Source organism: Eretmochelys imbricata, chromosome 1, assembly GCF_965152235.1.
Source record: "Eretmochelys imbricata isolate rEreImb1 chromosome 1, rEreImb1.hap1, whole genome shotgun sequence".
Taxonomy (NCBI): Eukaryota; Metazoa; Chordata; order Testudines; family Cheloniidae; genus Eretmochelys; species Eretmochelys imbricata.
This window is the reverse complement of record NC_135572.1, coordinates 251656713-251800891: the sequence shown is the minus strand read 5'-3', so window position 1 is coordinate 251800891 and position 144179 is coordinate 251656713. Positions and strand designations below refer to the sequence as shown.

At 41.5% G+C, this 144179-nt stretch overlaps 2 protein-coding genes across 4 annotated transcripts in view; both read left to right on the top strand.

Annotated features, from left to right (window-relative positions):
• The window catches only part of CAPRIN2 (caprin family member 2), a 72422-nt gene extending 11922 nt beyond the window's left edge, over positions 1 to 60500 (top strand). The window contains exons 5-20 of one of the 2 annotated variants that reach the window (XM_077827675.1): positions 9132 to 9214; positions 17146 to 17310; positions 18020 to 18063; positions 19767 to 20786; positions 22131 to 22250; positions 31623 to 31754; positions 31979 to 32066; positions 32976 to 33031; positions 34480 to 34590; positions 37548 to 37661; positions 41256 to 41408; positions 51024 to 51207; positions 54847 to 55026; positions 56102 to 56202; positions 57659 to 57725; positions 59611 to 60500. In XM_077827675.1, coding sequence (XP_077683801.1) covers positions 9132 to 9214; positions 17146 to 17310; positions 18020 to 18063; positions 19767 to 20786; positions 22131 to 22250; positions 31623 to 31754; positions 31979 to 32066; positions 32976 to 33031; positions 34480 to 34590; positions 37548 to 37661; positions 41256 to 41408; positions 51024 to 51207; positions 54847 to 55026; positions 56102 to 56202; positions 57659 to 57725; positions 59611 to 60179 — 3187 coding nt within the window. In that variant the 3' untranslated portion in view covers positions 60180 to 60500. Of the gene's footprint in view, positions 1 to 9131; positions 9215 to 17145; positions 17311 to 18019; positions 18064 to 19766; positions 20787 to 22130; positions 22251 to 31622; positions 31755 to 31978; positions 32067 to 32975; positions 33032 to 34479; positions 34591 to 37547; positions 37662 to 41255; positions 41409 to 51023; positions 51208 to 54843; positions 55027 to 56101; positions 56203 to 57658; positions 57726 to 59610 lie in introns of both variants that reach the window. The other variant, XM_077827668.1, reaches the window with a different exon arrangement.
• Positions 60501 to 71022: 10522 nt separating this feature from the next.
• On the top strand, positions 71023 to 136841 carry IPO8 (importin 8). 2 transcript variants are annotated; one of them, XM_077827645.1, is made up of 25 exons: positions 71023 to 71209; positions 79708 to 79789; positions 82181 to 82337; positions 85701 to 85859; positions 88640 to 88796; positions 96422 to 96511; positions 98961 to 99055; positions 101395 to 101479; positions 103871 to 104005; positions 106192 to 106291; positions 108077 to 108153; positions 110906 to 111022; positions 111678 to 111767; positions 113025 to 113190; positions 113756 to 113916; positions 114774 to 114899; positions 116841 to 116907; positions 117610 to 117735; positions 118227 to 118324; positions 119018 to 119113; positions 120651 to 120871; positions 131017 to 131222; positions 134224 to 134445; positions 135315 to 135431; positions 136220 to 136841. In XM_077827645.1, the coding sequence occupies exons 1-25, from the start codon at positions 71126 to 71128 to the stop codon at positions 136315 to 136317; spliced, it is 3132 nt and encodes a 1043-aa protein (XP_077683771.1). In that variant the 5' UTR covers positions 71023 to 71125; the 3' UTR covers positions 136318 to 136841. The 2 variants fall into 2 exon arrangements, with proteins under 2 accessions (XP_077683771.1, XP_077683779.1); XM_077827653.1 differs by lacking the exon at positions 79708 to 79789 and having other exon boundaries at positions 71096 to 71209.
• Positions 136842 to 144179: the final 7338 nt, after the last annotated feature.

The window sequence follows — 144179 nt, the reverse complement described above, 5'->3', positions numbered from 1 at the left end:
TCCGGGTTTCTTCTGTGTACAGTATTGAGGTATGCCCCATGACTGATTCAGACTGTTTCTTGTTTGAGGCCTGTGCCAATGAGGGACCCGAATAGCTGACTGAAGGGCTTAGGTGAGGCACACCAGACCGTTGCCAGATTTGCAGCCCATAATGGAGGATAGGCTGAAATTCTTCTGATGAAGGCATGGCTCAGGCTACCATCAGAGCTGTCCTAGTTTGACTTTGAGTGCTGCAACTTGAGTGAGCAGCATGCCTCCACCTTCAGCTGAATCTCAGCACTGATCTCCCTTGCCACTACTGAGGAAAAAATAAGACTTACAAAGAAGCCCCAGCCAGGGAAATGTCTTCACCCTCTAAGCCTGCAAAGAGGGATGAGAAGGAGTTGAGTAGAGTGCACCTGAGAAACCTAAGCTGAAATACTCAGCCACCAATTCAGAGAAGTTGGTACAGTTAGCTCCAGTGCTGCAAAGAGCCCTGTCAAGCACCATGACAGGAGTGGCACAGTTTTCAGCATCGTGGGCCACTATCTCGGTGCTGACTACCCCAGGGGCATTTGGGGGCAAAGAATCAGCTCTGCTGGTCAGTACCAGTGTCCATTACCACATCCAGCACTGGCAATTCAAGCTTTGGTGCTGCAGTAGCCTGTTTCCCACATAAGCAGCCCTTCAGTATTGTCCAAGGGGAAACCTGAAATGATAATGATGCTCCTATGATTAGCAGGTTCTCCGCACCAGTCTCTGGCACAAACTGGGTCAGTCCCTCAATACTCAGAGGAAGGGGAGTCTTCCTCATCAGACTCAGAGGTGGGATGGTATGTTTCAAAGCCCAAAGCAGGACCTACTGGTCTCCTCACAATCTTCTCTCCCAGCTTGCCACCACAACCAGTCAATGGGAACTACCATGGGAATGTGGCCAGGCCAATAAGGTCTGGCCACATATCAGTGGCTAGTTTGGAACCTTTGGGGGTTCCCTCAGTGTGTACTCGGTATCTTTGTCTAGACAGGTGGAGTCTCTGCACTGGGCAGCTCAATCGCCAGAGTCATACCAGGCCTGATACTGAGCATCAAGAACAGGTCCTAGAGCCAGAGCAACAGGTGGTAGAAGATTCTATTCGTTCCAGTCATGCTTCCTCTTCATCCTCTCCAGATGAAGCTGTTTCCTTATGGGTAACTTCTCTTCCTCCTCCTGATTATTTTAAAGTTTATCAGGAGTTGCTGAAGAGTGTCTTCAGGCCTGAGTGTGCAGGTCAGGGAGTCCACACATCACCTGGTTGACATTTTATCATTTCAGGGTGGCTCTGCCAATTAATGAGGCAGTACTAGAGCCTATAAAAACTTTATGGCAGACTCCATCCTCATTGCCTTCCACCTCAAAAAGGGCAGAAAGAAAATACTTTGTACCCTCCCAAGGTTTTGAGTACCTCTGTACTCCCCCACCATTGGGCTCATTGGTCATGACAGTTGCTAATGAGAGAGTAACAAGGCACCAGGTTGTCACCTCACAGCAAAAGATGCTAAAAGGCTGGACTTATTTAGCAGAAAGATTTATTCAATGGGGGGTTTTTAAGGTTCTGCTGAGATCATAGTTTTAATTTTTGGGACTCCATAGAGTAGTTGAGAGTTGCTTCTGAGAAATGAGGCAGGAGTTCTATCCTCATTGACCAGAAAGAGACTAGTCACAAGCACATCACTAAGTATGACTGGATACAGCAGATTCCATAGCTAGAACCATGGCTTTTGCAGCTGCTAAGCACAGATCATCTGGTTGCAGTCTTCTGGACTTCATAGGGAAGACCAGAATACTATCCAGGACTTACTGTTTGAGGGTCCTTTCACTAGTTTCAAACCAGATAGACAGCAAGCTCTGTGGGGTTAAGGACTCTAAAGCCACCTTTAAGTCCTTAGGCTTGTGCACACCTGACCCAGTTAACACTATCAGTTCCAGCAGATGCACTGGTATTCTGCTCCATCTCCTTAACAGGACCTGGGCATCATCCTTTTCCCCTCATGCTGCTTTGGCTCCATCTCCAGTCCCTTCAAAACACCTGGGAAGTACAAAGCAGTCATTTTGATGGGCTGGTCTAGGTTGTCATATCAGTCTCCATCTCTCAAGACCCAGACTCCTTCACCTTCTTAAACTGTCCCACTTCCACTATGCTTGGTCCCGAATTATTTGGACCAGTGGGTCTTGGGCACTGAAGAGGTGGTTTATGCTCTCCAGTTTGCTTCTACTCCTTCTCCAGACCTCTCTGGGGTTTACTCTTATGTGGTGCTTCTCATTCAAGAAGTGCAGCATCTCCTTCAGTTGGGAGCGATAGTGGATTCCACATGGTCTCAGAGGGAAGGGGTTTTATTTCCTAATCCCAATGATGAAGTGGGGAAGGGGGTTTTCTGACCTTCGTAAACTCAGAAGGCTCTTGAAAAGATAAGGTTCTGCATGGTCATCCAACTTCTATTATCCTCAACCTGGAGACTGTTTTGCCCTCAACTTAAAATGCATACTTCCATATTGCAGTCAAGCACACAGGGAGTACCTCTAGCTTCTGGTAAATCAAAATCATTCTGGGTTCACTGTATTACCTTTTGGCCTGTCAGCAGCATACAGGGTCTTCCCAAAATTTATGGGAGTAGCAGCTGCATTCCTCTGAAGATCGTGAATTCAGGTTTACTCCTACCTGGATGACTGGCTTGTCAAGAGCTATTCCAAATTGCAGTTAGAGCAGTGTAGCCCTGATCCAGTCAATGTTCAATCCTCTGGGACTACTAATTAATGTAGAAAAGTCTCCTTTCCCTGTTTCAGAGGATTAAGTTTATAGGGACTGTACTGGACTGTTTACAAGCCAGGGTCTCTTTCAGACTTCAGGATCCAGGCAATTCAGTCAATTGTCAGTTTGAAGGCTCACCCAGTCACAGCAGCACAAAACTGTTTGAGGCTTCTGGGATATATAGCCTCTTGCATCTACGTAGTTCAGTACATCAGACTATGCCTCAGAACTTCGCAGGGCTGGTTGGCATCAATCTACTCACCAAGCTGCTATCACATACCCTCTGTAGTAAGGGCACCTTCACGATGTTCTCATTTTCCTGGATTGTCTGGATTTGTCCACAGATGCATGGGCATGCATTTCATTTGCCTGCCTGCAACTGATGTTGATGCTAGTGATAGGCTCTCCCTCCTAGACTAGATGTATCTATCTGATAACGCTATTACTGTGGTCCTCCGAAGATTTAGCTTTACACATCCATGTCAGAATGAAAAGCTGTCAGGCTGGCATGCCACATATTTTGATCACAGATTAGGGGAAGCAGCCTGCTAATCCTTTCAAACACAGCAACAACATTCTACCTCAACAAGCAGAGGGGAGCCTACCCTTCTCCACTCTGTCAGGAGGTGACTACTCTGGGAACTCTGCATTGCTAATTTAGTAGATCTGGAAGTATCTTATCTGCTGGGGGTATAGAATGACCTAGCAGACTGCCTGAGCAGATCATTTGGATCACCACAAGTGGTCACTTTGTCCTGATGTGGCCAGACACAGCTTCCAGTAGTGGGAATTTCCCTAGGTAGACCTGTTTGTGACACTGTCTGAAGTTCTGTTTCCTTCAGAGTCATAGCCTGGGTTCCATAATGGATGTGTTTTTACTGCCATGGTCAGGCAGGCTCCTCCATGCTTTTTCCATCAGTCCCACTCATTCACAAGTATTACTAAAGATAAGACCGTATCAGGCCTGTCAAGGTTCCTTCCCCACTCTGAACTCCACAGTACAGATGTGGGGACCTGCATGAAAGACCCCCTAAGCTTATTCTTACTAGCTTAGATTAAAAGCTGCCACCACCCAAGTGTTACACAAAACAGGGGAAGTGCCCACTTGGAAATGTTTTCTCCTCTCCCCCCACCCCAAAATATCCCCCCAAGCACTACACCCCCTTTCCTGAGGAAGGTTTGATAAAAATCCTCCCCAATTTGCATAGCTGAACACAGACCCAAACTCTTGGATCTTAAGAACAATGAAAAAAGCAATCAGGTTCTTAAAAATTTTAATTGACGAAAAAGTAAAAGAATCACCTCTGTAAAATCAGGATGGTAAATACCTTACATTGTAATCAGATTCAAAACATAGAGAATCCCTTTAGGCAAAACCTTAAGTTACAAAAAGACACAAACAGGAATATACATTCCATTCAGCACAGCTTATTTTATCAGCCATTTAAACAAAACAGAATTTACCTCATATCTAACTAGATTGCTTACTAACTCTTTAAAGGAGTTCTGACCTGCATTCCTGCTCTGGTCCTGGCAAAAAAAAAATCCCACAGAAGACCCTTTGTATTCCTCCCCCCACAGCTTTGAAAGTATCTTGTCTCCTCATTGGTCATTTTGGTCAGGTGCCAGTGAGGTTCTTAGCTTCTTAACCCTTTACAGGTGAAAGGGTTTTTCCTCTGGCCAGGAGGGATTTAAGGGTGTTTACCCTTCCCTTTATATTTATGACCAGGCCAGAGTCAGACTTATAACCCTAGCATGGGACTGTCACACTGGTTCTCTATGCTCTCGGCAGTGTCAGGGAAAGTCATTTTCACTTCCACTAGACTTGGACCTAATCCCCCAAGATCATGGTCCCCTACAGTCCCTTCATTATGCTCCATGACTAGATACTAGAGAGCTGTCTTGTTTGAAAGAGTTCAAGAAGATATGCCAAATAGAATCATAAAACTGTAGAGTGGAAGGGACCTTGATAGGTCATCTGGTCCTGTCCTCTTCACTGAGGCAGGCCTAAGTATTATCTAGATCGGTGTTTCTCAATGGCCAGTCTGTGGACCAGTGCCCCAGTCCTTGAGATCTCCCTGACAGTTTAGGAAGGCAGCAACCTCGTCCATGGTATCAAAAAGGTTGAGAAACACTCATCATCTAGACCATCCTTGACAGGTGTTTGTGGTTTAAGAATAGGTTAGACAATGACAAACTTCACTACCTCCTTTAGGCAATTTGTTCCAGTGCTTAACTACCCTTACAGTTAAGAAGTTTTTCCTGATGTCTAGTCTAAATATCTCTGGATGCAGTTTAAGCTACTTATCCTGTCCTCAGTGGCTAAGGAGAGCAATTTATCACCCTTTATAACTTTTCATGTACTTAAGTCTGTGGTTCCCCCTCCACCCCCCCCAGTATTTTACAAAAACTAAATGGAGTTGGTTTTTCCATCTTCAGTTCAACATATCCTGGACTGCTCATTTTACCTGAAGCATCAAGGTTTAGCAGTTTGATCATAATACATCTATTAGCTATTTCAGCATTCCATCCTAAAGTAAGCAGTTCTATTTTTTTTCCCAGTGACTTGTACATAAGGTTTTTAAAAGGCTTAGTCAAATTATACCCTCTAGGACACAACCCTGTTTCCCCTAGGGGAGCTGAACTTCATTCTGTCAAGTCTTATAGGTTCCCCATTTGAACTGTTAGCTATGAAGATGGCAATTTTGGTGGCCATTACCACAACCAGATGAGTAGCGGTACTGTTCCCCTTAATGTTGGGTCCTCCATATAGAGTCTTATTTTGAAGGACAAGGTTTACCTCCATACTCCAAAGGTGGTGTCACTTTTCCACATCAACTAGCCAGTTTTCCCATATTCTACCAAAAGAAGAGTGTGTGCATACCTTGGACATCAGGAAACATCTAACCTTCTACCTAGAATGAACCAGGCATTTCTGTAAATCCTCACAGCTATTTGTAGCAGTGGCAATCTGTTTCCACCCAGAGAATTTCTTCTTAGATAGCTTCCTGTGCTATGTCACTCCACCTAGCAGTCACAGCTCATTAGGTGAGGTCACAATCTGTCTGTGGCCTTTCTGGTGCTCGTTTCAGTTGCAGACACTTGTAGAGCAGCATCCTGGTCCTTGGTTCCCATGTTTACCTCCCACTGTGCAGTGGCTCCAGACTCCAGAGATGAAGCCAGAATTGGATGGGTTGGTCTCCAGTCTTTATTAAAATAGCCTCCGATTAGACCTGCTGTTCTTATGGCTTGTGTGACTGGGTGCCTGGGATGGGCACACTGAATACCACACTCAGGGCAGACAATCCCCCGAACTGGTGGTTTATTCTATAATTAGATTCATCATTCCAGTAACAAGAGCTTCTGTAATACCACACTGGTTAACAAGAAGCCAAACAGTCCCCTTCAGGCATTCCAGCCCTTGGCTCCCATCCAGATGACCAAGTCTAATATAGTGAGAGGTTACTGAAAACGCTATTCACCATATTTAAAGTTCTACCACTCAAAGGATCATTTACCCTCAGGTCAACATATGTCTCAGATCTAGCCCAAATATCCCACTGTCAGCCAACCCTTAATAAACTAAAGATTTATTAATAAAGTTATTGAATGGTTAAGGAATCATACCTACAAGTGATTCCTCTCCCCCCTAAAGGTCAGAATCCAAAGGCAGCTTAGAGGTAAAATCTGATATCTTTCCATACATTTTCCAGGGTATTCCAGATAACTATTTGCAAGATCAGTCCTTTGGCTCAAACTTCCCCTGGTCAAAGTTCAGTAGACTACTGATGAAAGGGTCAGGCCTGAATCTTCTTTTGTAACTCTCAAGCTGCCTCTCAGAAATTTTCACAGAAGGGATTTCCTCCAAGGAAGAATAGGCAGTGCAGATAGTTTGTGGACCTTTGCTTTGAAGCTAATCTTCTATTTCCTATGCATACACAGGTTAACTGGTTGCACTTATTTACATAAGGCGATTAGCCAGTTCTCCTTATAACAGTTAAGCTGAAGGCAATGTAGGTAGTTTCCTGCAGTGTCTCATCTTTGGTCTTAAGGTTAACTGAACACAGTTGCATACATAATGTTAGGCAATTAAGGTGTTAAAGGGAATTAGTGTCTACAAGCTATTTTGGTTACATTGTTAAACTAACAGGATATAGGTAAACAAATACAGTTAGCCTCTACCCTTGGTTTGTTACCACAAATGAATGGGTTAATGATTGCTGGTCTAGTTCATCTCTTTGAAATTCACTTACAAGTGAATTGTCTTGATTACAGTTGTAATGCCTCTTAAGTTATGGGTCGTACACAGGTTGGCTGGTCTGCCAGTGTCACAGCTTGAGTCACCAGTAGTGTAATGCCCAAGTGCAATCACTGGAACTGTTGCATTGTTGGGTAACAGTTCTTCGAGATGTGATGCACATGTCCCTTACATGATCCACCTGCCTACCTCTCTACATTGGAGTTCCAGTAAAGACCTAAGGAGAAGCTAGGGCCAGCTCTGCCCTTTATACCTTCACTCAGTGATGTATGGGAGTGCAAGCAATACAACAGGTACAGCTGATGGAAAATTTCTGGTGGGTGGGTGTACAGACACCCGGAGTGGAATGGACATGTGTGAGCTACCTTGGAGAACAAGTTACTCCACAGGTTAGTAATTTCCCCCCACAGGGCTCAAAATTTAGGTTGGCAGATTTGCTGAGGAGTGTGCATTCTGATCCCCAGTGGTGCAAGTTGCTTGTAACTGGTACGCAATGCCCTTCAGTCTTTCCAGTTTGACAGTACAATGAAGTGCCAATATTGGGAGTGCTTCCCACTGTAATATACTTTCACCAAGCAGGCCAGGTGGCAGTTCTGAGCGGCACTTCTGCCCTTCCTTTCAGGAAGAAGTGCACCAAGTGTCATAAACATGTGTTCCCTGAGGAAGGGAATGATCCCTTCTGTATACATGAAATGAGGCAGTAGATCTTTGATCCATACCAAAGAGGTATGAAAGCCAATAATTTTGGGCCCCATCTTTGATATCAGCACTGGTTATCAGCTGCAAATGCAAGCAGCAGGCCAAAGAATGTGGTTGCTGCTTTGGCATTAAAATCATTAATCCAGGTACTAAAATGTCAGACCTTGGTGTATTTGAAGGCCACAATGCTATTTCTGGCCTCCTTTATTCACTGTCTAGAACGCTGACCAATATTGACATCATGCCATTTTCATTTCTTCATATGGTCCCTCTACATATTTGGCTGACTGTAGCATGATACTACCTATGCAGTTTTGTAAGGGGCACGGTCCTTATTCTGTACAGCTGGAAGCGATGCTACTCAGCCATTTCACCAAAAATCTTGCTGATCAAAATGTGCAGTCTGTGTTTAGGCTACTGAATTCTTTAAGCATTCCATTATACAGGAGTACTTTTACAATTCATTTTTAAAGTAGGCTTCTTTCAGCAAGGGACTACACCCATTCCCTGGCTTTCCATACTAATTTATTTACTTTAATGGAATGGCAGATATAGATTGACTAGAGTTCTCAAGACCTTTACTGTTAAAACTAATTGTATATTCTATTTCTAAGTGTAATCTGATTCTTGTCTTAGTGTCAGACTAAACCAATCAATTGGTTAAGACCAGCTAGGTTAGTGCTGAATATTGAGAATGTAACGTGAGCCTTTTGAAGGCCTTATTTTATCGAAGTATGGGCTAGAGACCTTGAAGTTACGAAGTAAGGAGAAAACATCTTAATTTTTACACACCTGCCTCAAACGACTCTGGTAATGTAAAACTAAACTTGGCTGACCACTGGTCCATAAGACGTACCTTAGAAGTATAACTTGCAACAATATTTCAGATAAAGCAACTGTTTTATCATAAACACTTCAGTATACATTCCACATCTTGAATTCACAGAACACATACTCATCTGGTCAAACAGCTAAATATTGAATGAAACGATTTTTTGGGCTTGAATCTTGTCAAGTGGATGAGAGACTCTTCAAACTACTGTTGACCAGTAGTGGCAAAATGCTAAACTAAAACAATTTCCAGGGTCCCAAAACCACAAACAGAACTGGTTAGAATTGTGTCCAACTGTGTGTAACACTGGACTAACCGAAGAGAGCTTATTGAAATAAGAAATACTGTTAGTGAGGCTGCTGTTCTAGGTAAACAATGCATAGTACTATTTTTAGTGGCCTTTTAATTTGAAAAGGCAATAATGGTGATTGCATTAAAAGAATGGCCCTGACTTTAATCCTGTTCCTAAAGAAAAGAGACAGAACTGCTGAGGACTACAAATTATCATAAGCAGAAAAATGAATAGCTAAAGAAACATTTCTCTGGTCTGTTAACTTTTTTCCTTTTTGCTTTCAAGTGTTGAAGACCAGATGGAGCAATCATCACTCTACTTCTGGGATCTTCTAGAAGGCAGTGAGAAAGCTGTGGTTGGAACGACGTGTAAGTTTTTGGCTATTTGGGGAGGGGATAAATAACATTAATTTCTACACTTATTCCTGGGTAAACATAATGTAATATACTGAGCATTTTGCAAGTGTAAGATGCTGTACAAATGAATATAGTTGGAGGTCTCATACTGAGTACTGTGCATACTTCCCTGGAATGCTTCATCTTAAAGGACTGAGATGTGTAATGGTCAGTTAATCTGTATATTAAGAGTAGGGCTAGTTAATACAACACAGTGGCATGCTTCCTATTGGAGAATAGGACCATTTTCTCAGTACTGATGGTTTAGAAGCTGTGGGTTGTATGCATGCTGGCTTTATTCTAGAATATTATGCAGTAGTAGCCTTGCATCAATTCGGAACTAACCTTGGAGACCAAACTAAACCCTTCAGTGTGATAACGCTTGCATTTTTATTGCAAAGGAGATTGATCAGTGTGCCAATGAGTTAATTCTGGAACCCTAACTTCAAACTCTTCTGGATTGGGTATAATAAACTTGCACTTTCACTGGCCCCAACAGTCTCGGTGAAGGTCCACTGCTGAGGACTTACAGCATATGGATGTAAGCAGATAAGGAGAAACTTTTAACACTTTATCAAAGTAAACTTTAGTCTTTCCCTTCCGTGTCAGAATACATTAGTAGTACATGCTATCAACATGATATCAACACCTTCAAAAGTGCCATTTCATCTCTGAGGTCTGGAAAGTTCCTCAATCTGTAGATGCATTGAAGGCTGCAAAATCTAATTCTTTGAGTGATTGCATAGTTCGACTGGTGCCAGAGTATTTTCTCTAGCAATGCCCATATGATTGGACATGTATGGCCCGCACTTTTTTCTTCATGCCTGGAGTAGAGTATAAAGGATGAAGCGGCCCTGTTCTCATTCAGTTTCTTCTTACTGTTGGCAGTCGGAGCTTGTATGTAATTAGTATATAACTGTACATAGTGGTACTCATTTTTCATCCAGTTAGATGAAATCCAATATCTTTTAATTCTCAAATCCAGATGGGGTGTCAAGCCCATTCTAGACTAAACAGATGCAGCAAAAAGTTGAAGTTCCATATGGATTTCCTTGTCCGTTATCCTTGCGCTAGATCTGGGAGAATGGAGTGCTGCCCTTAGCTTACAGGATACCTACTTCCATGTGGCAATCTACTGGGGTCACAGAAGGTTTCTAAAGTTCATTGTAGGAGAAGGTCATTACCAGTTCACTATACTCCCCTTCAGGCTATTGTTGGCACTAAGGGTTTTCATGTAGTGCATGGTGTTAGTGGCAGCTTACCTCTGGATTTGGGACATATGATTATATCCATACCTGGATGATTGATTCAAATGGATCACTCCAGTCAGCAAGTGGACAAATCCTCCATCTGTTCAGCTGCTTAGGTCTGATAATCCAGCAGGGAGATATTTCATTGACACATTCCTAGACTCTACTTCAGCCAGGACATACCTGCCCCAAACTCAGTTTTTAACTATCTAGGACCCTTTTGTGGCTGCTTCTTGAAGACTACACACCACAGTACATAACTGCCTCAGGCTCTTGGGGAAAATGGTTGCTTGTATGTATGTGATAAAGATTCCATCCCTGATGTATGCGGATGGGAGTAAAGTGAGTCTGTCACCTGAACACGTTTGTATGCATCCCAGCCAGTGTGGTCCCTGGATTGGTGGATGAATCAGGACAGTGGAGGGTGGGCCTATTCTCACCAACTCTCCCTTCTATGACTTTACTAGCAAATGCTTCTGCTGTGGAGTGGGGAGCATATGTGGCAGAACAGCAACCTTAGGACATGGTCCATTCATGAGGCCAGGTTACACAAATACTCTCTAACTGCATGCAGTATTCCAAATGTCAGCAGTTCCTACCACATTCATGGCAAATGCCATACAGGTGCTCAGACATCGCAGCTGTTTTATGTAAGCAGGTAGGGGGGTACCAGGTCAAAGACTGCCTCTTGACATAGGTTAAACAGTGGAATTTCTGCATAAGGGATTGAATAATTCTCAAGGCTTCACATGTTCCAGGCAATCAATTGCCTGGCAGATCCTCTAGCCAAATTGTTCAGTCTAGATTACGAGTGGTCTCAAGTCAAGAATGTTAGTCTCCTTTGAGCAGAACAGGAAAATGCCTCCATTTCTATTCCAGAACAGATCAGTCAGGCTTCCATCTCAGATGCTTACATGTTTCCATGGAAACATGATCTTCTGTATGCTTACCCACCAATACGAATTTCCAGAGTGGTGGTATTTAAAAAAAAAAAAACTCAAACAAGACTGGGGCAGGGGGGTCCTCAGAGCCCCAGCCTGGGAGGAATAACCTTGGTACTTGGGTTTGTACAGGCAGGCCACCAAAGCTCCCTTACTTCTGCTGCTAGTCAGGAACTTAATATCCCAGAATCATGTTCGTGGGTTCAGGTGCAAAACTTACGTGCTTTGCTTCATGACTTTTTCTTTCTGGCTAATCCCAGAAGAGGCACACTGTTCAGCAGCAGTCTGGAATATTTTGCTTAATAGTAGAAAACCTTCCACAAGAGCTACTTGCTTTAGTAAGTGGAAATGTCTCCATCTGTGCAGCTCACCACAATGTATCCTACAGTTTGCAGTCCAGAAAATATTGGACTACGTGTAGCACAGTGGTTCTCACTTTTGTATTGGTGACCCCTTTCACACAGCCAGCCTGAGTGCAACCCCCTTACCAATTTTTGTTTTAATTTATAAATATTTAACACCATTATAAATGCTGGAGGCAAAGCGGGGTTTGGGTTGAGGTTGACAGCTTGTAACCCCCAAGTAATAACTTTGCAACCCCTTGAGGGTCACAGCCCGCAATTTGAGAACCCCTGATCTAGCAGTCCAGTCAAAATGCATTGGACTTCAATTTTTGCATTTCACCCTTGCACTGCTGGAAGGACTGTCTCCACTCATCCCATGGTAACCAGATTCCTGAGGATTGGCTATCTGGATCCAACTGTCATGTGACATGTTTAGTTTTTAGCTTTTATAGGGCCTCTATTTGAGCCTTTATCCTCTTCTTTGATATTGCATCTTTTGGATAAAGTGGCTGCTTTAGTAGCCATTACATAAATGGGGGAATTGTATGCTACGGTTATTGACCCTCATGCGGTATTCTACAAGGGCAAGGCGCAGCCTAGGTCTCATTCCAAATTCATATCCAAAATATTTTGTCTATTATCTGTCAGTATTGCTTTGGCATTTTATCTGAATAGGAAACAGAGCTGAAAAGGTTTTGTTCTTGGTAGCGAATGAGACATCATCCTGAGTTAGACTTTTTTAAATGGGTTACCAGCCACATTTCCATGTCTTACACTGCCAAAGATCTGACAACTACTGAAATATTTATTGCATTGATCTAGAGCACGTTCAATATTTACTGCATTTGTGGGAAATGTTCCTACTGACACTTAAGGGTAGCAACCCAGGCCTCTGTACGTACTTTTGCAAGACATTTACGTAATTACAACTGCATCAAGGGACAAAGTGAATATAGGGAAAGTAGTCCTACAGTAATTCTTCAGGTGAGACTCGTAGCCCCACCTCCATTGAAAAAACCACTTAGGAGTCACTTACAGTGAATGGACATATATGCAATTACTTAAAGAAAAAGTTACCCTCTAGTAACTGTTCTTTGGGGTGTTACATATGCCCATTCCACAACCCACCCTTAGCTTTTTTGACATGTCCAGAACTGCAAGTCACTTGGTTCCTGCTTTGCCTCAGAGAGCAGTTTGATGCTAAACTGCTTGTGACTGGTTACCTGATGCTCCAGTCCAGGGATCAGCAACCTTTGGCCTGCGGCCCACCAGGGTAAACCCCCAGGTGGGCCAGGCAGGTTTTTTTGACCTGCTGCGTGCACAGGTTCAGCCGATCGCAGCTCCCACTGGCCATGGTTTGCTGTTCTAGGCCAATGGGGGCTGTGGGAAGCGGCATGGGCCGAGGGATGTGCTGGCTGCTGTTTCCTGCAGCCTCCATTGGCCTAGAGTGACAAGCCATGGCCAGTGGGAGCTGTGATCGGCCAAACCGGCACAAGCAGCAGGTAAACAACCGCCTGGCCCACCATGGGGTTTACCCTGGTGGGCTGCATGCCAAAGGTTGCCGATCGCTGCTCCAGTTTCTTAGCCAGCCAGCCAAACAAATTTTTCAGGACTCTGCCAGCCTTTACTTGGTCTTGAAGGTAATACTTGGTGCACTTCATTCCCACCTCTGCTCCCTTGAAGTGTTGTCCTGCAGTATGCAGCCCATCACTGTGCCCACACAAATTTCCAAATCTGCAGTATGCACACCAGCTTGTTAGCTCAGCTGAGGAGTCACACTTTCATATATTTTGCGCTGAGATGAACTTACAATAAAACCAATAAGTTTATTAATAAAGAACAGATTGAAGTGATACCAAGTGAGGATAATAGGAACAAAAAATGGTTACAAATAAAACAAGTATAACATGCTTTCTAGTGACTAAATATAACTAGCTGAAATCTTTATCAGCTTCTTACTGAGCCTCCTCAGCATCACATGTCCTTAGAGCCAGTATTCAGCTATCATAGATACAAAAAGCATTTTGCTTTACACTCCCTCAGTGACAGATCATCACAATGCCTTTTCTCCCTCTTCTTATAGTCCAGGAAACCTTTGAAATGTATCCTTTTGAAGTGTACTACTGGACTAAGTTCCTCTCCCCTGCTGTTTGTTCTTTGGGGTGCAGATGCCATGTCTGCTGCTCTTGTTATCATTCTGTAAACTTGCATTTTCTGTTGACTCGGTATGCAAATATAATTCCCATTGTCTCTGGCTCACCCGGTTTCATTTGCATTCAAGACTTGGAGAGCGAGGCAAGTCAATATTCCTTTGCCTGGGAAACCCTTATTAACCCTGCCTGGCTTACACATCCCATCCATCCATCAATCTTGCAAAGATCATGACCAGCATGATAAAGTTTTTTGATATATTACATGACATTCTTTGTCAAATACCATAACAATGTGTTAAGAGTTGCCATTACATGCTAGCGAACCCTCTGCCAGGGGGCATTGAGGGCTCTAAAGCACTGTAGTCTTATTGTATTAGAGGAGAGATCTTCTGTATGTTACTTAAACCCTAATAACTTTCAACCCATTTTTATTCTTCTCTTCCTGAAGCTGCTCTGTCCATTTAATCATCCAGTCCTAGACCAAGCGCAAGCTGGATTTTACTCTGTCAACAAGCACTTGCATAGTTAACATTGTTGAAGCTGGCAGCTCCTCTTCCTCATTCTTGCCGACACTAGAGCATAGAATCCTCTTGGACTTTCTTTATGTGGGTTTCTCTGGCTCTGTCAGTTTCACTTATTTCATCACTTGTTGTCTGACTGCTGTGCACCAGGGTCCCCTCATGACGTTCAGTTCTTGACACTTGGCTCTTCTGTGTTCTTTGTCACTATCTTGGCTAATAATCTCACCTAATGTATTGTTATATAGATAGATCTAACTGATCCAAGGACCTCTTAACGCTAACTAGCAGAGGGCACAGGTGTACATAGTGGTCCAGAGATCCTCTGGATTGCCCAAAATGGGGTGGTATAAGCTTTCTGCTGAAAGCACATTATGTTGATGGTCATAATTATTGGAAGATGTACAGAAGATAGCTAAAGTTGTGTTTATACTGAAAATTATGTTCTGTAGGACTTCAAGTGACTTGTCTTTAACTACAAGGTAGCATGTATTAGACAAACTTCTCCAGGCAGGAGGTTGGGGGAGACTCATCTTCTTGGTGGGCCATTCTGTATTATGTCTCAAAATAGAAATCTATTAACATATCAAGTCAAATGCTAATGACTTCAGAATAATTACCAGGAAAGGGGGGTGGGGGGACCTATTTTGCAAGTGAAGATCAAAAGATCTGGTATAGTATATTTAGGGTGCAGATTCACCTGCCGGTATCCTTCAGTCTGTGAGGGCAAGCTGCCAGTGCGCTTGATCTCATAAAGGGATCTCAACAAACCTGGCTGAAAATTATGGGAAAAGAACTATATGGGTAAGCTATCCTGTAGGAGATAGGAATGTCTTGTGAGTTAAGGCTCTAGGTAGGTTATGATTTCAATATTGATTGTCATTTGAATCTCTGTTCTTAAACTTATTCTTGTTTTAAATATAAATGTGTGGTATGTTAAGTGGGGGGTAATTCTGAGTTCAAACTATCAGGCTCGTGTGTACTATTTCTTTGGGAGTAATGAATCTGAGAATTCAGTGGCACAGGAGCTGGGCAAAGCAGAGGAATGTCTGGTGTGCCTATTTCTAGCTTGTACACAGAAACTGAGGTCTACTGAGGCCTGGGAAGGTAGTACTTGTGTTGCCAGAGGCTGGTGGAGTCAGATCTGATCCACAGCTGGCATAGACTAGACTTCCTCACACTGAGTAGGGGGCTAGCAAGGTGCCTCACAAGCTTGCATACCCTGTGAAGCATCACACTAATGCCACAGGCTTGACTAAGAAGCTTTCTCAGCTTCATCTAAATGTCTAGGCAGAGAAACATGTGTACTCCTTTGACTACATGATCTCCAGCTCCTCCTTGGAACTCACTTGCCTCCTGTCCATTACTGTTATCGTTGACTGAGCTTTCCTTCTGGCAACCTGCCTCTTCTGAAACCCTTTCTCAGATGTGTCTCCCTCTTGCCTTGAAGTCTCAGCCCTCTCTACTCTAGTTTGTCAAATTGTACTGTCTGCTTTCTTACACACCAAAACTAACACGCTATGCATCTTCATCCCCTGTTGGAGCTTTCCTTCATGATCCTGTTAACATTTGTCTTGACTTCTACAAACTTCAGCCTAATATATCTGCTCTCTTCTCATTGCTATTCTTTTTTCTTGTCCAGTACTACTCCTCGCTTCTCACTCATCTTACCACTACTAGACTTGCAGAGAAGTCTTCACCTGCTACACTCTCTAAAACATCCTAATACCATCTGAAAATATCTTCTCCTTTACCTAGATGTTGTAACTTGTGGCTCAGTAATGTATTACAGTTTTGCATGGTTAGTGATAACTTGTCTAAAATGCTATACAAGAAGTTTTTGCCTTTTGGGGTTGGGCTAGACCAGTGGTCACCAACCAGTAGATCTCAATCGACTGGTCAATCCTGGAGCCTCTGCAAGTCAATTTCAATCTCTGGCTGCTAACAGTCCAGTGACACAGCAGAGGTGGGGGAGGTGGGAGGCGGGAGGCAGTCAGGTCCGCATGCTGCTGCTGCCCCTGTTCTGACTCCGCAGCTATCATTGGCTGTGAACTGCAGTCAATGGGAGCTGCAGTTGGTGCTGTGGGGCGGCAGCAGCAGCTTATGCGGAGTCACCTGCCTCCTGGCCCTCTCCCCTGCGGCCTGCAGAAACATGCCAGCTGCTTCGGGGAGCAGTGTGGGGTCAAGGCAGGTAGGGAGCCTGCCTTATGCCTGCTGCACCGCTGACTGGTAGCCACCTGTGGTAAGCACCTCCCGGCCAGAGCCTGCATCTTGCACCGCCTTTTGTATCCCTGCCCCAGCCTGGAGCCCCAACTTGGACCCAAACTCCCTCCCAGAGCTTGCACCCTGTACCCTGCCCCAGTCTCTCCGCCCGGAGCCCCCAATTCCAAACCCCTCAGCCCCAGCACAGAACCTGCACCCCTGCCCCAGGCTGATGAAAGTGAGTGAGGGTAGGGAGAACGAGCAAGTGAGCAGGGTGGGGCCTCGAGATAGGGGCAGGGTAAATCCTGGGTCTTAAATTCAAAAAGTGATCTTGTGTGTAAAAAGGTTGGAGACCACTGGGTTAGACATTGTAGTTTAAATATAAAGCAGCTTGAAAGGACACATCTTCAGATGGTAAGATGTGAACTTTTTTAACCTGTCTTGCATATCAACATTTTTATATTTATATACATATATAAAATTTTTTACTCTTCAGATAAACATATGAAGGAACTATTATCCAAACTCTTAAACTCCAGATATTTTGAAAATATTCCTGTGCCTCGCAACATGCAAGTAAAAGAGGAATTGGAAGAGGAAGTAATGAGAAAATCTGAGAGACCAAGACAGTTTCCAAAAGGAGAGTCTGTCAAAGAGCCAGGTTGAGTATATTTCCAAGTGTAATTCCTGATCCATGTTAAGATAAGCTTCTCAAAGAGCTGAGTGTTCAGAGATCTTGAATAGCCTAGTTTTTATCAACTTAATCATATTGCAAGTATGCAGAAGCTTAATACAGTGGATTTTTTTGGACTACAGTACAGCTAAATTCAGTTGGCATATCAGTAACTAAAATATACTGTACAAAACTTGCAACAGTATATGTTGGTTTGAACACCACATAACACCAGTAAGGGAATGGTTTCACCGATACTAGTATCTCTTTGGATCAAAAATTCAGTTTAATCTATTTTCTTATCTAACATATGCTGTCTGTGCTTTTGACAACCTCATTGTTGAAGCTGTGGGAAATGCCTGTTGTAGGTAAATGTCACTTTTGAGTGCACTACTACAGTGCTTGGGTTATAGATACTGCAAGGGAATATTTTTCTGAATCTTTCCTTTTTTTAATTTGTACTTTTAAGTTTAAAATTTTTACAAAACCGAAGTTTGGGAAGACCTAAGCTTTGTGTTTAATGCAGAACATAAATTATGAATGTTTTAGAAAATCGTTCAGATCAGCAATTGATGACTTTTAACTAATTGTCAAATCAGTGATTTTTTTTTTTAAATGGACTTTGTTGGGACACTGAAAGGTTTCATGTTTCTCTCTGTAATAATCTGAAGCAAATTAATGTCCTCCCTCTTTCTAGAACCCCTTATGAAGCTTTTGCAGTCTGAGATACAGCCACAAGAGGTAAAATACTGAATTTAACTGTTAGAATACGTTTAATTGTGTTTAAAAGTAGTTACGCCTCTGGGTGGTAACTTAATTCTGATATTAGAGTCTTAATGTATTGTACAAAAGTTGTGAAACACTAGGAAACTGCTGTCCAGCAAAATTTTAGCCAAATCTTAGAACAGAAAACCAAACAATGGTCTAGATATGCTGCTTCCAAAGTAGAAAAATTAAAAACTTAAAGCTCTAACTTTTAGTCTTAATCCAAAGGAACATTAACATTCCAGAAATATATGGGGTAGAATGTAAACCTCCCTGTTAAGGCTTAGCATTGAGCAGGAATGGTTTAATACGTTTGCTGACCCTTTGGAGCATTTTTATAAATTCAGTGGAAAAAAACAAAGCTTCAGATTGTGTAGGTTCAGCTACTTGTGTCTTTATTCCTGTTTCGAGAAGATGGATTCTCTAGTACTGCTGCATCAGACAATACACAATTACAAATACAGGAGTCTTCTAAAATGTTAAGCTCTTAACTTTTATGCTACCTAGATTTAACACTATGGCAGAGTTAAGAATGGTGTTCTGGCTTTGTAAAACCAAAGTAGGGGTCCCTAGATATTGATTTGACTATTAGTAGTTAATTGATACTGTAAAATTGCTACAGAATTTGGCCCAACAGTCTGTAGACCACAAATGTCCTTTAAATCTGCTTCAGAACTACGAGCCTAATCATACATTTCAATAAGCAGCATCATAAAGCAGAAACTTTTTTTTTGATACTTAATCCTGAAAAAGGGACCTTTTTGGCAGTTTGAAATGAAGCAACGTCTTTGTATCCCAACCTTCCAAATATCCCACTAGAGGGAGTATAGCAAATAAAACAGATTTTTTTATAGTATACTAAAACTAAAATTTAGTCTTCTAGAGTTTGCCCAGCCAGTTTAGACTTCCAATTCTGTGCTGTAACTAATTAAGCAGACAGAACACAGCCAGTAAGTAGTAGTCTGTCATGTTCAGATCTTTACTGGCCTGTAGGCCTACAATAGCATAGCTACTAGCCTCTGCAAGCTACTTCCAGTTTATATCTAACTTCCTGGCTCTGAGCAGGAATGCACTGAGACTCGTTCTGGTGATTCAAACGAATTGTCTCTAGGATCTGGTCATTAGCTATGATCTGAACTTCCAGTAAATAGAAGAGCTAGTTTATTATGAGCTTTCAGGGGATCAAATAAGCCAAAAGAGCAAGATCTTGTTCTTTAATGAAAGAAATAGTATTCATACTATTCACACCAAGGTGTTTTAGGTGCTATACAGGATGAGGTCAATGTCCTGCAGAAATTACAACTGAATTTTAAACATGGCATGATTGTGGATAACAAATAGAGAAGCCATGGAATGAGGAAGGACAAGGGTAAGAGCAATAAGATTATATGGCTACTCAATTTGTGCATATTTCTAGATGTTTAAGTGTTCAATTCCGTTTCATTGTGGTGCTTCTCTACAACATGCTGGAAAGAGTAACTATTCAGTGTCTGCAATATTGTAGGATAAAACCAAGTCTCTTTGTACTGAAACAAAGCAATTCTTCAGCTGGCTGCCTGTGTTGTCAGTTTTGGTTAGGTCACTCAACTACAGAAAGTTTTTTTTTTCTCACTAAAAAACTGAGCTAAAACTCTGGTAGCAATGTTTTTCTTGAGCCACTAAATTTCTTTGGTCTGTAGTTTCTCAACAGGCGCTATTTGCCTGAAGCAGAATGCTCTATCAAGAAGCCTAAAGAATGCAAACCGTGGGAAGCAGAGTACACTAGAAAGCAAGAACCTCCAAAATCCTGGGAAATGCTTGTTGATATAGAAGAACAGGAACAAAAGAAGCAGAAGCAGGAATCTCTGAAGCCTTGGGAATCTTGTGGTAGGCATCAGGAACAGAAGAAGCAGGAATCTCCAAAGCTCTGGGAAGCTTGTGTTAGGGAAGAGGAGGGACAGAAGCAGGAGTCTTCAAAGCCCTGGGAAACTAAGGTTAGGGAGGAAGAACAGAAAAAGCAGGAGACTCCAAAGCCTTGGGTAATGCATGTTAGGGAGGAGCAGGATTCCCCAAAACCTTGGATAACAAAAGTTAGGGAAGAGCAGGAACAGAGGAAGCAGGAATCTCCCAGACTTTGGTCCACAAAAGTTCAGGAAGAGCAGGAACAAAGGAAGCAGGAATCTCCAAGACCTTGGGCAACAAACATTCAGGAAGAGCCAGTCCAAAAGCAAGAATCTCAAAGACCGTGGATAACCCAAACTAGGGAGGAACCAGAGCAAAAGAAGCAGGAACCTGTGAAGCCTTGGATAACCCAAACTAGGGAGGAACCAGAGCAAAAGAAGCAGGAACCTGTGAAGCCTTGGATAACCCAAAATAGGGAGGAACCAGAACAAAAGAAGCAGGAACCTGTGAAGCCTTGGGGAGCGCGTGTTAGGGAGGAACCAGAACAAAAGAAGCAGGAACCTGTGAAGTCCTGGGGAGCGCGTGTTAGGGAGGAACCAGATCAAAAGAAGCAGGAACCTGTGAAGTCCTGGGAAACACGTGTTAGGGAGGAACCAGAACAAAAGAAGCAGGAACCTGTGAAGTCCTGGGAAACATCTGACCAGCAGCAGCCAGCATCATCGCAGCAGTTACAGAATACTCCAAAGTCCTGGGGAGCGGCAAATCTTATGCCAAAGGAGCAGATTGGGCCAAAGAAGTGTGATGTGGAACCCAAAGATGTGAGTTGGCATAGGTAGTATTAACTCTCATTAAGCTTATAATGTGAGTATTTCAGACTAAAGCAATACAGTAGTCAGAGGATTTGTAAGACTTGCATTGTGGAGTTCTGTACTCTGATTTCCATGTCACTTCTGAGTGGGTTAAGTCAGATTTTTAACTGATATCCTAAAGCTTGATGCATCTGGAAAGCAAAATGCTCTCCTTGCTTCTTGCATCAACCCCAGTAATACTGCGGTTGGGCCTCAAATGAAAATTACATTTTTGCATAAGGCAGAATAGAATTCATTTAGCTCTTCTGCAGCTGATAGCTCTCTAAATGTCCACTTGCATTAACACTACAAATCAGGTACGACTCAGACAAAGATCAGATACTTAAAGTACTATGTACAAATAGCACTTCAATAAGTTTTTAAGGTTTTTAACTAAAATAGCTTTTAAGGGGTATTTTTACTTGATCTAGAAGTTAATCAACTTAATTGATGCTTAAGTATGCATTTCCAGACGAATCAATATGCTAAACTACTATTCTGGAATGTTTTGGAAACTCTAACACAGTGGTTCAGTTTAGTAACATAGACAATCCAAGGTTTTGCAGGATCCAACAACATTCCAGCTTAATTTTAAATTTCTTCTCCCTCTTCCCCAACTGTGTACACAAGTAGCTTGGAGAAATCGATAGAGTGAACAGATCAGTATCTGGAGAGGCATGCTTCCAAAGTAGAAATTAGGCTTGATCTAAATTTTAGTAAGACCATAGATGGCAAATAGAGAGCCACTGAAGTGGCCTGTACACAGGTATTGTCCAACTCTACTTCTTTTTAAAGCTGTCTTTCTTCAGTAAATGACTAGATTAGATGGACAAGATCAATATAAGATCCACAATATTGAAAAGTGGATATTCTTGTATCTAGAGACGGGATCGCAGACAGAAGCATGAATCTGAAGTGAAACGAGTGGGTAACGTAAAACAGTGGGTGATAAAGAATGTGGGAGTAAGGTTATTTAGCAAATCTTGAACACGTATAGTTAAAATGGTCTTCATGAACACTTTTCACTGTGGTATATTGTAAAGCTGCATGCTTCCACTCTTATTGGTAGTATGGGAGGAGAGAGGCTGATTTTTTTCCAGCTGATAAATCTCTCTAAACGTAATGGCACTAGTGCTCATAGCTATGTGCATAACTTGATACTGTACTAAAAATAGTTCAAAGCAATGTAGCCACTGTAAAGTACTCAAATGTTCTTAGCACTTTAAGATGGATTGGAACTTCTAGTGTTGGTTTAGTTTCTAAAGCTTATGTTTGAGGTGCTTCCTAATGAGATGGGCCTCTTATTTTATATAGGATGGAAAAACAGATGGATTAAGTGGTGGACATGGCTTTGATGCAGTAAGAAAAAAGGAGGTCCTCCAATCCGTCGGAGAGAGTTTTAAACTACCTAGGAGTCTCCAAAGCAATGTACAGGTGTGCTAGTCAGCCATATCAAACTAAAATGAGTCAAATATTTTGAGTATACAAAAACTGGGATATCTTTGTAAAGCAGCTGAATATATTTGATGTACTGCATTAAATGCAGCATACATATGTCTAATTCATCAAAATCTTGACCTGTGGAGGAGGGAGATGTGTTAACTGCCACATCACTTTAGCCTTATGTACTGGAACTTCAACAGACTTGCATTGTGCCTTGCAGCTTACTGTCAAACTGCATTACAAAGGAACAGTGATTTAACAGATAAAATACTGACTATAAGTTGACAGCATTTCACTTGTAAAATTAATAAACACTTAAAACAGTGGTCTCAATTCCATAAAGTAAGGATACGGACATAATTTAATCTGGCATTTATCTGGCTTATAGTGTGAACACTGTATACAGGCTGATCTCTAACCAACACTGAGGATGAATAGGATAAAATAGAAAGGTGTGGCTTGTGTGCCTATGTTTAGAAACTAAGTTTTATTCAAGCTTTTAGAGCATTTGAGAAACTGATCTTTGAGTTGCTAGGGCAAGAATGAAGAAAAATTGCTTATAACTAGGGTCTTCCAGGGAGTTGAGAGAAGCCACTACATAAAATTAGCTTGTACAGGTTTTGTATGCTAGAAAGTAGAAAGAACCTTGTCATTCCCTTGTACACACTGGGAATAAGTTCGCTTTAATTCCCCCACTTTTCTGTTTCAGAATATGGATGCTTTTCCAGTGGAGTAATGTAGGTTCATTGAATATAGTTGTAGGCGCTGAGGACTCTATACTCTCCATTTTATTTATATAGATTTATTTTTAAAATATCCATCTAAAGCCCTTAACCTACCAGGTTGGGACTGTGGAATTTAAGCACTAAGTCTTAGGCCTCGTTAACATAGAGTTGCATAGGTTCAGAGGTATTGGTGTTAAACCAGTTCAGTTATTGATGCAACTTTGTGTGGACACTCCTAACTTGATTTAGGTTTGGTGTGTTGGTTTAACCTACACTTACCCTAAATATAAGCCAGATGACCACCTGTATGTCTACACACTGGCTAAAAGGGTACTTTGCAGTGTGGGTTGGCAGATGTGCTAGCTTTGCTCAGTCTGGCATGCTAAAAATACTAATGTTGCTATAGAAATTTAGACTAGCTGATGCCTGAATGCAATCTCACTGGAACCCCTGGATACATAGTGGGCTGCTAGTTAAGCAGCCACCTGTGCCACGACAGCTGCTGCTATTGCTAGCATGCTGGCCTGTCTACCTATATGGGGAAGCGTTCTCCCAGCTGGTGTGAAGGCGTGCCCTTAGTCTGAATATTCTATAGGCTGAACTGACATACTGAGGATGAATATTAATTGTGTAGGCATGCACTTAATGTTTGCAAAAGCTTTAACTGAAAAATAAGTAATTTAGATATATCAAAGGCTAAACTAGGATTGTGTTCTGGATCCAAGTGCTTAAATTGTAAAATTGGAGGTCTTTAGTAAAAGCACAACTGACTTGAGTAAGCAAAACATTTTTAAAAGGGAAAACAAACTTAAAACCCTTACGTTTTAATTGAAATAGGCTGTCTTAATGTCAAACTCTCCTCTGACTTAAGAACACATGAAATTTCAAGTCAAAAGTTTTTATTCAACATTTGGGAGCAAGTGGTAAAATCAGACTTAGTGGAAATTATTTCAGCTTCAATTAGGCTTTTACTACTGCTTGCTACAGAATCCATAGTAAGTCCACTAGTCTAGTGCTACTCAAAGTGGTGGTCTGCAGACCGGTGCCGGTCCGCGAGCCATTGGCTGCTGGTCTGCGCGCACATTGGGGGAGGAAAAAAATTGCCGGTGCCCCACACAGATCGCTTGAAAAGCACTGCACTAGTCAGTCCCATAATGCCAGATGCAATGTCTAATTCCAAATCAGGAAGTAAACTTAGCTTAGAATCCATCTCAAGCATACACTTTGACCAAGAGCATCACTTGGATATATAAGCATATGTACTTCTGCTGTTGAAGTACTTCATCACCTGTACAAATCTAAAAACATGTTTAGAAAAGGCACCATGCAGCATGAGAGATGCTAAATAGTGTGGTACCTTCAAAATAGCCTAGTCTGTAGATTTTTTTCATCTCCTAGTTTGAAATACTGAGGAATGACAAGCAGTGAACATTATGGGCTCTTTCCCGCTATGTAAATTATCATCCAGTTGGTATGCAGAACTGTGCTGTATGATCATGCATTCAAATATGCTTAAATGTATGTATTATGGGTAATATCAGTATACTATTGCACTGTGAAGGTAGTTTTTATGTCTGTAAGCCAATACTGGATGGTACAGTTCCTTGTGCCTTGAATTATGTATGACCTGGCATAGATTCTCTAAATCGGAAAAATATATTAAACTGACATGGCTTCAGTTGCATGTGTTCTCAAAAGCAGTTAACTTTATACTATGGAGGTGACAATATAATTAGCAGTGCAAACTTCTGGCACACTGGAAACAGTACACCTCAATTACAATTGCCTGATAAGTGAACAGAGACTCCCCTCCATATTCAATTTTTGGCCTTTTCAGGCTTAGTTATAACTATTATAGATGTCTGCCCAGTGGTCTGAACCCACAAATTCATTTAGAGGCAAGCCACTGAATAGTCAGTGGATGATACTTTGTCACCATCAGCCAAGGTTGGATTTAAACAAGTGATTTACAGCTGAAAGAATCAGTAGTCCACTACCAACCACCATGAACATGTTGTGATTGTTCTGTGTATTTGCATTTTAGTAGGACTATCTGGAGTGTGGCAGGGAAGGAACATGCTTTTAACCAATCAGCTGTTGCATCCAATAGTGAATATTGTTTTGCACTATTGTTGCTTTTGCAACTAGTCTGAGTAATAGCCCTCTTGATTGTCAGAGGACCTAAAAGCGATCTGCAGCTTCCTAATCAGATTTCATACTGAAAATTGAGCAGGGTATTGCTTTCAAAATGGGAATTAAATAAGCTTCAATGTAATAAAGACCTGAGTTTTCTTTCATAGTCCACTTGTTAGATTTGGATCTGGTGTGTTTAGTTCAGCTACACAATAACAGGAAAGTTCCCAGTTAGTATTGCAGTCCATTTGTAGAGCAATAGTGAGAGTTAAAGACCCAGGGGAAGCTGTTTTCTCAAACACTGTGGGCTTTTACTATATTACTTTAAAGTGAGGCTAGGCACAAAGAGTAGTCGGTCTTAAAGTCTAAACTGTCAGGTAACTCATGTACCTTTCCCTGAACATACGTGAGGCCTCTTTCCAGGGGTATACAGCAGTACATAGCTAGTTTAAACTCTTGAACATATTGGAGAGTTGGAGTCATATTTGGGCTGCATTATCCAAAGTACTTTTCTCTAGTGCTTGGGAGACTCCGATGCACATGTTATAACCTTGAGACTTTTTTCTACTGAAGTGTTAGTGACTAGTTTGGTAGAAACACACAAGTAAGATATCTGTGAACATTTGTGATCTGGGGAAGTAGCCCCACCTTGTAAGCTAAAGGAGCCTGTGAAAATTGATAGGCACATCCTAACTTAGCTTTCAATAGCAGACTAGACAAATTGCAATCACCGGGGGACCAAATTTCCTTCTGGAGTGAATCAACCCTAGCCACTTCTGTAGTGTTCTTCTGGAGCGCTGCTTATGCTCAGTTTATTACTACAAAAAGTGCTTAATAGGCTGTAGCATCAGAATTGTGAATACACACTTGCCTTCATGAGGTGCAAACCACATGACCATGTAGGATCTTTCAGTGCCTGTCTTGTCACTTGAACTGATACACATTACATAACTTTGCTAACCACAATATCCTTCACACCTAAGACAAGAGCCACCTGGTATATTTTGGTAGAAGTTGTTCCTCAGGCAGACTATATCTGAAAACAGACAACTTTGTCTGTAAAAGGAAGATGCAAGGACTATGACTTTATATATTTTATGATTTAAACTAGATCAACTTCACCTTCTCCATTGGTATTCTGTATCAGAGGAAACCTATTATTGCAGCATAATTTAATAATCAAATATAAGAATATATCCTGACAGGTATAAGCAAGAGTGCTAAAATGGTGGTGGTTGTACATTCCAAGTTACTTCATGGGGTTACTTAAAAGCTAACTATGATAGCCAGAAAGCTTTTTAGGTACCATTTTATAATACTACTTAAATTGAAGTCTTGAAGTAGCTCACAAAGTATTTATAAAAACTTCACAAACAACTTAAATCTCAGGCCATTTCAGTTGGCATGGTAAAACTGCGACAGTCTGTAGTAAAGTTCCAAACTCTTTTTGGGGGGGGAGCAGGGAGAGGGGAAGCTTTTTAGAAAACCTCTTGCAACCTCACTCATAACCTTACAAAACATGGAGACAAACTGGTAGCTTTGTCTTTGAAGTCTCAGCCTCCTAGAATGCTAGTCCTACGACTGGAAGGGACTCAAGAGGTCCCCTGCACTCAAGGCAGGACTAAGTATTATCTAGACCATCCCTGATAGGTGTTTGTCTAACCTGCTCTTAAAAATCTCCAGTGACTGAGACCCCACTACCTCCCAAGGCAATTTATTCCAGTGCTTAACCACCCTGACAGGAAGCTTTTCCTAATGTCCCACCCAAGCTGCCCTTGCTGCAATTTAAGCCCACTGTTTCCTGTCCTAACCTCAGAGGTTAAGGAGAACATTTTTTTCTCCCTCCTCCTTGTAACAACCTTTTATGTACTTGAAAACTTCAGTTTTCTCCAGACTAAACAAACCCAGTTTTTTCAGTCTTCTCTCATAGGTCATGTTTTCTAGACCTTTAATCATTTTTGTTGCTAGTCTCTGGACTTTCTCTAATTTAGCCACATCTTTCCTGAAATGTGGTGCCCAGAATTGGACACGATACTCCAGTTGAGGCCTAACCAGCACAGAGTAGAGCAGAAGAATTACTTCATGTTTTCCTTACAACACTCCTGCTAATGCAGCCCAGAATGACATTTGCTGCTTTTTTTGGTTCGCAACAGTGTTACACTGACTCCTCTTGCTTGTGATCCACTGACACCCCCCCGATCCCTTCCTGAGTACTCCTTCCTAGGCAGTCATTTCCAATTACGTATGTATGCAGCTGATTGTTCCTTCCTAAGTAGAGTACTTTGTGTTTGTCCTTACTGAATTTCATCCTATTTACTTCAAAGCATTTTTCCCATTTGTCCAGATTTTGAATTTTAATCCTATCCTCCAAAGCACTTGTAACCCCTCCAAGCTTGGTATCGTCTGCAAACTTTATAAGAGTCCTCTCTATGCCAGAGGTTCTCAAACTGTGGTCCATGAGCTCTGTTCAGGTGGTCCACAGATAGTTCCCTTTAAGGTGTGCGCCTGGGTGGCTGCACACAACTTTGTCAGTTCCATAATGTGGGGCTGCCACGGCGGGGGAGAGGGCACATCCATCACATGAGAAATGTAAGATATTACTGACATTAAAATGAGTTGCTTTTGTTTGTAGAACAGAAAGAATTAAGGTGTTTTATATAGTGCTTTTTTCCAAAGCGCTTTACAATAGTTAGCTAATGGTACAAACATTTGGAAAGATCATTAAGTGGTCCACCAAGACCCTCAGCGATTTTTCAAGTGGTCCGCAAAAAAAAGTTTTAGAACCATTGCTCTATGCCATTAGGTAAACCATTGATGAAGATATTGAACAGGGATCAGTCCTGGATCTGGTTCTGTAGGACCCCACTTGATAAGCCCTTCCATGTTTGAATGTGAACTACTGATGACTACTCTCTAGGTACAGTTTTCCAACTAGTTATGCACCTACCTTATAGTAGCTCCATCTAGGTTGTATTTCTCTCGTTTGTTTGAGAAGGTCATGCAAGACAGTATCAAAAGCCTTACTGAAGTCTAGAGATACCACATCTACCGCTTCCCTCCTTGTCCACAAGGCTTTTTACCCTATCAAAGAAAGCTGTTGACTTGGTTTGACACAATGTGCTCTAAAGAAATCCATGCTGTTACGTACACCTATGTGTCTGCAAATTAATTGCATAACTTGCTCCATTATTTTTCTAAGTGGTGAAGTTAAGATGACAGGTCTGTAATTTTTCCAGTTGTCCTTATTTCCCTTTTTATAGTTTGGTGGTATCTTTGCCCTTTTCCAGTCCTCTGGAGTAACTCCCGACTTTTTGAAGAAAAGCATTAATGGCTCATATATCTCCTTAGTCAGCTCCTTGAGTATTCTAGGATGTATTTCATCAGGCCCTTGTAATTTGAAGACATCAAACTTGTCTAAGTAACTTTTAACTTGTTTCCCTATTTTAGGCTCTGATCCTACCACATTTTCACTGGCATTCATTGATTTAGATGTCTAATTGCTACTAAACTATTTGGTGAAAACAAATTCATTGAGCACTTCTGCCATTTCCACATTTTCTGTTTCTCTCTCTCTCTCTCTCTCCCTGTGCCTCCCATCACCCACCATCGAGTAACTGACCTACACTGTCCTTGGTCTTCCTCTTGCTTCAAATGTATTTGTAGAATGTTTTCTTGTTGCCCTTTGTCTCTAGCTAGTTTAATTTAATTTTTTGCCTTGGCCTTTCTTCTTTTGCCCCTGCATACTTTGTGGTGTTTATATTCATCCTTTGTAATTGGACCTAGTTCCTACTTGATGTTTGGGAATGGAGGAAGGCAATATGGAATGCCAGGTTGCTTTTACAAAATTTCAGTTGGTCACAGCTTTGACTGCAGAAAATGCTTGCCATACTTTTTTTGGTAGTAGAACATAATAGCTTGCCCTCTCAGTAGGCGAAATCTTGTTCTATAGACTAGTGTCCTGACATTCAGAAGTACTGAGCACTTGTGGCCCCAAATTATTTCAGCAGGACTTTTGGCTGCCCAGCACTTCTGAAAAGTAGGCCAAAGTCTTGTGCTTATTCTTTCACTTAAACTTGAGTGTTACTGGAACTTGACTTCCAGCATTACACCAACACTGAAGTTACTGTAAATAAAATTGCAACTAATATCTGAAAATAGATACCAAAGAGATTCCATTGTATGAGTGCATACACTACTTTGTAGGATTGACACATATTCACTTAAGCACACCAAGGCAAAACTTTTTTAAAACTTTTGTTGGCAGGGAGTTAACTCTATATAAAGAGTGACCTAATTTCAGATCTTATCCACAATGTGGATAAGGTGGAGGTTATTACACATGAAGAGGCTAGCTCTTGCTAATTCTATACCCACCACTAATTTAACTATCTTCAGTAGCTATATGTTGAGAAGAAAAGGTAACTTTAATTCTGAAGTCCTCCATTTTACTTTTGGGTTCTCTTGTACACTGCCATTCTGCTTTTTGTATAATTGTGGGAGAAGATTTTCACATCTGATATGTGAAAGCATGAAAAGCCCTTTTTAGCCAAAAGTCCGTACAACGTGAATAAGAAGAGTACTTTTTGAAAATGCTTGTCAGGAGTGATGGAGAAATCTGTACATGGATGGATAGGAGGGAAGAATTGAGCAGAGAGCTGCAGGTGAGCAAAAGCCGATGGATGTAATATTGGGGTGGGGGAGGGGAAGAGTGAATGTGAAAGGCCCTAAAATTCTCTAGGGTGTGAGAAGGTTAGCAATGGCCTTGAGCTCCATAAGGAATAACTCCAGGCCCCGATCCTGTGCTCCACTAACATGGATACTGAGAAGCCAACCTGTACATACAGCTGCTGAGTTAGACCTCCCCATATGGTTGAGTCAGAATACCTCCCTACTAATTGTGTAGCCATAGCATTACTGTGACTTATGTAGTGCTCACACTTACATAATTAAAGATTAGCAAACTCAAGTTCATTGCTCTTGCATAACTTGGACAGAAATTGATCTTCTCCACATAAGGGTATCCTATGTTTAATTGGCATTGTACGTTCATAAAACTAAAGTAATATGGCTACTCTTCACCTCTGAAGGTGCAGCTGTCTAGCTACACAAACTAGAGAGCAGTGTACCTTTGGAATCTCATCATGTAGGATTGTTCACTTTCACGTTTTCCCATTTAAATGACTTTCCTTTTTCCAACTCTTCCACTTTTGAGATTACCCGGGCAGTAAATAAACACACAGAACTCTGCAAGAACACACTCTAACCTAGACATGGCATGGAGTATGAAACATGTAACTAACCGGGGAATGCTTGCAGAAGGTACTGAGTAGCATTCAAATAAGACTACAAAGCTTTGGCTGTTTAGCCAAACTTTTGATGGTGGTTACTAGTGACTCTTGCATGCCTGTAGACTCTCCTGTAGTACTCCATTTCCGTCTGACCCGATACCTTGATCTGTCTCATCCAATGTAATTGGAATCAGGCCAACTTTCTTCCTGTGGCATCTTTTCCATCAAACTTGTATTTCAGAAGATCTAATACATAATCTAGTCAGTGCTAATACAGCATTGTTTCTTACAGTGCATTGTTTAGTTTTAAAAGTTCTAAAAGTAACAGCAGTTCTGCTATGTAACCAATCTGTTTTTTTCTGTTGAAAATTTCCCCTACCCCTTTCTTTGAATGATCCCCATTGTGGGGGAAACAACCACTCTACAGACCTTGGAATAAGCCAGAATAGATTCTGTGGATTGATTTGAATATATAACAAAGGTAAAAGACCAAAAGGTAAAGTCTGAAATGATCCACACAAAGCTGCATTCAAGTCTCTTTCTTGAGGACTGGGGTATGTATATTTCATGCCCAATTCTGAACTTGTGCTAATGCAACATTTTTGTAGGAAATGCCACACTTGAAGCTTCAGACTGTAAAGGGCAAGTTTTTGAGATGTTAGTGCCAAGCAACCTTGTTTGTAGCTCTACCTACTTTTAGCTGCTGTTTCTTTAAAACACCTGGCAATGCCACCTTCCAAAAGACATGTACTCAGTATCTTATCACCCATGACTCTCTAATTGGCGGGAGGGGAGGAGGTATACTGCAAAAAATTTTTGAGAATTGTGCAGCTTAGTTTAAAAATGCAATTCCTATCCAAGTTTAGTTTCAAAACTGCAGAGTGTTTAGCTGGACCGTACTAAATTTTGAGTGTTACTTATTTGGCTGAATAAATATACCTAATTTTTGTATTGAACAAAGTATCGCATATGTGGAAAAACGTAGTGAATTAATGCCACAAGCTTAATCCAGTGACTAGTAAACTGATTTCTGAAGTGAACAAACTGTGAACTTGTGCATCAAGTTTTATTCAGGAAATGCCAATAACCAGTTTAGCCCTTCCTATTCTTTGGTATTTGATTTCTTAAACTTCTCTTCTTGTGAAGACACTTGTCAGAGTACTTACCGCAGGTTTTCCTCCTGCATCAGTTTATATCCTTCTTTCATTACATATTAGGTGCCTAAACCTGGACATCAGTCAGCTGCAGAATTTTGCTCTACTTCTACTCTTCCAAAGGATCCTATACTAAGGAAGGAAAAACTGCAGGATTTGATGACTCAGATACAAGGGACTTACAACTTCATGCAGGTATGTGTCTTGTTTATCCTGCAATAACAGCTGCAGGGCTTGGGTCCCCACTGTGCCAGTAGTGGTAATGTAGTAACTTGTTTTGTTAGTGGAGTGGACCTAGATACTATTGACTAAATTAATGAAAGATTTTAGCAGACTAGAGAATATTTAACTTCTGTGATGATTTTTGATCTGAACAATCCTAATTTTTCCCATTTCATGAACTTGGTAATCTTTCTAAGGAGTCCATCCTGGATGTTGATAAAGCTTCACCAAGTGCTATTTGTTCATCACAACCACCTTCAGTAACTCCAGCAGGTAGTCCTGTAGGTAGGTAGACTCTTACATAGAATCCAAAGTTCTTAAGTTGAATGGAGCAATATTTCACTTGCACTGTGCATCACCAATAGGCATAATGGGGGAACAAAATTCTATCTAGAATGACCATCTCATCCACAATGTCTAAATCTAATGGCTAACATTTCATTAAATGGCCAACAGAATAACTTACAGCAACACTTAAATATGCATTATGCTGCAGGGTTGTGGAACAGTTGTTGTCTCGCAACCTGAGACTTATACATGGTCAAGTTCTTATGGCTCAGTACTTTCACCTCCCACCTAGGATTCAGTCCTTCAGATTGTACTTGTATACCTGTCTACAATACAGAATGTTTTATAATGAACTCTAACAACCTATGGAATTCCTACACATAGCTATTGCCTCTGAAACAGTTAATACTGAACTGTCTCTAGTTATGCTGGTGCTATTAAGGCTTTAAAATAGTCCTGTTACCCTTCAAATGTATGGAGAAACTGTGTATTACAAAACAGGAAAATAAGTCAGTCGTAATGGGTATTGGGGAATGAAAGAAAATCTAAATGTTCGTTCTACCTCTGTTGAAACTTTGAGTAAATTTGTCTTGAATAATTCAAGTCATCTTAGTGAAATAGCTGTTCCATACATAAGTCTTTCTGTTGCTGGAGACTGCTTTGACCTTTAACTTCACAAGATAAAACTACACTTCCTAAATGTGAGTGACTTACTTTAGGTTTTAATTTATTCAGCTTTCTGGTATGCTTACTGCGTGATGTATAGTAAGGGCAGTGTAGCTGTCCAAATTTCAGATTTTATTTTTTTTGGAAAAAATCAATCTTTGAATTATGCTGAGAAGCTGTAGTTAAATTTAAGGCAAATATATGTTGCTTGACTAATCCCTTACTCTTATTTTTACAAAGCTTCTAATGAACAGAAACTGCCAAGTCAAAATGACTTTCTTCAACAGCCACCACAGGTAAACTTAAGAGTACTGGTCTATAAAATTAGACAATTGTGATCTTTTTAAATAAGATATATATTGTGCTTTCAGAAATAACTGAGGAATTGTATAGGGAAATTATGCCAAAATAAGTCTGTCACAAGACAGACCAAATTTGATTTGGCCTACCAAATTAAGAGTATAGAACTTGATTTTAAAGTTTGTTGTTTTTATAATCTCTGCAAAGTGAGCTCCCACCAGATATATAGCTCATACTCCAGGCTATATATCAAAAAAGCATTGTATGCCATCTTAACTTCAATGTAATAGCAGATGAGTGAAAATAACATTTTATAACCTCCATTTCACAGTATGGAAGATGTATTTGGATTTAGCTTTCAATTACCAGCGCAACTAGTAGAGAGAGAGGTGGGTAGGACCAACTTCTGTTGGTGAAAGAGAAGTTTTCGAGCTTGAGCTCCTCTTCAAGTCTGGAAAAGATAACCAGAGTTTTGCAGCTAAATAAAAGGTGGGGACAAATAGTTAAGCATAAGGAGTTAATACAAGTTGCAAGAAACCACTTAAAATGAAGTGAGTGGTTAATACCTCTGCAGTCATAAGACCAAGGAATGTTAGTAGGTTTTGAATTGTTGTAGTGAGCCATAAAACCAGCATCTGAGACCATGTCTGGCAGAGTTATGAATTTAAGTTCCCAGGCTAATCTTCTGAAGGTGTTGTGTAGGTTTGCTTTGAGAATGAGGACTGATAGGTCAGATATGGAGTGATCACTTTGAAAAGTGTTGGCTCACATGTGATAGGGTATCTTGTCTTGTCATTTTTTTGAGTGAGTTCATTTGAGAGTGTACAGATTTGTCTGGTTTCGCCCACACAGTTGGGGCATTTGATGGACTGGATGAGGTACATCCTATGTTCTGAATAGGCCCATGTAGGATCTGCACCAATCTAGGTAATATGCAAAAATCAAGAGAATTGTTTGCATTGCCTACCTTAAATTTATAATAGACAGGAGATGCAGTTGACTTTGCCTTGTCAGTGTGCCTATTACAATATTGTCTGAAGAGTAATCAAGCAGCATCCTCCAATAACTTTATAAGGAAAAAATTTCCATTTCACTTGTCATTTCAGACCACTAGCACTTGAGGTTTAAATAAAACTGTTCAAGTGGCTCAGCTAATATATTTAAAAGCAAATCTAAGAGCAACTTGAAGAAAAAAATTAAGACAAATTTTCAAAAATACTGGATGGCCAGTGTCCTATTTAGAGCAATAGCTAAATGTCAGGAACAGTATATAATGGCCTATAGGCCGACATAACTGTTAGCAAAATACCAAGCATTGGCACGAAACCACTCATTTATAAACTAAACCATGCACTTTAACAAAACTGTGCCTGAAGGCTTTTCAGAACTACTAGGGTTGTTGCCTCCAATCAACTTTATCTGACGTAGTTTCTCTTCCTGCCAGGCTGCTGCTTCTCCCATGACTCTGCATGGCTCAAATACTTCCTTAGCATCTGCTGATCACACTCTTTCTGGTTCCGAAACAGATGATCTTATGACCCCACAGATACCGCAGGTAAAATATCAAGACAACATTGACACTTCCCACTGGAGTGTCGTTGGCCTTCATTATGTTCCATGCAGGCTGGATTTGATTTAAATCAAATTGATTTAAATCACTAGTCAGGAAGACTCCATTTAATCATGGTTTTCTACATAAGTGCATTCTTGTTGGTGGTTATAACCTGAATACATATTCTTCACAATTCAGAGATGTAGGTTTTATTTTTAGAAGGTGTACACTGTACATTTTTAAACAGGGATTTATTTTAAAAAGCTTTCAGATGAGTTTTACAACTATATCAGAAAATGAATGATTGGTTATTTCATTTACCAAAGGTAATTGAAGCAGCTCACCTCCCAATGACTTCATAAGTATCTGTCTCCAATTCAACAGGTTAATCTTTAATATTTGAAGGATTTTCTTGCCATGCTGTATTGGGAGGAGAACATCACCAGACAGACGTCTAAATTGTTTTATTTAACTAAAACAACAATGTTAAGTATTCTGAATCTTTTTCTTCAACAGCAAACATACCGTATTTTAACAAAACAAGCATATGTCCCTCGCTTCTGACATTTATCTCCAGACTTCTCCTTTTCCAGATCTATTCCACCCCCAAAAATCTTCTATTGTTGAACTTCTTGAAACTTTGCACTTTTAGGGAGGTAAGGGATTGACTCTGTGTACCCAAATTTGCAGAGGGACAATAGAGTTGCAGTCTGTTTCTCAATTCTATATATTTAAAAACGTTTTTGCTCTTAACAAGTGTTACCTCTGGAGACACACATCCAGTTTGAGAACGGCAAAACTAAGCCTCTCTGGTATCTTCCAATCTAGACTGAGCACTGAGTCCTGTTGGGTAGATAGAAAGATTTACCTAATCTATACAGAAGCCTGTGGAACCCCATAAGATTGGGTCCCTAATCCCTGAACTATTGAAATTCATTTACAAAACTTTTTTCTTAAACATTACTTGAATATATTCTCATACTATAGAATTAAAATGTATAATCCTTATTCCATTATGAGATACCTTTGAGCTATAATGTATCTTAATTAACACTGTCTTTAGATAGGATTTTTCCTCAGAGCATTTGGTCAAAAAATCCAACTTAAATCAAAAATGGTTTGTTATTGTTTAATTGATTTTTATCCACCCTGGTTCCATGTGATAACTCTGTTCTTGCAGAAACTATTTGGGGCCTTCTTTAGAGACATTGACTCCACTCAACTATTGAGTGGTATTGCTGATGAGTAACACGACTACCTTCTCTCCCTGTGTATCGTCTTGTCTTGTTTCCAGGAACCAAACAAGTCTCTCACAGAAATTCAGAATTTCTAAGTCATTACACCAAGCTCTGTTTTAAGGAGGTTTAGCATAGCAAGCACTGGCAAATACATATGTAGTATTGTGCAAATATGTTTTGGTTGTAAAATACTAACATAAAAGGAAATTGGGAGGCGGGGTGTGTCAATTTTTTACCACGTACAGGAATTATCTCCTTTGTAGTGGCTTGAAAACACTCTACTGCCTTCAAGCCTGTAAGTTAGACAGATATTTTGAGTAAACAATAACCTACGAGGAAATGATTAAATAGGACAGTCTTGCTTTTTGAGGGAAAATTATTGATTTTCTGGGTAATAACTGGCTAAAGCAAACTAAGAATTCTGAAGAAATCCTCCCTTTGTGTTCACATTAAATACCTAAATATTAACATGAAAAGACATTTGCCTATCTGTATAGTCCAACATCTACAACTGGCATGTAGCAGCACTGCTTTACAGCATGATGGTTTGCAGAACCATCTCCTTAAACTGTAAAGTAGTCCTGAATAGTTAAAAAAAACTTCCAGCTTTTGAATTGCTTTTCCTAAACAAAGTTGAGCTGCTTCCATTGGATGTAACTGCACTAGGTTTGGATGTCAGTTTTAATGAAAAATGACTACTTACTGTACTGAATTTTCATATACTTAAGGCAGACTAAATGGTTCATCAGTTTACACTACAAAACAACTTAGGACTAGTTATCACACTTCCATTGTTAAGTTGTAATGCGGAGTTAAGTGCCAGCAAATATTTCCACACTCCCATTTCCCCCTCTCCCTGGCTCCTTCTCTCACTGCCCAACCAATCCTGTCTCCCCCTCCATTGTCTCAATCTACTCTTCCCTCCCTCTGGTCTGGCTCTTGTCCCCTCAGCTTTCATGTCAGGTTGCTTCCTCCCACATTGTCTGGGTAGCTGCAGGGGGTTACTGACAGCACAGGAGAAACAAGCATCCTGGTCCAGAGCAGCTGGGAAGCTATAGCCTTAAGAGGGAGCATGCTTAGTGTCTTTGACTCATGTGCAGTCTGGATTAACAGGTAAGGGTCATGAGGGTATGCAGCATTGCTTACTGAGAATGGAGTCTTTGGAGCTAGCTGTTAAACTGAAGTTTTTACTGAATATGTGTAAACTGATCTTTCAGAGCTTTATAACTTGGCCCAATTTGGATAGATTTTTCACAAGAACAGCAAAAGGCGCATTCCTGCCAAACTTCAAATTCCTGCTCTAAAGAATGGGGATGCTATAACTTCTTAGTGTTCAGAATTTTAACACTGCAAAATATTTTTCCCTGTTCTGTTTGGTAATTGCTGAAGGATTTTGGCTGAAACTTTCCAAACTATTCAGCCTAAATGGTTGGTTTGGCCTTGCCTATAATTAAGGATATCTTTGGGACTCCTATATTAAACTTACCACAAGAGTCAATATTTGAAATCTTCAAATGTTAAACAAGCTGAGTGTGCATCTTCCATGCTACACGTGTAGTTTTGTAAGAGATCTAGATCTAAGTAAACACAGTAGGTCCAAAGTGAATGCATCAACACACTATCTTTTATTATTATAACACTTTTTCAAATTATAAACTTCCCTATTTCTGCAACATTCTACTGGTAGTTAAGTTACATCTGTCAAGGTTTTTGTCCTTTCAGACATCAGAATCACTTTCTCAAGGGACCGAGACTTATACTTCATCTCAGCCACCTTATCAGACAAGCCCATGCATCTCTGAGCCAGTAATATCCAAAAAGATTGAAATTGCCCAGGTGAGTAACTGCTTTTCACATATGGTTACATCTCTGCTCATAAACTTTACTTGAACAGCTCAGTCAAAATTAACAATCTAAATCTGAGTGACTAGATGCTTTAGATCTAAATTAGGTTTTCTGTTTTACTTAGTATGCTAAATACCTGGTCTCAATAGTGCATCTCAGAAAGCTGGAAGCCTTCCTTTTTGTTAACCCTCTGCTTAGAATCTTAAAATATCAGGGTTGGAAGGGACCTCAGGAGGTCATCTAGTCCAACCTCCTGCTCAAAGCAGGACCAATCCCCAACTAAATCATCCCAACCAGGGCTTTGTCAAGCCTGACCTTAAAAACTTCTAAGGAAGGAGATTCCACCACTTCCCTAGGTAACGCATTCCAGCGTTTCACTACCCTCCTAGTGAAAAAGCTTTTCCTAATATCCAACCTAAACCTCCACCACTGCAACTTGAGACCATTACTACTCTTTCTAAGTGCAGGACTCTGCACTTGTCCTTGTTGAACCTAATCAGATTTCTTTTGGCCCAATCCTCTAATTTGTCTAGGTCCCTCTGTATCCTATCCCTACCTTCCAGCGTATCTACCACTCCTCCCAGTTTAGTGTCATCTGCAGACTTGCTGAGGGTGCAATCCACACCATCGTCCAGATCATTAATGAAGATATTGAACAAAGCTGGCCTGAGGACAGACCCTTGGGGGCACTCCACTTGGTACCAGCTGCCAACTAGACATGGAGCTATTGATCACTACCCGTTGAGCCCGACAATCTAGCCAGCTTTCTGTCCACCTTATAGTCCATTCATCCAGCCCATACTTTAACTTACTGGCAAGAATACTGTGGGAGACCGTGTCAAAAGCTTTACTAAAGTCAAGGAACAACACGTCCACTGCTTTCCCCTCATCCACCGAGCCAGTTATCTCCTCATAGAAGGCAATTAGATTAGTCAGGCATGACTTGCCCTTGGTGAATCCATGTGGACTGTTCCTGATCACTTTCCTCTCCTCAAAGTGCTTCAGAATTGATTCCTTGAGGACCTGCTCCATGATTTTTCCAGGGACTGAGGTGAGGCTGACTGGCCTGTAGTTCCCAGGATCCTCTTTCTTCCCTTTTTTAAAGATGGGCACTACATTAGCCTTTTTCCAGTTGTCCGGGACCTTCCCCGATCACCGTGAGTTTTCAAAGATAATGGCCAATGGCTCTGCAATCACATCCGCCAACTCCTTTAGCACTCGGATGCAGCACATCCGGTCCCATGGACTTGTGCTCATCCAGCTTTTCTAAAGAGTCCCAAACCACTTCTTTCTCCACAGAGGGCTGGTCACCTCCTCCCCATGCTGTGCTGCCCAGTGCAGCAGTCTGGGAGCTGACCTTGTTTGTGAAGACAGAGGCAAAAAAAGCATTGAGTACATCCTCTGTCACTAGGTTGCCTCCCTCATTCAGTAAGGGGCCCCCACTTTCCTTGACTTTCTTCTTGTTGCTAACATAGCTGAAGAAACCCTTCTTGTTACTCTTAACATCTCTTGCTAGCTGCAACTCCAGGTGTGATTTGGCCTTCCTGATTTCACTCCTGCATGCCCCAGCAATATTTTTATACTCTTCCCTGGTCATTTGTCCAATCTTCCACTTTTTGTAAGCTTTTGTGTTTAAGATCAGCAAGGATTTCACTGTTAAGTCAAGCTGGTCGCCTGCGTATTTACTATTCTTTCTACACATTGGGATGGTTTGTCCCTGTAACCTCAATAAGGATTCTTTAAAATACAGCCAGCTCTCCTGGACTCCTTTCCCCCTCATGTTGTTCTCCCAGGGGATCCTGCCCATCAGTTCCCTGAGGTGGTCAGTCTGCTTTTCTGAAGTCCAGGGTCTGTATGCTGCTGCTCTCCTTTCTTCCCTGTGTCAGGATCCTGAACTCGACCATCTCATGGTCACTGCTGCCCACATTCCCATCCACTTTTGCTTCCCCTACTAATTCTTCCCAGTTCGTGAGCAGCAGGTCAAGAAGATCTCTGCTCCTAGTTGGTTCCTCCAGCACTTGTACCAGGAAATTGTCCCCTACACTTTCCGAAAACTTCTTGGATTGTCTGTGCACCGCTGCATTACTCTTCCAGCAGATATCAGGGTGATTGAAGTCTCCCATAATCAGGGCCTGCAATCTAGTAACTTCCGTTAGTTGCTGGAAGAAAGCCTCGTCCACCTCATCCCCCCCCAGTCCGGTGGTCTATAGCAGACTCCCACTACGACATCCCCCTTGTTGCTCATGCGTCTAAACTTAATCCAGAGACACTCAAGTTTTTCTGCAGTTTCATACCAGAGCTCTGAGCAGTCATACTGCTCTCTTACATACAATGCAACTCACCCACCTTTTCTGCCCTGCCTGTCCTTCCTGGAGCACACTGTGCAAGCCTCCTCAAATATCAAAAGGAAGGATGTAGCTAGATATAATTTATAGTTTATATCCATACATGACAGTACTCCAGTCATGTGAGTTATCCCACCAAGACTCTGTTCCAATCACATCATAATTCCTTGACTGTGCCAGGACTTCCAGTTCTCCCTGCTTGTTTCCTAGCCTTTTTGCATTTGTGTATAGGCACTTGAGAACTTGCAGTTTGTCCTGCTCTCTTAATATGAGGCAGGAGCACTCCCCTTTCATGCTCTCCTGCTCATGCTTCCTCCCGGTATCCCATGTCCCCACTAACCTCAGGGCTTTGGTCTCCTTCTCCCAGTGAACCTAGTTTAAAGCCCTCCTCACTAGGTTAGCCAGCCTGCTAGCAAAGATGCTCTTCCCTCTCTGCCCATGTTGTAGTTTCCATAGGAAACTTAGGGTGAGTGTTAAATTAGTCTTTCCTATCTACAGTGCTCTGATACGCTGCCAAAGCATTTTTCTGCACTGATTGCATCACTTCATTTTAGCATTGGAAGGGACAAGTGTGGAGGCTTAAGCAGCATTAATGTACTTGAACGTAGGCATTGACTTGGTGCTGAATTGACCAAGCAAACTGTTTCAGCACTACTGTACTGACCACTTTGGTAATTAAACATTGACCCTTTCTGGTGGGAAAGAGGTCACCATACTTATACTGTCTCTGGGATCAAGGAACTACTTTCTACATTTTGAGGCATACATAGATCTTTATACAATGGCAGGTACTTAATAATGTCTTTCGCTTGTGGAAAAAGCTGTCTATGTCCATGTTTCAGAGTAACAGCCGTGTTAGTCTGTATTCTCAAAAAGAAAAGGAGGACTTGTGGCACCTTAGAGACTAGCTCAGATAAATTGGTTAGTCTCTAAGGTGCCACAAGGACTCCTTTTCTTTTTATGTTCATGTTGTAGTTTCCATAGGAAATTGATGATTGGTATGTTTACTAGTCCATGGACATTTTCACTTACTCAATAGGCTGTGATAGAAGTACTGATTGCTGAGGATGCACAGCAAGATTTGAAATTGTAAGCAAAAGCTATTCTGTTTTGCTATGCCCAAATGTCAACATGCAGAAACTGCTGACATTCAGCAATCTAGGCATTAGAACAAACTAACTTCTTGTGTTATTCCCTGATAACTATCACGTGACCTCATGTATTTTTGTTCCCTTCTCAGGCAACTATTCCCCTGCCAAGAGAGCCACAGTCACCGCTGCCTACTTCAAGCACCTCCATGTCACCAGTGTCACAGGGGCAAACCTTTCAGTCTCCTCCAGCAAGCAGCAGTTCTGTTAGCATAAATGCAGCTCCCTTTCAGGCAATGCAGACTGTAAGTGTATCTCTTGTAGAGGGTAAACAGGAAAGCATTCATGACAAGAATGCTTCCAAATTATTACTTCAGCCTTAAAACTATTAAATGCACCGTCCAGGTTTCAGCCCAAAACTTGATAGCACATACTATAACTAGGGACCTCTCAATGACTGTCTAGTCATAAATTTTGGCTGCTCCTACCTTTCCTTCTGTGCTTCATTAGTAGGATATTTCCATGAGCTGAGAAGCTCTCTGCAGTGATTGTGTAGGTCAAAATCAAGCACTACAGCTCATTAACTATCAAATTTTATTTATAATAGGCCAGCAGTTGCAAGTGACTGAATTCCTAATTTGCTAATCTAATATGCTAATGAAATCTCAATTCCTGTTAAGACCCCTTGTTTGTAAACTTTTTCACAGTTGAGACCTGCTAAAAAGTAAATTGGCTCAGTCATGTTTAAAATACCAGTGGGGGTTGCTACGTAGCAAAATACTGGTGAGTCGCATCATACGCGCATTTAACTTGCGTGAATTCAACTACACACACTCAGCAAAAAAAAAAATAACACAATACCTGTAAATAGTGCGGGCGATTCTGCCCACCATTCCACTCAATGAGCATATGCCCCAGAGTGAGCGTGGTATGGGAGATGTGAATCTGCTGTTCCCTCAGTCGGTCACAGTTCCCACGTGCCTCTCATAGTGTGAGCATCTCGCCGCACTGAGTGTGATTCTAGTGTTTAAAGATACCGTATGTATTTTTCATACAACATGGTCCCTAAACACAAGCCAACTACTTCATCTGGTGCTCACCGAAGAAACAGCGATCTGTTTGAATACGGGAGGAAAAACTGCCTATGTTGACTTGTTGAGAGATTGTATGTTGGTCTCCAACACAGCACTTAAATATGGCCGCAACAAAGCTAGCATTCATGCCATCAAGATTCGAGAGAGATTCGTCAAGCCATGGCATCAAGTGCTCCAATAACTGCTAAGGCGACGAGCCAGGTGTGTGATAAGACTGAAAAGGCATTAAACTTATGGTTGGAAGACATGAACCATAAATGTGAGCCTTTTTCTCGCAATGTGTTGCCATCAATAGGCAGTTAGCCTCTATGCGCTGTTCAAACCTCCCGCTGAAGAGGGACAGCCTTCTGGTGAGAAGGAATTCAAAGCCAGCCAAGGTTGGCTTAACAGTTTTAGGAACCGCTTCAACCTCAAAAACATGCAGACCAGTGATCTGTCAAAGCTGAAGAACTGTTCCTTCAGTCACTCCGAGCCTTCGGCGGCACATCCTTCACTCGCTCCAGGCCTTCGGAGGCACTTCGGCAGTGGGTTCTTCAGTGCCGCCGAAGGCCTGGAGCGAGTGAAGGACCTGCCGCCAAAGGCTCGGAGTGCTGCCAGGTGTGTAAAAATTCACAGGGGAACCTCCCCAGTAGAGAGCTCAGGCAGGACAGTCCCTTGGGCTGAAGTCTGCCTACCCCTTTAACAACCGGTTCTAAACCGGCTTCAAAATTTAACCAGTTTGTGCAAACTGGCTCCAGCTCACCACTGATGAAGTACTGGTGAAGCTGCATCTGCCAATGAAGAAGCAGCAAAAGCCTACCCTGAAGAATTAAAGAAAATCATAGTCCTTTTCTATCTTCCAGAACAAGTTTTTAATGCTGACGAGACTGGCTCTTTTGGGGAAAAAAATGCCCAACCACACTTACACTTTGAAATCAGAAAGACAAGCTCCTGGCTTCAAAGCAGCTAAAGACCATGTGATTGTTTTGTGGCAATGTGGCGGGGCATTTAATAAAGCTGGGCTTGCTCTACAGGGCTGCAAATCCCCGTTCCCTAAAAGGCAAGAACAAAAATCTCCTGCCTGTGTTCTGGCAATCAAACAAATAAAAAGGCTTGGGTGATGGCAGCATTATTTCTGGATTGGTTCCATAAGTGTTTTTGTTTCTCGAGGTCAAGTGGTACCTCGAAGAGAAAGGACTTGAGTTTAAAGTGTTGCTGATCATAGACAATGCTCCTGGCTGCCTTGCAGCACTCTGGTTTGTGCATAACAAAGTCATCTGTCTCTCTCTCGTCCCCCCATACCACCTCCATCTTCCAACCTCTCAACCAAGGTGTGATTCGCTGTTTCAAGGCCATGTACACGAGGCTTACGTTCTCATGGCTACGTAGCTCTATGGATGCTGATCCCAATCTTAATGTGATGGAGTGTGTTCTGTACTTTATGGGCAATTTAGGGGATTTTCAAGGGTAACTTTGACTATACGCTATTTTCACCTTATGCGCTGACTTTTAGAACCTAACCCATGCATAAGGTTCGACTCCACTGTAAGGCATTGCTTTCAAATAATGGGGTTGGCATGTTCTCTACTAAGGTTAAAACCTAAATATTTGACCAACCCAGATAGTGGTTTTATAGTTCACTGAGCTATGTCCAGCCATGCCTAAAGTTTAAGGATTTGGCCCTGTTTTCAGATAACTCAGTCTAGTCTGACTGTTGCTGGGAAAGAGGTGTAACTAAACCATATGAAGGGAAGGAAAACTGGAGATGCCTGAAAGGCATGCTTCAAATGATTGTTCACATGGATTCCTTTCTTCATGTGCCTGAGATCACATTCTCTTGGCCAGCAGTTAGTTGGAGCTGTGTCCTAGATGCCCCTGTGGCATTCTATCCATGGGCATAAAGGGTGGAACAGGCCCAACTTCCTCAATTCCTTCTTACCAGCTACGGCAGTTATATAGAACGCCTGCCATTTTGTCATTCTGCTTCTCTGCATCATGCTAGTGTTGTTAGCAGTGTTAGTTTCTTGCCCACTGGCAAAAAAAACCCCTGAGATACTTTGAGGCTAGATGCTCTCTACCCTACAGAGGGTCTGTATAGCAGAGACAAAATCCTTGAAACAAAATTTGCCCCTTGTCTGAAGTTGATACTGCTTAATCCGATACCTATTATGCCTAGAAGATTAATGTATTCCTGGGTGACTTTTTTTTCCATGTATCATGCCTTCCCTAAACAGATTCAGTGCTGGAGAGGCTTGCTTAAAATTGTTCCTGCTGGAGCACACTATGCAAGCCGCCTCAAATATCAAAAGGAAGGATGTAGCTAGATATAATTCCTTCCCTTCATCCCCATAGAGGATTCCCTATTGTATCTCAATCACATGCTTCCTGCTCCATCCTCCCTTTGGGTAGCAGAGTGGGAATTGACTAGGGATTCAGGGGAGGACTCAGTCAGCAGGCAACTACCTTGGGCTAACAGAAAAAAGAAAAGGAGTACTTGTGGCACCTTAGAGACTAACCAATTTATTTGAGCATAAGCTTTCATGAGCTACAACTCACTTCATCGGATACATTCAGTGGAAAATACAGTGAGGAGATTTACTTACACACACACACACACACACACACACACACACACACACACACACACACACACACACACACACACACACACACACACACACACACACACACACACACACACACACACACACACACACACACACACACACACCCCCCCCCCCCCCCCCATGAAAAAAATGTGTTATCATACACATTGTAAGGAGAGTGATCACTTAAGATGAGCTATTACCAGCAGGAGGGCGGGCCGGCGGGGGAGAAAATCTTTTGTAGTGATCAAGGTGGGCCATTGCCAGCAGTTAACAGGAACGTCTGAGGAGCAGTGGGGGGTTGGGGCGGGGAAATAAACACGGGGAAATAGTTTTACTTTGTGTAATGACCCATCCACTCCCAGTCTCTATTCAAGCCTAAATTAATTGTATCCAGTTTGCAAATTAATTCCAATTCAGCAGTCTCTCGTTGGAGTCTGTGTTTGAAGTCTTTTTGTTGTAATATTGAGACCTTTAGGTCTGTAATAGAGTGACCAGAGAGATTGAAGTGTTCTCCGACTGGTTTATAAATGTTATAATTCTTGACATCTGATTTATGTCCATTTATTCTTTTACGTAGAGACTGTCCAGTTTGACCAATGTACATGGGAGAGGGGCATTGCTGGCACGTGTTGGGATATATCACATTGGTAGAAGTGCAGGTGAACGCGCCTCTGATAGAGTGGCTGATGTGATTCGGCCCTATGATGGTGTCCCCTGAATAGATATGTGGACACAGTTGGCAACAGGCTTTGTTGCAAGGATAGGTTCCTGGGTTAGTGGTTCTGTTGTGTGGTATGTGGTTGCTGGTGAGTATTTGCTTCAGGCTGGGGGGCTGTCTATAGGCAAGGACTGGCCTGTCTCCTAAGATTTGTGAGAGTGATGGGTCGTCCTTCAGGCTAGGTTGTAGATCCTAGATGATGCGTTGGAGAGGTTGTAGTTGGGGGCTGAAGGTGATGGCTAGTGGCGTTCTGTTGTTTTCTTTGTTGGGCCTGTCCTGTAGTAGGTAACTTCTGGGTACTCTTCTGGCTCTGTCAATCTATTGCTTCACTTCAGCAGGTGGGTATTGTAGTTGTAAGAGTGCTTGATAGAGATCTTGAAGGTGTTTCTCTGTCTGAGGGGTTGGAGCAAATGCGGTTGTATCACAGAGCTTGGCTGTAGACGATGGATCATGTGGTGTGGTGGTATACGTTGTCCCCAAATGTGAAATAGTTTATGGGTGAGGACAAAGTCAAAGTTCAGCCACCAGGTTTGCTGTGACATTATCAGGGATACTCTTCCTGATGGCTTGTAGTCCATCTTTGTGTGGAATTTGGTGTAGAGGGCTTCTACATCCATAGTGGCCAGGATGGTGTGTTCAGGAAGATCACCGATGAATTGTCGTTTCCTCAGGAAGTCAGTAGTGTCTCGAAGATAGCTGGGAGTGCTGGTAGCTTAGGGCCTGAGGAGGGAGTCTCCATAGCCAGACAATCCTGCTGTCAGGGTGCCAATGCCTGAGATGATGGGGGGGCCCCCCAGGATTTCCAGGCTTATGGATCTTGGGTAGCAGATAGAATACCCCAGGTCGGGATTCCAGGGGTCTCTGTGCGGATTTGTTCTTGTACTTTTTCAGGGAGTTTCTTGAGCAAATGGTGTAGTTTCTTTTGGTAACTCAGTGGGATCAGAGGGTAATGGCTTGTAGAAAGTGGTGTTGGAGAGCTGCGTAGCAGCCTCTTGTTCATGTTCCGACCTATTCATGATGACAGCACCTCCTTTATCAGCCTTTTTGATTATGATAGAGTTGTTTCTGAGGCTGTGGATGGCATTGTGTTCTGCACGGCTAAGGTTATGGGGCAAGTGATGCTGCTTTTCCACAATTTCAGCCCGTGCACGTCGATGGAAGCACTCTATGTAGAAGTCCAATCTGTTTCGATGTTCAGGAGGAGTCCACCTAGAATCCTTTTTGTAGTGTTGGTAGGAAGGTCTCTGTGGATTAGTATGATGTTCAGAGGTGCGTTGGAAATATTCCTTGAGTCAGAGACGTCGAAAATAGGATTCTAGGTCACCACGGAACTGTATCATATTCGTGGGGGTGGAGGGGCAGAAGGAGAGGCCCCAAGGTAGGACAGATTCTTCTGGGTTAAGAGGATAGCTGGATAGATTAACAATATTGCTGGGTGGGTTAAGGGAACCATTGCTGTTGCCTCTTGTGGCATGTAGTAGTTTAGATAGTTTAGTGTCCTTTTTCTTTTGTAGAGAAGCAAAGTGTGTGTTGTAAATGGCTTGTCTAGCTTTTGTAAAGTCCAGCCACGAGGAAGTTTGTGTGGAAGGTTGGTTTTTATGAGAGTATTCAGTTTTGAGAGCTCATTCTTAATCTTTCCCTGTTTGCTGTAGAGGATGTTGATCAGGTGGTTCCGCGGTTTCTTTGAGAGCATGTGACACAGGCTGTCAGCATAGTCTGTGTGGTATGTAGATTGTAATGGATTTTTTATCTTCAGTCCTTTTGGTATGATGTCCATCTGTTTGCATTTGGAAAGGAAGTTGTCTGTCTGTATCTGTACGAGTTTTTTCATGAAGTTGATAGTGTGGCTGATTTGAGTGGAAATCTATCAGAGGCTCGTTCACCTGCACATCTACCGATGTGATATATGCCATGTGCCAGCAATGCCCCTCTGCCGTGTACATTGGTCAAACTGGACAGTCTCTATGTAAAAATAAATGGACACAAATCAGATGTCAAGAATTATAACATTCATAAACCAGTCAGAGAACACTTCAATCTCTCTGGTCACTCGATTACAGACCTAGAGGTCTCAATATTACAACAAAAAGACTTCAAAAACTGACTCCAACGAGAGACTGCTGTATTGGAATTAATTTAGGCTTGAATAGAGACTGGGAGTGGATGGGTCATTACACAAAGTAAAACTATTTCCCTGTGTTTATTTCCCCTCCCCCCCACTGCTCCTGAGACATTCCTGTTAACTGCTGGCAATGGCCCACCTTGATCATCACTACAAAAGGTTTTCTCCCCCCCCCCCCCCCGCCTTCCTGCTGATAACAGCTCATCTTAAGTGATCACTCTCCTTACAATGTGTATGATAACACCCATTTTTTTCATGGGGGGGTGTGTGTGTGTGTGTAAATCTCCTCACTGTGTTTTCCACTGAATGCATCCGATGAAGTGAGCTGTAGCTCACGAAAGCTTATGCTCAAATAAATTTGTTAGTCTCTAAGGTGCCAGTAGTACTTCTTTTCTTTTTGCGAATGCAGACTAACACAGCTGCTACTCTGAAACCAGAAAAAAAATCCCTCCTACTATCCCTTATGTGCCCCATCCTAGTACTTACATTTGTATTAGCCCTGGATGCTCTGGAGTGTACAGCTGTATTCATGCAAGCCTACATTTTCTGCCCTTTCCAGGGTTAGATCCCCCTCCTGAAAGAGGCAGTATAGCTTAGCTCAGCCCAGTCAGGTCAGCTAGTATATGCTCAGATTCTGGAAAGGCAAACAGAAGATCCTCCTAGCTTCTTTTTTCCCCTGTTTCCAGGGCTGTCCAAACTACTATTGAGGATCTTCCCTTTGAGGGTAAATTAGCTTTATTTTCAAAATGAATGAGGTCCTCCATTCCCTAAAGGACTCCAGGGTGACTGCATTTTTTTTTCGAACTGTGCATTCCAGCCCCAAGAAGGAAATAAAGTCTTTCTTCAGGCAGGATCCCCTTGCCCATTACTATTGTGACCGCTTGCTTGGGTCACAGAAACCCCCTTTGGGACTGCCACCTGATGGGCCTAGACTACCTTTGAGTCAGTTTACCCTGCCAGCTTGGGACTTGGGCACCTTGCCTTGTTTGAGCCAGACACGCTTGCATGCTGCAAACACAGATCCCAGTCGGAACCACGTCCCCCACAAGCTGCAGGCTTAACTGAAAACAGTATAAGAAGTGTTCCTGTCTCCAGCACTCAGATACCCAGCTCCCAGTGGGGTCCAAACCCCAAATCTGTTTTACCCTGTATAAAGCTCATACAGGGTAAACTCATAAATTGTTCGCCCTCCATAACACTGATAGAGATGCACAGCTGTTTGGCCCCCCAGGTATTAATACTTTGGGTTAATAAGTAAAAAGGATTTTATTAAATACAAAAAGTAGGATTTAAGTGGTTCCAAGTAATAGAACAAAGTGAATTACCAAGCAAAATAAAATAACACACCAGTCTAAGCCTAATACAGTAGGAAGGTAAATGCAGGTAAATCTCACCCTCAGATGTTCCAATAAGCTTCTTTAACAGACTAGCCTCCTTCTAGTCTGGGTCCAGCAATCACTCACACCCCTGTAGTTACTGTCCTTTGTTCCAGTTTCTTTCAGGTATCCTTTGGGGTGGAGAGGCTGTCTCTTGAGCCAGCTGAAGACAAAATGGGGGAGTTCCCAGGGGCTTAATACTCTCTTGTGGGTGGAGACCCCATCTCTCCTATTCAGAATCCGGCTACAAGATGGAGTTTTGGAATCACATGGGCAAGTCACATGTCCATGCATGACTCGGTTCTTTACAGACTGAGCCACATTGCTAGGGAAGCTCGGATGTGGATTGGCATCTCTCACAGTTCATTGACTGGGCACTTACTGAGAATAGTCTTTTCTCAAGAAGCTGACCAAATGCTGCACTGAGGCTACTTAAAATCAAACAAGTACATAGGCAATATTCCTAACTTCAAATACAAAAATGATACATGCATACAAATAGGATGAAAATATGCAGTAGATCATAACCTTTGCAGAGATGTTACATGGCATATCTAGCATAAAACATATTCCAGTTATTTCATATTTACACTCATAAGCATATTTCTATAAAGCATTATGGGGTGCAACATCACAACTATTATCAGTCTCAGGACTTCAGAGCCACTGAGAGAAGCATGAGAGCCATAAACACTTTGTGCAGCCTGAATTTTAGTGCTGAAGATAATGACTCATCCATGAGATGGGTTTAGATTTCACATTGCTTTATCCTCATGAGCTAGTGGTTGGTTTCTGGTGGCTGGGAATCTCTGCTATCCTAACATCTTGTGGAATTATAGGTAATCTATAAAAGAGAAATAATGGCCTTGCTGCTTTCCCCTGGATTATTATTATTTTATTATTATACCTTATTGGCCAATAGTTGTTTTTTATTTCTTATACTCTGTCCCAGCCCAAAAGAAGTTCAAATTGCATAATCTCAGTATAGTGACAGACCTTCATATAGATGGCAGAGTAGTTTGCTTTCTCATACGGACTGCCTGGCTTGCCTTTAACCATTCAAGCGGTCTCCCACATTTCATAGTATATCTGTCACTGTACCATAGGATAGATGGCTACCTTAGTATGTGATTTGCAGTTAAAATAGAAGCTGAAGTGCTTGCCGGTTGGGTACAATTTTGAATTTTTTGTCTCACTGAAGATGATAAAGGTCCTTGTAGTGCCCAGCGACTTTACAAGACACTAGTAATGTTTTCACTACTAGTATTGCTAAAGGTCAAACAAATCTTCCTTTTGAGACTCTGAACTTGTCCATGCATCATTCTTTTGGGAATGTTTTAAGCATTTTTAGGACTGACACTAAGCATCAAACAGCTTGTGTTGTGGCAGCTATTCAGAAAAGGACAGCCTCAGAAGAGAACTGCCTCTGCTTGGTTAGTATATATGTGTAGTAAAAATGAAAGCAGAAAAGCCGCGTGCATGTGGTTAGCTGCCAAGAACCTGTTTCTCAACTGAAAATTGTCTAACTCAGGTGGTGATGGGAATCCCAGTAGTGAGACTATTCACTGAGGTTGTAGTATATCTCTGGATCAGGATTTGGGTTTCAGTGAGTTTAGTAAAAGCAGGCTATTGCCAGCAATAACTAAACATTATAGTAGGAACTTTAAAAGGTTAATGTGTGGTGGTTGGAAAAAGGTGAGGGGTCAGGGCAGGGAGCTTGGGTAAGGCACTGGACTAGGGCTTGGAGATCTGAGCTGAAGTCAAGGCTCTGACAGACTGTGACCTGGTGATAGAGGGCTAGTCACTGTGCCTCCAGTCCCTGTATCTAAAATAGGGTTAACTCCCACATTTAGTCTAAATAGACTAGATATTCTTCAGGGCATGAACTCTAACCTACTAGGGGACAGGTAGAGGGTGTAGCACAATTAGGCCCTGAATGCTGAGTCTTTAGGTGCTACTGGAATATAAATGGTGAAGTGTTAACAGTTAAGCTTTTGCTTAAATAAAACCTACTTTTTCCAGGTATTTAAGGTGAATGCACCCCTGCCTCCACGTAAAGAGCAGGAAATAAAAGATGACTCCTCATACTCTGCAGGATATAACCAGAGTTTTTCTACAGCAAGTACACAAACTCCTCCTCAGTGCCAATTACAGTCCACTCATGTTGCAGAGCAAAACTCTCATTCACAAGAAACTTTGCCAACGGGTAAGGAAATTTCTTTGTACATGGCTGTATCTTTTAAGTGACCCTCTAGACTGAAGTGACTATCAAACTGACACTTCGATCCATTAATGTGCTCCTGAACCTCTACTGCTTTTAGTCCAGTAATCCCCTGCAGGTGCAATACAGGTAAAATGGAGTTCAGCTTTTATTCTGTTAAGGCTGTGCAATTGACCATATTGCTGTCATTCATAACCAGTCCAGATTGCTCTCACAGTGTGAAAGAGTACCCAGCCTGACTTTCAGTCCCAATTGGAGTTTGCAGGGCTAGCAGTCTGAAACGAGTTACTTGTAAACAAAGTAAATTTGCCCAAATCAAATGAGCGAATGATCATTTTGACAGTCACTTCTTGGAGTAGAATTGTAATTCAAGGTGACCTGTTTGTGTTTGCTGAAGTGTACTATTTTGAAACCTGAATCCCTAACCTGGTGAAAAGGTCTGTTCTAAACCAGGGGTAGGTAACCTATGGCACACGTGCCAAATGCGCCACACGAGCTGATTTTCAGTGGCACTCACGCTGCCCAGGTCCTGGCCACTAGTCCGGCAGACTCTGCATTTTAATTTTAAATGAAGCTTCTTAAACATTTAAACTTATTTACTTTACATGCAACAATAGTTTAATTGTATATTAGACTCAGAGACCTTCTAAAAATGTTAATGTATTACTGGCATGCAAAACCTTTAAAGTAGAGTGAAGAAATGAAGACTCGGCACACCACTTCTGAAAGATTGCCGACCCCTGTTCTAAACAGTGAACATGCACACACTGGTTGCAGATACAGTTTCATCTCTGTATGATTGTGTAAAATTCCCAGTAGGCAGATTTAGTCACTGAGGAGTGGTATTTAATTTTGTGCGATAGTAGTGAACTGTTAGGACTAGTCTGTCTGGAATCTCCAGTATGAGACAGTAACCTTTTGTAAGATGTCTGTTGCAGTATTTGTTTCTAACTTTGAAATGCCTTGAACTACTTTGTGCAGGAATAAGTATGGTATAGATGGTACATTGGTAGTATTAAAGGTAACAAATTTAGTGTTACATGATTTCCATTTGCCCTCAGAGTTCTTTTATCTCTAAGATAGAGGCTTCTGTCTTAAGGATTAAACTTATTTTCAATGTTTTGGTGGGGAGGGGGAGAATTTTTTTTACTCTTGTAGCGTGCTTTTTGGGGAACTCTTCTACATAACTCGTATTAGCTGGAAAGGTCCTGGGAACAGAGGTAGTGGCAGTAAGTGAGGGGAGAGCTATTTTGCACTGAAGACCAAATACTAAATGTATGGCCTAATGATATTGGAGGAGGTAAACAGGAAAGCCTTCTAAGAACTCCCTACTTAAATGTTGCTACCTTTGCCACTATTTTCATGGAGGTAAAATGTAGAACATGGATGGATAAACAAAATAGTTGATACACAATATGAAAATTGTCATAATTTGTAACTGAATCTCCCCCATAAATCTAAGGTTTTATGTCTCCATAGAGATAGAAATACCAAGAGTCTCTGTATTAAGGAGTGATTAAGAGGGAGGTTCTTAAGCCATGGTAGGATGTTCTTGCAAGTCCCAGTCCAGACTGAAGCAAATCTGAGCTGGAAGATTTTTAAATTTCAGATTGTAAACAGAAGCATCACTAAGTTCAAAGGCAAATCAGGAATCTGTTGCATATGAAGTTGACACTACTGACTTGTCAGTAATAGTCATTCAAACTGTGCACTCAGATAAGCATTTACAGTTGCCTTTGACCTCTGAGATACTATGTGCAACCAAGGACAGAGCTTTGTTCTTAAACCTGTCTGAAACAGGGATTGCACAAACTGTCAGTCTTTTCTGTTTTGACAAGTAGAAATCTTGACAAATTTCTTGGTTTTTGTATAAAAACCAAGGGCATCTATCAAGCCTCAAGGCACTCCTGCTATATATTCCAAAAAGCAAAATTAAAGAGCATAAAACTCCCTCCCCCATAAATCTGATTCCCTTTAGAAACCCACTTCCACTGTAGCCTGCACAGATCCAAAAAAACTTCATTCCAGAGTTGAGAACATTCTACCACTAGCCCCACGTAAATCCAAGGGAATCAAGTGTTCTTGGTGGTTGTAACTGGCAAGCATAACATGAGACCAGGGCCTGTCCTTACTCATACACAAAGCACGCAGCTGCATAGGTCACCAGGAAATTTGGGGCACCAAATTTCCTGGTGTCCTGCACAGCTGCTTGCTGCTCCAGCCCCTGCTCTGGCTCTTCCCCAGGCCCCAGCCCCGCCCCCACTCCCCTGAAGATTGCAGCCAGGCCTGACCTTGCACTCACTGTGTGGTAAGTGGAATGACCCAGCCCCAGCCTGCTCCGCTCCCCTGGCTCCCAGCTGTGCTGCTGGGGAGCGGTTCCTCCCTCATCCCCAAGCTTGAGTCAGGGGAGCAGAGCAGCCTGGGGCCCCAGGCCTCCACCGGGGGGGGGGCTGTGTGGGGCCCCAGCCCCAGCCTGCTCTGCTCTCCTGGCTCCCAGGCTTGGGGGGTGGGGGGAACTGCCCCCAGCACTTGCTGGGAGCCAGGGGAGCAGAACAGGCTGGGGCTGGGTCACTCCACTTCCCACAGGAAGTGGCCAACTCCCCCTGCGGAGGGCACCAAAATAGCTAGGGATGGCCCTGCATGAGACACAGTAGTCTCGCATAGCAAACATCCCCAGTTATTTAGGGCTTGACAGGTCAAGCCAGAAACCAGTAGGAAAGTAGTGCAGATCATGGGACATTGGTGTCATGTGCTGCAACTGAGAAATACCATTTAATAGGTTAGCCACCACTTACTCCACCAGCTTAAGTTTCTGGATTGATCCATGGGGTAGCCCTATATAGAATACCTTCAAATCATGCAATGTTGAGGTGACAGACATGGACCACTGTAGCAAGGGCTGGATCTTAAGTCAATCTTGTGGCCAGGCACAATGATGGGCATTCCTGGGCACTGCAATGTTGGGGTGGTTGGATTCCCTAGCTGCAAAGATTAGTAACACATGCTGGGAAAACAACCTTGATCAGAGAAGACTGGGCTCACCATATCTAGTTGTTTCCGCTAATCTTAGCAGCATCACCTCACTCTGACCTGGACTGAGCATCAGCTAACTAGCTCTCATTTATGCACCAAAAGTATTCATGGTGTACTGTGGCTGCCAAACTTAGTATGCTAAGTTTACTAGTTTTAGTTATCCTATCACCTAACAGGAGGACAGTGCTAGCTTAAAACAATGAATAACTCTTAAATGTCTATATATGGACTCAATTTGTCATGGCTTGTTACAGGAGAAATATATAGCAAGGCACTCTGTGAACAGACCTGGCTTGAATCTGTCCAGAATGGGTTCAACCTGATTCTTCTGAGAAGTAGGGTGCTTGAATAGTGGTACTTTGTAACAATTTTATACCTTATTCATCAGTTCTGTTCAATGGTGAAAGGTATGGTTCAAAAACTTTCTGTGGACTAATGGGAGAAACATTATTTATTTCTTATTTTTAGTGCAGGAAATAAATGCTGTAAAACATACAGTATTAATCCAGTATTAATTTCAATGCTGAAATAACTTATAGGTATGGTAATTCTGTGTCTCATTGCTTTTAATTTTTTTCCTTTCTTAAGCAGTTAATTATCAACCTGATGGAGCTGTTCCTGTAAGCAATGGCAGCCTTGCCTTTTATCCAGCACAGACTATTTTCGCCAGACCCACTCAGCCTTATCTCAATAGTCGTGGATCTGTTAGAGGATCTGCCAGAGGTGGGAGATCACTGACCAATTCATATCGTTCCCCTGGTGGATACAAAGGTATACTTTCACTTGCTTCCCATCCCCCGGTGAAAGGATCAATTCTAGCTATAGTAGGGGATATAGCCTTAGAACCAGATACTTCTGTGCATTAATCCTAAGAGCTAATAGCATTGAAATTAGGAAAGTGTAACATAATGTATGTGAAACATTAATACTCCTCTGCCAATTACTACAAAATGCTAAAGAGCCCAGAGGGGGCTTGTAAGAGGGGCTCAACTTTGTGTTTCAACAGGCATGAGCACACTCCTCAACTCTGCTCTGTACCCCTCTGAACTAGTAGTAAACAGGATTACTGGATTACTTTGAAGAGAGGGATGGAGAGAGCTGACAGGAGGGGCACTTGGGGGGCCAGTTCTGGCCTGAGTCACATGTTTGACAATTCTGCTATAGAGTATGGTCCTACAGTTTGTGATTACATGGACTTTGGCAGATTGAACAAAGTATAAAGTATTACACTTTATCAATTTGAGTCTGAATCCTCATTTTCTATGAAGGAACCTCATTAGTTGCTGGTACTGCTTTGGTTTTGCTAGTACTAGTAGCTTACTATGCTCATCTGAGTAGTTTAGTGTTCACTTTATAACTACAACTGGCTTCGTCTTGTAACAGTGTAAGAACTTGTCACCAGTTTGATTACAGTAGTTCATTCTGGCAAAGGGCAGCATCTGGGCGTTGCTTTAAAGTCCTGCATCTTCTGCAAGTCCAACATACTCAATCACTTTAATGGCAGAGCCAGTCTGGATAATACTTACGAGGACACTCTTGTGTCTGGGTGCTAGTTTTGTAAGTTCAGAAACTGTTAATGTAATGGAGACTCTTGCAGACCAACCATGTCTGGAATAAATGAGTTCTAATAAAACGCTGTTAATGAGTTTTAATTTTGACATCCATGATTATGCCATGCGTTTGACTTAAACACAAAGCTGCTCTGAAATACGGAATAAATCGTGCACGCGCACATTTTGTAAACTGTTTTTAAAAAATTGATGCTGACAGTCCCTAAAGGAAAATTCTTATTTGAATGTCGGTAACATAAACTGACTCTGGCATTTTAATTTTATATTTTGAGCAGGTTTTGATGCTTATAGAGGATCCCCGTCAATACCTAATGGCAACTATGGCCAGCTGCAGTTCGCTGGTAGAGATTATCCTGGAATTCCATATTCTCAAAGGGTAAGGATTTACTTTTCTTTCTTGTAGCTTTCATGTGTCCTACATTTTGCAGGAAGTTAACAAGGTTTGGCTACAAACTAGGAAGTGAGTTCAAATTTTATAATGCAAAATTTTTTTCGTACAATACACAGTGCTGTTTTACTATTGTTTCAGATGCCTCTTCTGCTAAATGCTTTGTAAAATCTGATCTCTACCTACTAATCTTGGCTGACAACTAGGTTTAGACCCGAGGCTTGCCTTCCTGACACAGCGCAAACAGGATGTTGAAGTGGAAGAATTCTTTCAGGACCCCTTGTAGTTTGATTTTAGACTGAGGATAACATACATTGAATGGTCTGTGTTCTCTCCAAGCAGGTTAGATGCTGTTGGCATCAGAAAACTGACAAATATATGAGGCAATTTTCTTGCTTGCACATTCTTCAGGGGAAAAACAAAATTGCTTATTTCCATTTTTCAGAAGGTTGCATTAGACAGACAACCACTATGCTAATCTGCCATGGGTTTGTATTGTCATTCTGTGCTCTATTGAGGGCGCAGGAAAACAGTACAGTTTGGATTGTAGGACCCTTCATGTCATCTTAATTCCAGTTTGAATGGAATAGTATCTTTCCCAATGCCAGCTTGCTTTCCCAATCTAGAGGAAAGCAAGTTGGCTGAAGTTCAAAGTGGGTAGGGCTGGTGGATTTAAAACATGCATCTGCTCCCTGTGTTGGGAGGAATGCCTACCCCAGCATGGTCTTCTGCTCCTGGGTTCCTATGAGCACCAGTAGCAAATACTGTCTCCATCTACACACAGCTACTGAGATTCCTCTTGATAACAGACTGCCAAATTATTTATGCCTTGTTGGAATGGAATGAAAGTAATGTGCTGTACCAGGGGCTACCATTGACTGACTGGTCATCTTAAGTAGCACTACTCATATGGAACCATGTTCGAATGTCACTAGTTTGACTTACACTGAATTGCAAATGGCAATACTGTATTGACTTTAAATCCCCACATGGTTTGGGTCCTGGTTATATTGAACATTGTTCCAATGCCTGATGTCTGGGATGCTCAGGCTAACATACCAGGGGTGGTTCTCTGAAGTTTAAGGAGCTGCAGGTGCATAGTGGTAGACAGGAGGATGCTCTGCTGTGAAATCTGTTCTTCACTGGCTCAACAGAGCCTGTATTAAGTTTCAAGAACACTGCAGTACCTAAGAGGGTAGACTGAATGGCTGGAGTTTCACAAATAGGAAGTTGATCTGTCAGTATTGACTTAGCCTCTGGACATATGAAAAGCAATTTATGATCATGTATATTTTGTATGTCAAACAATCCCCAAGCGTATACTGATTAACTCTCTAAGCAAACTAAAAGTTAATTGCCTGTGCTACAGAATGCTAACTTTCTAGTTGGTAGTCTCATTCTTAAGATAGTTAGGAGTACTAACTAATATTTTTGTTCCTTCTAGGATGTTAATTACCAGCAGTGCTATAAACGAGGCGGAGTAACTGGTGGTCCTCGATCAAACTCAAGAGGTAAGGCTAACATGATATCTCCAACTATGTGCATAAAATCTTAAAATGCAATTCTGAATATGTAATGGTAAAAAAGGCATAGGGGTCAAATATAACTTGGATCAAACTTCTGCTGTTCCCAAGTAAAAATCCGTTTCAAAGTGAGCACTAAACTTTTTGTCTGGGATCTCCAGTCTGGCAGTCCTCCCTGGCTAATAAATCATTGCAAGTACTAAAGATTTTGCAACTAGAACAGTTTTTAATTCTGACAGATCTAATGGTCTTTCATATCTCCACATCTGCAGTGTGAATAGAAGTAGAAAACTTTATTTAAGATTAATAGAAATATTCACAGGATGCAAAACTGGCACCCTGTGATCTGATAGCTAATCCGATTTCCCTCAAGTCTTGGTTGGCCAGCTAAGAGTGTGTGTGTGTGTATGTATTGGCTATATATGCACAATCTTAGCATCTGTCTGTAGGTAAGCTGGCTAGCAAATATGGATCCCCAAAACGTGGGCAGGGTTACGCTTATATGGGAAATAGCTTTCAGTGTGAAGCTGTCATTTTAGATGCAGCGTAACTTCTCTCCAGGTTGGAATATAAACACTAAACAAATAGCTTTTGAAACTCAACCTTACTGATCCTGAAATCTTTGAGTACTAATAGGAGATATTCTGTATCAGAAAAAAATAGACTAAAACATTATAGGGTGGGGGAAAATAAGCTTGCTGTGAGTGAAGGGAAGAGATCCCTGCTTTTTATTGCTGGGCATGAAATAAGTGAGGGAGTGGGCTGCAGACCAAAATCTTAATTGTTTACTTTAAAAACACAATTTTGGTTTTGAAAGTTATAGAAAAGCTAGTATTACCAGGTCAGCAACTTTAGAACTAAGGATTTCATGATCAGATCTTAAAGTTCTTGTTTTAGGTTACAGACGAGAAAATAGACAGGAAGAAAATTGCTCATCAGGTAGAACTTGAGGTAGAACTCATGGTAGAGAGTACTTCAGAAGAAGGGAATTGAGGAAACCAGATGACTAAAAGAGAAGCGGAGACTCAAACAATCTTGTAGCAGAGGACTGAGACAGTATACTATTTCAGTTAGTGTTACTAATGGAGTTGATATAACTTTGGTTTATACTAAATAAACTAACATTTTAAGTTATCTTGTAGGAAAAACAGAATTTGCCTTGAACATTTGAGGTGACTTATGTTTACAAAACCCACTAGTATTACATTCATCTCACGTTCTATCAGTGTACTGCATCTTAAAACTTTCTGGCACTTGAATGAACAGCTAATGTAGTCTTACCTTTTTTGGCGGGGTGCAGGAAGTTGCTTGAATATGGTTCAGTTTCCGATTAAGACACTTCTCATATCCATGACAGTAGTATTGCATTCCATATTTGTCCAAAGTAAGCCATCAGGACACAGTAGGACTGATTTCAGATTATCAAACTAATTTAGCTTTCATATCTCCTCCTGAAAGCTTAAGAGGAGGGGTGCTTCTGAAACCTTAGTCCTCCAATTGGTCACCATAAGACCTAGAGCTAGTCAGTAAAAATAAACATCCCCTACTCTGAGAATCTTCAACAACTGGGGTACGCCACTTTGGGATTAATCCTACATGGCAAATAGTTCAGCTAAAGCTGTATTTATAGCTGCTGCGATATATCCTTTAGGGTGTGGAGAATAGGGAGTAATCAAGTCATTTGTTTAGCAAGATAGTTTTGACAGTGACTAAAGTTGGTTGTTCTCGCAAGGCTCCATTGACTATTCTTGTAATAATTGCAGTATGTTTATATATACAGAAACTTTCAGTTCTTAACCTTAAACCTGCACTTTGAAAATTATCTTTCTGTCCAATCTAAGAATCATTTACTGTTGCTAATGATCTTTAACAGCAGGATGGAGTGATTCTTCTCAGGTGAGCAGTCCAGAAAGAGACAATGAAACCTTTAATAGTGGGGACTCTGGGCAGGGAGACTCCCGCAGCATCACCCCTGTTGACATGCCAGTGACAAGCCAAGCTGCCACCATACTGCCAGTGCACGTTTATCCTCTCCCGCACCAGATGAGAGTTGCCTTTTCTGCTGCAAGAACATCTAACTTGGCCCCTGGAACTCTAGATCAGCCCATCGCATTTGACCTTCTGCTGAATAACCTTGGAGAAACTTTTGATATTCAGCTTGGTAGGTTTAATTGTCCAGTGAATGGCACGTATGTCTTCATCTTCCACATGCTGAAGCTGGCTGTGAATGTTCCACTGTATGTAAACCTTATGAAGAATGAAGAAGTCCTAGTGTCTGCATATGCCAATGATGGGGCTCCAGACCATGAAACAGCTAGCAACCATGCTGTCCTACAGCTTTTCCAAGGGGACCAGATCTGGTTACGTCTGCATCGGGGCGCTATCTATGGAAGTAGTTGGAAATATTCTACCTTTTCAGGATACCTTCTGTATCAAGACTGAAATCCGTGTAATGTTTACAAAAAAGCTGCTCCAAACAAATTGGTGGAGGGGGGGAAAAACTAGCTTTGCACTTAATACCGATTTCATAGAAATAAGGTTCCATTATCTGGGAGATGGTGGTCCTGTTTTGCAAGGTGAAATCCTGGATCGGGTTACTGAATCAGCACTAATTTGGCACTTTATCAATTGTGATGTAGCCTTGCTAGTTAAGCTGTGAATGTATATTGTTTGCACTTATCCTTTTACTGTATTGATGTCCAGCTTACTACACTACTGATATAATTGCCTCAAGTATGGGCTATTCACAATGCCTTGTTGTGCCTCAATAAAACAAATTAATATGCATTTTAGTATTTTTTTATAGTGTTTTTATTATACAACTCTAGCCAGAAACCTGGTCCACTAGTTGTGGTGTGAAGTATATTGTATTTTTAATCATGAAAATTAGTCTTCACCCTGAATTTTAGGAAACTGTACTTGAATAGTTGAATTCTTTAGATGGAAGAGACCATTGGCTCATTGTTCCCCCTGCCAATGCTGTATGTTCTCCAGACCTGTGTCCTTTCCAGTGCTAAATGAATCAAAGTAGTGGCTTGCACACTCCTGTTGCTGGTATTAACTTCTAGAGCTTTCCATTAAGAAATTGCTCTTGATTCAATCTAAATGTTTCACTTTTCTTACATTTATCTTATTTTTAGATATCCCAGGTAATCTAGTTATATCCCTCTAAATTTTTCAAGGGATGTTCACTTCAGCCTCCCTTTAGTCATCACCTAGCCAGTTAATACGCTTCAGAGTCTTAAACTTAACAGTTCTTTAGCCCCCTAATAATTTGTTCTGTATATTCCTTTCATTCTGATACTCCTTGTATTGAATTGCAGACTTGAAAACAGTGTTAAGTGCTGTATAGAGGGTAAAACTCCACTGTGGTGTATGTAACCCAAAATCACACTTGAAGAAAGCCCAAAAGTGCTGCAAACTCCTAAGTTGTTGACTGTCCCAAGTCTCAATTTGGTAAAATTCCTTTGAAATCTTGCTAAATGGGCTTGAGTTTTTTCAGTTTGCAGTTTCTATCTGAAATCCAAGGTGTATCAAGATATTTCTCACTCCCATCTAAAATTTAACGATATTTAATATGCAAATCTCGTTAATTCTCTTTAGTTAGCTTAAGTTAATTGGGTCTCACTTATCCCTGCATCAATTCATTAGATAGCTCTTCAGTGTAATATTACCATATATCAAAGTTCTTCAACCAGTGTTCCCTAAGTGTTGACTGCTCACGTCCAGTTAACTGGAGTATTTAGGTACAGTTTGAAGGCACTGAAATGCAGGGCTTAAAGTATAATGTAAAATGCCATCATTCTGTGGTTTCATATGTCTCCATTACTTAATATGGTATTTATCCAAAGAAGGGAGGAGGGTCATATGCAGAGATCTGTTTTAACTGAAGCTTCATGGTCTGTTTATTTCTGGTTCCAGTTAGTATCCCTGACTCAACTGAGGTATTTAGAATATGCAGCTTGATGTGTATTTCTAGGGATAAGTTCTACAATTGATAGAGCAAGAAAAGCAGCTCTATTTTTTTTATTGGCTCTGCAACAATAAAATGGAAGTCCAGTAAGCAACTAGAACATGGAATACAACAGATCTGAAGGAAAAACTTGCCATTTTAGGCGGTTTTGATTACCCTACTTAGAGTTCATCTGTACTCTATCAAACTACACTACCTTCATCTGATGATCATGTAATTCTGTCCAAACTGTCAATTCCATGGCCAGGAGGGACCATGGTGATTATCTAATCTAACCAGTAGAATACATGCCATAGAACTTCCCTGAAACAATTGCTATTCAAACTAGAGTGGGTTTTTTTAGAAATCTAGTCTTGATTTTAAAGATTTCCAGTGATGGTAAATTGTTCCAGTGGTTAATTACTATCACTGCTGAAAATGTACACCTTATTTCCCATCGGAACTTGTCTAGTTTAATCTTAAATCTAGCAGACAAAACCCAAAGGCTGGAAGAGCCACCCTTTAACCTTCACTTAAGCTAAACCAAGTTGTCTGGCAAGATTTCTATAAAGATGATGGGTATCCATGGTTCTGTTATCCCCTAAGAATCTAGATTTTTTCTCCATTCAATTGTACTAAGGTTACTTATCAAGTGATAACTGCAAAGATCACTTTTTGAAGACTATTTGCTTTGTCTCAATCCTCTGATTTCTCCCCCGTTTTCTATGGCTCTTCAAAAATTGCCCATAGTTCCGTGAATTTGCTAATATCCCTAACACCTTGGTATGCAGATCATCCAGAGCTGTGTTTAATTGGTGAATACATCAGTAACCTTAATCCCACTCCAGTTGTGTAAGTATAGTGTAAACATGCTAGTTTTGACTCTCCACAGTAAAGTGTCCATTAGGGTGGCTTCTCCTTCCCTTCATATCAGGCGGTTCCCTATCAATAGAGATTAGGCTGCTGGGGGTATGAAAGTCCTAACTATTTTTTAACTTTGAAACTGTTTCTGGTTTTCAAGAAGTGCTCGCTTTCACATTAGTTTCTTTGACAAACTTGCTTCAAGTAATCCGGTATCTTTGCATCAGGGTAAACCATAGATTCAGCTTGCAGTGATTTTTTTTTTCTCCCCATCCCCCACAGGCATATATAGGCAAACTCTCAAACGCATGTGAAGTTTGACAGGGCATAAACTTCTCCTCCAGGCCTCAAACTGTTTTGGATTCAATCAACACCTTTGACCACATGGAAGCCAGTGACTGAGCATTTCTTGACATAGTTTAGGATATCACTTGCTCTTTATACATTTGTCCTGGCACCATCCTACAGCTTCACTGAGATGCTGCTTATGCTGCCTCTTGAGTCCCTTTATGCCTGGTGGCTTGCTGCTTCAAGTGAGCCACCAGTACTCTTATTTCAGTTGCTGGTCAAGCTTACTCACCCATGTCAGTCTAATACATTTATCAACAGTCAAAAGCCTATAACTGCTGCCTGACTTCATACTGTTTCCTTTAAGCTTTCTTAATCCACATCTCTTATCCAAAAACTGACTCCCCTTCCTGCATGATCATTCCAGTTTGGCTTGCCTGGATTTTAGCAACTGTTAAAGCCTTTACAAATTTTTCTCCAGCTTCCAGTTCCATATGTTGTCTTAATAATCTAATGCAAATATAGAAATGATTCAAGATAGGAGACACAGCTGGTATATCCCAGTTGACCATGCTGCTTCAAGTGAATTTTCTAGCAAAAACATGACTGCATCTGCGTGAGATGTCTTCACCAATCCACGCTTTTATAACAGGTTCAGCCCTAGTCATTAGCCTGGACACAACTGCCTAGAAGTTTGCAAACTACATGAAGGATGAACAGATTTCCAAATAAGCCTTTTCAGCTACTCAAAATAAATACTCTGGACTATAACTGTCTGTAATAGTATAGCTCATTCTATGCAAGTGAAAAGCATGAAGATATGCTAAAGTATACTAATTGAAACCAATTCTTACCAATATAGAATTACCTTGCTAGTTAAGGTTGTAAACAGAACAGATTATGGATGGCTGTAGTAAAGAATGTCATAGTTCATAATTTTATCAACTTGAAAGGTGGTGGTTAAAAGATTTAGACAATTTTACACATTCTTAATTCTACACCATGTCTTTTTTATTAAAGCTACAACTATACAAGAAATTAGTGTAAAACACACAGGCCAGTACCTCAAATGCCTGTCTTCCTGTTTACAGTTCCTGTATTAACTACCAGCAAGGCCTCTCAACGCTAAGGATTTTAACATTGGTAGTCCTAGACTAGACTAAGTTCTAGTGTCCTCAAAATCTAGGCCAGTGGTTCTCAAACTTTTGCACTGGTGACCCCTTTCACACAGCAAGCCTCTACGTACAACTTCCCCCTTTATAAATTAAAAACACTTGTTTATATATTTAACACCATTATAAATGCTGGAGGCAAAGCAGGGTTTGGGGTGGAGGCTGACAGCTTGCGCACCCCCCCATGTAATAATCTCATGACCCCCTGAGGGGTCCCAACCCCTAGTTTGAGAACCCCTGCTCTAGGCAGCAACACAGACACAGTTGAAGACTAGTACTCTAAACAAAAACATAGCAGCACACAAGGTTCAGGAAAGCACCCAAAACAAAGTGGAGAACATTCTGAGTTTTGATCATAAGCACAGAGTATATCTGAAAGCTGCGTGCACAAATACAAGGATATGTTGCACAATCTCAGTCGGGGCTGGCACCAGCTTTCCAAGCAGGTGCTTGGGGCGGCAGTCCGTGTCCAGTGGCGGCAATTCGGCGGCACCTCCGCCAGTCTTTCCACCACCGCTGCGGCAATTCAGTGGCGACTGCTTGGGGCAGCAAAATTGGTAGAGCTCCCCCTGATCTCAGTTTCGTGTAGCTGCCTAAACCTAGACTGGTTGATGCCCTGGTCCTTCCTTTTCATCCCATGCCTCAATACCTACACTGTGGCAATCTTTGGAAATACTGTGTAAATGATTTTCTTTGAACTCCGTTTTAATCTATCAGAACATCTTCAGACTAAAACAATACCTAGGTTTATATTCTTTTTGGGAGAGCATTTAAGCTCGTACATCTCAATGCCTTTTGAAAATGTTTAAGCAAAATTGTGTATGTATGTATATGTGTGTATATAATAGGGTTAATGTAGACCTTTTCTGCACACTTAACCCTTTCACCAGCTCTTTATTCAGTTGTTGCTTTTTGAATAGCTACACTGTTAACACATCTGTGCAGGATTCAGATTTAAATGATTTCATAAATCTACAGAAAAGAGGACAAAGCACTACTCAGTTCTTGGTAAATCTTTTTTACCTGGCTAAGTCTTAAAATATGGTAGTATCATAACTATCTTATAATGGCTGCTGGAGACAACTTGTGTCCTGCCTGTAAGGTAAGACAATTTTAGCATTAGATTTTGTTTCAAATTCTGTTTGTTTATAGTATACCGTAAAACTTAATGGAATAAACTTGAAATGGCAGCTTTGAAGCTGACAAGAGTTTTGCTTTTTCAGGCCACAAGTGTATTGAGACAGCGATACGAATAATCTGCCAGAATTGTCATATTTGACATTTTTTGTAGCTAAAGAAATCCTACATCCTGCTGTGCTATGATGCAATATGTTCATTACTCATCCCAGTAATGTCACCTTGGCTTTGCCATTTGCCTCTTCCTCAGACCACCTTCAACACAATAGACTAGTTATTCTGCTTATAAAATAGGTAATAGATGAGACTAGTTCAGAACTCTGACAGTCAAAGCTTTGACTGTGGGCTACCACAAATAGCTTCTGATCTGCTGCAGATTTGCCTTCCTAATCATGCTAGTATCAAATCCTGATATTTGTCTTTAACTATTTGGCACATGGAAAAATGGCCTTGTACAACTAACCATGTTGTTGGAACTAGATAAAACTAGTTCATCTTACGTAGACATTTATGAATGAGTCTTTATCTTTACAAGTTGAACTTGAAATATGATGCTTGCCTTCTAACTGCAAACAGTATATTAAAAGTAGCAAATATGTTTGTATTTATTGTCTGAATCATTTGCTGAAGGATGAGAAGATCCAGGGCAGTAAGGCTAAAGCAGAGTCTGTGAGACTGCTCCATGCTGGTAGCTTCCAATTGAAGCCCATTTGCCCTTCTCCCTGCCCCCAAGCAGACTCCAAGAACAGCACTTTGAGGTTGGTATGACATCCAGACTCAGAGGCGGTCCCGGGGCAGTTAGTGGAGAGTAGTGATAAACAGCCTTCTAGAGTAAAATGGAGCACCTCTTCCCCCTAAATCTCCAGGGGCGAAAAAAGAGGTCAAAGACCTCTCTTGGCTTTGCCACTAAGGAGACTCTATGACCTGGTACCAGTACCACTAGAGCTTCACAGGAGTACACAACCCCCAGCTTGATACTGATATTGAAAGGCTTTAGGCCTACTCCAAATGGAGTCCCACAATATGCAGGCCCATTATGGATAAAAGTGGGGTTATCTATTACACTATCTGCTCAGCTCTTTGGCACTGAATAGACCTTTGGTGCCAGGAAAACCCTTGGTATTGAGCAAAAGAGTGGTACAGTCTAAGTCAAGTACTTCATCTCCTATAGGAACAACCCTCAACTAGGACCTCATTCCTCTACCTTCAGATATGTGATGGAAGGACCTGAAGGTGTCTGCTATCTGAAGGGTTACATTTAGCTTTGATGTGGGATATGAGAATTTTCCCCCCTACCAACCTCCTCTCCCTGCCTGTAATGCAGCATCTATCTCTTATGCCTGTCTCAAGTGACTGTTTCTTATGAGTGTAAAAGTTTATTCTTCAGCAGCTATTAGTGGTGATTTGCCCCCATTCTCATAGGGTCCACTCCCCAGAATTTGGATTTGAAAGGAAGTCTAGGCTATCCCATAGTCTTTTTGTTTAGAGCAATCAGGCTCCAATGTCCTGGTATCTATCTCCCTGATCTCCTTCTCCATTTCTTTATAGTGCCCCACTGTGGCAGCAGTAGAACCCCTGGGGGCTTTTAAGGAAATACTATCCTCATGCACCCTCTTATACTGAGTGAGTCTGGCAACAGCCCTCCCACCCTCAAGCTCCTCCAGTTCAACTCCAACAACTGGAAGAACCCTTGGAGGAAAAACTACCCATTATCAGCCCTGGCAGAAATCCCTCCTGTGTCATGGTGTCTGGCTGATAAGAGCTTTCAAGAGCTCATGAAAAGAGTAGCTGAGGCACTCCAGATTCTACCTGAAGTTCTTCAAACTATTAGATGGTCTTATATGCTTCCATGTCAGGACAAGTTGCCTCCCAATTCAAGCCCTCTTATAGCCTGCAAGAAATATGGCAGACTCGTCCTACCATTTCCCTGACTGCTAAGGAGACAGAAAATAGTAATGGGAGCAGAATATCTATGCTCCCCAAAAGTGGCAGCTACAAATGAAAGGAATAGGCAACCCTACTCCTACCCATCTCAACCTGAAGCACTGAGACTTCTGTCTTTAAAATGTGTTTTAATCTCCTTTCCCACACACCCATCCTAGATAACCAGTCATCTAAGGCAAAGAACAATGTTACTCTTACACATAGATGTGACTTTAAAACACTGAAATACCTAATTACTTTTCTGTCCAATAGCAGGCTGAATTGTTGAAATGCTTGGAAACTGTTACTGGACCATTCTGACTTAGTTTACTGTCTCTTATTTAAGCGAAAACCCCATAACAAAGAATACTATACAGCTTGACTTTTTTTTAACCTCAACATAGAATCGTCTCTTCAATGTTACTATCCTTCTTATAAAAGACAGAGCATTACATAAACTGTCACTTATTTGTACAAGAAATGAGGAAATACTGAACAAACTGTCATGAAGGACAAGATCAATTTCTTATTAAAAATGCCAGATTTGCTGTAATGGGAGTGAATGTAGGACAGCAAGGTACTTAAATGTAGCCAGTTTAAAGCTGTGTTAGTTTAAAGCTGCAGCAGAAAACCATATAAGCAGAAACAATATCCCAGAGAGGGGTGGTATGAAGGTTTTTGATGCAAGGGACTGCAGAGCCAAGACGTTGGTAAGGGTCTATACTGCATTTTACATCTAGGTTACTAGTTTCATTCTAGGCCAGAACAGTATTACAGTCTGAACAATGTGTGATTTATGTGACATGACTTCATAGTCTTAAAATTTTAAAAAGCACCTAAGTCATTTGGGAGCCAAATCTATGTTCCAAAGTGCCTAAGTCACTGGGGTGCTTTCAGAAACTGTCTTTGTTCACTTGGCAAGGGGTAGGTACACAGGCCATACATAATTGCTATCATATTGTAATTGGCTCCTTAACTAGTAGTCTCAATAGAGAAATGCTAAAGTTACTCTCCAATTTAGGGGGGATAATGTAGAGCCGTGGTTCTCAACTTACCATTGTGTTATGTGGGCTGCAGGTTAAAAGCCACTGCGCCAGATACCCACTGGCCTGCCCAGCCCTGTGCTGCCAACCTGCCCCTTCCCCTGGGGGCCAGACCCACACCACACACTGCACCAATCCCCTGCCCAGCGCTCCACTGCCCAGAGACACCCCCCTCACAAGACTTGTATGCCCAGCACCTGCTGCGGTGGTGGGGCCAGGAGTGGAGCCCCAAGTAAAACCTGGAGGTGCTGCAGCACTCCCCGCACACCTGTAGTTCCTGGGCATCTGCTGCCCTTTAGACACCCCCTCACTGCCCAGAGCCCACCCAGCGCCCCACTCTCCCGCACCCTGCCCCCCTGCCGCAGTCACTGACCCCACTGTTGGCAGGAGTGCTCCAGCGGGGCTGCTGACACCTCTCCCCCTCAGCCGGCCCCACCCCCTGCCAGACAGGGAGTGGCAAATCTTGATTTTTTTTTTTTTTAATAGCACACAGTGGGGCTGCAGCAGTGTGCTAATTGGGCTGCATGTGGCCTGTGGGTTAAGAAACAGTGATTTATAGAAACTCATACTGTAGATGTTTTCAGGAGAAGAGAGTTCAAGCAGCTGAGTAGGCAACTTGGTAGTCTTAGCGCTCCAACTATTAGTGCAGGCTGTTGCCTGGAATATTTTCTTCACCCTAACTCCAAGGGAAGCCACTAGTGAATATTTACCTCTTACATTTTGCATGGAACAGAAAATCTGTGTGCTCCTTAACAATTAAAATTGTCCAATTTAAGGAAAACACAAGTAAGGCTGCCCCCTTTCCTTCTTTTCTTTCTCCCCCTGCCCACAATTGAATTATCCTGAATACTGATGTACGAGTGTAGATTTATGTATCCTGGGAATGTGGCTAACCTGACTTCAGTGGAGTTATACCAGATTAACATCAATATAGCAGAGTAAAATTTGGCCTTATGAATAAACAAAGTAAAATTTACAACTATGCTAACAATGAAGTGAATACTGATTACCTGCTAAGAATTCAGAGGCACAACTAGAATTTTCCTAAGGAGGGGGCCCAAAGTGGAAGACATGGAGGAGGCAGCATGAGATAGCTGGCCAGGATTCAGGGGAGCAGGGTCTGGGGGAGTCCTAGGGCTACAGCTCCAGGAAGAGCTACTGCCCGCCTCCACACCCTCGGCCGTGGTGGGCACTGACAGCTTCAGTTGCCATTTCTTCCAGGACCAGTCCCAGCTGAGGACCTCTTATCCCACTCACCCACTAGAGAGACCAGGACTAGCTGGGATCTCTTCCTCCACTTCTCTCCCACCAGAGTGATGAGGAGAGACTGAATTTGTGGTAGTATCTATGGCCAAGAGGACCACCCCCCTATCTGCCTCCCATTGCACCCCTGTAAGAAAGTGAAGGAATTTCCTTTACTCTACCCTCCTATTGTATTTGCACAATTGGCCAGGAGCATTTTCAAGGCTTTTGTCTCTCTTTGGAAAGCTTAGTATTGGTCCCTGGAACTAGTTAACTGCATGATATAGATGTCAAACAAGTGCCTGTGGGCTGGTTCAGACTAGCTTGATGTATTTATTTGGCCATCAGGGTAGATACAGATTCTTTGCAATGTCTAATAGGACCCCTACAATTACAATACTGTGAAATTCCAGACTTAAAAAGCTGAAATCATTAAATTTATGATTTTTAAAATCCTAGGATCGTGAAATTGGTAGTATCCTACGGATAGGAGCTGTAGGGAAACTGAATTTGGGATTCCTGAAAGGCGGAGACAGAAGTAGATAAAGCTCTGAATTCCAGGACACAGAGAAGGCTGCTGTTTTCCACACTGAATAGTTCCTCACACTCTGGGAAGGGCCAAGACCTGTTAACCTGTAAAATCCAAAGCCCTTTTTAGGGCACCACCCTGAGTAAAACACTGGCCTAAAAGCACAATGGATTGATTTAAATCCAAGTGGAAAGCCTCAATTTAAATCAGATTATAATCAATTTTTCTATTTGTATTACAATTATATACTAAAGAAAGGTGCATTCTCATTGGTTGATATAACCATTGAAACATGTTGATTTTCAACTAACTAGAACCTTTACACTAGATTTGATACATCTTTTTGCTAGTAGCTTGGAGGGTTCACTGTAACTCTAAGCAATTATTTCTTACTCTCACGTTTTAGAGAAGGAACAAAGTAGAGCCACCGATCTTGGCCTCTAAGGGACCTGTACTTCTCAAATAGAGAATCCCTGCTCCGCTAGCCGGGCAAGCGCCGGAGGCATCTTGAAGAAAAGCCTCTGGTTCAGCCAGTTTCCACCCTCCTAAACAAATCTGTCAGCTGGAGGGGCTCGGGCAAGGATCACCTCTACAAGCTTCGGGGGCAGGGGGCAGGAACACCTAAACCCCCCACACGCCTTCAAGCTGCTGAGTGGAGCAACTTTGTCCCCCCTCCCATAGACAACCCCCCGGAACAGTTGCCAGGGGAACAATCTCTTTCTCCCCCCCCCCCCCCAGGAAAAAAGCTGGAGGGAGTAGCCGTGCCTATGCTCCCCCGCCCCGCCAAAAAGTCTGCCCTGGGGGAGGTGCACCCCTCCACCCACTTAAGAAAAACTCCAGCTGGGTGGCGACCGGGGGCACCTGTCACCCTCCCCCCCCCGTAAAACAGTAACGACAGGACCAGCTGCGCGGGGAGGACGGTCAAGGAGACAAGTTTCCGTACCACAGCATGGCCGCCCCCATGGGGGGGACAGGGCGTGCCGTGGCAGCCGCCGTAAAGCAGCTCCGCAGTGCCACTGTCCCTTTCCGTACAACAGTATGGTGGCCTCCTTTCCCTGGCCCCGGCTGCACGAAGCTGAGGGCGGCGCGGTGGCCGTAAAGCAGCCCCCGCTTCCCCACGCCTGGCTGTCGCGCGCGCCGGTGCGAGTGGCCGCGGGGAGCGGAGCGCGCTGGTGATTGCGGGGCTGGGCGGGGGCGGCTCTCGGGGCGGCGAAGCGCTGCCTCCCCGCGTCGGGGGCGACATGGATCCCAACAGGATCATCCAGGCCCTCAAGGGCACCATCGACCCCAAGCTGCGCATCGCGGCCGAGAACGAGCTCAATCAGGTGAGGGGGGCGCGGCGCCCAGGGCTGGGCCCGGCCCCCCCCGCCGGCCCCTTCGCCCGCGGGGACGGAAGCCCGGCCCGTGGGGAGCGGGCGGGGGGAGTCCCGGTGATCGCCCCCACCACCCCTACCCCCACCCGGAGCTGGGCTCCCGGCGGCTGGGGGAGTCTCCGCAGTGCGCTGCCTGTCCCTCGCCGCTCTGCCCCTGGCGCTGCCCGGGGCCGGGGCCGCCTCGTCTCTAGGGCGCGGGGGCGGCGCTGCTCGTCCCTCCACCACAGCCTGTGTGTGTGTGTGTGTGTGTGTGTGTCCGGGGGGGGGGCTCCCATTCCCCCGGCCCCTGGGGGGCTGCGCTGCGGCTCTTCCCCGGCTTGGCCAAGGGCGGGCGGGTTCGCTCGTGGGAGGGTAAAATGGGGGCGGCAGAGGGGTCAAGGAACCCCCCGAGGGAGCCTGGGCATCACCGAAGCATCCTGCCCGGGAGCTGCTGCCAGCCGCTGCCGCGCGGTCAGGCGGCCTGTGAGCGCGGTCAGCCCCGGGCCTCCGGGCGCTGCTCTCAACCCGTCGCCGGACCCCGGCAGTGATCGTCAGGAAGGAGAGAGCTTGTGGTGCTCATCTCTACTGGTAGTGATGGGGGGGGGGGAGAGCAGCATAATATCCCCCCCCCGCGTCACCTGAGCTATCTATTGAGCTTGTTCATCCTGCCTGTGTAGATGGGGGAATCTGTCACTTTCAAGCATCTGACAGCTGGTTTTGTAGCCTCTGTGGAGTGGTGATAAGGGCAGAGCCAGCTCGGCCCTAGGCACCAGTGGACTCTAACTACAGGCAGCTCCTAAATGGAAACAGTGCTTAAAGGGAAATTTAAAAAGGTATAAACCTGAAGTACAGTAGGAGTGTTTCCACAATTAACAGGAAAATCTGCTGAGACATTTTGTTGTGAAAAGAATATTCCCCTGTAGTGTTTGAAAGCTAAGGCACTGCTAGTGCAACTGGCTATGTATGAACAGACTTCTGTGCCGCTGTGGAGTTCCTCTGACTTCATGGGGATCCTGTGTGGTTACAGAAGTCTGCCCATGTGGCACCCGTTGCAGGATCAGTGCCTTAACTTTCTTAACTAAGTTTGTGTGCTTAAAGATATGAGTCAGGAAATGTCAAAGTAAAGGTTGCACCTGAATTCTTAATGTGGTGGTCTTGTACATGTGCATTAAACTTGAAATACATGGTTGTGTACTCGTTTTTGAAGTAATAGATATAATATACAATACTTCAGTACATTGTATGTGCAGGTTGCAATGCTCATGTGCCCCACACCATTCACTACGAATATTGTACATTGACTCTCATGGATTCCTGACATATACATTAGACATATAGGTTATGTGGTGTTTGTGTATGTAAGGTTCTGGAAAAACTGTGATACTCTTTCTCAGATATCACAGTATATCAGGTGGTCATATAGTTAGACTATACTGTAATGGCACGAGGGTGTACAGTTAAGATTATGCCTGCAATCATAATTTTGACACTTTCTGAGTTTTGGTTTGTCATAAAATCTTCAAATTCTCCTAATATAGGTATTTTGATGGAATATAGAAGAATAACTTCAGTTTTGAACTTATTTTGAAGAGGCCCACCTTTTGGGGTCTTCACTATGTTAATTGAAATGATTAGTAAGGCTTCCCAGGATTCAGGTTCAGTTTAGAAATTTGTCCTTATTCTAATTTTCTACACCTGCAATTTAAAACCACTTCTGAATTAGTTATATCTAACACTCTCACTTTTAGTGGTGGCAAGTTCTGTTCACTGGTGATTGAAAATGGGCATTTGAAATGCTGTGAGGGGTGGTTATATCAATATGTGGCCACCTTCTTTCTTTTACAAAGTCCATATTTATCTACAAACCACAAAAACAAATGCACCAGTGTTTGTTTTATCCTTATTAAAAACAACATGTGGGAGCAAAACTACAATAACAAACTGCTGTATGTTTGGCAGGGTTAGAGCAAAAGAATGATGGTTTGGATTCCTGGATTCTGTTCCTGACTGTGCCATTGACTTGTTGCACGAGTGTTATAAAGCTTAAAGAAAGTTTTGAAGATTGTTAGGGTCATCAGATGAAAGATGTGATGACTGCAGATTACTAGTAATACAATTGTTATTCAGGATTCTGGTTCAGTTTCAAGGTTGCAGGGGTACTTAACAACAGTATTTTAAAAAGCATGTATTTTTTTAAGGAAAACTGACAGGATTTTTTTTTGGTTTTAAAAAGTGATTCCTGAAATTAAGAGAAATACGTAATATTTTTGGAGGCTTCCTGTTCCTAGAGTGAGTGAGCATTATGGATTTAATTGATATGTGTCAGGTTATCTTGTTATTACATACTAATGCATACAGCACTGGCTTTAACTGTAATCCCTCAGTGAATGGAACAAAAATGTTGCCTAAGGAATGAAAACTGGTAGATATTAGATATTCATTTTTGCCCTTGGAATTCTGAAACATTTCAGTGCTAACCTCTGGAGCAAGGCTTTAAAGCCTTGTCAAACTTTAGTAAATCCTATGACAATATTGACCTGGAATTACACACTTTTATATCTCAGAATTCAGATGCTGATTTATGTCATATACCAGCGATTATATCAAGAATACACCTCTTTTGGTGACTAATGGCTTGTCTAAATACAAAAGTTATACCACCTTATACTGGTATAGTTAAAGCAGTACAACCCCCTTAGTGTGGACACAGTTATATTGGTATAAAGATGCTTATACCAGTACTACTTTTTCCTGTGTGGGAAGGGGAACAAGCTATGCCAGTATTGCTGGGTTCATAGTAGAGGCTGTACTGGTATAACTATTTCAGTAAAAAATAAATAAATAAATAAATAAATCACATCCATAGTTAAAATAGTTTTGCTGGTACAAAATCTTTTTGTTGACCAGGCCTAAGTCACTTTTGATGAAACTGGCAACCTTTTATGGTGCCACTAGCTCTTTTTTATATAAGCCTCAGTTTTGATACCCCCACCCCTAATTCTCAAAAAAAAAAAAAAAAATCCTCCTTTGACTAGTGTCCTTATGGGTGCTCTACTGTAGGTGTGTTTGCATCCCTGCATCTCTGACTGGAGAATTTTCGTGACCGTCTCCTTTCAGCCTGTGCATGCGTTGCTCCCCCCCCCCCCCGCCCCACCCCGCTCTGCCATGAGGCTAACCATCAGAGCGATCCCTGATCACTGTGCAGGCAAACCCTCTTCAGTTCCTTCTCAGCCACCCCTGGCTAAAGACAGAGATTTAGCTGTCCAATAGTGCGGATCATTAACTTCTTCAGAATTGTTAATTTCAGCTACCTTTTTTGGAGCTTCCTTTTCTTTTTCTTTTTTCTTTTTTTAATCTTTATTACTAAAATAAATCCTACTTTATTTTGGACATAATTTTTCTTCAACACTCTCCTTCCCCTCCCTCAGGTCTGGGGACCCCTCTGGACACGGTATGCCTGATGAATTGGGCTTCAAGAAGTGTCTTAGGCCATGTCTACACTACCCGCCGGATTGGCGGGTAGTGATCGATCTATCGGGGATTGATTTATCGCGTCTAGTGTAGACACGATAAATCGATCCCCGATCGCTCTGCCATTGACTCCGGAACTCCACCACAGCGAGAGGCGGAAGTGGAGTCGACAGCGGAGCTGCGGCCGTTGATCCCGCGCCGCGAGGACGTGAAGTAGGTGATTCTAAGTCGATCTAAGCTACGTCGACTTCAGCTACGCTATTCTCATAGCTGAAGTTGCGTATCTTAGATTGATCCCCCGCCAGTGTAGACCAGGCCTTGGTTGCAAGGAATTTATCCTGGTGACTGATGGACTCAGTGTGTCCACTGCCTGGGGAGAGAACCACATATCATAAAAGTGTGGTTTGTGCCGACAGCTGAAGGTTAGATCCAGAAAGGTTAGAGAACTGAGACGCAAGGCTCTCTTAATAGAGGTGGCCCTTCAACCACCCTCTGAGCTGTGTCAAGACCTGGATGATGGGAAGCCTCACTGCAACCCTCTACTTCTAAGGGAGGTGAGCCCAAGAAGACACCCACAAGCCACTCACGCAAGACCTCTAAAAAAGGGCCGTGAGAATCCACAGCAAGCCCCGACCTAGCCGAAAATGATCTCCGTCTTGCTCACTGTCATCAGTACTGATGGCACTGAAGCTCTCTAAGTCTGGTACCCAAGGCTTGCACGGTACCACCCCAACAGAGCATGTTGTGGTGCGTAAGGACCAATGGGCACAGGCAAGGAATCATCAGTACTGACTGGGCATGAAAAATCCACAAAAGCTGGCCTGGGGAAGGCTCCTACGGTACGGACATTGACATCAGTGCCATCTTCGGCATGCCAGGCACCAGCGGACCATACTATCATATCCAGATCACTGACTCCTTCGGTGCAGATATCTTGGCACCAGCAATCACCAACGGTACCTTTAGCACTGCCGGACTTCCAGTACTCAACAGACCTTTTGTGTGAGATGCACTGGATTCGCCTTTATTCAGTACCGGGGCCTCAGTACTGAGTCCACCCAGAGCTCCAGACTCACCGGCAACATCATTCCATACCCCACCTTTTTCATCCACTGAGTCTGATAGTGAGCAAGAAGATGTGTTCTCCCGCCGCTCCTGTCACCACCCTGTGGTGCCCAATTCCAGTATGGACCTCAGCCGTACCATTCCTCTGATCCCCAGCCTCCTTGGTATGGGCAGCCACTGTACCAACCACTGCCTCTCCCCAATGGCCCTAATAGGATTATTGGCAGGCACCCAGACATCGTGCCTCCCCTGGCTCTAGTGTGGTCCATCAAGAGCCAAGGAGACATCCTCCTTCAGCTGCTCCATCGAGGGAATCCTAGCCCCTTGAACAATTAAGAGAAGAACAAGAGGCGGAAGTTGAGGAGGAAGGTATCCCCCATACTAATTTCTCATCATCATCACCAGACGGGGTGCTTTTAATTGTAGAACAAAAAAAGTTTATTATTTTTTTTTATATAGCGCTTTTATCCAAAGCGCTTTACAATAGTTATCTAACAGTACAAACAACATACGGAAAGATAATTAAGTGGTCCACCGAGATCCTCAGCAATTTTCAAGTGGCCTGCAAAAATAAAAGTTTGAGAACCACTGTTTTAAAAGATTCCAGGGCCACTCTTCGATCGCTCAGAATCTGCATGCCTGGGCAGAAGAGAAAAGATAGCTTTCAGCCTTTATTCAGATCCCATTTGTCACATTTCATCCCAGAGATTGTAAGAACCCCAGAGAAAGAAGTCCATGTTCCCCAAATGGAAACCATCGGACTCAACCTCCTTCACAGCCATCCACCTCAAAATGACAGTTTTGATGGGTTAGTCAAGGTGCTTGCAGACCATCCTCCTCAATGCTATCCAATACTGGAAAACCTCCCTCATCCCTATGGATGCCGTCTCACCCTGTTCCGCAGCACCTGGGAAAGGATAACCTCCGACAAATGGGTTTTGGAGATTATTGGAGATGGGTACTCAATCCACTTCACAGCTCCCCCCTGCCAACACCCGTCCCCGTCTGTCTTCAGGGACCCTTATCACAAGAGCCTGCTACGAGAAGAGATTGACCATCTCCTCAGCGTAGGAGCTGTAGAGTCAGTGCCCATACATCTAAGAGGCAAAGGCTTAGAGTTAGGGTTACCCAAGAAAAAGGGAGGTTGGAGACCCATACTAGACCTCAGAATGCTCAACAAATTTGTCAAGGCTCAGAAGTTCAGGATGGTCACATTGGCAATAATTATCCCAGCGTTAGAAAAGGGAGACTTGTTCTCGGACCTTGACCTTCAAGATGCTTACTTTCACATTTCAATCATACTGAATCACAGATGATATCTCAGATTCACACTTGGTCAAGACCACTACCAGTACAGAATACTGCTACTCCCCTTCACAGTGTTCTTTTGTGACAAAGTTCTGCTTAGACCACATCCAAAGTTCACCCCAAAATGATTTCCGCATTTCACATGAATCAACTCATTCACTTTCCAACTTTTATCTCAAGCTCTATCAGAATAATAGGGAAGCCATCCTCCATACGCTCGACATAAGGAGAGCCATGGCCTTTTATTTGGACAGGACAAGAGTTTTTAGAAAATTTCCGAGACTCTTCCTCACTGTTGAAGACAGGTCTAGAGGTACAGCGATTTCAGCACAAAGACTCTCTAAATGGGTCTCAAACTGTATCAAACTTTCTCAAATTTGCAACTTAACACCCCTATCTACAATCTGCACGCATTCTACGAGATCAGTTTCCTCATACAGTGATACCCTTGGAGAATGCAACAGACAGAAATCTGCAGAGCAGCTACCTGGGCATCTGCACATACCTTTTCAGAACACCATGCCATCCTGGGGGACTCTGCCGCAGACACCAGATTCGGCGCCACAGTACACTCATCTATAACAGACTCGACTCAGAAGCCCCAACCTCCAGTGGGGGGATACTTCTTGGGAGTCACATACAGTGGAGCACACATAGGGACACTATTCAAAGAAGAAGAAGTTACTCACCTTGTACAGTAACGATGTGTATCCCTATGTGTGGTCCATGACCTCCCCTCTTCTTTGGAGTTCTCATCATGAACTCAGCGGCAGAGAAGAAACTGAGGCGGGTTTACCTGCACACCGTTGGTTAGCCTCATAGCAGATGATGGGGAGCCGGGGGAGACAATGCATGCGTGGGCTGAGTGGATGCTGCTAGCAACGTTCTCTGGTCAGCAGCACAGGGATGCAGATACATCTACAGTGGAGCACCCATAGGGAAATTACGCAAAGAACCACCATTGATACTGCACAAGGTGAGTAACTTCTTTCTCTGAAATTTTGTGTGTTTGAGGGCTTTTATGAGCCTTCTTGTGTAAACCAGCCCTCCCTGGATATAAGGGTATAGTGTCAAGATGGAAATCTTTACCTGGTTTGCTGAAAAACCTGGTGGGAAACAAATAGACTCTGATCTTTCTGCTCGGAGTTGGCAAAAGTGGCCTGCCAGTTTGTGCATGATGGCCTTTATCCAAGACCAGTGATCTAGATTCCTTGAGCCCATATCATTCTCCAGAGCTCTTACATATTTGTTGTGTTGCTAGCTGTTACTGCTGTGGCATCATGTCAGGCTATGTTGACACTACAGCTTATGTCAGCGTAACTTATGTTGCTCAGGAGGGTGAATAAATCACTCCCCTGAATGACGGCATAAGTTACACCAACATAAGTGCCGGTGTGGATACATTTCATTATGGAAATTATCATTATCTCATTATGGAAATGCTACATCAAGGCATCCGGGCCATGAGAAAGAGACCTAATCGTGTATTTCTGAGCAGTTGAATGAGGTGCAGTCCAAGAAATGACGTAGTGTAGTTGTGTTCGATTTTTAGTTAAAGTTCTTCCCTTTCAGCTAGGAAAACTATCAAAACCACTAGAGCTGCCAAATGGTAAGCTATCTGAAGAGTATTGGTAAAGCTCTTCCAGAGAAGATGAAATAAAGAGAGCAGCTGGCATGCAGACACTGGCAAAAAGCTCTCTTTGAAACATCAAATGTCTGGAGCTGAGAGAAAAGAGATCATAACTGACTAATAACTACAGATGTTGCTGAGGCTGAAAAGTCACTGAACCATGCAGAGTTCCCTATTCCTTATGCAGGAGGATGCCCATTGAATTGTGGCAGTATAATGCTATCATATTTTCACCTTTTGATCGAGCATGCTTTGCTCAGAAGTTCACTAAGCAGTGTTTCCACTTAGAAGTTCTTCAGATGTGCTGAAAATGGAGTGTCTGAAAAGTTCCCAGAAAATACACAGAAACTTGTGGCTTTGAAATCTAATCTGTCTGCACTTGACTTTAATTATGTATGGCTACTCCAGTAGGTTTTCCAGATTTTTAACTTTTCTCTTATGTTACTATAAATTTAATTCAGCAGTTATACTGCATATAACAAAAACATTTGCCAAATATACTTCAATGTAATTTAAACGATTTACTGATTTAAAAGGGAGTGTGGTAGCATTTCCATTAAACTATGAAGTATTTCTCACCGAAGTGCTGTGTGTTTGTGAAGCAAATCAATATGCATTTGACTCTTTCTGGGTAAGTTTTAAAAAAAATAAAATAATTCAGAGACTTCTGCGGAGGTTTCTATTATCTGTAGTCAGTTTTGTCTCAGTATTTAGTATCTCAGAATCTCCAAAAAAGTGCCTTTGTCTCCTCACTAATGCCACTTCCTTGCCTATATGTTTTATAAATAAAGTTTTATAAATAATTATTTATGGTGCTGGAGGGGGTGAATTCGACATAAGTGAACTTCCTTTCAAACTTCACATGGAAAATCTCAGAATACTGTAGTAACTCTCTCAAAAATAGTCATCCTAATTTTCTTACTCATTTGGCAATACAATATTTTAAAATTTTTAAAAAACACGACTTTAACTATTGGTTGTTTTGTATAAATTTCAGTCGTACAAGATCATAAATTTTGCTCCCAGTCTACTACAAATCATAGTTTCGGATCAAGTTGAATTTCCAGTACGTCAAGCAGGTGAGCTAAATTCTTGTTTCATTTTTTTCCTGTTGTAAAAAGTCAATAAGATATTAAAACAAAGTGGTGAGCTATTGTCATGTCATTAAAATTAACTCTATTTTGGCCTTTAAATTAAAATAGTTCAGTGAAGGAGCCCTAATGACTTGGTGATTCGCTTTCGTGTGTGGTGGTGAAATCTGGTTATGGCACACCAAACCTTCTCCCTTACTTTCCTGTGTTTGTAGTGATCTCTCTTGGATTAGTTTTATTTCCCTGCCTTTATGGGCAAAATTTGGAAATATAGGAGGGCATGAGGAGATCAGATTTTTTCGTATGAGGAGAGGTGGAGCCCACACGAAGAGGGTATGTGGAGATCAGGGGATCTTATCTGAATGGGTCTGTCACTGTTTTGAATTCTTAGCTTAGAGAAATAGAAGTCCTTGTTAACATGGACTGAGTCAATGCTGGATACTTACAGACCCTTCCCGCAAAAACAGATCTCAAGAAAGATCCCTTAGATAAGTTATGGGTATAAAGCTAGCTAAATGCATCTTGAAGGGATTCCATATATGCATGTGACACCGGGTGTGTGGTATAGTTAATATTAAGCACGTGTGTAACTCTTTGCAGGGTCAGGACCTAAATTTTTTGTTTATAGAACATGTTGATTAATCCTGTACAATAGGTGGCTAAATGTGAACCTTTAATTAGTATAGCAAATATTCCACTTTTCCAAGAAGAGTTTGATGAGGGTTTTTCACTCACAGTTCTCTTTCTATCATATGAAATAGAATTTTCCATAGAAGGTGGGGGGTGGTTGAATTTTTGGAAAAAAAAAAAAAGTTAAAAAGACCAGTTAATCCCCTGAGTGCACTGGGGCATGCTGATGTATGTTGTTCATCTTGTTGGCCTGTATATTATCATAGATAATCCAACTGTGAATGGCATTGTTAGGACCATGTTGGCACAAAGGGAGGCACTTAATTCAGGATCCATGTGGTCATTTTAATAAAACAGAGTCTTATTTTAATTTGTCAGAACAAAACAAATTTATGTGTGGAGCATATTTCAGTATTTTTTTGTGGAGGAAGGAGGTGGGGAATGGAAAGACAGTACATTTATACCAAATTGCTAAATCAGCAGAATGCTACAGTTGCTGTGAAAGCAAGAATTTATTCAAAATCACAATCCATGTAGAAGCACATGTCCTGGTGTGACCTCAGTGTGTTAAGCTATTGTATTGGTCATTCTGGTCCTGTTTTTGTCTGAATACTCTGGTCGGTCTGAAAAACAAGTTTTTTAATTTCTTACATCAACTTGACCCTTTTAACACGCTTTGCACACAAACTACAGAATTTGGTTAATACTCTTCAATCTGTCAAAATTGAGAAAAATATTCTATTTGAATGTGCCTGATTCATGCTTTAATATGCTTTAAAATCCCAATCAAAAATTAACTAAAAGAAAAAGAGTGAAAGGATTAGTATTCTAAAGGTTTATTAAGAACTTTCTGCTAATGCTATGTCTGAAAGAATAGTTACAGGCATTCTTTAGGAGTAAATGATATTTTCAGCTAAGGATTACCAGATACCACTTTTTCATGACGTTTCATATGAGGCGATAGGGAACATCTCCGCGGAATTACGGAGAATTTTAATGTGAGATAAGGCTTGGGGAAGTTACAGTGGACCTCTTTGCTGGAATAAAAGGTATGCTCCATGCCAGTTCGATACCAGGCATTTCCCCCCAAGTAGAATGTACGGGCCATGCATATAGTTATGCTTTGTTTTAAGTCAGCCCCACAAAACACTACTTACTGAGGGTGAGTAGGTTATTCTGAGTGAAATACTGTAATTTCCATTCATTATAACTATGACAAATGACAGATGCGTAGCTTTTGTGCCTAGGCTGGTAAATTGTTGTGACAGTTTTGCAAAGCTGGTTGTAATAAAGAATACTGTCCTGTAAAGGCTGGCTGAAATAATCCCATATTCTGTTTAGGACCACACATTTGACCCTGATGTTTCTAGTGATGAAAAGGTTGGGTTTGTTGACTAAGATCTCCCACAACAACTGATGCTAAACTATCTATTTGATCTTATATTTAGTGTGACACTCTTCTTCAGAACTGGAAAAGGTACTAAGAGCTCTGTGTTGCTTGAAAGCTTCTCTCTCTCATCAGCAGATATTGGTCCAATAAAAGATATTGTTTCACGCATCTTGTCTCTCTAATATTTGCTAAAGGATAGACATTCAGTCATTCTTAGCCTTCTGCCCTGTTTTGTTGTTCAGCATCACTTTGTGCCACCTTCAGTTGTAATCCACATTGAATGGTAGGGACTTTGCTACAGAGCTGAATTTAAGCAATCCTCTTCATGCTGCTATGTTAGGATTTTTTCTGTAATTTAGCTGCCATTTACCTGAAGAACATGGTGACACAGTACTGGCCGGATCGGGAACCGCCACCAGGAGAAGCAGTATTTCCATTCAACATTCATGAAAATGATCGCCAGCAAATTCGTGATAACATTGTGGAAGGAATTATTCGGTCTCCTGACTTAGTGAGGTACGTTATACTGTGCAAATGTTGACTAAGAGCCTGACTTTCAGAGGTGCTCAGCCTCCGCAACTCCTTTTATTTGTCTCATTAAATTGGACTGTTTTTAACTTGCAAGTGTCTTCTGGTCACAATAAGAGATTTACTACAGAGCATAGAAAGTTTAAAGTAACTCCTGAAACTTGGTCTAATCACTTTCTGTTTATTTTACTAATTCAGAGGAGAGTGGTGCATGGGGCTGTCACAGTAGTTATTTCAGCCTGCCACTGACCCTCAATTCCAGATAAATACCATTCACATCATAGCCTAAAAATGTATTTTTTTGTGTGCAAAATCCTTTACTCAGCTGCTTTTATTACTTTTATACATGTTGGAAGAACTTATTTCAATTAATGTTTCTGGTACCAATGTTTTACAGACCTTAGGAAAGCTAAGATATACTTCTCTACTTTTGAGGACAGTGGTCTAATTCATAGGTTTATGACTGTTCATTGGCCTAAGTAAAATGAGTTTGATAGTATACATCAGGTTTCCAGCGGACCAGTATCCCTGTTTATAAAAACAAGAACAAACCCTTTTCCTTCACAAATGCTAACAAATGGCTTCCTTGTTGGTAGTCTAATCAGAAAGGTACTTGTGGGGGAATTCTGTGCCCAAAAATTAAAAATTATGCACACAATATTTTAAAATTCTGCATATTTTGTTTGATTATATTGTGTTATTTTGACACACCAGTTTCATTTATTTTGGTACTTTATTTCAAAATACCTGTCAGCAAGTATGTCTAACAATACAGACAACAAAAAAGATTCAGGAAATGTTTTTTGACAAATAGATTCCTTACTAGCCATATTAATACAGAAGTTTGAGTAATAATTCATTTATACTACAATACAGAAAATTACTTCCTGCACCCCTGAGAAGCAGTGCAAAGGCTTGGGAGAGTCAGGGGTAATGGGGAGCTGAGGGAGAGGGAAGTAATTGCTGGGAGCCTGGGAGAGAACCTGGAGGCTTTGTTGAGTGTGGGTGGGAGATGGGTTTTTTCGGGGTGGGGGGCAGGATTTTTAGGGAGTTGGGGAGCCTCCCCAATGCAGAGTTGGCTGACCCCTAGCATCTCCCATTCATTCAGGCACATCTGTCCCCGTCTTTCCTTGCACTCCCCTTTCCCTGTCCCCATGTGTCCCTGCACCCCACTCCTATTCAGCCTTTCGCTCTTTACTATCACCCCACTAGCTCCTGTGCCGCTGCCCCACTCTTCCCCCTCCTACTAGCCCTTCTGAACCCCACTCTGACTCCCCCCAGCAGCCATGTGTGCCCCGCTCTATCCGTCCCCCCATATACTGTCCCCACCTCAGCTGGCCCCACAAGCATGTCACTGTAAGGAAAAGCAGCCTTTGCTCCTTCCCTCTCTTTGGCTGGCTGCTCCAGCTAGTGAGCCAGCTGCCCTCTCTTCTGATGCCACAGCAGCCCCTGGTGGGCGAAAGGTGTAACTGCAGTACCTCTCCAGCAGAATGTATTATTCTGCAGAGGAAAAAAAATCTCCAGGGGATGTGAATTCTGCATGTGCGCAGTGGCACAGAATTCACCCAGGAGTAAGAAAGGTAAGGATTGAATGGCCGCAATGACTGAATAGTATCGCACACACTTCAGTTCTCATGCCTGAATTGTGAGACTCTCACATTTGAACCCTTTTTTTCACTCACGTTTATATCTGAAATCTCACTGAATGGAGCTCGGGACTGGGAGCAGGAGCCCATGTATTTCAGTAACAAAACCACTGAAATATGGCCTGGTCATCCCTCCATCATGCGAGCAGGGAAAGGTCTCCACCACTACAACACCCAGCTCTGGTTATTTCCTCCATGTTGGTGGAGTGTGCCCTGCCTCCATCCACTGCCTGCGGAGCCTGGCCAGAACCTTATGGGCTCTCCGCTCCCAAACAATCAACCAGTGGGGAGGCAGTAACTGGAACTGTGTGGGATGGGGTGGAGTCAGATCCTGTGTTGATGGGGCAGCAGAGCATAGCATAGTGGAGTGGTATGAAGCAGCAGCTTCACTAAAAGACTGCACCCATGAGAAACTCAATCTTTAAAAAGAACTTTTTCTGGAGCTGTGACTCCCCCTGTGTTTCTGTAATGTTGGTATTAGTATTCAGAAAATCCCATGCGTTACAACTTTTCCAACTTGAGATCTCTGGTGCTGGTGACTAGAATTTCTATTAAAAGCAGTGGTCTCTCCAGGCTGAGGTTGTAGCACAGTGTAGGTGTGCTTGCACTGCTATTACCTGTACTGTTACTGTTTAATGGATAAATAGAGTCCTACAGTCTCCCCAGGCATTGTTCCAGAACCACAGTCAGCACTAAGTTTGGCTATGTGTACCCTACGCGGCTTTTAGCGACATGGCTGTGCCGGCACAGCCATGCTGCTAAAAGGCGCGCAGCGTAGCCTCTGTTTGTCAGCCGGAGAGCGCTTTTCCTCGACAAAACTTTTGTCGTTTCGGGTGTATGTGTGGGGTTTTTTTTAATGCTTCTCGGTGACAAAAGTTTTGTCTTTCGCTTGCGAGTGTAGACAAAGCCTTAATCTGAAAAGCACAAAAAAGTAGAGCAATGCTGTGGAGGTTGTCACCTTCTGCTTGCCAGAGCAATGGTAGGAGGGTGCAGATACAGAAAGATGGCAGTGTGAAGCACAAACTGCAAAGGGATGAGAGGGAGGCAAAGCTGAAATGATTAAAAGATTGAGAGCCCCTTGCTGAATAATGACATCCCTTCTCTGAGTGTCTGTATGGAAAATTGCAAAGAGAATTTTTTACAGTAGAAAATTAGGTAAAGAGAAGATATTTTTGCAGACTTTTTTCATCCCTTGGCAGAGTCAAGAGCACTGATTCCTGGATGATCCAAGGGAAATCATAATTTGGTGAGGAAACTTCAGGCTGGATCACACACAAGACAGTTTCATGTTATAAAAATTTGCAAGCTTACATTTTGTTGTTGTTGCTGCTTTTAATTTCATGGGCACTTAAAAAAACCCCTACAGATTAATTTTCAAAGGGTAGTGCTAGTAGGTTTCATAAAGAAATTGTATGTAACACTTGGTAGGTGTGGAGAGATAAGAGGATGGGAGAAAAAAGCAGCTAAAAAAGCCTGAAGGATGAAAAGTGAGTTCCCTTAACATTAACTTCAAGTCTTTTTTGTTCTTCCTTTCTCATCTCCTGGCCCTCCGCCCCTCAAACTCTTCCTGTGTTCTCAAAGTATGTATAATCCAGTACATTGTATCCATTAAATAATGAGATTCAAGATCAGGCCTTTAATATAAACTGTTGGCTGTTAACATATTTATCTTCTTATAACATGTTGCTTTTTCTTCCTTTTTTAGGGCCCAGTTGACAATGTGCCTCCGTGCTATCATTAAGCATGACTTTCCTGGCCATTGGACAGCAGTTGTAGACAAGATAGGCTATTACTTGCAGTCTCAGAACAGTGGGAGCTGGCTTGGTAGCCTGCTGTGTTTGTATCAGCTGGTGAAAACTTATGAGTAAGTGGATTTCCATCAGTAGAATAGAAATCAGGGTTGTTATCTCAGTTGATTTCTTCACTTGGAAAGAAGCCAGAAGAGTATTGACAATTCTGAGGGGAATTCAGATGAAGGATGGGAATTTCTGATGCCCATATGCTTGCTTTCTTTTATGTAAATGACAACTATTCATCATGTCTATATTGACAGCAATTTGAGAGCAGAAAATACAGCAGCAGTCAGAGTTTTAGGGTATGTCTGTGCTGCAGAGAAAAACCCATGGTGCAGAATCTCAGCCTGGGTCAGCTGGCTCAGGCTGCAGGGCTAAAAATAGCAGTGTAGATGTTCCTGCTCAGGCTGGACACCAGGTCCTGAAACCCAGTGGGGAAGTGAGGGGGTCTCAGAGCTCAGGCTCAAGCCTTCCCGAAAATGTCTACACTGCTATTTTTAGCCCTCTGAGCCTGAGTCAGTTGTCCCAGGCTCTAAGACCTGGCACTGTGGGTTTTTCCTTGCAGTGTAGACATACCCTTGGTGGGTTTTATTTTTGTTTTTTTCCCCTTGAGTTTCTTCCTTGGGTATTTTACTTGAGTAGAACTATTTGTGAATAACCATCCTAAATGTATGTAACAACTTTGTTCTAAGGCTCCCAAAATGTTTTATGCACCACACACAAGAATCATGATCTTTAGATTCTGGTAGTACCCAAAATGTGCTATGCACTGTCCAAACACAGGAAAACATAGTCTCTACCCCAAAGTGTGTCTGACCTTATCAGACAAGCAACATAAGAGAGTAGGGGAGAGGATTTCTCTCAAATACATACATTTTACAATGTAACTAAATGTCAACTCTCTTTATTGTTGTGTCACTGAAAGTGCAGCCTACTTGGGTCAGAAATTATAGCCAGATAGCTAATCCACACACGACAGCAAGGTGGGGGGGAGAAGGAAACTCTGAGTCACTACCACAATCTGTATACTAACATGAAATGCCCTGGGTCAGCCAGAACTTACCTGACACACTGGTTTGCAAAGTATAATAAATACATCTTTGAACCTGTTTCATGAGGCAGGACCTGAAACACCTCCTTTTTTTTTTTTTTTTTAAACTGGATTAACTCATTGATTTGTAGGACTTGCCTTCCTTTTGACTGAGTTTATGGAAGTGTGGAGTGGGGAGAGGAAGAGGAAGTATGAAGAGAGAATCTGGGAGTAATATTGATACACACAATACCTAGTGCCTAACAATCCACCAGTGTGTAGGTCTATGCCAAGATAAAATCTTGGAATATTTTATCCCTGCTTCTTAGGTAGGGATGTCTGTGGTCGACCCATGCTCAGAATATTTTATCCCTGCTTCTTAGGTAGGGATGTCTGTGGTCGACCCATGCTCTTTCATGTAGAGGAGCCTCTTGCAGTGAAGTCATCACCTTTGTCCAAACTGGCCTGTACCTTTCTTGTTTCTAAAAGAGCTGGATTGTGTAAAATGGGAGCATGTGGGGAGGCGGGAGGAGGGGGGAGGGGCAAAGTAGCTTTGGATTGTAAGGTTGCTCAACTAATCTGTCCTCCACAAGGCTTAATGAGCAGTAATAGCCTTGCTCAGGATGGAATCCACGTGGATTTAGAAAGTATTGAAATGTAAAGTTAAGTCTAAAACTGAAGCTACACTCTGTTTTCCTTGACATCCAACTTTTCTAACTGTATTCAGGACCCTGGCTGTGTAAACCACACAGATAGCAGTTTGCACAGATGCACCGTGACACTTAGAATTTCTCAAGAGTTGCTGCTTCTTTACAGGGCTTTCTGGCCACTGCCAAGAACTGAGAGACTGATTAATTCTTGGCCACTGCCAAAATGTGGAAGTCCACATTGAAGGCTAAAGTACTTTTTCTTTGTGAAGGAGTAGAGCCATCTGATGGCCCTTAGTTATTGTAATGCCGTTTGTAGACATTTGGAGAAACAGCTATAATTTACTGGATAACAGGATACAACTTATTTTCTAGGTGTGCTTCAAAAGAAAATGCTGGATTGTGAATATGGTATCTGCTTTGTTGTATTGTTATCCAATACTATGTATACCCTGGGCCTGATTTTCAGAGGTGCCAAACACTCTCTACTTCCTCTGACATCAGCTGGAGCCACAAGCATGTGGCATCACTGCAAATTAGTCCCATTCGTTATAAAATTCTTTGACCAGTTATTTATATTTATAAAAACACAAACATATGAATGTTAAAAAGAACCCAAAAGCAGAGCCAACCAAAAGAGCTTTCACTACCTGTTGAAGGCTATTCACTTATTTACTGAACACCAGCAGTGAGCTCGGTACTACAGGAACGTATAAAAAGTCATAGTCCCTGCTCCAAGAAGCTTACAGTCTATTCGCAAGGAAAATATTATGTATTATTTGCATTACTGTAGCACCTAGAAACCCTAGTCATAACCCAGGACTCCATTATGCTAGTTGCTGTACAAACACAGAACACAGAGGTGGTCCCTGCCCCAAGGAGCTTACAGTCTAAGTAAGATTAATGCCACTATGGGCAGGACTAATGTTTACTTAACCTTTGTTTTGACATTTTTCCGTCTGTTGGTAGAAGGGTAGCATGCATTGTGTAGGCTGTCAGATGAAGGCTGGAGGAGGAGAGAAATGAATAAACACTACACTCATGAATGTCAGGGGGTTTTTTTGTGTTTTTTTTTTTTTTAAAGAAGGTAGAATAATTTGATTGTGGGGAAGGAGTAGGCATTAGATCTGGGAACACTCAGACCTGAGACATCTATGTTTGTCCTCTTTTGCAGGTACAAGAAAGCAGAGGAGCGAGATCCGCTCATAGCAGCAATGCAAATATTCCTGCCTCGGATTCAGCAGCAGATGATCCAGCTTCTTCCTGATAACTCCCATTACTCTGTACTTCTTCAGAAACAGATCTTAAAAATCTTCTATGCACTTGTGCAGGTAGGTTTCTGTGCACCGAGAGCGATGTAAAATTGTAGATTGCTGGGGACAACAGGCCACTTACGCGCACAAAGCCAGCGTCATAAGATACTGCTGATTCTGTACATGTATATAATTAACCAGCTAGCAATTCAGAACAACAAAATGTGTTGCACTTACCTCAAAATGCTATTCCACCACGCTCATAGGGTTCCAAAAAGCCTTAGCACATACAGTCTTTGCAATATGCCCTAAAAGTTAATAGATTGAAGCCATTGTGGACTAAGAAGAAGGAGCAAGTCACAGGGCTTGTCTAGACAAACAGTTAGTGCACAGCAAACTGGGGTGTAAATCTACCTTGCACGAGCCTACCACATGCTAACTGGCTATGTAGACCCTGCTGCCGTGTTCTAAATTCTTTTTCGAGATGTGTTGCACATGTCCATTCTACTGTTGGTGTCTGTGTGCCCAGAATATGGGCATCGGAAACTTTTTCCTCAGCAGTACCTGTCCGGGTGGCTTGAGCGTCCTCTGCTGTTGCACGACATCATGCAGTTATAAAGGGCAGGGCCACCCTCTTCCCCACTCAGTTCTTCTTACTACCCATGACAGTCATTGGAACTGCTCCGGCAACATTTGTCAGCCTTTGTGTAGATAGTCTTATGTTTAGTTGTAAATAGTTTTGGAATTTTTAATAGTTTTAAAAAAAATTCTGTTGCTGTTTCCCGTTTGGAGTGCTGTGGCCGGTGCTGGAGTATGCCCCCGGCACCAGGCTTCAAGGCCTGTGCTTCCTGCACAAAATCCTTGCCATGAGTGATCTGCACGACTCATGTTTTAGATGCCTGGGCAAGACTCACTTAAAAAGACCAGAGCCAATTTTTTGGGGACTTTAAGCCTAGGACAAAGGAGGACAGGGAAGCTAGGCTGAAGTTCCTGCTAGTGGAAGAGGCACTGAGATCACCGTCGTAGCTATCCCAGTCTGAGTTGATAACGAGTGCTGCAGCTTCAGTCAGAAGTGTGCCTTCATGACTGTCCAAATCCCGGCGCTGGTCTCCTTCTCTGGTGCTCAGGAAGAGATATAAACCTTCCAAAGGGGCTTCAAATCGAGGAAGATCTCTACCCTCCAATCCAGCTAAGGAGGAACGAAAGAAGTCGAGTAGAGTGCATTCCAGTTAAAAGTACTCCTCCAAGTATGTGGCAATAATGGCACTGTTGACTCCGGTGCCAGTACAGGCTCCGAGTCGAATCACAAACGGTACCCTTGACTTCAGTGGCATTGCATCGGTCAGAGATGATCTTGGTGCTGGCTATGCCAGAGGGGTTTGCCGCAACAAAACACCTAAGTCTATCTGTACTGGTGTCTCCAGTGATACAGGAAATAGCTGTCCCAGTGCCATAAGATTCCCAGAACTGACTCCTGTCGTGCAGCTTTCAGTACCGCACCACTCTTCAATTTACAAATCAGCCTACCTGTCGGTACTGTCGGCGGGGAAGCTGGCAATGACGGCATTTCTTCAGCAATCAGGATCTCTGCACCGTTTCCCCATACCGACGGACAGCCCTTCCATGGTTGGTTTGATGGAGAGTTCTCTTCTTCAGACTCTGAAGCAGAATTATACGTCTCTCAGCCTTGGGGCAAGACTTGCCGTTCCACTCCTAGACCCTACCACCACCCAAGATACCTTTGGGATCCTGCCTCAGGGCTTGCTACGGTAATGTGGCCAGGAGGCCCATGGGGCCCAGTCCCTTATCAGCTGCCTTTTTGGAACCCTTGGGGGTCTCCTCTAGCCTTCAGGTCATCCCCACACCCTTCCTATCTTGATCCAAGTGAGGCGAATCATTGCACTGTGTTGAACCTGCTCATGTGTCCAGTACTGGGCCTGATACTGAGCAGCCAGCAGAAGAGATTCAGCTGAATCCTGAGTTGACTTCATCCTCTCCAAATGAGGAGTTTCCTCTGGGACAACATCATCCCCTCCTGAAGGTGTATCAGGAGTTACTATAGATGGTGGTTTTGGACCTGGACATTCAGGTCAAGGAGTTCAGGGAGCCCCTAATTGCCTCATTTTGTCTATAATAAGTTTATCTCAAGTGGTTTTGCCAATCAATTAGGCTATTTTGGAGCCTAAAAAGTCACTGCGGCAGACCCTCATCTTCGTTGCCTCCCACATGAAAGCATGCGGAGCGCAAATATTATGTGTCCTTCTAGGGATTTGATTGCCTGTACTCCCATACTCCTCTAGGGTTGCTAGTAGTTGCAGCCACTAATCCAGAATGCCAGGTTCCTCAAGTTGCCACCCCTGAATTCAAAGATGTAAAGAAGCTGGATTTATGTGGTAGAAAATGATATATGACTGGGGGGGGGGAAGGGGGTTGCAGCTTAGAATTGCCAACCAACAGGCTCTGGTGGGATGTTTTAATTGTAGCTTGTGCGGTTCTGTGGCTAAATGTAAGGACCCGCTGCCTGAGAATGCTAGGCAGCAGTTCTCCTCATCATGTCTGAGGGCAGGTCAGTGGCGAGGACTTTGCTTCCGGGCGGTTCTGCAGACTTGGCTGCTAGGTTCATGGAATCTGCAGTTTCTGTGAGAAGGTGCTGTTGGCTGTGGTCTTCCAGTTTACCCCATGAAGTCCAGCAAACTGTCCTGGATTTTCCCTTCAAAGGTCCTTTGCTGTTCTTGGAGCAAACAGATAGCAAGTTCCATGACTCAAGGGCAACTTTGAAATCTTGTGTTTTGTATACACCTGCCCCAGCAAGAAAGCTCTATCAGCCTCAGCAGTCATGCTGGTGTACAGCTCTGGCTCCTCGTAAGGACCTGTTGAAGAAGAAGAGCAGGGTTTTTAGGCTTAGTCCTGCCTCTCAGCTTCTGCATCAACCCCTAGCCCTTCTAGACACCCAGGGAGTGTTAAGTAGACATGCTGGTGGCTCAGTCGAGATCATCATGCTGGTCTCCATGATTCCAGATCCTGTTTTACCTAGTTTTGCAAATTTTCTCCTACTTCCTCAGTGCTTGGTTCTAAATTACTTCAGACCAGTTGGTCTTGAGCACTGTGGAAGTGGGATATACCTTCCAATTTGTTTTCACCCCTCCCTCCCTTTTCAGGGACCTCTCTCACAAGCATCTCATCCTGCAGGAAGTTCAAGCTCCCCTTCAGATGTGTGCCACAGAAGAGGTTCCACAAAGTCTCAGAGGGACGGACGGTGTTTATTCCTGTTATTTCTTAATCCCAAAAGCAGAGGGTGTGTGTGTTTGTCTCAGACCAATCTTGGACTTGTCTTCTTAACAAGTATTTAAAAAAAATAATTTTGCATGGTCACCCTAGCTTCAGTTATCCCCTCCCTGGAGATATAGGGACCGGTATGCCGCCCTCAAGCTGAAAGATGCCTACTTCCATATGGTGATCGATCACGTTTACAGAAAATATCTCAGATTTCTGGTAAATCAGAATCATTGCCAGTTCACTGTACAATTGTTTGGTCTATCAGCAGCTCCCTGACCTGAAGAACTCTGTGTAAACTCTCAAAAAGCTTTTCTCTCTCACCAACAGAATATGGTCCAATAAAAGATATTGCCACACCCACCTTAGCAGCTCCCAGTGTTTTTACAGAGGTGTTGGCAGGTGTGGCTGCATTCCTCAGAAGATCAGGAGTGTGAGATTATCCCTGCTTGAATGATTGGCTGGTGAGAGGCTGATCCAGGATTCAGATGTTGTTCGGTGTATCTCTAATCCAGTCAATTTTCGGTGCACTGGGTCTGTTAGTCAACGCAGAGAAATCTCTCTTCTTCCCGGTCCAGAGGATATAGTTTATAAAGGACAGTGTTGGACTCATCTTAAGCCAGAGCTTTCCTTTCCAGACTGTATGTTTCAGACAACTTGGGCCATTGTTATGGATCTCAAGTCTCACCCAGTCATAACAGTACAAAACTTTTTGAGGCTCCTGGGGCATATGGCCTTGTGCACATATGTGGTCCAATATGGCAGACTGGGCCTAAGAATTCTTTGGTGTTGGCTGGAGTCAGTTTACTCACTGAAACTATTTTCCTTTAAATTCAGTAGCAAGGGTGCCCTCTCAGGTTCTTGCCTCCCTAGATTGGTGGACAAGTCTGGACAATGTATGCAGTGTTGTCCTCTTACCCACGCTCAACTGACCCTCATGTTAGTGACAGATGCATCTGCATCTGCTGGTGGACCCATCTTGGTGCTCAGGGACTATGGTATTCAGGAGATCTGTCTTTACATAGCTTTCAGTTCTCTGACATTTATATCAGGCTAGCATGTTAGGTTTTAGTTCCACAGGTCAAGGGGAAGGGTCTATTAGTTCTCCCAGACAACACAGCTTCAATGTTTTACCTCAATAGGCAGGGAGAATCCTATTCTTTCTCGCTCTGCCAAGAGGCAGCTTCACTTTGGGAGTTCTGCATTGTCAACTTGGTAGACCTCAAAGCATCGTACCTTCTGGGGTGCAGAACAATCTTGCAGAGCACCTGAGCATATCATTTACTAGTCACCATGATTGGATCTTCACCTGGATTTGCTGAGACATATCTTCAGGTGGTGGGGATCTCCCCAAATGGACCAGTTTGCCACGAGAGCTAAGAGAAAATGTCAGCAATTCTGTTCCCTGCAAAGTCACAGCCAGGGTTTCCTGACAGATATGTTCTTGCTTCCTTGGTTAAGCAGGTTACTCTGTTCTTTCCTGCCAGTACTGGTTATTCACACGGTATTGCTGAAGATAAGGCGGGACCAGGCCGGAGTCATACTCATAGCCCCAGCGTGGGCCTGCCAACACCGATTCTCTGCTCTCCTGGATCTGTCAGTGAAGCCTCTGATTTCCGTTGGACTTGGAACTAATTTCCCAAGACCATGGTGGACTGCTCCACCTGAACCTACAAGCTCTTCATTTAACCCCATGGATGCTCCATGGTTAGTTGATAGAGAAGAGTCTTGTTCAGAAAAGGTGCAGGATGCCCAGCTAAACAGTTAAAAGCTATCTACTGGGGCTACTTAACTTTCTAAGTGGAGATGTTTTTCCATTTTAGGATTTCGCCTTCCTGTTCCTCCATCCAGCATGTTCTAGAATACCTACTGTATCTGAAATACCAATGGCTGGCTGTTAGTTTGATCAAGGCACACCTAGCAGCTATTTCTGTGTTCCAGCCTAAGATGGATAATGGTCAATGAGGTTTCTGAAAGGCCTCGACAAGTTGTACCTTAGGTGCACAGTCCTGTTTCCCCCATGGGACCTGAACTTAATGTTATCAAGGTTTATGTGTCCTCTGTTTGAGCCTTTGGCTGCTTGCTGTCTACTACATCTATGAATGAAGATGGCATTTTTGGTAGCCATCACCTGTGCAAGAAGGGTAGGAGAGCTGTGTGTGCGCTAATGTCTGGGCCTCCCTGTACAATCTTCTTTAAGGACAGGGTTTACTATCAGAGATTTGTCCCAAAGGTGGTGTCCATGTTCCATGTCAACCAGCCAATTTTCTTAGCTTTCTTCCCAAAACCACACTGGCAGAGGAACATTTTCACACTCTAGACATACAAAGAGTGCTGACGTTCTACCTGGATAGATCTATCCTCTCAACTGATCATGGCGATAATGGACAAAATGAAAGGTCAACCAATCTCTACTCAAATAATTTCTTCTAGGATAGCCTTATGTAACAACATGCGCTAAGATCTGGCTAATATCACCCCGCCAAATAGGATCACAGCTCATTTGACAAGATTGCAAGTGGCCTTGGCAGTTTTTCTGGCAAATGTTCTCATTTTGGACATTGGTAGAGCAGCAACCAACCTGGTCCTCGTTTCACATGTTTGCTTCCCATTATGCTATCAAGCAGGCCTTAAGAGATGATGCTAGAGTTGGATGGGCTGTGCTCCAGTATTTATTAAGATAAACTGTGGTCCCCCCTCCTCTTTCATGGCTTGTGAGTCACCAAAAGTGGAATGCATGTGGCAATCCCTCAGCGAAGAGTAAACGGTTACTAATCTGTTTCATAACTGCTGTTCTTTGAGATGTGTTGCACATATTTATTCCATGACCCACCTTCCTACCTCTTGGAATCAGAGTTCTGTCAAGAAGGAACAGAGGGGCCAAGGGAGCTGCTCTGCCCTTTTATACCTGCATGCAGTGATGTGCACAGCAGAGAGCGCTCAAGCCACCCAGATGGGCACCACTGAGGGAAAAACTACTGGGTGCACAGATACGAAGAGTGGAATGGAGGTGTGCAATTCGTTTTGAAGAACTACAGTTATGGACCAGGTTACTAACCATTATTTTCCCTAATGTGCTTTTCTGTTTGGGATGGATTATTGGGTGTCACCGTTTTAGGCCTCATCAGGATGATGGGCGATGCTGACGTGGGGGTATTTTATAAGCTGGGTGAAACCTGGCTATGGCGTGAGTTAAAACCACATTGAAATTGATGTGTGAGTGCGCCCTTCACTTAAGATAGTTCTGAGACAGTTAAGGGGCCATGTCAAAAACAAGGCCTAATAGAGCCTTCCCAAAATTTTTGGGTTGTGTGCGTGAAGGGACTTTTCCTGAGTATTGTTTTGGGTAGGGGTATGTGCGTGTGTGGGAAGGCAGAACAGACAAAAAACAGGAAAAGACTGAAGAAGCAGCTGAAAACATGGTGGCTGACCATAGAAGAAACTTGGGAAGAGGTTTTTGGGTCAAGGGTGTAAGCTAGAAAGAGTGCTGTTGGTGCTGTGAGCAAAAGAAGCTGTTTCTTGCTGTTTGATTTCTTTTGTGTTCAGAAACACAGGACTTGGTATGTTCTTTATAAATAAACAAAACTGCATCAAAGAAGAAATACCTGACTATCACCAAATTCTCCTGCTAACTGAAACAACCTGGTAGATCCCAAATTTGCTCAAAAAGGATAACGTTCAAAGTGCACTAGGGAATTTATTGCGTGGCAGCAGGCTCCATGTGGCCAGTTATTGTACAGCAGGCTAGCAAGAGAAAAATTACACCCCTTGCCACGCACTAACAGCTCATCTAGGCAAGAAGCTCTCACAGAGAATGTCTTGTCCTCAACCCCTTGCTTATCTACTAAGGAGGATCTAGCTCAAGTGCCTCACTTAACAACACACTTATCTCGCAAATGTCCTATAGAAGAGCCAATATGATCCCTGCCATTTCCTCCAGCTGCTTTCTCCAGCTTCCCATCGCCAGTTTTGTCTGGATGGAGCCATAAGAAGCTTGCAAGTTGCTCTCATCTATGTGCCAGTCTTAGATATTGTTTGGGGCACTTGACTACATCTTTTAGCTCACACAAAACAGAGAGAGAAAGAAGGGTGTCTTCCATCTATTGAAAATACTGCATGTTAATTGCTAGGCAGCTTATCTTACATTTCTCACTCTGTTCACTGCTTCTCTAGAATCAACAGTATTTCAGCTTGATTGACCACTTATCTTTTAATTAGTCTGTTTTGTTGGCTTGATATGTTTTCCCTTAAAATTTTTCACAGTCAGCTTTAGAGGTGTAAATTTGCAATTTTGCACTATAATAAATAAAACTTGTTTAAAGAGAAGCTACAGTTTCCAAGAGAGGTGTAAATAATGTAGAAATGCTTTATGTTCCTTTGAAGAAAATTAACTTGATTTATCTTTAATTTTTCTTCTTCCCCTGTTTCAGTATGCGTTGCCACTCCAGTTGGTGAATAACCAGACCATGACTCAGTGGATGGAGATTTTCCGTACTATCATCGATAGAAATGTGCCTGCTGTAAGGTTTACTTCACTGGAGAAAGACTGACATTGATTTCTTTAGGGTGGGAAAATGGGGATGGTCCATGTGGAGAGGTTATTGAACTCATCTCTAAAGATATCATCCAGGCAGGAATCTCACTCTTAGGACTAGTGTCTCTCTGATACAAGTCATGCTCTTAAGATTTTTGACTGTTCGAGGTAGCTGAACAGTATATACTCCAATTTTGGATACTTCAGAGACTCCAAAATGTTTTAGCCAGTTTGTTTCAGAAACAGGAAGGAAAAGCTCACCACGAACATATAGATATGTAATGTCCACTCCATGAACATATAATGTAAACACACAATCTGTATCTGTTCCTGCCATCCATCCTTTTTCCTCATAAAAGACATAAATAATTCCAAAGGAACGGGTTTAAGAACAATATCAACAGGATGAACCCACATAATTTAAACCCTCAAACTCTGAAAAAAGATGGGTGGGTAAGAGTCAGTTTTCCAAGATATGTTCAGAGAAGCAGAGTTACTAGGTATGGTAAATCTCCCTTCTGAAAAGATACCTTCTGTACAAAATTCTCATTCATGGAGATTAAGTAGCCTTGGGGAAAATAGCACCAATAAACACTTTATCTGATGCCTGTTTCAGGCAAATATGAGCAAGGAATTAGGAAGGGTTACTAAATTTGACACGTTAGGGAGGAAACAAATTCTCACAGAGGGTTTGGACTCTCATGTCCTGGAAGCAGAATCATAGATCTGTGAGATTGAGGCTGGAAACCTGCCAAGAGACTGAATAGAAGCAATAGTTTACAGTCTACTCCTGGGGGCATTCTGCAGCAAAAAATTAAAATTCTGCAAATTTTATTTGTCAAAATAACACTACGTAATCACTCCAGTTTAAATTATTTTGGTAATTTATTTCAAAATACCTGTCAGCAATACAATACAGGCACACACAGAATTTTCCCCAAGAGTAGAGAGTTAAAGAAACCCCTGTGACAACCCAGTTCCTGTTTCTCTGCCCTCTTCCTTCCCCAGCCAATATCCAAACCCCCTTGCCCCCCGAGCCTAAGGGCATACCACTCAGGGCATGCTGAGAACTGCAGCTGCCAGGAACCCTCTAGCTCGGTGGTTCTCAAACTGTGGTCTGTGGAGCACCAGTAGTCCGTGAACTCCATTCAGGTTGTCCGCGGATAGTTCCCTCTAAGGTGCTTGCCTGGGCGGCTGCACATGAGAGAATGAAGGGCCACCCACCTAATTAGTGGAGCCGTGCAAGTGTGGCTCCACTAATTAGGTGGCTGGACCCTGGAGAAGACGCACATGTAAGGTGAGGTGGTGGCCTTGGGAGGGGTGTGGGGTTGGGGGCAGTGGGGTGAGAAGAGGGGGTGGGGGGAATTTGGGATGTGCAGGGCTGCGGCAGCCAGAGAAAGAGGTCACTTTCCCCAGCTCCAGGGCTGCAGCTGCTGGGGAGAGATGACTCTCCTTCCCAGCCTCAGCTCTGTGGCTGCTGTGGCAGGGGAGCGACCCCGCTCCTTCCCAGCCCCAGCTAGGAGGCTGCTGCGGCAGGACAGAGAGGGCACATCCATCGCATTAGAAAGGTAAGACTACTGATATTAAATATGAGTTATGTGCTTTTATTTGTAGAACAAAAAACATTTATTATTATTGAGGTTTTTTTTTAATAGAGCTTTTATCCAAAGCGCTTTACTATAGTTAGCTAACGGAATAAACAACATTTGGAAAGATCATTAAGTGGTCCACTGAGACCCTCAGAAATTTTCAAGTGGTCCGCAAAAATAAAAGTTTGAGAACCACTGCTCTAGCTCCTTCCCTCCCCCCAGCAGTGTCTTCTATGTGCGAGCTCGGCTCTGCTGGGTCCAGTGGCCCTCGTGGCAGCTAGCAGCACTGCAGCCTATTTTTGCAGGGGAAAGGAAATTCTACGCACACAACGTTAATTTCTGCAAAATTCTGCCATGTAGTCAATATACATATATACATAACAGTAACCTGAGCCCAACAGTGATAAGTAGTTCCGTAATTAGATTGTATTTCAATGCATATGCAAAGGGATGCACAGGGGTGATTGTGCAACCTTAACTGTGGCATGTCCTAGTTTTTGAGTGCTTTCTTTCACAATCTTATTCTCCTAACATCTTTCGTATGAATGTATGGTATATGCATATACACGTCATTATTTTATATTGTATATAATATGAGAGTGCAAACATAAATACAGTAAATACAGCTTTTTTAGATGGGTCATTTTCAACATAATAGTACCTTTGGAGGATCACATCAAAAGAAAAAAATCCTATCGTATTTTATTCTGGTAGCTAATATTATCACTATTAATAAAATAAAATGTTAACGTTTGTATCTGAATTTGTATTAATTCACTCAGTAAGTGGGTTTTTTTTTTAATTTAATTTTTGTATACTTTGGCTGATTGATTGATTGATTTGTAGGAGACATTACAGATTGATGAAGATGATAGGCCAGAGCTGGTGTGGTGGAAATGTAAGAAGTGGGCATTGCATATCGTAGCTCGTCTTTTTGAACGGTAATACAGTGATTAAAAACTAAAGTGGCATAAAAATGTTAATTTTTACTTAGCTATCTTTTATAGATATTGTTATGCAGACTGTATATCCTATATTCATACTGCACAGGCATGATATATTTATGATGTATGTATGTGCAGGTATTCTGAGAGATAATATACGAGTGGTAAAACCCGGGGACTGGGATTCCTATTTCTGGATTTTGATCTTAACTCTGTCACTCACATTATATGTGGCAAATAATGGAATTTCTCTGTGTCTCAGTATGCCCATCTGTGAAATTGAGCTAATGCTTAACTACCTCACAGGGGCATTGCAAGCTTAATTGTTTGGGAAATGCTTGGATGAAAAACACTGTAGAAGCATAAATGATTTATTTCGATTTCTTGTCTGCTCGTCCTGGGAACTTTTCAGAATAATTTTTTGTCTTGTCCTTTGCCTGGTGGAGTGATGACCAAGGTTTTATTTCAGACGTTTTTCTTCATATTCAGCATATAACTTGCAGATTTTTTTACTACTTTGAGACATTTTTAGGCTGATTTAGATTTGAAAAAAGAGATTCCTAGATATATATGTATGTAGATATTAGTGTCTTTAACCCTGAAGATTCTCAAACTCTTTACAGTCTATTGCATATAACTTTTCATGGAACAGCGGGAAAGAAAGGAAAATCTCTGGCAAAGGACTCCAGGGGAAATATATTTCCAAAAGATGCCATGGCGTCTTTGTCTAGTAGATCAGACATTACCTCTAATATAAGGTTTCATCCAAAAGACTGAGTGACAATAATTTACCTGCCCCTCAATTTTGATTTGGAAAGATGAAGGGCTAAACTGACCCTGCTGGGATTTGAACCTTTAGTTCTAGGGAGTTAGGATGTTCAAAACTGATTCCTTAATAGTTAAACCATCTGTTCTGGGTAACATAGTGACTAATGTTTACCAAAATTAAGATTAGTTCTGTTGAATCCTGAAAGATATCTCCAAAGAAACAAAATGCAGATTGGGTTAAGGTTGGAAATATATGTATGTATCTTAAATTTAAAAACAAATATTTAGAATCTAGAAACTCTGAATTACAGTTTTTTGTGGAAGCCTAACACTTCCTATCCCTGTCCACCATCCTTCTCTGATTAGGATTACAGTTGCAATAATGAATATTAGAGCAGTTTAGAAACTTTTCACATCAACTAAACATTTAAAATAGAATACATTTTATACATGTGATGGCTCTTGTTTTTCCTCTGTGGGGAATGAACAAACATATTTATCTGCATGCTATTATTTTAAACATCTATTTCCATTTGAGTGTTTCATCTGGCAGTCTGTAAGCATAACACTATTGTTACCCTCCTTAGTTAAGGGTGCAGCGACCTTTTTGAGGAACCTTGGGCTGGCAGGGGCTGAGAATGCTTTGAAGGTGGTGCAAGCTAGTGCTTTGCCACCATTATCTTTCATAAATAAAGCTATTAGTTTGTTACAGGAAATCAAAATGATGCTCTGATTATGGAGAAAGGCAAACATCACACATTTATTGTTTTTAATTTTAAAAACTCAGGTTGCATTATTTTAAGCAAAATATGCTCTTCCAATAAAACTGTTAAAAACAATATAACTGATCAAACTGATGTTGTAATGCCTATTGGTCCGATCCTGAATGAGGATCTGCTACCATGTGACAAACCAGTAGCTCTAATGTGAGTTCCTGCTGTCCGAGGCGTCATTACAGTCCGGTTTCACTTGCTAGTTCTCAGTGCTTCCAGTAAAATTCATTCAACTTTTCATCACTGCGTCTGCCTGCCCATGTTTAAATTCTGAAATATCAACACAGGAATATTTTTAAAAAACCCCAAAACTATGGGTTTAGGGGGGAGGGATAGCACAGTGGTTTGAGCATTGGCCTGCTAAACCCAGGGTTGTGAGTTCAATCCTTGAGGGGGCCATTTAGGGATCTGGGGCAAAAATTGGGGATTGTCCCTGCTTTGAGCAGGGGGTTGGACTAGATGACCTCCTGAGGTCCCTTCCAACCCTGATATTCTATGATTCTATGGAATTCATATATCCTGTGACAAAAATGCAACTTTAGTTATTGGCTACAACATTATGCTTTGTGCATAGGTAAGAAAGAAGGGGAAATGGATCATTGTGTGGGATATAATGGCCTAGAATGATGTTTGTGGAAAGAGATTATTCAATGTATATATCTCTGGTGAAAGAGGAGTTCTGCTTCAATGGCTTTTGTATGTTTGCAAGCTTAATCAAGGACTATATTGTCTTGGTAAACAGAAAACTTCTTTGCTTCAAAAGTGTAAATATCTGTTTCCTTTTTTTGTTTAAAGATATGGAAGTCCTGGAAATGTAACAAAAGAATATTTTGAATTTTCAGAGTTCTTCTTAAAAACCTACGCTGTGGGAATCCAACAGGTAAGGATGTTGTTTCTTGTTTCTGAATTAGGATAACTTTCTGTAGAACAACCCTGTTATCTTCCTGTAGCATCTTCATATAAGACATAGGACCCTTTAAAGAAACCACAAAAAACTGGTCCAATACACATCGTAATCACAGAGAAATGGCTTGGAACTCTTGTTAGTAATGATATTTCCATCTTGGGGAAAATAATCCAAATTGCAGTGATGCAAAAGGAGGGAGACATCCGAAAATCTGCAATGCAGCAAAAAATGTAAGGGTGATAGGCAGGAAATGCTAGTAAAAAGACTGATGCAATTTGGGCTGGTTACACAGAGGCATCACAGCAAAGAAGGTCTTATTTCTAGGTCACGCTTCCTACGTGGTTCTGCTGCAACTAACCCTGGAATACTGAAATCTGTTCTGGATGTGTCATTACCAGGAAGACATAGGTAGATTGGAGAGAGTTAGGAGCTGATCAGAAATACTCAGACGGAATGATTTTCCATTGGAGAATGCAGGAAGGTTTGATGGTTTGATTTTTGACAAAGTTGCAATGGAAAACATAAAGATTTTGAAACTGTCACTCTCCCTGTTGTACTGTCAGCTCTACAGCTGAGGGTTCTGGGCTCCCAGCTCTTTGCCAGCCTGCCTGAAGAGCTGACAAGGAGCGGAGCAACCAGCTCAGCTAGGGCTTTCAGGCTCCTGGCTCCTTCACAGCTTACTAGGAGGACTGCAGAGGAGGTGGAAGCCCTGAGAGCTACGACTCCCAAACTCCCTGGCTCCCAGCTCAGTCAAGGCTTCCAGACTACCAGCTCACCTTTGGCCCACCAGGCAAGAGTGCAGGGAATTCAGAGTCTGGGAGCCCCAGATCAGAGCTCCTCAGCAATCTGGTCTTCCAGGGTTCGCATCTCTGGTGCTGCCTGCCAGGCAGACTGCCCCAGAACCTGGGCTGCCTTCCCTTTTGTAGAGAACGTCAAAAGCTTTGGTCTAAATCATAATGAAACCAAATATTGAAATCTCTGTGAAACGTAATTGCCTTTCTCTGCACAAAAAAGGTCAAGATTAAATACGTGTAAGCTTGGCTAAAAAGCCCAGGAGAGAGAGGACATGATAATTCTATGTAAATTTGAAAGAGCTACACATCAAAGGAGATAAATTATTTTGGAGGTACAAGTGATACAATTAGAAGTAATGGATGAAACTGAAAGAAAAACTGTCCCGTCACTTGAAATACTTAAAACTTAGACTCTCTAAAAGACTAGGAAGTGTACCTTAGGGAACAATTTGCCTTTTAAGGCAAATGGACTAGTTGATCTACATAGGTCTTTTCCATTTCTAGCTTTTAAGTTCATGATTCACCACGCTTCTCATATGTATTGAGTGCTGTAGTGAAACCATATTGCTAAGTATTCATTATATATTTATTGCTTGTTAAGTGCTAACATTGTGTTAGTGACTATATGAGATACAGACAGTTCCTGCCCCAAGGAGCATGTAGTAGAGAAGACAAATATAAGACCCAACTCCCAGGGAGCCCAAGAGAAAGGTATAGGTTCACAAAATATGCTACAGTGTGTTTACTACTCTACTATGAATAATTTTTATGAAACAGAACTGCCCTTTTGAAAATAAATGACCAGAGAATATTTTGTGGTTCGTGTACTTACCAGTTCTCTATCGTTGTTAACTCATAATAGGTCTCCTGTCATTATTAGTGACCTACTGTAAATATTTTCTTACTTGCTATATACACAGAAACCTTCTATTTATAGAGGAATACTGTAGAATGAAAGGGCCCAATTGTTGCAGTGGATTGCTGTTCTAATCAAAGAGAATGAATGTGATCTAGTAGTTATAGCAGGCAGTTGTTAGGACTCCTTCCCCTCTTCCCAGCTTTGCCATAAACTTGTTGCAACCTTAGTAAAGTCACTTAGAGCTCAGTTTTTAAATTTGGATTCCTCAAAATTTGGCACCTAAATTTTAGCCACCTAAATCCTATTTATAGATTTAGGTCCTACCATTATCTACCAAAGTTTGGACATATAGCCCTTAACATCTGTGCCTTACTTTTCCCCCATCTGTAGAAATGAAGATATAACTTACTCCACTGAGTGCCCAGGCTTATATAGGCCCCAATCCTGCAAACACTTATGCATGTGTTGACTCTTACTACTGTTAGTAATTCTGTTGTGGGAGAATTCCTGGTAATAAAGGTTTGTAGTCTCAGAACTTCAATGTTTAAATTATTACTGATGTTTGGATAAAAGGCATTATAGAAATGATTAATACGTGAGCTTCTACTTAAAATTAAATTGACCTGTCAAAATGTCTTCACTATAAAAGATTAAATTGTGTGTTTAAAATCTTCATGCTTCATTAAAAAAATAAATTTACTATTCCCTTAGGTTCTCTTAAAAATCTTAGACCAGTACAGGCAAAAAGAATATATTGCTCCTCGTGTGCTTCAGCAAATCTTAAACTATCTGAACCAAGGGGTCAGTCATTCTGTAACTTGGAAGCAGATGAAGCCACACATACAGGTCAGTGTGAAAACACAGTCATAAACATTTAAATAACGCTATTGCCATGAGCTGAGGTTGAGACTTCTGCTGTTATGAAGGGGCTTGGAGAATCTCTCTCACTGCAGTCAATCTGGAAAAATAGTTTGCACTGAGATGTGCTTGTCTGTTACTTTATTGTTCTGTTTACCTTTTGCCTTTATTGCAGATATTTGCATTTGAATAAGAGCTTTTTACCTCCAAGAACAGCTTTTTACTTTGCTTGATCCTGCAATGAAGTCATAATCTTATGTTTTTGATTACTCAGTCTTTTGCCTTTGGGTATGATTCCTGCAAAGATACTGGAACAAATTATTAAACAATCCATTTGTAAGCACCTGGAGAATGATAGGGTTATCAGGAATAGCCAGCATGGATTTATCAAGGTCAAATCATGCCAAACTAACCTAATTTCCTTTTTTGACAGGGTTACTGACCTAGTGGATGGGGGGAAGCTGTAGAAATGATATATCTTGATTTTAGTAAGGCTTTCTACACAGTCCCACATGACATTCTCATAAGCAAACTGGGGAAATGGAGTCTAGATGAAATTACTGTAAGTGGGTGCACAACTGGCTGAAAGACCATACTCAGAGTGTAGTTATCAATGGTTCTCAGTCAAATTGGGAGGGTGTGTGTAGTGGGGTGCCATTAGACACACCCTAGCAGGGGTCAGTACAGTATTAAACAATGTTTTCATTAATGACTTGGATAACAGAATGGAAAGCATGCTTATCAGATTTGCATATGACACCAAGCTGGGAGGAGTTGCAAGCACATTGGAGGACAAGATTAGAATTCAAAAGGATCTAGACAAATTTGAGAATTGATCTGAAATCAACAGGATGAAATTCAAATGAAGACTAGTGCAAAGTATTTCACTTAGGAAGGAAATATCAAATGCACAGCTACAAAGTGGGGAATATCTGGCTAGGTGATAGTACTGCTGAAAAGGATCTGAAGATTATAGTGGATCACAAATTGAATATGAGCCCACAGTGTGATGCAGCTATGAAAAAAGCTAGTATCCTTCTGAGGCGTATTAACAGGAGTGTTGTACATAAGACATGGGAGCTAATTGTCCCAGCTGGCACTGGTGAGGCCTCAGCTGGAGTACTGTGTTCAGGTTTAGGCACCACCCTTCAGGAAAACATGGGAATAAATTGGAGGGAGTCCAGAGAAAGGCAACAAAAATGATAAAGATTTTAAAAGCCTGAACTAGGAAGAAAGGTTAAAAAACCTGGGCATGCTGAATCTTGAGTAAACAAGACTGAGAGGGAGCCTGAGAACTGTTTTTCAAATATGTTAAGGGCTGTTATAAAAAGGATGGTGGTAATTGTTCTTCATGCCCAGTGACAGTAGGGTAAGAAGTAATGGACTTAATTCACAGCAAGGGAGATTTAGTTTAGATATTAGAAAAAACTTTCTCACTATAAGAGTAGTTAAACTCTGGAATAGGCTTTGAAGGGAGGTTGTGGAATCCTCATCACTGGAGATTTTTAAGAACAGGTCAGATAAACACCTTTCAGGGATGCTCTGGTTTACTTGGTCCTGCCTCAGCGCATGGGGTTAGGCTTGATGACTTCTCAAGATCCCTCCCGGTCTTACAATTCTATCATTGTAACTATAGATATTTAAAATTGTCTGCACTGTAAGATAAAGGAAGGGAAGACGAACTGTGAGGGAATGAGCTCTTGTTTAACCACTTCTTTTGTCATTAGAACATGTGGGAACAGATAAAGAAAATGATTTTCATCTCCATATCATAAAGTCCCCATGTTTAATTAACTTTATCAGAAGATAAATCCCATGAGTATTAGGAGGATGAGGGAAAAGTAAAAGATCTACTCTCATCTTAGTGCCACATTTTGAAATCCTTGCACAGAATGATATGTTCTGCTTTTATTAGATTGTGCCCTGCGGTATATTCTTTGTGTTGTACTGGAGTATGGTGGAGTAAAACTTATTGCTGCCTTCTGAGTCCTTTGAAAAACACAATATGTGTATTGTAAGATTATCCCAGTAAGTAAAAATAATTTAAGAGGATTAGTTAAACGAACTTTACTTGTGTACGAAAAGGTACAATGTAGTAAACATTTTGAGAGGGGGGAAGCTGTACTTGAAATATGTTCTGTGCACTTGAACATATTTGATTTCTCTGCTCTTAGAGTATATCCGAAGAAGTGATTTTCTCCCTAATGTGTTATAAAGATGAGGATGAAGAGCTGTGGCAAGAGGATCCATATGAGTACATTCGCATGAAATTTGGTAAATGTCTGTGCTTAGTGTTTGCTCTCTGTTTTTGCTGTAATTGTGCGTTATAGATCCCTAGATTACAAAACTGTATTTGCCACTATGCCACTGTAGTTGTATCTTCACCAGAGTTCAAGGGAGACTCTAAAAGTGAGATGAATTGTTCTTTAAAGCCTACTCTGTAAATGTAAGTGGGAATAAGCTAGTTTTGTCCATTTAAATAATGTGCTATATTTATAAGATCGGCTCTAGAAAGGTTGCTTACCCACTTCAGACCAAGCTTGATTGGTCACTTTATTCTTGCCCTTCCTCCCCTTGCTGCTTGGGTACCTGATGCATGTTTTCTTAGATTTCCCCCATTTTTCTCACTTAAACACACCTTTAAGGCCCTGTATTGAATCACTGTTGTGCTTAGACATGAGACCCTATTGTAAAGCAGTGCAACGCTAGTTGACCAAAGGGGGCTTGACATACCCACCTTCAACAGGGTTGGAGTACATTTTGAGTGCCACTTATTTTTATTAAAATATTTGAAATAATGAGAAATAGGCATTCTTTCAAAAGACAAATGTAGGAGTTAAAGTGTAGATTGCATGGGGCCATATTATGAGTCCCTTATTCCCCTTTCAGGAGTAGTCCTACTGGAGAATAGGGTTTTTTTGGGTTTTTTTGTAATAGTATAGGAAATCCTGCTGGAAAAGTCCCTAGAACTAAGCATCAGAGAGGGAATTAAGATTTAAAAATACCAAAACTGGTTAACTGTTAGCTAGCATTTTATATAAAAAAGTGTCATTTAGATTTTCTTGGAATAGTAGAAAATAAAACCTAGAAAGAGGTACTGTAGAACAATAAGGCATCATAAGATATTAATATTCAGGGGGCAAAGATGTAGCCAACACGTGAGCATCTGAATCCAATTCTGAATCCAATCCAATGGACAAGCATTTAGTTCTTATTTTTTTCTTATATAGCTGAGGCACTTAGATTTTGCCTTTTTCATTTGTAAAAGGAAAAGAGAATGAAGTTTAGGGAGAAATACTCAGGGTGTGAAATTCAGTTCTAACAGTATATTTAATATTCTGTGTCTCTTCTGACTTACTTGGGAGATACCAGGAAAAATAGAAATTGCCTTCTTATTTCTAGACCTCGTTCATTATCCCATCTGTTATCTGATGCTGCAAAAATCGAAGGGAACACTTCAAATTCATGTAGCAATATTTTGCAAAATAGAAGAATTTTATAAGGTATATAATACACTTGCAATGTGTTTCAAGGAGGATTAGTTACAAGCAAGGATGTAAAAAAAATCAGCTTTTTTAGTTCTTTGGTACAGCCATAGATTCAAGAGTACCCTAAATTCCAATACGTTTAGATTTGATGAAGTTCTTCATAAGGTCTGTCACTTTTTATTTTTAGTGACGTGAAACCACAATGGACTTCACCGACATACACACGGCACTGCAGCATATCGGTGCTGCTACTGTAAATGCCACCATTTACTGCGCTGTGATATCTTAGATACCACAGAAAAAATAAATCTCTCAAAAAGAGAGTGATTGGTATTTGGTATATTGGGAAGGTAGTTGACAAAATAAACACTGGTCAAAGGTGACCGACACTCAAGTTATCAGAGTCCATAGGATGAAGAAGACCATGAATAAATGTAATGTTCTTTTGTCACCCTGGTTCTGTGACATCCATCCAAAGCTCTTACTCTATGTATATTTGAAAATGATCTGTGAGAATTTTATTATTAAATTGTACTCAGTGACTGAAAACACTTTCTTTAAATATTGTTAGATGTGTTTGAGGATTATGCGTCCCCTACAACAGCAGCCCAGAATCTCCTCTACACTGCAGCAAAGAAGCGAAAAGAGGTACTGAATTATTCTTTTTTAAAAAATTATTCTTTCTTTAAAAGGGCATCTGTCTATCTCAAATGGTTCTGTATTACCCTCAAGCCTTGAAGAATCTACCCTGCACTGGATGAGTGCTATCAACTTCTATATAATCAAAACTTCAATTTCTATTTTTAAACTAAGTTTCTAGTCATTATGGTTGCAAAGATTCACCTTCGAGATGTGAACTGAGTGTGAACAGATGCAGTTAATGTCTTCCCAAGTCCGCAGGCAGACAGCCCCAAAGTCTCTGAGGCCCAGAGCTTCCAAAGTGGACCTGATTCACATTAGTCTTCACTGTTGCTATTTAGAATCCTGTGGGGAGCAGTGAAACTGATGAGAATCAAGTTGGTTTCAGTCTGCTGTTTCTTGGGAAAGCTGTGGACAGGTGTAGAAGAAACATGCATGAGAACTACTCACTGGGGAGGAAGACCCTAAACAGTAGGAGAGACCCCTATAGACCATCATCGTGCAGCAGCCAGGAAGGCTCTTGGGTAGCAAGAGAGAATACTTCTCCCTTCCAGCAGCCAAAATTGAGAGATTTAAATGTACTTTTTACCTACTAGCCGGAGGTAAATAAGTCAGATTGTTCTTAGAGCTTGCTTACAGATAGCACCTTGGCAGGAATCCCAACATCCTCCCCTTCCCAATATCTGGGTGGAGGGTTGATTTCTCACCTAAATGTTGCTTCTGAACAGCAAGGGTGTCCCCCTATTTTCATATCAGTCTTCGGCTAATAGGTTTAGTCTTTTGGCTACAAGATATGTGGTAATGGTCTCAACACTGTGTGAGTGAGTGGGGTAGCAGGAGATGAAGGGGTTGGATAGAAGAGAGCTTGATGATGTATTAAAAAAAGAAATGCAATATTTAGAAAGTTGATGGGAGAGCTAACAATTTATAGAAGAGAAGGTAGGAAACACAGTATATGGAAAAAAATACTGAAAACAGCCAAGAAAGGATAGACCATGAATTTTTATAGAGTGGGGTGTGGGGTAGGGGGAGATGGAAAAATAGCACGAAATCTGGAAAGGATAGAAGTTATGAGGAAAGCAATGAGAAAGTTGCATTTTAAAGTGTATTAAGTTGATAGGCAGTGATGTTAACTATGGTGCATGATAAACAGTATATTACTATTTATATTCCCTTAAATGTCAAGGGTTATGGTTTTCCTGGCTAAGTACCCTGGTGGTTCAGGCTGATAGGTATATGAGTAAATTTTTCAAGCTCTTATCTTTCTAGAGCAGTTGGCTGGAAATGGATATGAAACTTTCCTTTGCTCAAAACCTATTTTAAAAAACAAACAAACCAAAAAAACCACCTTGTAAGGCAACATCAAGACTAAAAGCTTTAAACACAAATCAAGAAATTCAAATGCTAAGCATCTCAGAGACAGGTATACTTTCTCATGTTGCACAGATGCATTTTTCATTGCTAGTTAATTTGTTAAATATATATCTTAATACATTACCAGGCAAAAAACTTCTCTAAGTTTCACTTAAGGTTTTAAATATCTGTCAGCTAGGTAATGAAAAAGCCTTTGAGACAGTGTTGTAGTTTTCTTAATGAACACAGACATTATCCTGAAAAGTCTGTTCAGGTTAGACTGCAAAAAATCAAGAATTAAAAAGTGTAAAGATGCAGTATTAAGGATAGCCAAGCAACTTTGTCTCTGCCCCTTTCTCTGACCTACCTTTTTGTGTAAGATCAAACAATTTGAATTTTTTGATATATACTTCACTGTACACTTTTGCTTTGAAAAGTGTCAGTGAAAATGGCACCTTCCCATGGACCTGCTCGCTTTGTGTATTCAGAATTATCTCTTCTGATTTTAGCTAGTAAAGTAAACAGCTAAGATGGAGTGAGCTCAATTTGATTCCTTCGTTTGCATGTTTGTTAGAATTATTTACTAAGTTCTGAACAATTGAAAGTGAAGGGGTTGCAAAGGTTAGTAGTTAGAACAAAACACATTTGATATTGGAAGTAATTTGAGACAAAATAAATATGAAGCCTCAGGCTGCTGTTTCTAGAGTAACTTTTCAGAGTAGAACCAAGTCTGCAGCTCTGAACACTTAAAAATCTACTTTCTTATATACTATGATCTTTCCCTTCACCTACCCCAACGTGGTTCCTTGCCTGCCGCCAGCCCCATTGTAGTAGTCTGCATTGGGGTCTTTATTTCATGAAGTCTGTAAAGCATATAATGTATGTGAAATCACATTAAATAAATGCCAAGAGACCTTTCCAAGTCTGGTAAAGACCAATAGATTGGTTGTAATCTGGAGTTTCTAGACCTCACTGTTCTGGAATTTATATAGAACGAGTCAGAAAAGAAGTTAGGAATAAATTTAATAAGTGAGATTACTGCCTTGTTTGAACCCCTGTATCTCCAGATCACGTCTTCTAATTTGCTTTGAAGTTTCAAAAAAAATTGTGCCTCACTTATGATCACTAATGTGAAATTTCAGGCAGATGCATCTATTCTTGATAAATGTGAGGATTGTGATTAAAAAGAGGCTTATAATAGGGCTTTCCACATTAACTGGAAAGAGACTGCCATGTTCCCATAATACATTATGGGCAATGTGGGTTAGTTCACATTGGTACTATATGAAAGCTTTAAGTTCTTGAGTTTCCAAACTTTAAAGGAAAGATGCTAATAAACAGATTTAAATAGTTCACTGATGCCACATGCAGATTATCCTCCATTTTGTTTGTGTCTCACTATGTTTAGGTATTACCGAAGATGATGGCATTTTGCTATCAGATCCTCACAGAACCAAACATTGACCCTAGGAAGAAAGATGGAGCATTGCACGTGATGGGATCTCTAGCAGATATTTTACTGAAGGTAAATGGATGAGGGGAAATAGTATGTGTATGATCAGAATCTGTTATCAACTGTCCTTTCTAATTTAAAACATTAATTTTTAAAGTGTGTCTAGCCCTGAAGCACACTTATGAAGTCTGTGAAGTGATTTTTGCTGTGAAATACCAATATGAAGTTCTTCTTCTTAAAAAAAAAAAAAAAAAAAAGAAAATTACTTCAACCACTTCTTTCTCTTCCCATTTTACAATCAGCCCTGTCTCTCAGACTACCCGCCTTGTTACAGAACAGTTCCTTGTGCTGTCCTGCTTTACTGATGAAATGGGACCAAGTTACAAAATACGTTCCAGCCACAATTGGAACCTTGGATACACTGATTACCATGCCACCTGTCCATAGCAAAAAGCAGCTACTGGTCTTCTAGATTCTGTTAATAATGTTTAAAGTGCTCCAGCAACATGTTGTGTAGCCTGCCAGCCTCCCATTCTTCAATATGTGCCTCTTGCTCCCACATCAAAATGCCATCTAGAAATTATTCTACATGTATTAATGGGATAGAAATAATTCATTTGAAGGCAGAGAATGGTTTTATTAGTCTGAATTTGACAGTTAATGTGGGTTACTGAATAATACAGTATATCCAAACGGCTCCAACTTAATTTTTTGTTTATTTCAACAGAAGAGTGTATTCAAGGATCAAATGGAGCTGATGCTACAGAATCACGTATTTCCATTGTTCATGTCTAACTTGGGATATCTCAGAGCAAGAGTAAGTTCACCAAAGTTTATAGACTGCAATATGTGTCTGATTATTTTCTTTACGGGTTTATTTCACTCTGATAACAGACTGAAATGTAGCAGTTCCCACGTTTCACAAACAATAATTTACTTCTCAGCAACTCCATTGTACAGAAACCTTTTCAGCATTTTGATCTGAAATAAAATTTATTTATAGATGTTTGAAATTCTAGGTGATCCATTTCTGTATGGCTCACTTTCAACTCACTGTTTTGATCAAATTGGGAAACTTGAGCATTGGATATAGGGTAACCTGTGGAGGTCCTTATCTGATCATTATGTCCAGTTTCGGGCACAATACTTTTAAGAAGGATGTGGATAAAGTGGAGAGAGTCCAGAGGAGAGCAACTAAAATAATAAAAGGTTTAGCAAACCTGACCTATGAGGATAGGTTAAAAACTGGGCATGTTTAGTCTTGAGAAGAGAAGTGTGAGGGGGCAACTGTTAAGTCTTCATATATGTTAAGGGCTGTTATAAAGACCAGTTGTTCTCTAAATCCACTGAAGGTCTGACAAGAAGTAATGGGCTTAATCCACAGCAAGGGAGATTTAGGTTAGCTATTAGGAAAATCTTCCTAACTATAGGGACAGTTAAGAACTGGAATAGGTTACCAAGTGAGGTTGTGGAATCTCCATCACTAGAGGCATTTAAGAACAGGTTAAACACGCATGTCAGGGATGGTCTAAGCATACTTGATCTTGTCTCAGCACAGGGTGATGGACTAGATGACCTCTTGAGGTTCCTTTCAGCCCTACTTTTCTATGGTTATATGATTATTCAGTAGCAAAACTCAGTAGTTTGAGCTAAAGCCAAATCCAGTTTTCAGAGAGCAGTTAATGCCACTTTGAGGGTGAGCGGGATTTAATCCCTAAACTCTTCCCCCCCTGTGCCCACATCAATCAGTAATGAGTGATGAATTTTCCTGCTAAGTGTACATCTCATTGCCTAGAAGAAAATTTTAAAAAAATAAATCCCAAGCTCTCTTGTTCCTGATAGAAGTTTAGTATAACAATTACAGTTATATATTGAATCTATAGATGTTTGGGGAAAGGAGCAGAAGAGCCACTGTAGTGTAAAACCTGCACAGTATGTAGTATTTACTCTATAAATGTGCAAACAAAAGAGCAACGATTTAAAACAGATAAAGAACTGTTAGCATGTGACTGAAATTCTTTGAAGAATTCTATTACTGCAGTAGCTCCTGACTTGCTTTCTTCTTGTACGACAGTCCTGTTGGGTTCTTCATTCATTCAGCACTTTGAAATTCCACAATGAACTCAACCTAAGGAATGCAGTAGAGCTGGCAAAGAAGAGCTTGATTGATGACAAAGAAATGCCTGTCAAAGTAGAAGCTGCCATAGCTCTTCAGGCATTAATAAGCAATCAGGAGCAAGGTACGCTACAATGTTTCATTTAAGTATATACTGATAATTTTCCCTGCCTAGATGACATGTTGCTATAATTTCCTGTGGATGTATATAAACGGTTCTTGCATTTAGAAATATAGATCCCTGGAACACGTAATCACATTTAGACAAGTTCATTTGCTCATTAGCTACAATATACATCATGGAACATTGGTTACAGATTTTTCTGACAGGTTTCTGAGTCAATACAATTCAATTGACAAATCGAATGGTATCTTATTTCTTAACATTGAATTGAAACAATGGGTATGTTTAGGGCCAGATACTAGATGTGCATGTCTCTCATGGAAGTAGATCATTTATGTGGACAGAATTCTAAGTGGTGGGGGATGTCTGAGTGTATATATATTATGTAATATGCTTGCATCTAAAAAGTACACTCTTGTTAGACTGACTCAACTTTTACTGGAAATGAATTGTTTTAAGTGTTTTTGCTTAAGAGAACAGTAAGGTTCCTAATAACTGAGACAGATTGTATATTTGTTTTTATGGAAAATTGATCTTTCCTAATTTTGTTTTGTTGTCTTATTAGCAAAGGAATATGTGAAGCCGTACGTCAGGCCAGTTATGCAGGAGCTGTTACACATAGTTAGAGAGACAGAAAATGATGATCTTACGAATGTTATCCAGAAGATGATCTGCGAGTACAATCAAGAAGTAGCTACCATCGCTGTTGACATGACACAACATCTGGTAAGAGACAGTAGAACAACATTGTAGTCACAGTCATAGGCCTAGCTTATTAAACATTGCTGCAAGCTTGTTTGAAATGAGCCTTTTTTTAAAAGGACACTGTCAGGTTTAAAATCATAACTTTAAAAAATTCCTATCTATATTGCTTACAGCTTCTTTGATTATTTAAAATAAAGAATCTTTTAAAATCTGATTTGCTTTTCACTGTTTGTTCTGTTTCCTTTTGGATTTCAGCTTGGATGAGGAAAATAGATGAGTCATCTAGTTTGTTCTGTTTCAATTCTAGTCTTTCACCCTTTGCCTGTTCATGCAGTAGCATGATGGCATCAAATTCTGGTCTGCATACACTGCATGTGTTAGCTCCAAAATAAGCTGTTTTCACTGATGTTTTTAAAACACTTTACTGAAAACCTATCTATCAATAGTAGCTCTTGTAAACCATCCCCAAATGTAAATTTGGGGGCTAAACTACCTGACAGTTTCTCTTCAAAAAGTCCTTAAAATTACAGTAGTTTTGGCTGTTTTGATAGCTATTGCTGTTCTAAACAAGCCAGGATGTTTAATAGCTTTGATTATTTAACTTAAGCGACTTGCCACAGTTAGGTTTATCAGCAGAGGGAGGAGAAGGTTTTTCCATTTCCCAAACTTCCCAGTTCCCTTACAGAAGTATCAGGCATGCCTCTCACCACTGGTGGCTTCATCACAGTGAATTAATTATTTAATAATTTGAGGACACTGCAGCCACTTCATTATCCGTCAAAGGGCAATCCCTCGTTTCCTACAAGGCAAGCTGGAAGTATGAGTTGCCTCTAGAAGAACTGTCTGCTTTTTTTCTTTTTCTTTTCTTTCTTTTTAAGGCTGAGATATTTGGTAAAGTTCTTCAGAGTGAAGAATATGAGGAAGTGGAGGACAAGACAGTGATGGCAATGGGAATCTTACACACCATTGATACTATTCTAACAGTTGTGGAAGATCACAAAGAGGTGAGATGTCTCTCAGTTACATATCTAGTCTTCTCTCCTTTTTTTCATTACAAGCAGTTTTATGTATATATTAAATTGCTTGAGTTGAAAAGAGCATGTAATAGTTATGTAGCTTGGTGTATTAGGATCAAGTGATTCCTCTTAGTAAACGTGAATTTAAAGCTCAATGTAAAATGCTAATTTTCAGTTGTACAGTTCTCATCTTTAAGAGATAATTAACATTTTTGAGGAAATAACACTTTAGCCTTTACTACAGCAAATATATTACTAGAAAGTGTTGCAGATTGTTACGAATACATTTTAAGCTAAATTCTCCCCTGAGAATGTTTGCTATAATTCACAGTAACAACCAATAGATAACTATTGGTAATTGCAACTTAGATTTTGATGTTTAACTCAGCAGTTACCTGGATGGAATTGATGGAGTTTGATCTACATATTATTGTACTGCAGGATGAGTTCTTGACTTTATATATTCATGATTTTTTCCTAATTTCATTACTAGGTAAAGCTCAGCTTAGGGTTGTCTTCTGCTTTTTTCTGATTTTATAACTGTGTTGATTGAGGTACAAAGGAGGTCAATTGACTTGCCCCAATGTCACACAGTCATTGGGTAGTTCTGAGCTTAGCTGGTATTACAGCACGAAGATGTTTTCTCCTTCGTGCTGCTTCCTTGGTTATACAAGTTCTCATCAAAAGAAGAAACCTATTTTTGAGCCATATCAGTCATCTGACAATAAATGTTTGAAAAGATTTTCTTGGTGACCACTGCATTTTGTCTAAGATTTCAAAGTATCTTCAATTTTTCATAAAAGATCTTTTTCGAAATTTAGAATGGAAACTAGGATCTAAAATGAGCTTTAGCACTGTTAGCTTGAAATACTGTTCTTTGGGGTTTGTTCAGGTTTTAGTCTAGTGGGCATCTATGTTAAGTTAGTCTTTTTGTGAGAACTTAGCAGTTCACTGTTTTGTAGTATGCAACACAAGATAATGCTTAACACTTTATCTCAGGATCTTTTACACATACATGAACACCTCAATTTACTGCCTTCTTATGGAAATAGACTATGGTCAAGATTTGAAAAAGAACCTAAAATTAGACTCCTAAATCTGTATTTAGGCATCTAAACAAGTGGCCTGACTTCCAAAAGCACAAGGAGCTCCATGGGAGTACCTGTGCTTAAAGCTGAGCATATGCTCAAGAGCTTTGCTAGACTGGGGGCAGAGTGCTCCACACCTTGCAGGAGTGAGCCCTTAATGAATGTCACTGATAATAAAATTAAATGTCCTTGTTTGTTGGTTTTATGTGGGCTTCTAATGCGGACCTACACTTCTCTTTTGTGACTCTGACAGTTTTCACCCTTAAATACAATCTCCCTGCCCAACAACAATAAAATAGCTACTCACAGTAAAACCTGCTCATTCCAGCAAATGGCACCCTTTCCCCCGACCTTAATACAATCATATACTGTCTTCTGGGAAGATCGGTATGGGCCACAGGCAGGAACATTTTTTCTTGCTCTCTTTCCCCTCACCCCATTCCTTTTCTTCCCTCCTCAGCCCTATCAGGTTTCTGTGCTCAGGTCTGTCCTCAGACCATTTGGATGCAGCAGCTGGAGCAAGGGGGTGCTCTTCCAGTGTGATGGAGCTCTCGGCTAGTATATGGGCAGCAACCATTAGTTAGGAGGTATTAAAATGATGATCAATCTGTTAAGTAAACAGTTCTAAGGAGGATATTTGGGAAAACTAATTTTTAAAATAGCTTAGTACTTATAACTGAGTGTGTCCCTGTAACATTCTGATGATGATTGAAAGTGTTTAAACCAGAATGGAAACTCTTTTTCTTGAAAGAACTGCTTAGTCAAACTGAATTAGTCAAGTGGATGGATCAAGTTACTCTGATTGTAGCTTTTTAAATAAACTGTCTTATTTTTATTTCAGATAACTCAACAGTTGGAGAGCATTTGTTTACAGATCATTGGCCTCGTTTTGCAGAAACACGTAATAGGTATATGCAGAAGCTGGCTTTTTGAAGTATCCAATTTGTTTTATATGGCAGAAAAAAGTTACTAATACAATATTTTTAAATCTAAGAGAGCAAATAGTACTCTCTTCCTGCCAAGTACTTTGTCAGGACTTCAGCTCAGGCTCGAATAAGCCACTTCTCTCAGGTCTAAAGGAAGTTCATTTTTAGTTCTGATTTGGGTATCCTGATCTCCTGTTTTCATGTCACTAAAACTATTACAGTAAATTACATTAGCTTCTGTGCATTGAAGCACTGAAAAGCATCAAACTCAGTTCCCTATAACATTTTAACTTGATTTGAAATTAAGGGGAAGTGACCTTTGATTACATCTACGCTCTTGGCAGTTCCCTTTATTAAAAAGCTTCGGCGTTTTATGGCAAAGCCTGTAAATTAAAACAAATCCTTAGAGAATGGGAAAAAGTGCAAAAATGTTTTAGAAACAATTTCTTTAGTTTACTGGTAATGTATTTTTTCAATGCTTATAAGAAACAAAATATAGTGTGATTCCTCTTTTTTGGAATTTTTCAGTCCATATTCTTCAGTCTCTTACTATATAACATTTTGCCTTTCCAAAGCTGTCTGCTCTTTGCTGTATGGCCTGAGGGCATGTGTTTGAAAGATTATGGTATTTGCAAGCAAAACTTCTCTTTTACAGACCCCTACCTCAAATTTTCTTCTCTTCAGAGTTTTATGAAGAAATTCTCTCCTTGGCATACAGTTTGACGTGCCAGATGATTTCCCCCCAAATGTGGCAGCTTTTAGGTGTTCTATATGAAGTTTTCCAACAGGATTGCTTTGAATACTTTGCAGGTATGGCTGTTCCCCAGCTGTAGTGTATTGTAACTGTTTGTGGATGCAGCTTCAAAAAGCTGTCTTGTGGAGTTACTTTCTTTTAGTCCGTATTAGTGAAAAGAGCACATGTGCTTGGGCCTTGTTGTGAACACCCCAGTACAACAGTGAGCTCATGCCATTGTTCTTTGCTTGGAGAAATTTGGCTGAATAAGTCAGTCTTATACATTGTACTAGGTCCAGAGCTCAAAGGAAAATCCTAAAAATTATGAAACTATCAATTCATTAGCTAAAATGTAGTTATGTCTGTGCTAATTCTTTTTCTCTGTCTACATTTAAAAATCCCACCTTGCAAAGGCATCTGCTAGCGCAGATAGCTGTATGCAGAAGCGTTAGGACTCCTGTCACGCTCAGGTGTCCAAGCTAGTAGATCCCATTGCAGGGTCAGGGCCTTAATGGTTAGAGTTTTGGGGGTGTTGGTTTTATGTAAAACCTTTTCTTGTTTTTTTTAGATATGATGCCTCTCATGCACAATTATGTGACCATCGACACTGATACTTTACTGTCTAATCCAAAACATTTAGAAATCATTTACACTATGTGTAAAAAGGTAAGACTTGTATTTCTTGTCATAGTCCTCATCCTCGATGTTTGAGCATCAAATATTCAAGATAAGAGTGACCAAAGCTTGCCAGTTGGTGGTTGTTGATTGGTCAAGATGAAATGATAAGCCTTAGCTCGGTTCCCAGTGGACGCATGACAGAAACCACTTCCGCAGTTGTAACTGATTTCCTCATCAGAGAGGCCACAATTTAAATGGACATAGGAACTGAATTCCCCTTTCATCCATGAAGCATGTGGATAGACCATTGTGGAAGAAACTTGCCATTCTGTTGCTCATGTTGTACCTGTTCTGTGGAAAACAGGACATCACTTTGTCAGGCTGTTAATCTGCCATTATTCAGCAAAACTGCAATCATGTGGCAGAAAATACCAATTATCAAGGATACTCATAATAACTTTTAAAATAATGTTTTCCACGAGAAAAGGACAAGCACTGAAATAACGTCATGGAAAAATGTTAATATTTGTGAAGAATTTTATGGATTTTGCAGACCCTAAGGTCACAGTTTGAATTCTCCAGTCTTGTGCTCCTTCACCATGGTTTCTTATATATACATCTCTCCATACACATGCTCTCTCTCTCGTGTGTGTGTGTGTGTGTGTGTGTGTGTGTGTGTGTATACTTCCACAGCAGATTGCATACGATGTTGTTGGGCTGAATTATCATTCTTCTTGTTAGGTATTAACTGGAGATGCAGGAGAAGATGCAGAGTGTCATGCAGCCAAACTTTTAGAAGTAATTGTTCTTCAGTGCAAAGGGCGGTGTATTGACCAGGTAATGTATTACCAATAGCTTTTTATAGATTTGATGCTGTGTGTACACTTCTATATAAATACAACCACATTCCTAGGAGTTTAGTAGATGAAAAATGTAGATTTAAGGAACAAATGTAGGAAATCAGATGTTCTAAATGGAATTGTTCTCCAGCACACTGACTGTGCAAAGGATGTAAATGAGTTCAAGAGATTTTTTGGATTTGTTTCTCGTGGAGGAGATTAAAGGACATGGCATCTTGAAAAAGCAAGAAAATGGGATTAAAACTGAACAGTAAAAGACTGGTACCTTGGGTAGGATTCTCTTTCTGTTTCCTAAATTTTCTCCTGATAGCATTGCTTGTTCTGAATTGAAGGAGAAATTTTAATACATTGCTATGATTTAGAATTTAATCATGCAAGTCAAACTACTGGAGTTGTTTCCCACAGCAATATGAACTCAGACTTTTTTTATGATTAGTGCTGTATTTTGAATTGCTGTGTATGCTGTAAAATGCATAACTTAATATTTGCAGTATGGCTGTATTATGATTGCTGTGAATACCATAACTACAAATTTCCTGGATCTTTGTATATACATTTTCAACCACTATTTGGATTAGTGTACTTTTTCACATTAAGGGCTAAATTCTTCTTTGTTATTCCTGTGTAAAGCCCCTGCTCTGCACAGCAAGAACAGATTGTGTCCATTTGTTCCTGGACCCTTACATTTACTGGATAATTCTGAAGTTAATTTAATTGAAATCAGTAGAATTCCACTCATGTAAATCTGGAGTAATTGAAGGGAAAATTTTGCTCTTTTTTTTTTTTTTTTTAAATGAGAAATCTGAAAGGGGTGGAATTAAATCACATAAATTTTCAATGAAATTTATGTGTAAAAGCGCCACATCTGTGTTTAATGAAATGATTGCACATGGAAAGAAAAATTTTCTCCCATGCTCATAAATATTCAAACACATTCCCAAATAGGCACTTGGGATATGCCTGCACCTTCTTATAGGGAACTATTTATTTCATAATCTAGACATAGAAACTTGCGCAATGCAAATACCTGTATAACTATACTCTTTGCAGACTTTTGTAAGAAGTTTTTCACCATACTTTGTTACAATTTGGCAGAATATATATTTCTTGCTGAGGATTATGTATATGTCTTGTGAAGCTTTAAAACTAAGATGTTTTTGATTTAGCTTAAGACAAGAAAATATTTGAGCTCTTTTCCCAAAGCTGGAAAATGCCGTTTATACGCACTAAAACAAATCCTACCAAATTTCCCCAAAATATTTACCTTTGTGTTGAGACTAGCCATAATTTTTAGTCCAAAGAAAGCTTTATCAGCATGCAAACAGAGTCTTAAGGTGAAGGTACACTCTTGCTTTTATATTGGGAAATGAATATACTGTACTATTATAAGCTACAAGCAGAATTCCAGTTGACTCTTTGTCTTCAGCAGGTTTGAGACTGATAAATGCTTTTAAATTGTCATGCAAACTGGCAGTATTTTTAAAATTTAATTTTTTCCCCTCCTGTGTCCCCAGTGTATCCCACTCTTTGTAGAAGCTGTGCTAGAGCGATTAACTCGAGGAGTTAAAACAAGTGAGCTTCGTACCATGTGTCTTCAGGTTGCCATAGCTGCCCTTTACTACAATCCTGACCTACTTCTGCACACGTTAGAGAACATCAGATTTCCACACAACCCTGAGCCCATCACAGCGCAGTTCATAAACCAATGGATGAATGACACAGATTGTTTTCTTGGGCAAGTATTAAGTCTTTCTCTTAAAATCCTTGTTTATCATTTCTTGGCAGCAGACTTCCGAGCTTGGTTTGAGTCCCTATTCACATTGATTGAAGAAATTAAATTCCAAAGCTAAGTTTAAATAACAGTAACCCACACCAAAAAAATCTAAGTGCTGTAGTGCAGTTAAAGGTGACCTGCACGTATTAAGTTTTTCTTTTCTGTTACATGCTGACTATCCTGCATAGCAAGTATAAGATGGCATTGAGCACGTACTCAATTTTAGCCTCTCAGGTGCCCTGAGGTTACAGAACATCTGCCTCTGCATGAGATGGCCCAGTATACACTTGGCTGGGGATCTCAATCACTGAAATAGGGAACCAACCCAGCAGGATTTTAGGGAAATGATTGAGTATGTGGAGTGTTTATACAACTTTTTTCTATTCTAAATTTTTAAAATGCGCTGAATGTAGTGTGAGGTTTTTTTATTAAAAAAAAAAAAATAACCTAAACCATCCCCAACTAAAAATATCCTCTACTCTGTTCCTAGTCGCCTCCCCCGCCTCAGTCCCCCCCCCAGAAAAGAGGCTGGCTGCATGAATCAAAAGGGGCTCCACGGTTGACATTGCCAGCATAGTGCATACTGGGTCATCTCAGCAAGATGTAGGCATCTGCAATCATTTGTGACCCCAAAAAGCAAAGAAGTCTAACATCCTTTACATGCTGAATGGCTTGTGCCCTTAATTCAGGACATTTGGCACATAATATTTTTGAAAGCTAATGTTTTTTCTAAAGTTTGTTGGGGCACTGGTTTGTTGAAGCAGTGGTTTTCTAAAGCTGTTTGTTTTTCTTAGGCAGTTATTGGCTAAACGTTGGGCAGCATCTAACCATGAAAGTCATTCTGATCCAAAATTGGAGCTGTAACTAGCTTTCTGAGCCAATTCATTACAACACTGTTGTAATGTCTTACTACCATATGTAGTCTGGAAAAAATACTTAGTTTTGGGGGTGTCCTCTAGGATCCCACACCCATTCTTCCTCCTTTTACTTGTAGTTTTTCCCCAAAGGTCCTTGCATTGCTTTGACCCTCCCTCCTATCTGAAACCCTTTCGCATGGCTATCAGCTTCAGCCAGAGAATGTGTACGTTATTGGCTGCAGTGGTTGAATTAGTGCAGGGTGCAAACAACACAAACACAGTTTTAATTAAGCCAATGCATTTTGCGCTTGGGTTACTTTGGTAGAGGCAGGTGGGGCATAACCAGAAAACAACTGAAAGGTAAAATGTCTCATGACATGCCAGGTGCTTGAAAGGCATATGCCATATGCGTAGAGTAGGTAGGTTTATCTCTCTCTTCCTTCTCTTTACTTTTTAAAATGTATTACTTAGATGACACAGTGGGAAGGGGAACAGTTTGTAGGCTGCAGCAAAGCAGGGAAACCCAACATTTCTCAGAGGTTTTGGTGAACTTCCAGGTCCCGTGTGCACATTCTGCCAGTTGGACCAACACTGCCAGAGAGCTGCACATAGCAGTGTGGCAGAGAGGCCAGTTGCTGCAGTATAATTTGGCTATAGACAGATGCCCAATGGAAAATCTCATCCTAGTATTGTCTTTTAGGTAATGGTTTAGTAAGGATTGGTTGGGGAAGATAATATAGCTTAAAGAAATGTTTAGTATAGCTTAAAGAAATGGTTTAGTAAGGATTGGTTGGGGAAGATAATATAGCTTAAAGAAATGTTTAGTATAGCTTAAAGAAATGGTTTAGTAAGGATTGGTTGGGGAAGATAATATAGCTTAAAGAAATGTGAAGTGTGTCACAAAGGTTACTTGAATTGATGATTGAAAAGTAGGGAGGATATTTTGTGACAGTGTCGGCAATCTCATATTAAGGAATTCATGTACATTTCTTATAACATGTACATGGCCATACACTTCTGTATGTCTGTTCGGAAAGCTGAGAATCTCCTCTGTCCAATGGTATAAAGCTCCAGTTTCTTGTTATGCTGGATTACAAGGCATTGGAGCTGAAGCCTATCACTGGTCTAAAGCCTTGAATACCAAGGGGAGGGATGGAGAGTGAAGTCCATACTTCAAGAGAAAAGATGAATATGTCTCTTTTTCACATAATTGTCCACATGGATCCCATTTCTGGTTTGCACATGTCCTGGATTCATGAATGAGATTGGGTTCTTCTGGCCAGCAGTGTCCATTGTGGCAACGCCAGCACCCTGGATGCTCTCGCTCCCCTTCCTTAACCAAGGGCATAAGGGGCAGAGCAGCTCCAACCATCCCTCTGTTTCTTGAAACAGCTCATGCTTTGTCTTCTTTTATTGTGCTTTATACAACTTAAATCTCTTTTGTATATATCATTAGTATATTAGTCTAGATAACATAATGGTTAGTTTTTCTGATTATTTTTATGCCTCTTGGCTTAAAAAACCCTAAAGCATAACTTGTTAATATTAGGGACTTCTCCAGTACTGGATCTAGCTTCTGTGGCTGAAGCAAAGTCTGTGGGGTTCAAAACTTGACTTTCCTTGTGATGCTCTTATTCCACTGAAGGATGGTCATATGAAATGCCTCTTTTGCCTTGAGGAAGTGTGTAGCTCCATGGATGTTGAATTTTATCATTTCTTTTTGAAAAGAATTCAGAAGGCAAAAGAGCCTTAAACTATTCCTCCTAGATCATTCAATGGGAGCCTCCTTAGAACTGGAGGAAAAAGGCTCAAATAGGTTTCATCCCTGAGTGCTCCTATTAGCCATGTTAGATTCCAAGTCATCGAAGGCTTGTCTCCTGTAAGAAAGATTCCAGACCACAGTGGACCTTGTCAACCACCTGCAGGCTTATTCAAAGACATTAGTAAGAGTATGGCTCATGCTTCTGAGTCATATGACTTTCTGTGTCTACATGATGTAGTTTGCTAGACTTCAACTATGCTCCATGCAAGGATGGTTGAAATCAGTGTATTTGCCAAGCAAACATCACATGGGCATGCAGGAGACAATCCTACAAGAAGTTGTGTCCTCATTAAACTGGAGGAAAGATGCATTACGGGTGTTTAAGGGAGTATCCTTCTCCTCCCTTCTGCCAACCAAGACTCCGCTCAGGCATGAGCAGCTCATTTAGAGCACTTGCAGACTCTGGGCATGTGGTCTCAGCAAGAAGCTTGTCTGTACGTAACTGTTCTGGAACTTGGAGCCATCTGCCTGGTGTGCAGAGCATTCCTTTCCTCTCTTCAGGGATCTGCAGTCCAAGTGCTGACAGACAACATCACAGAGGGTGGAGCAAGTCATCTCCACTCTGTCAGAAAACTGATCGGCTTTGGACTTGATGTATTTACTGTAAAGAAAGTAACTGTTCTTTTAGGTTTATTTAAAAATATGGAGCTGCTCAGCGACTTGGAGTGCTAGAACTAATCCATGGGGGTAGGGGAAGTTGAGCTGGATTAGACTGCCCTGTATAGGTGAAGCATAAATAGAGTGTATCCCCTGGATACTGTACATTTGTGGTGCACATCTGTACGTATATAATGTGCTTTGTTTGGATTGTTTAATGTAGGCTGAAATGTGTATTGTGTAGTTATTTAAGATTGAATTAGAGTGAGGGTGATGAAGAGACCAGTAAAACCCATCATGTGTATTATTTGTCATCTTTTCCTCGATGGCCTGAAATTTGAATGAGCCATTTTTTGCATGGTCAGTGTTTACTCTTCCTAGTAAAGATTCTTCTACAGAAACTAAAGTCAAAAGGAAAACTTAATTTTGGTTTGAACATGTGAGAAATCAGTAGCTGAATTCTCTAAAAGCTGAATAAGAAGGTTTAGTTGATGAATAGGAATCATTTGACTTCAAAAGAGCCAGGATTTCACTCATAATTTTTTAAAAACTGATGATTTGTATTTATTTAAGCACAAGATCTGATATAGGAAATTAAGGCTGGTCCAAACTCTGTAACCTAAAGGAAATGGCTAATTATCTGCAACTCAGAAAGGAAATGCATTGATGTGGCTGAAAGAAAATTGATTCTTGACACAAAAGGGGCAGCTAATTAGTATAAGAAAATCTTGCTGGTTTCCCTTTGAATTTCCTAAGAATCAATTTAAAGTAGAAAAGATCCTTTAGCTCCTTCTGTCAATTACTGAAACAAGCATTTGTGGGCTACAGAAGGGCTTGCAGATTATGAAGACTGCACCCAACATGTTAAAAATAGACTTGCCTTATGGTAGTATGCTGCGCTTCCATGTGGGGAACAATCTGGATCCTTAGCACTCCAGGCTGACAGTGCTGTTGAGGTAGCAAGGAAAGGGCATGTGTGGTGAAAGAGTGTTTTACATTGCTGACCAACTGACTCAGGATCAACACTAGCGAACACCCCAGGGAATTGTGTCCAGGCCACCTCATGCAGGTGGAAGGGTTGCTTCAGTCTGGGCCTATAGTGGGGAGAGAATAGATGGATGCTAGAGCATCTGTCCCCACTACAAAAATATCCTATTTGGTTTGTTAAATCTTCTTGGTACTTGATACAGTTCAGGAGTGTGTTATGCTGAGTCTTTGAGTAAGATGATTGCTAGGTCTGCTATTCATCTGTGGTTGACAGGCAGAAGAAGCAGTTCTTCTTTTGTCTCAAGTTAATTAAAATTGGCCTGGTGCCTGAGTTTCACCTTTCCTTCTGGGACCTGTAACACCACACTATATTTCAAGAGCACACATTCATTCTTGCAACTGCTCAATTAGATGCTTGACAACATAGGGAGAGAAATATTCTATATTTGTGAAACTATTTGGGTTAGCTCCTAAGAATAAATCCATTTTAAATGGTAATACTTGAGTCCTCTAGTCTCCCTTATTGTCCAAGAAGGGGAATTTACTAGGAAGCGAAGGCACTTATTACTGTGTCTTCTTGACTTTTTGTTGTGTTCCATTTTGGAGTTGGCATTACGTGCCTGTGAAGCATTGAAGCATATTATAAGATGCTTCACATATTATATTATAAGTATATATATTATAAGTATATTGTATATTATATAAATATATATAATTATATGTATTATATTCATATTATAAGATGATCACATGACATTCACTGTTCTGGTGCACGTATAGTAAAATTAGTTCATTGCACTGTAGGGACTTGAAGAAATTTCAAGGCTTCCAGTGTCAAGCTACAGAATGTGTGTGGATTTTGGGACTATAAGGGGCTGCTATCATAGAAAGGAGCTGCAGGAGATGGGTGTGCAAGGATCAAAATTCAGGTTTTTTTCTCTCTGGTCATACAAAATTCATCTTGGTGATCTTGTACAGTTGTGCTTTGCACATATACAGCACCTTTAATCTAATAATATCAAGGGACTTTACAAATATCAAGCGTTACAACACCATGGTGTGCGTAACTGGTGGTTGTAAGCCCATATTATTGATGGGTAAACTGAGACACTGAACAATTACATTTTTTCCCCCTGATTGCAAAACTGAAAATAGAATTCAGGAATCCTATCACCCTCCTGATTTCAGCTCCTAGCCTGCCTTCCCTTTTGTGTGTGTGTGTGTGTGTGTGTGTGTGTGTGTGTGAGAGAGAGAGAGGATATCGTTCATGCTCAGTTGCAGTTGATAAATTTCTCAAGGCAATTAATGAGGGAGATGGCAAACAAAACACGCAGGCAAAACACAGAGCTTGATATGCTGGTTGACTTTGCCTTCCCTTGGATGGACTATTGTAGCCAGAAGGCTGTGCTTGCTCTTTTTAAGTAGCTTATTTCTACTGTGCATCACTCAGAAAACAGAACTGCTTTGCTAAGCCCAAATGGGACTAACATACTAAGAGGCCTAATGAAATCCCGAAAAATCCCCATTCCTTATTTTAGAGTAAGCCCTTATTTATTACATCTTTGTAATAAATAAGCCCTGTGTAAGCCCTTATTTATTACATCTTTGTAACCATTTGTTTTGCTTGATGCCTGTCTCAGATCTGGTTGGGCACTCCTGTCTGCCACTAGCCAGACTGCTGTAAAGGGAGTCTCTGGATCTCTGGGTGTTTTAAGCCTCTGGTGTCTGAACAGAGCTCAGTCACTGCCCCAGTGTTGGGGCCTAGACCCTTTGTCTAGTGCCCATTCCTGAGATCTGGAATCCACAGTCCAGCTGCCTAGTCCCTGGGCTCAGTGCCGACTGCTCAAATTCCTCTGGAAGCTTACATGCACTGTTTACTTAAAGGTTTGGAGTTTTTTTAATTAATAAGATGACAAGTAATCACAGTTAACCAAATTTATTATGAGCGTTAGGGATCAGTCAGCACAAATACAGAAAGATGCGGGTTAAATATTTACCCTTCCATTGATCTGGGGGTACAACCAGCAACATGGACTGGCACAGAAATATAACTTGCTGCTGAATAGTATATATACCTTAGGTTGTTACCATCAATGCAAACTCCCAGTTTCAGTAGTTTGTGTCATTCTTACCCTAATATTTCCATTGCCATGCATTTGCTATCCAAGGTTGTTGGAAATTTTGTGCCTAGTTTCTAGCAACAATTATATCAGTTGCTTATTATTGTCAGAAACTTCGGCAAAATACTACTTTCACTGTGCACTCCAAAACCAAAAGCTTACACACACTTTTTACTGTATTTCAGGATAGAGGGTGCTTTGAAAAGTGGTTCGCTTTAGCATAAGTATGGATTCTATTAAAGATTTATAATATTAGCTAAATAATTTTGGTAACACCCTTATCCAGAACTCCACCCAAAAGTGTAAATCTTCTGGTAGCTCTCCAAAGGACAACGTGGAAGGCGTACACATAACACGAGCAGACTTTGCACATAGCATTGTTCTTTAATAGAAGTAGAATTACACAAATCTACACAAAAGTAATAAACCCTATAATAATTTCCCCTCCCTCTGGCTCACCCTTTCTTTGCGGGACCATCTGTATTCAGGTAGGCAGGGTTCTTCTCCCTTGGCTCATCCAGCTTCTGCAGCAGTTTCCCTCATCTTAAGCTGGTGAAAATTGCCAAAAAAAGCCAAAAGATCAGCTTCTGTCTTTCAAAACCTTCTAGTCCCTCTGTCAGATGACCCCTGCATCAGGAGGATGATCATGGACACTTACAGGTGACTTCGTTGTTGGATGTCCTGTCCCATGATAAACTGTTCTTCCGGCTGGGAGCCAGTCTGTTGCTGAGAACTGTTTAACTTCAACGGGAGAGCACCTTAAGTCAAGTCTTGTTAGACTTATTTAGTCAAGTCTTATTGGCTTATTGACTTATTTAGTCAAGTCTTATTAAGCTTTTGCCACTACTCCTGTTGGAATTTAGGTCCAAAATGGAGGTAATGGACAATAGAGAGAGCAAAGTACTGCATATTCAGAATGGAGTTTGCAGCTTGGTAAAGATACATACAGAGAATGTATAAATTGTGTAGATTTCTTATGACTTATGAAATCTTATGACTAAACTGGGAGGAGAGGTAGATAGCTGGAGGGTAGGGATAGGATACAGAAGGCCCTAGACAAATTAGAGGATTGGGCCAAAAGAAATCTGATGAGGTTCAATAAGGATAAGTGCAGAGTCCTGCACCTAGGACGGAAGAATCCCATGCACCGCTACATACTAGGGACCGAATGGCTCGGCAGCAGTTCTGCAGAAAAGGACCTAGGGATTACAGTGGACAAGAAGCTGGATATGAGTCAACAGTGTGCCCTTGTTGCCAAGAAGGCCAATGGCATTTTGGGCTGTATACGTAGGGGCATTGCCAGCAGATCGAGGGATGTGATCGTTCCCCTCTATTCGACACTGGTGAGGCCTCATCTGGATACTGTGTCCAGTTTTGGGCCCCACACTACAAGAAGGATGTGGAAAAATTGGAAAGAGTCCAGCGGAGGGCAACAAAAATGATTAGGGGACTGGAACACATGACTTATGAGGAGAGGCTGAGGGAAATGGGATTGTTTAATCTGCGGAAGAGAAGAATGAGGGGGGATTTGATAGCTGCTTTCAACTACCTGAAAGGGGGTTCCAAAGGGGATGGCTCTAGACTGTTCTCAGTGGTAGCAAATGACAGAACAAGGAGTAATGGTCTCAAGTTGCAGCGGGGGAGGTTTAGGTTGGATATTAGGAAAAGCTTTTTCACTAGGAGTGTGGTGAAACACTGGAATGCATTACCTAGGGAGGTGGTGGAATCTCCTTCCTCAGAAGTTTTTAAGGTCAGGCTTGACAAAGCCCTGGCTGGGATGATATAGTTGGGGATTGGTCATGCTTTGAGCAGGGGGTTGGACTAGATGACCTCCTGAGGTCCCTTCCAACCCTGATATTCTATGATTCTATGACTTAATACCATGGTATGTGTGGCCTTTGACTAGGAATGGAATTGTAGGAGCTTTTTTAAAATGGGTAAAATGGCTGTTTCCCTGTAAGTTTTATTGCAGACCTTGCTATTACAGTACTGTTTTAAATGTGCATCCTGTTAGTTTCCCCAGTCTCTACATGCATTGACCCATCCTTCTAGTTCTAAGAAATACTAACTCTGCAACAAAAGTGTCTCCCAAGAGCCTTTGTTTTGTTAGATGTCATAACTTGCATGGCCACACCATATGAGAAATGTAACCATGTTGAGACTATGGAAAATGGCCAGTTTGTTACCAGCTGAAAACATCTTATGATCAGACAACTAAAAAGGGATTTCTACCCCTTTTATCCTTTCCTCTTTCCCACCCCGTTACAGTTTTGTTAGCAATAACATTCTGGAGTGGATCCAGGAAACTGGATAGGACTGCTGTGTTGCATGGAGGAGCAAGGGAATGAGAACCTGCCAGCCAGGTTGGCAGAACATCTTTTAAGGTAGCTCAGGGAAAATTATCTTTCCTGCAGGATATTTCTTGTCCTATCTGGAGTTCTGCACAAAGCTGTCAGTCACTGAGAATTTTTAAAAACAGAGTTCCTTTAATAGCGAAATGCCTTATAGTCAGAAACACAGTTGAACAGTGTTTCTAGTACTACCCAGTATTCTAAGTGCAGACTAAAGAGTGTCAGACAGTAGATAAGGATTTACCCCTGTTCTGATGGCAATTGTGATGCTTTTGCTTATGCAGCCCAAAAGCACTTAAAAAAAAAGTGATTGTGTTATAAGCTCTTACCTAATTTCCTGCATACAGTCAATATTGGGGATCTTTCAGCTGCCACTTTCCAACCAACTACCTCCCATAGAATATCTTTGGATTACTTTTCCCCAGGTGTGTTAATTTGCATTTTTCCTGATTGAGTCTCCTGGTCCATTATTCTGGATGCCTTTGAATTATTTCTTTCATCTCATTGATATTTGCAACGTCTCTCAATTAAATGTAATCTCCAAATGTAATGTACAATTTGGACTGTTTAAATCAGGGGTTCTCAAACTTCATTGCACTGCGACCCCCTTCTGACAACAAAAATTACTTCGCGACCCCCGGAGGGGGGACCAAAGCCTGAGCCTGCCCAAGCCCCACTGCCCCAGGTGGGGGGGCCAAAGCCTGAGCCCCAGACAGGGGTCCTGTAACCTGAGTCCTGCTGAAGCCCTCAGGCTTTGGCTTTGGCCCTGGGCAGTGTGACTCAGGCTTCAGCCCCAAGCTCCAGCAAGTCTAAGCCAGTCCTGGCGACCGCATTTAAAGGGGGTCGTGACCCACATTGGGGTCCTGACCCACAGTGTGAGAACCTCTGGTTTAAATAAAACCAGCCCCTGTGGCACTCCATCAGCTCACCTGCCCTCCCCCCCATTCAGTATATTACTGTAGGTCATTGCTCTTTGCTTATGGTCCTTTTTTTTTTTTTACCAGTTTTCAATCCATATGACAGTACTCCTATTTAAACCAGTTCAGATAGATTTTCCAGTCCAGTTTAGTGATGTACTGCATCCAACGCTTTACTGAAAATCAGATCAATTACATCATTAACCATGTTTATTTAGCATTACATTTCTTTGTATTTGAGAATCCCAATCAACAGCTCTAGGAAGTTAGCCAGTATGTGATAGGTGAGCAATCAGTTATTACATGCCGTACTTGCTACTGGGAATTTTGCATTTAAAAGCCTAGCGGAATAATATATTTAGAGCTGTTGTTTAGTATTGTAACTCTGCTCCTGAGTCCTCTGTAGTCTATACAAAGGGACCCGTTCCTCATGTAATATATTTGCATTGTTTTAGACTTCATGACAGAAAGATGTGTATAATAGGACTGAGCATCCTAATGGAATTGCAAAACCGACCTCCTGCGGTAGATGCTGTGGCTGCCCAGATTGTTCCTTCAATCCTGCTCCTGTTTCTGGGATTAAAACAAGTGTGTGCTACTCGAGAATTTACGGAACATGAAGACCAGGCTAAAGACGAAAAACACGATGCAGAAGATAATGGTAAAATCTCCCATTTCCACATTGTGGATTTTGTCTGGATTTAATTTTAAATGTGTATGAAATGACTGTTCATTTTAAGACTCTTCAGCCAGTCTGCTGAATTGGTCTGGTTTATTGGATGCTTGGAAAGATGCTTTTGTGAACTGGTCATTCCTCTTAAAATTAATGCTAAAGCCCTTTTGGGTGTATCTATGTCACTCTTCCTGCAAGGGCAGTTTTGTTTGAAAATAATAAAAGCTGCAAATCTAGGTGCCTGATCACAAATGTGCTCTGTAAACCAGCATGCAGGAGACTCCTGACTAATAGGCCAACAGAAATTTGGCAGTGCTGTGGAGGCAGCATTCTTGGTCCCTGGGAAAAAAATGTCCCCAGTAGCTACCTCTTCCACTAATTTAAAAAGCAATGATAATGGGCTTGGAAGAGATCTCTGGAAAGTCATCTTTTCCCAGATGAAGGGTGGCAAAAGGAAAGGTGGATTAAAAAATGACTTTTTGAAAAAACCTGATATTTTAATTTAAACGGGAGTTTTTGATTTAAATAATATAGGTTTATTTTTAAATGAAAATTTATTTACAATTAATTTTAAGTTGTAAGGAAAGTCAAACCACTGAACTAGTGAAGTCATTGGCTCGGCATCTAGAACCAGAGTTGGTTGACGTGCTAAACCAGCTTTTGATAGCAGTAGCTTCTTCTGCAGGAGCAGAAAATATTTTCTTCATTTTAGTTTAATCAACTAGTTCAGATCAATGATTAGTTCATTCAAAGTTAAGAAACCAATTGTGAGCTGAAAAAAGCATAAAAGCTTGTTTTCCTCTGATAATCTATGAATAAAAACTAGGTGTGAGAAGATGAGATCTACTAGTTCTAAAAACTTGAAGGGCGGAAACAATCAATTTAATTAACTAGCTACAGATAATGCTTCCTTTATTTGATAAATCCATTTTACATGGAAAACCGTGTTTTGATGAACTTCATTCTATTGTACCCAACATATTTGAGGTAGTTTTGTTTAATAAAACAACTTTAAAGTGCTCTTTTTGTGCACTTTTAATTGAATTCCAAGTTCCAATCTTAATAGAGATTGACACAAATCTTGAGTAAAAAAGAAAATCCTCTAGTAAATGCATCATTTACCATTTTCTAACATCATAAAATATAAAAATTAAGAATGTGAATGAATGTAAATTAATCTATATGATTTGTGGCAAGGCACCTTCTCGGTCTGACCAAACTCAGCTGTTTTTAGCCCTGGTGAGATGGGCTTGGGGTAAAACAGTCCGTCTTGGCTGCACAGGGGCAGTCCACTCCTTCTCTCAGCTAGTCTTTTAGGTTGTTTTTTCTCCCTTATGGGACGGAATACAGCCTTCCCTCCTGGTGAGGCTTACTACTACTGGCCACTTGACTCCCCCCACCTTTCTCCCAACAAGGGAGGGTTTAAAAAAGGTCTCAGGCAGCCCTTAGTTTGAATCAGCTGATCCTAATTGATCTCAGATAACTCCCTTCTCAGCTGAACCTGATTGACCTGTGGTTACCCCTCCTCAGTTGATAGGGAGAAGGGCCTTTTAACCTTCTGGGACTGTTTTCTACACCTCCCCTCCCCCTGCCCCTTGCAGCTGTCTGTCCTGAGTTTATCACAAATTGCTTAAATAACTGTGTATAGATAGTATATACTCCTGGTTAGCAAAATGTACCAAATTTAATGGAAAGGCTATATTTTGTTGCAAATCAACATGCTACCAACCAATGAGAATCAGTCTTTCTTTAGGAAAATAAATAAATGCAAAATGAGATTAAAATCAATTATTTATATCCAGGTTTCCTGCTTACTGTTTAAATCATGATCAGACTCAGTGATGTAAATTGCTTGGTTTAAATCAATCCACCCTGGCACAAAGAGCCTTCAGGACAGGTTTACAAAGCAGGAATTGCGATGATCAAGATTCCTGTGGCAGAGAGGCCTCCTCCTAATCTATCAGGCAAAAAGGAAAAAAAAATCCAGAGAATTTGCCGAACGGGAGAGTGTATATTACACAGCATTAATGACAGATTATTTTATTGTCCGAATATATCTAATTTGCAGTATGAGATAAAACCATTGTAGGCTCTAATGCTTAAGATGGGTACAAATGAAATGCTTTTAAGAGGTGCAAGTTTCAGACATAACTGTAATTAAATTGAGTTGCCTCTGCTTATTGAGCATAAGAATGTGCTACAGTAGCAGCACAATCAGTCCAGTAGCCATGTGCTACTCAGATCTCTGGACTGTGATTTGCCTAAAACCCCCAGTCCCACCCATTCCAGATTGCTCTCCATAAGCCCGTAGCAGATATGACCAATTCCACTTACTTCCTCTAGCTGACAAAAGAAAAACTTGAAACGCTGTTTTTAGCCCCCCGTTCTGTTCTTGGAAATATTTCTTAGATATTTTGGCATAGTAACTCAAGACCTTGCTTAAGTCAGAAATAGCGATGTTTGGAACTTCGATTTCAGGTTTTTGGTTCAGGGTATGATTGCTGTTTCGTAAATACGAAGCTGGGTAAAACAGCCAAGGGAAGTTGTTTTAAGTGTGTGCAGTTAAGAGAGCGCTCTAAAGGTTGGTATGCAATAAATTTGACAAAATTAAGTGTATATGTTTGTAAAGTCCAAGTAAGTCTTTATTTGCTGTATTTTATTAAAAAGCAAAATGACAGGCCATTTATATTAATTTAAAAGAGAAACGTTGCTGTTTTGCTCAGTCTTTTACTCACAAACTAATTGGGTACATGTGAGAACAAATTTCAGTTTCACACTTCCAAGGTGTTATTAGAAACAAAGCATAACTGTGCTCTGAAATGTATGAAATATTTTGGTGGCTTTCTTTTTCACATCTTCTAGGTTTTGTTTTTTTAAAAAATTGTCCCTTTTCTGGCCAAAAATGTACATATACATGTTTTGTCCCTTAATATTTATAATTACTGAAAGCATATGATGACTTTAAAAAGAAAAATGTTGACATTTGCAGAAGAGATCCCAAGTGACGAAGAGGAGACAAACGAAGTGGGTCAGGCAATGCAAGAGAATCATGGAGGAGGTGGTGGTGGAGAAGATGAAGATGAGGATGACGACGATGATGATGACTGGGATGAAGATGCATTGGAAGAAACTGCTCTAGAAGGATTTAGCACTCCTCTTGACCTTGAAGATGGTGTAGATGAATATCAGTTTTTTACACAAGCACTGTTAAGTACGTACATGCCTGTATGCATAATTCTGTAATATGATCATTCAGAGACACTTATGTTAATAATTGTTTAAAATCCTTATCTGCGGTGTTAGTAACCTCTTGCACTATTAAAACTGAAAAAATAACCTAAGATCTTTTTTGTATGTTTGCTTCACCATTTATGCTGATTTACCTGAACTTGGATTTTTGAAAATTTCCCCCCTTTCTTCTAATGAGTTTCACTTTCTGATTCTCCTGTTCTAACATAACCACGAAATCTTTGGCTAGCACACACTCGTGGATACATCTATAGCTGAACAGGTGTTCTAACTGAAAAAGTCCTGAAATAATTTCTGTTCATACTATCTCTATTGCAATTTTTCAGACAAAACCTAAATTATAGGGCCTAAACTACTTCAGCGTCTTTTGAGTGCTCAGATAGAAGGATTAGTCATTTTCTAAACTGTCAAAACCCTAAAGGAAAAACCTTTTTTCTCCTGTCCAGAAGTTTTAACAGCTATAGTTTTATTTTTAACTTTGAAATGAGTCTAATATTCAGCATAACAGATGCATTTTGACCGTGAAATTGAACATGGCTGTGAATATTGGGCACACTTTGAAACATCATTAAGTCCCTGTTTCCAGAAAGCTCTCAAGCACATGCTTAATTTTAAGCTCCTCAAACCCCAAACCTTTTGGAAATAGGCCAACTTCATCTGTGGTCTGAGAAGCTGACAGAGGTGCCAAGCCAGTGTTGAGGTGTGAGGTCTGTGTTTTTAACCACACTCACAGATCTCTTTTTATCTCTATATCTTTTTCATCTTGTCCTTCTGAAATAGTCTTAAAACACAGGTTGATAATCACTTTGCATCCACTCCTTGTTTTGACAGCGGTTCAGATCCGGGATGCAGTCTGGTACCACTCACTGACAGCACCACTGAGCGATGATCAGAAGAAACAATTACAGGAAATTTACACATTAGCAGAACACCGGCGAAGTGCTGCAGGTCAGTCATTTCTCTTGGGCTGTTATGTGTTGTAGGGACTCTGGAACAGAATGTGCCTCTGTAACCATTAGATAGGGTGCAGTAGGCCAACGTGAATCCCTGTGCACTACTTGTCTTAGAGGAGGTTTGCGGAGGCTTATGCTGTCTCTGCACTGAGATGAATCTCACGTAGAGATTAACATTGCCTCTAATTTGTAGACTCCTATCTGCCAGATATAGTTGTTTAAATAGGGACTGAGCTAGATTTTCAGATGGATTTTTCACATAAAAAGTAGATTAAGGGTATGTCTATACTACCTACCGGATCGGCGGGTAGCGATCGATCCAGCGGGGGTTGATGTATTGCATCTAGTCTAGACATGATAAATTGACCCCCGAGTGCTCTCCTGTCGACTCCTGTACTCCACCACTGTGAGAGATGCAGGAGGAGTCGACGGGGGAGCGGCAGCAATCGACTCACTGCAGTGAAGACACCGTGGTGAGTAGGTCGATTACTGCATTGATGGAAATAAGGTCATTAAACCAAGGAGCATGCAGAGCAATGTCATGTATAATTATTTCATAATAAATTAATCTTTCAACTTCTGCCCTAGAGAGGGGTGTGAAATGTTACTTTAAAAAAAAAAATCTAATCTGCAATTTATCCCTGCCGTGGCAGATCTGAGAATGAAGTCTTGGTCAATAGAGTTTGTTCCACAAGCTTCCTATTCCGCACAGGACTATGTAGATCAGACGCAATTGCTCTCTACTTTTTTATACCCCTTTTCTTTCTCTTCTGTGAATTCTAGAGACTAAAACGATAGAACAACAAAGTGGCTACACGTTTGACAACAAAGGACTGATCACAGCATTTAACTTTGGTGGAAATGCTCCTGGAGGCAACTGAAGGAGAAACTGCAAAGGACTCTGGGAATGGTTTCATCATTACATTTTATTATAAAACAGTCATGACTTTTGAGTGTGAGGGGGAGGGTAATCTGATGCTCCAGATGGTTTCCCTTGGAGACAGCAGTGTGTTTTCTCCCCCCAGACTGCTCTTTCTAGCCAGCTACTGTAATGTTCAAATTCTTGTGGTGTTTTTATAATTTGATGGACTGAAAAGAAAACATCTGCCCTCAAGGAAACTGAATGACTGGGAGGGGCTAGGTTGAATCTAGTTGAGTTGCACTTCTCAGGTTTTTGCTGTGCAGAACTGATGGATTCATATGGATAACAGTGCCTTCTGTTGTATATGGATTATCTGAACAAATGAATTTGAGTGTATCGTAATTTTTTTAAGTGTAAGGATTCTTCTAGATGCACTGTAAGCCTTGGTTCCATGTTTTCCTACTATCTGTCTTGTACTACATGACTTAGTTGTTTGTTAATTGTATATACATTGCTGGTTTCAGAAACATCATCTCAACTTCCCTCCTTGGTGTAGACCTTTGTATGTTGGGCATTCTTTTGGAATTGTAAAGCATACTCTGGGGCTTTCAAGGGTTCTTACCAAAAAGCAGGTTTTTCCCTTGAGGCAACAGTCACCTCAGCCCACGTCCTTGAGATCGCTCCATTAAGACCGCCCACTTGAGTTGTAATGGCACTCATGCCCTGGCAGGTTCAGATCAAAACAGACGCTGATACCAAATAGTTTCCATCTCCATAAGTGTGTGAGTGATCAATCTCTGGCCCTTGCGAGTAGATGAGCTACATGACAACTTGTCTCCTTTATTGCTGAATATTGGGTTTTATTTTGGGACCCTGTAAATTCTTTTCCTTTAGTGATTCATTGTCATTCCAGCTATCGTACTGAACAACTGGGATCCATACCATTTTAGAGCAATAATTTATCTTAGTGGAGGGGAAAGCAGATCCAAATCTTGCTTTTTTTTATGTCTGAATTTCTACTCTGCATCCCATCTGGCTCCTCTCCCAATGCTGTAACTTAGCCATGTTTAATTTTTCCCACGTTTAAAACATCAGTCTCTTATACTCAAATATACACAAATACCTAATTGTGTGTGTGTGTTCGTACAGTGAAACTTGTCTTAAGCAGACACCCAGCTAAATACTGATGTGCACGGAAACCCTTCTTCTATAACTAAGAGGTTAAAGTTATAGTGGAAATGATGGGGATACATTAAAATGGTTAAATATTTTAAAATGAAGATTGAAGGTAGAATCTTTAATCCATGTTTCATGTCTTTTTTGTGTCTGATCACTTGTTCAGGGCTTGAAAGTGTTTACTAGGCAACTGTTACCCCAAGACTGACATGAAAAGTGAAAAGCTCTTTGCCTGGGGTGGTACCCAATTGAAAAAGCTCAAATCTTCCTTCCCTTCCCATCACTTCTTCAGCTACGGGGAAGGGTGCTGTCCTTGGACCCTGCTCAGGGCTCTTATCTTTTATAGTAACCTGTCTCTCCCACTGCCCAGCTGTGAAAATACACCTCTCCGGTTTTTCCCTCCTCCTGCCCCAGAATCTTCTGCCTGCTAGAACTGCTGGGTGGAGAGAGGTCCTCTGCTGCTTTAGCCCTCTTCAGCCTTCCTGCCTACTGCTGTGGGAGTCATGTGTCTGCTACTTTACCCCTCCCTCAGCCTCATTGTTAGGTCCTCTCCAATGGCCTTCTCTGCCACTGCTTAAAGTTTTTTTCAAAGCAGCCCCAGAATGAAATTGACTTGGTTCTTGATAAAAAGAAAAGGAGGACTTGTGGCACCTTCGAGACTAACAAATTTATTTGAGCATAAGCTTTTGTGAGCTACAGCTCACTTCATCCGATTTGTTAGTCTCGAAGGTGCCACAAGTCCTCCTTTTCTTCTTGTGAATACAGACTAACACGGCTGCTACTCTGAAACTTGGTTCTTGATAGTTTTCACTGCTGCTATTCAAAACCCTGGATGCAGTAGTGAAAAACTATCATGTCGCTTAGATCTGCTTTCATTCCACTAAAGCCTGAGAACACTTTGAACACTTGAAAATTCAGGCCCCAGTGCCTTTGCTAATAAAGTGAGTGGTGATTTTGGATGTCCAATATCAGACTCTTCAAAGAGGGCAGAGGCTTGGTACTTTTTGAAAAAGTCATTGGTCACTTTCCAAGATTTAGGTCTGGAGATATCCATCTAGCATGTGAGGGAGACAACACTTCATACTACATCACTTTACATTCAGTTCACAGTTGGGGGTTTCTTTATAACCATAAAAAGCTAGAAACTTGTTCTCAATTCTAAACAAAAATTATTCAGAAGTCGGTGGCATTGATTTCTCCACACATATTTGGCAGTGGAAGCTTCCTTTTCGCCATTGGGCATCTGGCAAATGGAATTTTTAAGCCCTGTGTTCATTTATGTATAAAATGTTGATGGTCAGTCAGTGGGATTTCCTTCAAAGCCTCTCCTCCCTCCAGAACGAAGAACAAAAGGGATTTTTTTTCCTTCCACTAATAAAGGGCATTGCGTAATCAAAAGGTAGTTTTCAGAAGTTAACATGTTCAAGCAGAAATCTACCACTGTATAGCGCTGTCCTTGTGTCCACCCCTCTGAGTCTTGGTTGTTCCCTTAACGCTGCTGCTTGTATACTTTTCAAATGAACTGCCAAGAAGATTTCATCCAGATGTTTCTTACAATGGACTTGAATTGCTATTTGGAATCTCACAGTTGTGGTCAGAGGGGAGATTTTAGGATATGGTGCACAAAAGGGTAACTAGCTTTCTCCTTCCCAGGAGATTGAGTAAATGTTTCTACTGGCAAAAAAACAAACATAAATTTATACCCTTTTTGACAAGGTATCAATTAAAGAAATAGTCCAAGATTTATTGGGCTCCAGACTCCCCTTTTACATGTGGTTCTCTTTTAATGTGATAAATGTGCATTCATACACAATCATAATAGGTAAGGGATTGTAGGGATTTCTTCTTGAGATGTGTCCAGCATGTACTACATTTAGTACAAATGTGCATTGCTGTCTCATGTTGAAGCCAGGGTAATCATGGAACGTCAGATACCAGCAACATTGAACTGAGCAAGATGTAGTTGCCCTTAGAAATGCAGAGACCTATGAATGTATTGTCAAATAAAACAAAGGTTGATAAAAGTAACCTTTGCTGCCCTGTGCCAGCATTCACGCCGTGTGAAGGTGACTGTATGGATGCTATGGGTGCTTAAGTATGACATTAGATTTGTGTAGGTTATAATTATAGCAAGTGTTAACTGATGTGGTAAAAGATGTTTTTCAGATAAATTAACTGGTCCTGGGTGTGAAATTTCAAATGCTGTTTTGTCATTCTTAAATGCCATTCTGGTTATTCTTATTATTCTTTTGGTTTCCTCTTTTTGCTTTGGTGGAGTCTTTTTTTGAAGGGGGAAGAGTACAGTCTGTTTTTGCAACAAAGCAAACTCTACAACCAAAATGACTAGCTCCAGGAAGAAAGCAGGATACCAAACTCAAGAAAATGTACAGTGATTACAGTTGACATGCTTTGGCAGAGTCTGGGTCAAAATATATAAACCATGTTCTGTAGAGTGTCCTAGTAAGATTCTTTGCTTCAGTGGGAAGAGGGTGTTTTGAGGGTGGGGGCTGTGAGAGAGGAGGTATGGAAATAAGTGATTTACTACTTCAGAATCTGCCATTTGTCCAGGTGGAGAAATTTAGTCTCTACTGAGTGTTAGATTACATCACACGTTAGTAGACAAGAGCAGCCATCGGAACTGTAGGATTTTGGAGCCCATCAGGCAACACTATACCATGCCAGCCTGATTTCTGCACGGCTGCCTTCAGAGCTGGACAGCCAGCTAGCTGCTGCTGCTCTCTGGCCACTCAGCTCTGTAGGCAGTGCAGACAATAGCTTGACGACCCCCTTTTGTGTTAGAACCCCCGGTTTGATAAACTTTGATTTAAGGACTTTTCACGTTTATATTTTGCCATTTTAAAATACATATTGTGATAGAGCAGGCCAAGGAGCAGTGGGAGAGTGGCCAAGGGGAGATATATAAGCCCTAGGCTAATTAAGGCATGATTTCCTGTAGACTAGGGAAGGTTACTGCAGGTTAATTTGATCACCTGTAGCCAATTAAGGTCCTGTCAGGAACCATATTAAAAACAACAACCCTACTTTAGGCAGACAGGGTGGAGAGAGGACTGGAGTTTGGAGATGTGTTGCTGAGAATTGAAAGGCCAGAGAAAGGGAGAACCTGTCCCAGCAGGGCAGGGAGACTCCCTCCCTGAGCATCAACGACCGAGGGTAACACTACCCAAGAGGGAAGAGGGTAAGAAACCCACAGGGGATGAGAGGGGCTGGGGCTCAGAGTGAGGAGCGAACCCAGACCCCTTCCCCACTTCCCTTCTTTACCAGTAACAGGGCCCTCACTCCCCAAGAGCAGGGGCAAGGGAGTTGCATCCTAGCCCCCCCCACCATGAGAAGTGCGGGACCCACTGTTCCAACATCGGTCATTTTGTCACAATATTCATACTTCGTTACAACACTATGAAATTGAAGATTTAAATATTTGAAACCATGAAATTCAAGATTTTAAAAATGCTATGACCATGACATTTATAAAAATGGACCATGAATTTGGTAGGGTGCTATCCATGACACAGGTAGGTCAGAATACGCAGAGTCCTGATTGTGAAAGAGGCCAGTCTTGCCAAATGTGGCGCTAACATAGATGAATGGTTGGTGCATAGAACTTGATCTTTATCAGAAAGAAGGAAAAAGTTACACCTTCTAGTTAAAGTTCTGTGCCATCTCTTGTTAATGTCAGCCAGTACTGTGGGCAACTCCCCATGTCTCTGCTTCTTCAATTGTTCTCAGTCCAGGAGGCTTTGTTGCTCTTCAGGTGGGCAGAGAATCATATTTCCCCAATTCCAGCAAAGCACATAATGCAGGTACCTTAACAGCTGCTTGATTGAGCAGAAAAGCACTTTATACAGGTGTAGACAACACTCTCTCCTTGAAATGTTACATGTGATCAAAGCAAGTGGGGTGTTGTCATTTACAAAAACAGCAAAGGTCCGGAGACCCTATTCCAGGAAAAGATCAGAAAGCCTTAGATATAGAGAGAATATATAGACTGGTTCAGTTAGAATCATAGACTTTAAGGTCAGAAGGGACCATTATGATCGTCTAGTCTGACCTCCTTCACAACGCAGGCCACGGAATCTCACCCACCAACTCCTGTAACAAACCCCTAAACTATGTCTGAGCTATTGAAGTCCTCAAATCGTGGTTTAAAGACTTCAAGGTGCAGAGAATCTTCGAGCAAGTGACCCGTGCCCCACGCTGCAGAGGAAGGCAAAAAACCACAGGGCCTCTGCCAATCTGCCCTGGGGGAAAATTCGTTCCCAACTCCAAATATGGCAATCAGCTAAACCCTGAGCATGTGGGCAAGTTGCCTGCTTAATATATATATTATCCTCTAATGCCATTACTGGTGAAAACAAAATAATTTATAAAGGAAGGCAGATCTAAATATATCTTTTGCTTTGGACTGGCAGAGACATCCCTGGTCCATGCATCTAATTGGGATGCTGTCTGCAGACATACTCATTTGCCTTTTAAGACAGGATCAGCTGAGTCAATGTGCAGTCTTGCTCTGGAGACTGAATTTGACAGCCTGACAAGTGAGAGAGCAAGTCAAAATTTGGCTGGCTGTGTTGGGGTGTACTCTCCAAGCTGACTCTGAGAGGGCTGAATTGGGCCCAATCAACCAATTAGGCTGCAAAGGGGGAGACTTAAGCTGGAGGAATATAATTAGAAGGGGGCTCTCCTGTGAGGGAACAGGTGGTGCTTCTACAAAGCCAGGAGGTTGGCAACAGTATGAAGGCAGCAGGAAGGAAGCCTGCAGTCCCCCTCCATGAGGCAAGGGAGAAGAAGCCTTGTAGGAAGGAGTCATGGGGGAGAGCAATAAGGTTGTGGAGATGCACACCTTACCTGTTCACTAAAGGGCCCTAGACTGGAACCCAGAGTAGAGGGTGGTCCTGGGTTCTCCTACCAACCATTGCAGAGTGGTACCGTTTGAGGGGCAGACTTCCTGAGTTACTTGTTGGAGTGCCAGGATCAGGGCAGTGGGCATGTGGACTGCCTGGTGACATGTGGACAGAAAAGACAGAAGCCACGGGCGAAGGGGAACCCAATTAGAGGGCTGAGTCAAGAAGAGGCTGGAGCAGCTCCTGGAGTGAGAGAGGGGCTCTACTTACCAGAGATGTCGCCTCCTCCTGGTTGTTTTGGGTATTAGCTCTGCATGGTTGATTCCCCTTCCTGCCTTTGTGCTCCATCTCTCTCTCTGGAGCCCCTCTGTCACTTCAGGAGGTGCTCCAGCCTCTTCTTGACTCAGCCTCCTAATTGGGTTCCCCTTTCCATACACTCCTCCCGGTCACACACTGTCTACTAGGTAATAGATGTGACTCTTTCCTCAAAAACATTTAACAAACTTACTCTAGACTGTAGCTGAACTATTAGCACTAGTGTTTGCAAAGGGTATTCAATCCTATTGTATCCTTTCTTCAAGATTGTCTGTGGGTGTCTGCAGCAGGGGTCCTTAACCCTATTTAGTGTTCCAAGGATCGCAGCCAACTGACCAGCCATTACCTGACCAGATTTTGGGAACAGCAATTCAGAAAATCCCCCATGGAATTTAAATATGTGGTGATATGGGCATTAAGAAAGTGTCCATTTGAAATAATGAGATCAACTTCTCATTATGTTTTAGATCATATACACGGTTCTTAATTTTGGTTAGCTCTGCTAGATATATAACCAAGGAACAGTTCTATATATTTGGAGAAATTACAAGCAGAAGCTTTTCCGAACATGCGGAATGTGGTACTGTATACTTTTAAACTCCTAAATCATTTTCAATATTAATGTTATTGGTTAGGGTGTTTTTTTTTCCCCCTCTTGTGGCACATGCCACATTAATCTCATTTGTAGTCTCTTTTCATATTGCTTTAAAAAAATCTACTTGCAAAAATAGCCAGGAATTATATTTTTCACAAATTCAGAGTTAATACTTTCTTTCACACTGATGTAGCAATAGCGGGGGAGGGATAGCTCAGTGGTTTGAGCATTGGCCTGCTTAAACCCAGGGTTGTGAGTTCAATCCTTGAGGGGGCCGTTTAGGATCTGGGGCAAAAATTGGGGATTTGTGAAAAATGTAATTCCTGGCTTTGAGCAGGGGGTTGGACTAGATGACCTCCTGAGGTCCCTTCCAACCTTGATATTCTATGATCTATGTGTCTATTTATTTGCTGAGATGGACCAGCGTCAAACCCCCTTCTCTGTACCAATTAGAAATCAAAGAAAGGCCAGGAGGGGCCATTCTCCTGCGTCCCATAAAGGGAAGGAGAGGGCTGGAGGAGAACAAAGACCCATGAGGGGCAGCTCTTCACCTCCGGACGGAGGTCGGGCCCCAGCTCCTGCTGAGCAGGCTAGCCCACTCCAGGACCTGCCTGCTACCTGGAAAGTGGCAGAGGCATTCAGCACCTAGCAGTGCCGTCCACACCAGAGGCCCTTCAGGCAGCAAAGGACGTTCTGTCCCTACCAGTGCTGCTCATACCAGCCATACAGGTGCCTCACGCTAGGGGAAAACCTGCCTTGGGACCCTTCCAACGGTCCCCATCAAGGCGGATCATCACCTGCATCCGGACCTGCTATGAGCTAGCTCAGGCCGAGCTGCCACCTATAGTGAAGGCCCACTTGACTAGGCCTCAAGCATCCTCGGTGGCATTCTTGGCACATGTCCCTATCTAGGACATCTGCAGGGCCGCGACGTGG

Coding starts and splice junctions, on each gene's coding strand:
- IPO8 (XM_077827645.1), top strand. CDS start 71,126: ATGGATCCCAACAGGATCATCCAGGCCCTCAAGGGCACCATCGACCCC. Junction 113,191..113,755: donor AATAAGCAATCAGGAGCAAG/GTACGCTACAAT, acceptor TTGTCTTATTAG/CAAAGGAATATGTGAAGCCG. Junction 119,114..120,650: donor AAGGGCGGTGTATTGACCAG/GTAATGTATTAC, acceptor CTGTGTCCCCAG/TGTATCCCACTCTTTGTAGA.